This window comes from Metopolophium dirhodum, chromosome 8 (genome assembly GCF_019925205.1).
Source record: "Metopolophium dirhodum isolate CAU chromosome 8, ASM1992520v1, whole genome shotgun sequence".
In the NCBI taxonomy this organism is placed as follows: Eukaryota; Metazoa; Arthropoda; class Insecta; order Hemiptera; family Aphididae; genus Metopolophium; species Metopolophium dirhodum.
Window position 1 is genome coordinate 20,083,610 of NC_083567.1, and position 131,899 is coordinate 20,215,508.

General features: G+C 30.1%; 5 protein-coding genes across 6 annotated transcripts; 3 read left to right on the top strand and 2 right to left on the bottom strand.

Moving 5' to 3' along the window:
* The first annotated feature begins 10,165 nt into the window (after nt 1–10,165).
* LOC132950481 (ATP-binding cassette sub-family G member 1-like) lies at nt 10,166–35,981 on the top strand. Its single transcript, XM_061021969.1, has 10 exons — nt 10,166–10,865; nt 25,586–25,703; nt 29,404–29,739; nt 31,516–31,757; nt 32,328–32,462; nt 32,548–32,681; nt 33,578–33,746; nt 33,837–33,937; nt 34,386–34,541; nt 35,032–35,981. Exons 1-10 carry the CDS (start codon nt 10,715–10,717, stop codon nt 35,371–35,373), a joined length of 1,884 nt encoding a protein of 627 aa, XP_060877952.1. The 5' UTR covers nt 10,166–10,714; the 3' UTR covers nt 35,374–35,981.
* Nucleotides 35,982–39,050: 3,069 nt separating this feature from the next.
* LOC132950592 (ATP-binding cassette sub-family G member 1-like) lies at nt 39,051–60,791 on the top strand. Of its 2 annotated transcripts, none has more exons than XM_061022110.1 (10): nt 39,051–39,323; nt 51,507–51,624; nt 53,064–53,399; nt 54,385–54,626; nt 54,940–55,080; nt 55,198–55,331; nt 57,162–57,330; nt 57,489–57,589; nt 57,664–57,819; nt 58,801–60,791. In XM_061022110.1, the coding sequence occupies exons 2-10, from the start codon at nt 51,569–51,571 to the stop codon at nt 59,140–59,142; spliced, it is 1,677 nt and encodes a 558-aa protein (XP_060878093.1). In that variant the 5' UTR covers nt 39,051–39,323; nt 51,507–51,568; the 3' UTR covers nt 59,143–60,791. The 2 variants fall into 2 exon arrangements, with proteins under 2 accessions (XP_060878093.1, XP_060878092.1); XM_061022109.1 differs by lacking the exon at nt 39,051–39,323 and adding an exon at nt 47,763–48,650.
* Nucleotides 60,792–61,082: 291 nt separating this feature from the next.
* Nucleotides 61,083–69,591, bottom strand: LOC132950982 (pancreatic lipase-related protein 2-like). The gene is made up of 7 exons (XM_061022628.1): nt 68,630–69,591; nt 66,451–66,577; nt 64,119–64,270; nt 63,428–63,679; nt 63,103–63,318; nt 62,336–62,492; nt 61,083–61,647 (listed from the first exon to the last, which is right to left on the bottom strand). Exons 1-7 carry the CDS (start codon nt 68,694–68,696, stop codon nt 61,569–61,571), a joined length of 1,050 nt encoding a protein of 349 aa, XP_060878611.1. The 5' UTR covers nt 68,697–69,591; the 3' UTR covers nt 61,083–61,568.
* A 3,193-nt stretch (nt 69,592–72,784) lies between these two features.
* On the bottom strand, nt 72,785–102,775 carry LOC132951362 (uncharacterized). The gene is made up of 13 exons (XM_061023178.1): nt 102,759–102,775; nt 102,422–102,584; nt 102,118–102,175; nt 92,507–92,579; nt 89,217–89,368; nt 88,890–89,141; nt 87,468–87,674; nt 85,908–86,058; nt 76,226–76,377; nt 75,447–75,698; nt 74,468–74,674; nt 73,617–73,773; nt 72,785–73,025 (listed from the first exon to the last, which is right to left on the bottom strand). Exons 1-13 carry the CDS (start codon nt 102,773–102,775, stop codon nt 72,968–72,970), a joined length of 1,899 nt encoding a protein of 632 aa, XP_060879161.1. The 3' UTR covers nt 72,785–72,967.
* A 2,189-nt stretch (nt 102,776–104,964) lies between these two features.
* Nucleotides 104,965–110,946, top strand: LOC132950374 (hepatoma-derived growth factor-related protein 2). Its single transcript, XM_061021796.1, has 4 exons — nt 104,965–105,261; nt 105,912–106,577; nt 108,131–108,464; nt 109,651–110,946. Exons 2-4 carry the CDS (start codon nt 105,921–105,923, stop codon nt 110,307–110,309), a joined length of 1,650 nt encoding a protein of 549 aa, XP_060877779.1. The 5' UTR covers nt 104,965–105,261; nt 105,912–105,920; the 3' UTR covers nt 110,310–110,946.
* The last annotated feature ends 20,953 nt before the right edge of the window (nt 110,947–131,899 follow it).

Consider the following 131,899-nt stretch of genomic DNA (forward strand, 5'->3'; position numbering starts at 1 on the left):
ATCTTGCGGAGGTTATGTAATAGGTAATGAAATTTAAACGATACTGCACAAGCAATAATAACATGTAGATGGTCAGGTTCAACTGGTCCAAGGATTTAGAAAATTTCGTCATCAATAGTTTTCTTAAAATCATTATAATATCCTCCTTCCCTTAGATTCTAAGAGATATAGAGTGTAGAAACCATTAAATTACTAGAGCTTAGATTATTAATTTCATAACAATGTCTTTATTACCTAATCATTGCTCTTTACTCTTTAGTATAGTCATTAGCGATTGCAATGTATATTTTGATCTTAGATGCGATCGCCACGAGTTCTTCAACCGTAGACAACCGTATACAAGACATAGTAGGCTGACACGCGGTTGTAGACATACATTTATTAGAAATTCAAAATAAAAATTTAGTTAAAAAAAAAACCAGCGAACGGGTGAAATAAATAAAATTTAAAAAAACAAGTAATTTAATAATTGCCTACACCTAATGATTACAAATCATTATTTGCATAACATATTACGTAATTTGCATTCAATATAAATATAATATTCTATAATAATATATCTTTATTAAGCAAAGTGAAAACGGAGCAGTATAGCTGACAAACACACAATAATATATCCAATGGCACCGATCTTTAGACATGGGCGCCATCGTTGTTAAATTATGATCATGTTTAAATACTATTCAAACCACTTTGTACCACCCACCCATTAAAAATAACTTCTGGAGAATTTACCCTAGTTGGTACCCATGGTCGGAGCCACTAAGCCACTTCACATATCTATTGTAAAATATTACAAGGTCGTGTCATATTATTCTCTCGCCACATTTTAAACGGAAAAAACAACAATTCTTATGGTCTCTGTGTAGGTATCAGAAATACAACTGTGCCTACAACAACAAAAACATTTGATATAATTGTTTTTTTTTTCAATTATTTTCATTCGGTATTATAATAAATCATACAAGAGTTTCAAAATTTATATTTTCTTAGTATCTATACGTACTTACCGTATGAGAACTTTATTGGGGGACTTGCTATAGTTTTTGAGAGTTCTAAGTAGCACCTCCTCATCTGTGCCAATGTTATATAATATGCACTATAATACTGAACCTATTATCCTGTAATAACTTGTGACTTGTAAGTAATTATTAAAAAAAAACTCATCTAAAAATTGTTGTTGCATAAATTTCAATATTCCTTCTCTTTCTTCACGTATAATAACCATCCGTCCTATGTTCTAAAATATGTACCACCAAATAATATGCTGCTAATGAGCCCATCGCAAGGATGATGCAGATTGCCAATATAAAACCATCTTTCTCTTATTCGTAATAATGATATAGGTACTTACCTATACAAATTATCTTGTAAGATTTTCATTATTATTTATTAATTGTATTTGTAATATTTCAAAACTATATGTTTATACGCGTCATAGCGCAATGTTGTTGTAATATTTTTAAGGTTTAATTAATGCAATCATTCGGTACTTTTCAGGAATAAAAATAAATTAACACATTCGTACGATTCGGCCATTCGGGTCACATGCAGATGTTCAACCACCTGTACTGCAGGTTGTGCGTATCTACATATAGTTGCTCTTGAGAAGAGCTCAATCAAATCAATTGTTTAGGTTACAAGTAATATAGGTTAAGGTAGGCACACCAACTATAGGTAGGTATACATATACACATCGTATTTTATGCACTCGTGGACCAATATTGTAGTATGTATACATAAATACACATGCTCACGTGCAGCGCACGCACGTTAGGTATAAGCAGCCGGGTTCATAAATTACGTCATGGAAGTATGATTGATATAATATATTATTTGGAAAGCGATACTTGTGGGTTATGGCCTTTCACGAGTTCCCCGGGGGCCAGTCTTCTGGCCATCAAACGTCCGCTGTAAAACGGCACCGGCTTCTCATATAATAATATATGTAACGTAAACACCGTAGGTACTTACACAGGTATATAATAATAATATAATATAGGTAAATCATTATTAAATTTTATTGCGGAATGCGTGCGTCCTAAATCCCATCTAGAACTCCCTCCGGGCTCGTAATAGCTTGTTGTATACATATAATATTAATATATTTTTCTACTCGACAAAATATGTAGTCGACGCGCACTGCAGTGTGTTATAATAGGTAGTGATCCCAAGTTTCGTAATTGTTAATGATAGATTAACGTTGGATTCCGCATAGCACGTTGCTAGAATAGGTTACGATACCTATAGGCCATTATAGTATTGCACCTATACCAATATACGAAAAAAGTGAAATGATACTTGTCTTGTGACCTGGATTGTTTGATGGATATAAATAAGTTTGTAATTCGCGCCGTTTGAAGGCAGAGGCCAGGGATAAAAGAAACATTTTTTTTAATAATTATTTTGTTTTACATCCGCGGTCGGGTTGGTTTCACATCAGTATTAATTCCTCTGGAAAATGGACTGTTGTGTTATGAGGGAGAATAAGTGAAATCGTTTGTTCTATATTATATTATATTATAACTATAGAAAATGGCTGGATGTACCTAACGAGTTCGAACCGGTGATAATACCGTGGCATTATCCTACCATCGACACTGTAAGTCTGTAACACCGTTTATTATAAACACTATTTTTTATTGATACAATTTATTGTACGTCAGACGAAAAGTATGTGCCTACACAAATAAATATTTATAATCACCTATTATATGCTGTTATAACATTTTTAAATGTCAAGTTAATCTTTGGTAACTTATTACGATTTTCACAATGATACTCGTTAAGTGCAAGGAAGATTTCCCGCAACCGTTAAAAATTGTAAAGAAATAATTTAGCAAGCATAAAGCTTTGAAAATTTATAACAAGAGCAGTTTTGACATTTAATTGAGCTTCGCTCAGAATCGTTTTTGCAAAAATATTATTATTATAAATACTATTATTTATCAATTATCATTTCTTTCAAGAAAATTTCAAGTTATAAAACCGATGATTTCCTGTGCCAAATTGGGTAAAATAAGACGATTGCCCAATACAGTTACTGCAGTTACGCCGTCTGGTATCTTGTACGGGTTTTTCAATAATTCTTTACCGATTTTTAACGTTTTTGAATAAATCGTGGAAATTTAGAATATAATGAATGTAAACTGTTTCACCAACTATATTTTACGAATAATAATAAAAATGTACTTAGTAGTTTTAATATTTACATCGTACAACACTGTACAGTATTATAATTATTATTAATTATAATGTGTTTTTTTTTTTAAATTGTATGCAAATATTTTGAGTGGGTATATTAGTAGATATTTTCTACCTATCTATACTTCTATTATTCGGTATATTTGACGATAGATTATTCATTCAGGTGTGCTATCTAATTTGATAACATAATATATGATTTATAACGCATAACACATAAGTTTATAAAACTATGTAGGTGTGTACCAATGTACCTATTATATTATATTATTATGTAAACAGAAAAAACATATTTTTCCGGAACCTAATAATATACCCACGTAAGAAAAGATTCAATGATTGAACTTCGAGCTTTGATTAAATCTATATCTATTCAACATATAGGAATAAAAAGTAGGTAACAATAACCAATGAGTGCACAATACTAAGCAAAAAAACGTCGACATTAAACATTTCAATGATCATAGGTATTATTAATCATTTTTATTTAGGAACCTAGGTACCTACTAATGATTGTATAGTCGTTGTTTACAACAGTTAAAATTTATTTCATTTTTACGAAATTGTAAACCTTATAGTAATTATAATCTATAAGACTATAACCACATGTCCCATGTCACAATAACAATGCGAGTATTATAATGATCTTACCAAATATTACTAACATAATATTTGGTATTATAACAAAACCATTGCACATTTTCACAGGTTATAACTTATACTATATTGACGTTACGGTGTGTGATCTGTTAGTTTTCTGTGGAGCGCGTGTGTCGTTATCTTAACACCACCTAGCCATATATATATATATTATGCTGAATATAACAATCTAACCACAGAAAAACAACGGTAGGTAACGAATTTTTCTCTGTTAGGAAATAGAAAACTATATATTCTTATGATTTTTACAATGTAAGATGTAGGTACTTATCCTAATCAGTAATCTGTGACAAATAAGCAATCATTTTTATTACAGTGCTCCTTTGTTGTAATATAATAATTAATAATTAGCACTTGAAACTATACCGTATCTGCAAACATTTTGGATTTGATGTTACATAACACTCATAATAATTATATTCTCGTTAATAATATTGATAAACATTGCCGGTAAAGTTATGCAGCCACAAAATATAAAAATAAATGTGTAAACTGTTGACCGAGTATTTGAATAACATTTTAAAAACAACAACCAGGAACCAAAAACGTGAAAAAAATTTCTTAACAATCTCAAATCGTTATTTGAATGGCGTACCAATCTATCTATTAACGTGTAAAATAAAACAGCTAAAAACGATAAATGATCAGCACGCAGTAGCAGACACGGACATTTTTAATACAATGATTTTGGATGTGCAAAGTAATTACATACTAACTATAGTAACTTATTATAGAATTACAAGTAGAAAACCACATAATATCACTTATCCATGACAAATAAATCATTTTTATATGTTTATAAATATAGGTATTTACAAATATTTACGAGCTAATAATATTATACTATTATGAAATTTAAATAGTTTTAACTATTATATTATTATTAGCTGGTTCTATCGTTCTGCATAGAAATGTCACTTTAATGTCCATTTATAACTGTCAGTCACGAGGACTTTGTCAGTTTAATGATTGTTGACAATAATTTCCATAACTGACTAGACATCAACTTAACGGATTTCAATTTGAATGTATTAGTACTTAAATATTAATTCAATAAAACCACAAAAAGTCAAAAACTATGTAAAATATATTATATTAGGTATCTATTTTAGTCCTATTTGACATTTGCAGTGATGACACAAGGAAATAAAAGGTACCTACCTAATTAGAGTTTCAAACAATCAAAAAACCGTATTATTAGACTTTAGGTTGACTTTAGGTTCTAGTCAAACATTTAAAGAAACCACTGCTCAGATGCGAATAAATAATTGGTTCCTAGGCAGGTATCTATAAATTATAATTTTTGTTGAAATGTATGATCGTAAAATCATAATTATGCCATCATATTTAGGCAATTTTTTTATGGATATTTATAGAAAAAATATTACAACAATTTTAAATAAAATAAGAAATTCATTCGATAAGAAATCGTTAATTTACGGGTTTTTGTCATAAAAATTTGAACTTCCAAAGCTTATAAAAACTAATGTGACTTTAATAGTCATAAAAATATTTGGTGAAAATTTAAAGTATATACGGCTATTTGTTTTTGAGTTATACCAACCAAATAAACTAAATCAATTTTGTCGAAAACTGATTTTGCGTCATAATTATTGTTTTTCTTAATTTATTTTTGTTTTTCCCTAGTTTTAAAAAGTTAAGACTACCTGCTGGAAATATTTTACTTTTAACCCAAAAAAATACCAACTAGATTCAGTTTCCTACCAGAAAAGTTGTTGAAGTATAGAATGCATTTTCACTGTTCCAAAAAAGGATGACATAAACAAAAAAAATAACACGCAAGATTGTTAAATAAATACAATCATCCCTCCACTCAGAATCTAAAATACCTTTTTTAAATTAATAGAAAAAAGCCGGTATAAAATGACTTTGAAGTTAACAAATTCCAAACTATCAATAGTGACAAGTAGAATCAAATTACTATTGTCAGATAAATTCAATAATAAACTTTAATGAACATTAGATATTTAAATAAAAATGTCTACTTATAACATATACATAATATAGGTATAGATATTTTTTAAATTATTAATTATTAACTGACACGCACAAAAAGTTAACTATGTTTTAATAGTCGACATGTTTTGGTGTTTGCTATACTCATAGAAAGAGTACCCTCATGGGAGGGGGCTGAGGGGTAGTTGGACCCTAGAATATAGCCATATATAGGGGCCCGCCTAATTAGATATTTAATTTAAACTTTTACTTAAATTTGTAAAATATTGTAAATGTATGATCAAAAAAGAGATGGTATTATATATAAAAGTAGAATTTATTTAAATGAAGAATTCAATATTATATCAGACTTAACGAATGACCTGCGAAATTTACGAAATATAGTAAAGTTGGCCACAAATTATTATTCAATTTCCACAATTAGTAAATAAAGGTAAATAACACTAAGTTTTTCAGAACCCGTAAGAAAATCCAAAACAGAAAAATTTTTTTTGCTAAAATTAGAAACTATTATTTTCTAGTTTAAATTAGTTTTATTCAATTACATATTATAGTATGATATTAATTGGAAATATAGATTATATAGGGGTAAAAAATAGTATTGAGGCCCAACATTTGATGTGGGGAGTCTGCCTATATAGAGTGCAGATAATTGCTTATTTTTGATGATAATATGACACAACAACAACACCTTGGTTGGAATCCAGCAAATATATATTATGTACTAATCAGTAACCAATAGTATTTGACTAATATCTAAACACTAAATATATCTAATAATGTAGGTACTATATAAGAAATAAATTATTTTTCCACGGCTATTAAAAACAATACTAGGAATCGAGTACTTAAGAATAGGTATAGGTACTCCTATATAGGTAATATATCAATATTTTAGTGTGAATATAATGTTATTCATAATTGTTTTGTACTTACTATTATATAGAAAATAATAAGCAAATTGCATATCATCATGGCGATTTATCATGCGTTTTAGACACCTATAATAATAGGAGGAGCACAGTATATGGATATAATATGATATACAAGAAGGTCATGCTGTAAGAATATACGATTTTTTGTTCATAAGTATTCTTAACAAAATATGTGATTTTTTTTTAGCACATGTTTATGTATTTTTTAATACGAGTCTAAGGACGATATTATGCGTGCTGCCACTTCATAAAATAAACAACAGTTTATTTTAGACTTATACTGTTGTTCCTATATCTCATAAATTATGATTGTTAACATTGAACAAAATATTATATTCAATAAAATATCCGTTTTATTTTTATTGTGTAAATAGAACAAGATTTGTTTTGAAGACTTGTGATGGGTAGTGGGCACTGGTCTAGCTACGTTCACATCAGAAGAGGATATAGTGGTATATTCAGTATTGTGGTGGCACTACATTGTTTTCCTCCAGAATAAAATAATTTATTCATTTAAAATCTGTACATTAAACTAGTATAATACGAAAATTAAATCGTGGATAAATATTAATAGTTGATTGAGTAAGTTGTAGAAGGTATAAAGAGTCCGCATACGCCGGTGCTGCACCTCGAAGGTGAGTATAATTTTGAGAACAAAGAATGTCCCAGGATCCTCACAAGTATTTTCTTTCAGATGTCGGGACAGGTAACCTAAAGTTTAGTGTTATCATTTAAAAACGACAATAAATTATTAATTAAGAAAAAATTCTTAAACATGAAAAATATTAATTTTCAAGCTTTAATCATGGTTATATAGATATCTATAACTATAAACAAACGTAAGAGGACGTTAATTGTTGTCTCCATCTTACAAGAGCGTAACATAGCAAATTTGTGTACCTATAATACATTATACACAAATGATAATGTAAATATTTTTCATAAATGTATGTAGATATACGTCTTATACGCTTAAGTTTTTTTTTAATTGTTGAAATATAATATTTTAATAATTAAATATTGTGACAACTAATAAAATAAGGTACTTATTACTTATAATACCTATACTGACAATATAATGCAATAACAAAGATTTTTTTTAATTTTATCACTCAGCAGTAAAAATTTGGAGTTTGTACTTAACTTTGAATATTTGTTATTTACACAAATAATAATGGCTCAAAAATATTTAATTGAAATAAATTGTTATTTAACCATGTCAAAATAAAATCAATCCGTAAAACATATTTTTAATAATTAATCTTTAGTAAAATATTTATTTGATGCATCATTAAAAAATCTAATTAAAATAATAATATTGTCGATTATCATGGTATACTATATACTACATAAATATATACATATTTAGTAAATAATATTTTTACTATCATGATAATAAACTTTAAATTATTATATTTATTATCATGTCTTTAGTTTGATTTATTTTTAATAATATATTATATTATAATTAATCAATACAATTTAATATTTTGACTTTTGAAGCATTTTTATGCACGTTTTTCAGAATAACTTTTATGAGATAACATTATTATACAAATTAAGATTTATATAATATAAACGTTGAGTCATCAAATAATAATAATCATCATCGATGATTTAGGTATCTAAAGTCAATAATATGTACATTTTTGCTGGTGCATGATATTTAAATCTAATGTTGGACATAATTTATATTACATTACTGCGATATATTTAATATAGAAATAATTATATATTATATATGCACATGCTATCTGCCTATAAACCCAAGACTGGGCAAGTTAATGATTTTTTTTAACTCACTTAAGTTAAGTTAATATGCACCAATAACAAAAAGTTAAAAGTTAAAAGTTAATTTAACTCTAAGTTAACTCAGTTAAGTTAAAAGTTAATATACACTTTTTGTTAACTTCTTATTAAGTTAAAAAAAAGTTAATTTGTTTATATAACGCTAGTGTACTTAATTTTTTTCCAACCCAAAACTAAATTATAGGATATAGTGTTAATTACTTCATATAGTATTTCCATATAAGTTAGATTTGAATGATATACATTTTTAACTTTAAACAATTTACGATACATATTTTTTGACATGAAGACGAAATAGACTGAAATGGTGAAATATTATAAAATTAAAAACAAAATAAATTAACTTAACTTACTTCTTAAAATGAAAAATCAACTTGTTAATTTCATGTTAATTAAGAAAGAAATTTAGTAAGTTAACAGTCAAGTTAATGAAAAGCCAAAAGTAACTAGTCAAGTTAAAAAGTTAAAATAAAATTAACTTTTAAACTTAACTTCAACTTTTTAACTCGTTAATGCCCAGCCTTGTATATACCTATAGGCTATAAAACACTGATTTATAGCTTTCGGTGAATTTGGAATTAAATTTTATAATGCTTTATTATTATCAGCCATCACTTATACAGTTATACTTCAATAATATAATATTAATTCTAAACGATTACTCTATTTGCCATAATGCTCTATTGCAATGGGTTTTCATGAATCATAATTGGTTGAAATCGTCTGTACATTTTAATAGTCATAATTCATAATGATTAAATATGTTTAATGTTCAACGATGTAAGACATGTACCATGCTATTTTTAGAAAACGTTTTCAATCACACGCGATGTATCATAATTCATAAGGTATTGTTAGTGCCTAGTAGCACAGTACCTACTCACTTGTATATAAATTATTTAATATTTCTTTCTACGCTTAATTGTTAAAACTAAATTCGATAGAGTGCATCCTGAACTCCTACAACAACATCGTACGAGAGTAATATCATAGTTCATAAGTGTTAGACTTGTGCGTATATAGGTACCCTATACGCTTAAACACATTCGCGGACAGTTGAAGACAGCTGCAGTCGTGGTTTGAGCAGGTGGCTAGAAAAAAATTAGACACGTCATGTAAATAGAGTAATAACAAATTCGTTTTTAGTGATAAATATTTTAATTATTAAAATATTGTGAACAGGAGAGAGAAAGTTACCATTAACATGTTTGCGGTTTAATCACTTCTAAACTACCCAATTACACCCATGAGACGAAACGATGCTGCCGCTATTTAACCGAAATCGCGGGCACACTGTACAATATGTTATTATTATTATCGCGGACGATTCGAGCGTTGCGAAGATCAGCCTGTATGACGCACTCTCGCCCGATACGGTCCCTGCGCACCCCGTTTCGGAAGGGTGCGCATGCGCGCCGGCCGTGGCCGTATAATGGTTTGGCGCGGCGCGCGGCGGCGGCGGAACTCGGCGGCATTTTACCGCATGCGACACACGCTATCGGCGCCGATCCTAAAAAGGGGAGTGGTGGGCGGCGGCGGCGGAGGGCATAGAGTAATGATGATAATAATAATATACCGAGCTCAACGCCGAACACACTAGCTGCACCACACTACTGTTCACCAGTAGTGACAGCGGCCGGTCGTCCGTCGTTGGTGTTTTACATTTTCTATTTTCCCTCTCAAAATTATAATTTTTCCAATATCTTATGGCTCCGCATGGCCGCTGAATGGGACCGCCGGAAATCACACATTACAATAATATCATCAAACACGCGAAAAACGAGTTCTGGCCGCGGACGGAAATAAAATTAGTTTTTGCGTGATCGATAATTTTTTTGTCCTGTTCTCGACCAGTTTCGCGTGCGACAAGTCGCCGGGCGATCTTACTTGACGGCGGACACAGTCTCGATAATATGACGTATAGTTACCGCGTCCGAACGTGACGTGATACACCTAGGTCGTCGTATTAACCGGCAATATTATATTGTACCTATAACACTATATAAGCACACATACACCCCGCCCGACTGTTGGTTTTTTTGCACGACATATTAAGCTCACAGTCGCACTTGCTCAGTGCATCGGAATAATAATATTATTATCAATATCCATACGCATACGGAGAAGCTATGGCGACCGACGTCAAATACAGGACCGATGACGCGTCCAACAACAACGTGATCGGAAAAAAATCTCAATTGTTTCCGAAAAAGGCCGAAGTCGACTTGTCTTTCGAAAATCTCACCTATACCGTAAACACGTTCAGCAAGTTCAAAAAAGGTTAGTGTCGGCTCAACGCCACTATAATAGGTATCACCTAGCTTTATAATATTATTAGTCATACCTACCTATTATATTGACGGATCTAGGTGGTAACAGGCAATATGCCAATATTATACTATTGTAATAAAAGGGACCTATAAATAATAAACTTATGGTAGGTGCATAGGAAATCTTCGGTTCATCGTGGTATATCTACGTACAATGTGCCAATGCACATACTATATTATATATTATTAGGTACACACTTACAATGTCTATTGCAAAATCAAAATCATTTATCAAATCAGTTTTATTTCAGCATTATTATTTTGGTCAATTATTTACACGAATAAAATGATAACGATGGTTTGTGCAGATAATAGGTTTCAATAGTATTTTGCGATGACATTTTACGATAAATTGAGTTCCACACAAATGAGCATCATATTTTAATAATATGATGTTGTGTTTATTATTGTTATCATTGTTTTTAGATGCACGAGTGGAAAGTGTGATAACACGACGGTTATATAACCGAAAACTATACTTAAAAATCAATGTTGGGAGGAAGTGAAATATTTTGAATGAAACTTTCGAGTAATAATAATTTTCGTTGTGATGTGTCTTTAAAAATAATGTGTATTATTATTATTATTATTACAGGTACCTATTACATAAATTAGTAATTTTATCGTCAAATATAACTATATTAGTGGTAGGTATAGGTACTTATAAAATATATATACCTACCTAATTATGCATTTTATATTTGTATTGTATAGAATAGTTTTTTTTTTGAGAACTATTAGAATATTGAATATTAAATATAATTTTCTAAGAATATAGAATAAAAACTATAAATTACTAAGAATGTAAACTAATTAATGAAACAGAATTTAGAATGTAAATTCATTCTATTATAGGTAAATAAATAATTATTAATTTCATTAGGTATACAATTATATCTATACGAGGTGAATATGCTATACGTCTTACTATAATATACTATAAGTAGGTTGTAAATACGGTGATAATAATATACAATAAATCGGTATTCAGACTTTTAGTACAAAATAAATAAGATTAAAAACAATAATATATTTAAATACTATGTAGATAATAGATTATATTTTATAGGAAGAATTGATTTTTATAAAAAAATAAAATAGAAAAAAAAATGATTGTCAAGGTAAAATATGGGGTCAAGTTTATAGAAATAAAATAAATAGTAAAATATACCTTTAAAAAAAAAAAATACTGATTGTTTGTAGTTATGAGTTTTGAAGTCGATAAAAAAATAGCATTTTCTTACAATGTATTCAATAAATTATAACATAGTTGGACAGGATACATAACTACGTGATGGTCACTCATATCGTTTCGTTCATATCAGTGTTAGATAGTAGTGTAATATTATTATTTGTTAGGTACCTACTATACATTTGAAATCAATAATAGGTAGATACTTTATATCATATTCAAAAAAACGATTCTGGATGAGGCTGTTCGGCTATTATAACGTTTATAAATTATCCAACGTTTATAACATTATTAGTTCCTCGTTAAAAAAAAAGTTAATGAATAAAGATGTTCAAAATGTATAGAATATAGTAACGCATAATAATAATATAATATTATATATGTATAATATTGTAATATTGTATTCAAGGTACTCTATATGGTCTAGTCTGGCCGACATAATTATAAATAATCTGATTTAGAAAAATGAAAAATCCATTCAAATCCACCAAACAGTATACATAATATTACTTTTTAGTAAAAATAGATATACTATAATTTAACTACATTACATATTATCCTATTCGGTATTCCTATACAAATTATTATTTGTAACGTTTTTGTTGACTGTTGTTTGACATATAAATCGAGTTCAGCTCGTTATAATTTTTTGAATGTATTCGGGGATTTATCATTACAGTTTTGAGTTGAGTTTTCCATTATAAATATCCACATAACTCCAATATTTTTGAATTTTTTAATCTACACAATGCACATTGGTACATATATTTACAAATAAGTATATTATTTGATATATAAGTTTAATTTGACTATACATAAGAAAACAAAGATATTATATCTACCTAACGGTTACACCTTTCAAAGTTTACGTAATCGTAATGTAATTTTTTTTCAAAATTTTTATTCAATGTTTATTCATGTTTTTTATATTAATTGAACATTAAATAAACATCAACATAATAATATGTGTGTTATAATTCTCAATAATTGTAGGAAGTGTATTATAGTTTCTTAATAAACATTTATATACTAATACATTGAATTCGATGCTCTCTGTCAATACAATATTTTATAAATACCAAGGTTAAATTACTATTCTATAATTTTGATATTTCTAAATTCCTATATTTATTTGTAGTTATAGACTATCTGGAATTCATCACTCAAAATAAACTCTATGAATAATTTATAATGAATAGGTATATTTTATGTACACACTTTGGATTTAACTCTTGTAGTCTTGTAAGTCATTTTTATACACGTTCAACGATTTTTATTCGATTAAAACATTCATATTAAATATTATATACAGTATACACAATTATATATTTCTATGTTGTTGGATATTTTAATTGATTTATGATTTAATTTTGAATGTATATCAAAATGCTTAAAATAATAATTATCTATGTAATTTAAAATAAATATCTTATATTATATTATTATTATATAGGTACTAAAACGTATAAAAGATTGTAAAATCATGTTTTCAATGGAACACAGAGCATTCATCCGTTCCTATAGATAAAATTGAAATGAATGGAAACTATAGTACCTATTGTATAGGTACGTCAATTTTTCTGGTCGTCCACGGAGTATTACTACAATGCTTTTATTGTAAAACATTTCCACAATTCCAAAATTCAACTGGATGGATAATTTAAGGTTTTCATTCTAAACAAATTGTTATTTACTATTATTGATTGTATCATCTACATGGATATCATAGAATACAAGAAGTTTTTTAAAATTAATTATAAACTTATTTAATTTGTTTTTAAAATGTATGACATTTTCTAACTAAAATAATAATTACAAAATTTATTTAAATAAATTAACTTTGTTAAATTTTGTTCTAAAGTTCCTTTAACATTTGTACATAGGTACCTATGTGCTGTATAATGTAGATAAATTGTAAATGAAGGTTTTTGTATACAATTTTAAATGAGCGGATTACTATATTCGCCTTTATACCCACAAAGAAATATTGTTAAATAATAATAATTTATTATTAATAAACAATATCAATCACAGATATTATTTATTTTTATCTCTTGATAATATAGTAATTGTATACCCTAGCTAATATATGTATGTAGAAGTAGAAGTTATGCATTTACTTAATCTATATTTGTTGTAGAATCTTAATACAAAGGTACTAATTATTCATTAAATTAAAAAAGGTACCAAACTAATTATAATTGTACTCTCATAAATTGTAATATTGACTCAAAAATGAATTGATTATACTTATAAAGTATAACTATATTATATTTTACTTATATTTTGTCATAAGCATAACCATAAGTTATAATAAAATAAATAATATATGTGAATAATCATTATTTTAAATATTTCCGTAACCAAGGTTGTTGAGGTCAAGTTTTATTGATAGCAATTAATGAAATATTAATATGTGATTTAAGAAATATATCAATTTAGTATATTACTTATATATGTATAACCTTATATATACCAGCAAATTAACAGTGGGTATATGCATTTGTTAGAGTTTGAAAGCAGGATTTTTAAAATGCAATTATTTCAAATAGCTTTGCTTTCAAGATTCAATTACACGTTAAATACACCACTATCCTGCACCGAGGTGAATCGAAACGACTAAACGAGTATGCGTATGTTATAAGTAGGTACCCTGTATTCTGCAGCAACTATAATCTGTATCCTGTCCTAGTTTTTTTATTATTTCAATATTTCAATATTTTATTTACACAAAGTATAATGTAACTATGTTAGCGTATACAATCGTATTTCGATGTTTTATTAGTTAATCACTTATCTGCAGCTTCCGCCTACCAGTTGTACTTTAAAATAAAATAAAATACGTTATGAGTTATGACTAAATTATAAAAAAATATTAATTTAGCCAATAGTGATCAAACAATGTATTAGTGCATATTTTGTTACATTCACATTTTAAGTGCATATTTTTTTATTCCTATTTCGAAATTAGTATTTAATTTTTCTTTTAATTGGTTAAAAAAAAAATGATATGACTAAAAGGGTATTTGATTTAATTTAATTTGTAGTTAAAATTATAAACTTCCGTCTGCCGGTATCATTTTATCAACACACAGACTCTAAATATATAGATATTGTATGATTATTTTAAGGGTCACTGGATACTTTGATCAATCAGTGTTAGTTTGTCAATGTTATATAGGCATTCTTTAATCTTTATGATCTATAGTTATTGCTGTAGGTTCTGGTTTTCCCCAACTTAAGTTAAGATTTAACATGTTAAGTAAATAACAACATAAATAAATAATTGCTCGAATAATTGTATTTATAAAAAGTTTCAGTTTTTAATGCATATTTTAAGAGTGTATGTTTGATACAGTGATTGTACATATTTAGAGATTTTTAGGGTACGAGGTCTCTTGCTTTAATAATTATATAATAAATATAAATAAATGTGAATTTCTGCCCTGCGCCATAAAAAATCCGTAGAAAATAAGAGCAAAAAAAAAATGAAATAAAATACCTTTAGACGTATCTATGTAAGATGTAGGTATGTTAACTACAAAATAATTTGCACATTTTCGTGATTTTTTATCAACATTTGAACTTCAAAATTTAAATGCTTAAAAAACAAATTGTTCATATTTATCTTAAATATTTTGAACTGCTATTATAACAAGTTATGGGGAACTTTGTAGTATATTATATTCAAGCATTTTGATTGAGTAAACATTTTTTTTATCAACATTTAGTAATTTAGATACCTATAGAAAAAAAAACAAAAACAATCAACAATTTTAAAAGTTCATAAATAACTTAAAAAGTGTCAATGCCATGTATAGAAAATGGTAATATAAACATTTGGTAAAATTTCAAGTATCCACGGTTATTCCGAGAGTTATTCGCTTTTGAATTACAACAAAATCGACTTGGTAAAAAATTGGTTTTGCTAAAAAATTCTCTTTTTTTCCTATTTTTTTTTTATTTTTGGAACTTTTTACTTTTGAGTCCCTAAAGCTCCAAATAGATTCACTTTCCTACCAGAAAAGATATTTTTAAGTTGAAAATCTAAGCATATTCTTACTGCTCAAAAAGATGATGATAGACATACCTAAAAATAAAAATAAAATACACTCTTCGTCACTCTGCTCGAAATCTAAGCTGGATGATAAGTAATTTTTATACGACCATATTATAATAGGTAGTTAAATTACACGAAGGTGGTGGTGAATTGAGAACCAACTGTGTAGGGATATATTCGGATATATTATCATCAGCTGTTGGTATTGATATTTTATGAAGACGGATGACTGCGTCGACCGCATTCTATATAATATAATATCATAACATAAATTATTATATATAGATATCTTTGTGTAATGTTACACGATGATGATATAATTATGAACCATTGGTATTCCACATAATTTTTTTTTTTAATTATAGATAAAATGCGTAATTAGTTGCACTTTATTAGATTACACATTGGATAATATTATAATAATATACCTCGTAATATACTGTTCAACGTACATGAATATTTTGGTGCAGTATTACATCTTGGTGGAGAAAAAGTGTTACCAGCCACTTAACTCTTTTAATCTAAACTTGATACGCTACTTAGTAATAAACTATTATTAAATATCTGATTGAATAATTTTATACAATATTTATTAAGTAACCTGTTAATACGTTTTCCAACTATGGAGTCAGAAATTCATTTTATAACTTAGAATGTGTACAAAAATAGTATTTTTTAAGAAAATATATCGATTTTATTCATATTATACTCGTACCTATACACAATTTGGAAGACACTGTACAATATATTATTTACTTATACATGATGTGTGTTTATCAATTATTATTATTTATCATTTTAGTAGAAACAAAATATTTTTTACACGTTCAAATGATTTTAATATTCCATCATTTTAAAGACTTAATTGTTGAACTCTAATGAACCTGATCGATATAACATATTATTATATTATATCTAGTGAGTAATAACTAATAATATAAAACATTAATGTGCCAAAGTCCTAAAGTCTAAAGGCTTTAATTGTTTACGAGACTATTATGAGCCTCTGTGATGAATAATACTGCATTAATATTTGAATTATATTTCTTTACTTTTTTGCAATTGTTTTTTGAATAAAAAATAGGTTTAAATGTTAATGAATCGTGGTAGGTATCTGATGTATTGTTTAAGAAGTAAATTAAACAATATTGAGTTCAATTTTAATAGTATGAAACAATACATAATACCTATAGTCATTATATTAAATAATTTCTCAATATGTATCCCAAACGTATCCCTGTCATATTATGTACAATTAATAACTTAATACTTCTAATGTGATATCTGAGTCTTAACCACGGTATGCATGGGTCAGGTTAAATTATTTTGAATCATTATGATTTTGAAATAATCATTATGTCGTTCTGTAGATTTTGATTGGTCAACAAATGATTTAAAGCGTTTAAATCAGTACGCTATTAGCCACGTGAATACATGTGTTAGCTATTATAATTATAATATTAATTTGATTTATACTTGGTATACGATTGATAAGAACTATTTGTTTAAAAAAATATTTGTTTGGTGTTCTTTTCAATTTATTTTATAATTGTCATGCTAATTGCATATAACTAGGTAGGTACCTATACGTGTTATTTTAACTTTTTAATTCTTTGCTAATATAGCCAAATTGTATTCGAATACATATAATATGACAAGTGACTGTATACTATATTATGTTAATAATAAATGACGATGTTTAAATATTGCTCGTGTAATTGTTCGTGTTCTTCTGAATTTAAATATTTTGAAATTTATTGTGAGTATTTTACTTACTTTTTTTAATGTATAGTCATCAAGATTCAAGGTTATGACTTATGGTTTTTTCAAATTAAAATATTCATATTATGTAATGAGAGTATAATATCCATTTCAGATATCAAACAAGTGCTTTAGGTAACTGTAGTCTTCGTAGTAGAACGTACCTAACATTAATTGGTACGTATTGAAATCGAATGACGGTGTGAATTGTTTAAAAATGTTATTACGTCAAAGTTCGAGATCAAAACAAATATCAGTTAACAATTAGGTAAAGTAAATTTGGATTTTGTCAGGAAATGTTTTGTACCTACGTACACACTAAAATGAATCGTATAAGTCATACTCATCTTCTGATGTTAGTCAATCAGTCAATGTCTTATTGTTAGGACGCCGATCGAGTGATGATGAGTTTCTTCGTCATCTCTCTGCACCAATGTATGCTCACCGCGTAACCCGTGCGTATTATATAACACAGAATATGGATCAGCTACAGTCGTAACGTCATTTGCATGAGCATAATTTTTTGATTTTAGTTCTCTGGTATTATCATCTATGTAATTTACAACTACTTACATTTCTTATCACTTGAACCTGCACATCCATCATTCTAAAGCAGCAAATCACTAAAGTTTAAAGTCTAAACCATATGTCAGTCGTCCAGTAAGAAGTATGCAAGCTTTTAGATTTTTTTTCTATTAATATAACATTTTAAGTTTAAAGTAATAGACCTCGCTAAACGTTCAATCAAAGACCCAATACAGCCATTTTTATGCCATTCATAACAAATGTAGATTTTTAATATAGGTACTTATATATACGAGTATATCAATAGTATATCAACATAATATTATAATATTCACAGAACAACGGATATACGTGACGCGTGACGGTTTTCGATAAACAGTGATCAAAAAAATTTAAATAGTATAATATATGAATATACATTATACATACACCTACCGCAATACGCTCATACGTATAAACACCTATGCTTAAGCCTGAGATAGTATAAGAAGATGTGGTATACTCTCCTTCCTGTTCTGGCGATTAATCGTCCTTGATAATAATATTATAGTTGTGATATTAATTTTGATCATCGCGAATAAATAAATCATATTCGTGGGATTCAAAATAATAACTCGACGAACCATCACCGCCTACGCCGGCGCCGACGACACGTACGACATTATTTGATATTGCCGGCGCGTCTCGACGCAGTTGCGTGTGTGACGTCTGTACGGAACGCGACAATGCACAAAATATATAATAAAAATACGAAGCGCACTATGGTAATAATTTCGGTAGGTGTAGTCATCATTGTCACTTCTGGTTTTTGTTTGTGATTTTTTATTACGATCCCGCCGTGCCACGCGCTGCATTTCCGAGGCGTGACGACTGCGATCTGAAAAATCGGTTCCCGTTTGTCGTATCGTTAGTTTTCCTTACGAAACTTTTCTAATATCAAAATATAATCTTACCGATTCGGGTGGATACTGTTTTCGGCAAATAATGAAATACGATTTTATATTGCCGAACTTATTATTGAACGAATGCTACCTATGACTCAATGAGTATAACACCTTTCAATTAGTGCTTTTGGCCTTGGCATTATTATAACCTCTACTATACACACCTTATGTAATAATTAAGGTATTAGGTATAATGATGGAAAACGTTTTACAGTGAGTTTTGTAGAAAAACAACAAATTCTAACATTAAAGATTTTGTACCTAATAAGTTGAGTGCATTTTGGGAATCACTGTTTATATATTATTCTATCAATTGTTTTATTTTATAGAGAATAAGAAATTAAGAATTGATACATAATATTTTACTCTATACAGTTACTTTTCTATTTGATTAGAAGTATCAAACATAAAGCTATATTTTTAAGTATAAATCAAATTAGCTTGGTACCTACCAACTAAAGTTCTAAAATGGTAAACGATTAGCCAACAATAGGAAATACTAAGATTTCAATATTAGTATGTTAAACTAGGATGTTCCTGGGTTTGGAGGATAAATTATACCTCCCCTTTTGGATTCACAACTGAGGTAGTTAAATCATATTAAACATAATAATTAATAATATATCCACTTGTTTAGTTAATTATAATTTAATATGTTGTTAATTAGTTATTATTATAATGTTAGGAAAAAATGATTCTATTAGAATACTAAATACGCATTCGGTAGAAATATATCGATGTATTATATAGGTACCTACCTACAAGTACCTATGCTTAAAAATATGGAATACATAATAATGTTTGCAAATAGTTCATGTCATCCGATTTTAAAATAGATATGCATTTAAAACTAATTAAAAGTCATAACCAAGTTATTAGTAATGTTTCTACACAAATTGAAATTAATTATTAATTATTAGTGATTTATTGTGGCAAACAGGAGTCTTGGCGACCTTGAACCGGTTTGCTTTCTGTAATGTCAATGGCCGACTAACAATAATAATCGAAAGTGTGTTTAAAAATATGGTCTTATATAATAATAATGTATAAAACGAGAGATAAATCTAGGACTTCCGAGTTTTTATTGAAATTAAAATAATATTTGATTTTGTACCTATGTGGTATTGTTGCAATTTGTTGGTTGATAAAACATATACCCTATAGAAACAAGGTGATGTATTGGCTGTCATATAACCTCTTCTATCACGTCTTATTGTTGTTCGTAAATAGTAGATAATGTGGTATTAAGCCAACTAATTAGGATCTTTGAGGCTTTGTGCCAAAAACAAATCTAAAATTATCTCAAATAACGTTTGCAAGACATATTTAAATGTTTCTAAACTACTGAACTACCTACATAGAACTTGCAGGTATATTACTCGTACATTATCATATCGTGTATCTATCTTATTATTAATATTATTATGGTTTACGTTTTCAATTGTTTTATTTCAATTATTTAATATCTTAATTACATTTTTAATTTGAGCAATTCTATTTCCATGTAGGTATTGTGTAAATAAATAATGATGATTGTGTGTATTATATTTGTATAAAGTACAATTTTTGTTCTTTTTTATGACACAATACTGAATACATACTTTCAGAACAATATAATATATAATAATAATAATAATAATAATAATAATAATAATAATAATAATAATAAAAACAATTATACAAATATTTCATGAGAAGTTTAAAATTTAAATATATGACTAGAATTACCGAAAAACATCAATATTTCGTAATCTATAAGCCATTTCTATTATAATATCTAGCATTGATGTCATTGGAATTTTTACACAAATTTACTAAGATTTACATATTTTATTGAAAGAATAACACTGTTTCGTCTAACAAGGTTCATTGACTGACAATAGTTAGTTTAATTAATTAAATTAAAACATTTGAACACTCTAATAAGTAATAACAAACCAAATAGGTTCGAAGAATAAACTGATATACAACATTTAAAAATATTATAATATTGATAAAATAATAACCTTTCTACTTTTCAAATAATTCCTTCATTTTTTGAGTAGTTAATTCGATATTTTCATACAGTTCAATAAACTCTTATCTTTGTTCCTGTTTCTACCATTGCTTCTTAAATACACGAAACAGCTGATATTTTATAAAGATGTTAATAATTAACACCTAATCAAGCGCGTTTATCAAAATGATAACATTTTATGAAATTAATAGTACCTAATGGTTAGAACCAGCAGAAAATAAAATATTTTTCCCGATTATTAGTGTTATATTGTAGAGAATAAGTTCTGTGTATTTTTTCATGATATTTAGCCCATAGCTCGGGCTATGTTTTATTTATTGCATTGCGAAATAATTGCAATAAAAAACCTACATTTTTAATTTGTATGACTTAAATGATAAGAATTTTATGTACAAAATATATATTGAAAATTATCAATAATATGTATACTGGTTTAAATGTAATTAGTAATTAATTATATAACCTATTCCTATAAATATTGTTCATAAATTATTTTATTACTATAATATTATATTTTACAACATTTTATAAATTTTATTTATTATCTAACCCAACCAATTCACTTTTAGATTTTGAGAGTACCTCCCAGCTATTACCTATTGATGTTATTGGTTATACAATTTTTATTTTATTCTAGGAACATAACATTTTTATATATAAGGACTTCATGTCTCCATTATGTTTATATAATAAACTTATGGTACCTACATAATCATTGGTTGAAAATTAACTTTGATGTGTACAATATGTATTTAATGCGATTATAGTTGCTTTCAAATTGAGTTTGATGATACTTTCATCTTTGTATTATAGTCAACCAAAAACATTATATAGTGAATGGTAAGATTTATACAATTACAGAAAAACAAACGAGTAGACTAACTAAATAAAAAATGATTTCGAGTAATAAATATCTACTTTTTAAATTGTTACATAAAAATGTATTTTACTATTTATAATTTCAGTTTTCAATTAATTTCATAAATTAGATGTGAGTACTGAGTAGTAACTAGTTACTAATAAGTACCTACTTCGATTTTGTGATTGGATATTTAAAATGTTTTAGTTGGTTCAAAATCTTTAAATTATGATGGTCAGTCTAGAACTAACTCCATAAGCTTCACTTTTTAAAATGAAACTTACAATATTTTATTCATAAATATAAACATTTTTACAAAATTCTATACGTCATGCATAGGTGCGTACGATAATATAGATAGGTAATATAGGTATATTGTATATTTTAGAATTTTAGTTTGTTTTCAATGTCGTTATGTTGACATGTTGTGATCATATTATGGGACTTGTTTCTTAGTCATTATAAACTACATTACTATATATATATTACAGCATAATCGGTATAAACTAAAAATTGTATTAGGTATTTATAATAAAAATAATGTTTACAAATGTGAATTTAGTAAATATACAAATTAAAATCAATTCCCTCATTTTAGTGCGTCGTGACGAGACTATATTGTATATAATATTATAACTCCATACTAATGGTTTTTCCTTATTCGTATAATATACGGACATAATGTACCTAATCTATAATATGTATACAAACATGTTATTGGATATACAAAATGTTATCGTAAATACAAACTTTCATATACATATCTATATTTTATTCTGATTCTATTTTCCCAAAGCCGTTTCGGAACATAAATTAGTGATAACCATTATCGTTTGACATTTGTAACATTTAATACATTTCATTTTATTTACTATGAACACAACTTATCAAACGACTTCGAAATCCCTAAACATTATATTGTATCCGTGTATAATATTATTATGTTGAAATACATTTAAACACAATACGCACCGTAAAACATATTTGTGCTGTAATGTGCATCTACTTTATATTTATTAGTAACAAAAAAAGTTACATGGTAACTACTCGATAAAAATTTTATGTTTCGTCGAAGCAATAAAAAAACAAACTATAATACCTAATATCATAATAATATTATCGAATGCAATCAACGATAATATTATAGTGAATTCTCAGCCTGCTGCTTATCATGTTTGGAGACGTGCGATGGCGGTTATAAAATTAAAAAAAACCTAAGCCCATATAGTTGTAGTTTTTTTTTTCTTTCGTTAGGTATAATAGTAATCATTATAGCTAGGCTGTAGCCACAGTGCTACACCGAGATCTAGTCGGATGGTTTCTGGGGAAGAAGTCACGACGAATACTGTAAACAATTAACCAAAAGTTAGTAAATATAAACAATATTATCACTCCACGGGAGTTTTACTATTCAACGAGGATATTGTAATTGTAATTTATATCATTGTAATATTTATTTACGAATCTCACTTGCCGGTAGCAGAATAATACATTTCTGTATAAGCGTTACCGCCGTTGACGGCCTTCGATCTGTACAATATAATAATACGCACAAGGAGGCGAACTAACAGTATAGCTATAATGCGGGCAACTGGGCAAGTTGAGTGTCACGGCCGTCGAATGACCCAAATTATTTTCATGTACCTACCTACGATCTTTGCGATAGTTGATTGGATTGTTTATGTTTTATAATTATAAAAATATGATATAATATTGTAAATAATAAATAATAAACAATAATTAGTTGTTGATTGAAGAAAAAGAAACAATATGTTGTATACAAGCAGTATGTCGACGTATCGATTATGAAGGGTAAAATTTGTAAAACTATACACGGAAATACTTTGAAAAAAAATAAAAAATACCATATCTACCTCTATTTCACTCGTTTTATTTTTTATCATTTTTCGATCACTTGTATAATATTTATATGTATTTTTAATATTGTTGATTGATAATAATGATAAAATTATACCGTGACAAAAACATTTCAATAACTGTGTAAAAAAAAGTGCTTATTATACCTATAGGTACATATCGGAGCAAAAAAAAAAATTAAATAATACTCAGAGATGTGTGTGTGTCGTCGCCTGTGGTTGTAGCCTTGAAATGTGCAATATATAAGGTGAACCTGCGAGTAGAATACAATTTTTAGTAAAGCCGTATCTATCCGACGCGACAGTGATACACCCATACATAATATTATCAAATGATATGACGAATGATTTCCGCCTTGAAATTCGTTTCCGTCCCAGTGGACCGACAATTTGACTACAGTATATAATTTCGTTCTTCGGTGACATTGCTTTTCCACAAATCGAAAACGACCTTTGACTTCTCGAGAAAAAAATTACCGTGGACGTGCTGGTTGTTTTTTTTTTTTTTTAATTAAGCTTTAGGCATGGGTCGATTCGAGTGGGTATCGGTGACGGATTGAGACGATTAGTGGCATCATCAAAAAGATTCGATGAAAGATTATTAGTTTTACCAGAGCGAGCTCGGCTTTTTTGTCAGACATTTTTTTTAACGGCCCGATTGATCACAAAATAAATACATTATTATTTATTACTGCAAAATATATTAAACGTTATACAATTGTATACTATCGGCGTGTTTCACGAGTCACTAGTATCAAGCATTTTCGTGTCAAACTGCTCAATATGCTGGTAATATGATAATATATTTTACAATTTATTCGAAAAATAAATGTATGAAAATATGAAATAAAAACTGATTTAATACAACGTCCCAAAAATTAAAACTGGACGCAATTTTTCTTAATATGATTCAAATTCGATGATGTTTTTTTTTAAATAACTGTACCTACAAGTATGTAGGAAATTATTATATGCTGTATGGTATTATAAACATATACCTACACTTATTTATTTGTCATTACCCTATATTATTATGTTTCTACTCTCAGGAGTAGTAAAAGACTATAATATAATATTATATAATTATATATTATTTGAAGTGTATGTCGAGTCATATTAATGGGACTTGTTGAGTGTAGATAACAGTTTCCCATACCGTTATCTGATGTCGTATTTAAATCTTAATATTTAATTTCACTAAATATTGTTGTGTTTATGTAATCGACAGCGTCGAGTGAAGTGTAGTAAAAGCTAGACTAACACTGCACGCGTGTTACGTATACGTCGTATACATACAAACATAACAATACTAACCTATTGTACAACTGATGAATGGGTATTTGAATAATGATAATGATATACTTAAGCTAGGTACCTACCAAAATAGGTGTAATTAAAGTGTCATGGTCGATAAATATTTGTTTTACGTTTTTAGTGAAAAAAGAGATTTTGCACGGCATCAACGGCAGTTTCCGGTCTGGACAACTAACAGCCATCATGGGGCCGTCGGGCTGCGGCAAGAGCACATTACTCAACGTTCTCGCCGGATACTCGTGAGTGCATTAAAACAATAATATTTTAATAAGCGTCGTGTACCGCGGTGTGTAACTAAGAATTATGAATACATTAAGATATACTATTAATAAATGCTAGCTCACGGGCTATTGTTTTCTCGGAGTAAAAAAACCTGGGTAGGAAATGTAATTTTTGTCGAACAAGACAACCGAGTATTTTGGTTGTCGTTTAACGTTGTATGCATGCGACCTTAAGGCGACAAAAATATAATATGTTCTAGGTACTTTGATATAATATAGGGCATTTCTACTTTATGATTGGGTATAGGTATTAAACTTATCACTAATGTTTGGACGCATATTATACAATAAGGTATACATTTACCTACATACTGTACTTCTAATAAATTGTTTAAAATGAATTACTGTGTCATTAAATAAAAATATGAGTTCACGTTTCTGCGCTTATCCACTTCAAATCTAAACTAATCCTCCTTAAGAATGTAACCTTTACAAGCTCTTTCTCTAGACATGCGAATTAGAGCTTTGCTAAAATAATTCGATTTCAATACAATAAAAATAACACCCGAAAAATTGTTCCGATTTATCACAAATGCACTACCTATACTTTAAGTCTAAATGATAGCAATCGTAATCATAAGTATTTAAATGGCCATGCAAAGATCCTAGTAAAAACTTATTTAACTTTCCCCAAAAAGTTGAAAAGAAACTGATGTCGTGGATTATTCCTAAGTTATTATTTTAAACTAAATCCCTATAGTAGTGTCGTCAGTGACGGCTTCTCCAAATCAAGTTTTTTTAGTGTTAAATCGTTTTCAGTTAATATCATAATATACGCTTATTATACTAAATTTATACAGATTGTGTAAATAAAATAAGGGAAATAAGAATGTCGCACTGACTTTTATTCTACTACAACCATGACGATAATTGTTAGTTGAATATTGACTATTGTTATTGTAAAAACAAATACAAAAAAAAATGCAATAATTTAATAGTTTTTAAATCCCATAAAAATATAAAATATACAGAGTGTAACAGGAAGACCTGGCAGATGAAATAACTTTTGTTCAAAGCAATATTTTTAAATTTTTTATTTTATAGTCACTTGTGCTACGCATATAATATAAAACATTTATCTTTTATTTTTTAATACTGAAAATTAAAATTTAAAATATGATTTAAATATTTTTGGAAAAATTAAAAATAGCCGATTTGTAAATATGATTATAAAAACAATTTTGATGGTAAAAACAATTATCTAAGTCAAGTAGTTTATTTCTTAGAATTTTTTTAATTACCTATTAATATTATATTGAGTAAATTAATTCAGAACGTAATAACTTTTTTTTAAATATTATTTTTGGGAATTTACTGATATGAGTATATTTCTTAAATCATTTATCAATCATATAATTTTCACAATTTTTTCCATACGTTTAAGTAGCAGGATTTTTTTTTTGTTATGTCTCTTGTTACACTCTGTATAGCACTTAGTATCTGCAGTACAAACAAATTTGTGTACGGTTCACTTAATTTTAATTAATCATGTGCTTGGTTAGTTTTAAATGTAAACACGAACCAATATAGTTTGTTTGTACCTATTAAATATTGTGAGGAAAAATTGAGCTATTTTATAAGAACTTATTAGATGATTTGTATTTTGATGGGTTGATAATCTAATATGATTTTGAATTAAACTCCCGACAAACAATAGCATTATATTGTTCTTTGTTCAAGATCCGATAACCATGCAGGCAAACACTTATAGGTACGTGAATAATAAGCCACGTGTATGTAATATTTTATGTATAGAAATTAAAAATCAACACAATATTAAAGTTAGTCACATCATAATAAATTATAAAATGATACTAGCGTGTATCTTGGACTTAGTTCTTTTACTTATACAAGATAAGTATAGGTATACTTATGCAAGTTACAAGTAATTTAAAAAATGTTCAAATACTTTTGTCAAACATTTTAATTTTTACTTTAAATATTTATAGAATAACCCTCATTTCTTTAATATTTTTTCAGCTCTAAATATGGTAGAATATCCAAAACATATAAATTCCATGTATACAAATTTTTTTTTTTTTTTTTTTTTTTTTTATTGAGTAACCCGCGGCAACATAGGCCATTGGGTGTGGGGAGGGTACTGTAGGTTTTATATTGGGTAGGTTTGGTAGGTTTTATATTGGGTAGGTTGGTACACGTGTGTGTTGTGTTTGGCAGAATTTCTAATGGGGCACCCGTAGGTTTCTGCCGTGCCCCGGGGTGGGGGGATGGCGGCACTTGTTCTCCGGACACCGTGACTTGCCCGAAGAAAAATGCCGCCCAGTGGCCGGGAGTCGAACCCGCGACTGCCAGCGCCGCAGTCGACGCGTTAGACCGCTCGGCCACCTCGTCCCCCCGTATACAAATTTATGTGGATTAAAATAGTATATATTTATTAACTAGATTAGCTAATTGGATTACCCTTTATAGGAACTATATCATCCTATACTAATAAATACATTTTCCGTGAATTCCTTACATTGTGTAGCTGTATTAACTGAAAAAAATTTATTTTTGAAAATTTTTTTAAATTTTATTTTGTTATAGAGTAGTATAGGCAGGTGTACTCAATTTATTCATTGGTTCTTATTATATTATCAAGAAAGTCGTATTAAATCTATATAAAAAAAAAAAAACAATTTAACGTATTTTTATTAATCATCACATAAACATGTGCATATACTTTACCTATATGATAATATCAATAATTGGAACCACGTGTAGTTTTCGCGTGCGATGACGTGGCCAATTAAAATCGCACGGAGGAAACGCTCTGTGCATTTTTTAAGTAGTTCGGACAACAACTTAATATTTCCGCAATATTTTATTGGTGAATTATACAATGATACAATATGATAATAATGATATAACATATACTGTTCAACACCTACCTATAATATATAATATATTAATTACTAACCATAATTTAATTGCGAATTTAAATTGAACGAAGGGTTATGTCATATATAGGCAAGTATTAGGGGCTTAGCCCACTCAAATAATATATAAGTCCCCCAAAAACGCTTTTATGCTTAACAAGTATAATTATTTCATAACTTGTATTATGTTGTAATTGTATTATTTAAAAATAATTAAATTGGATTTTATTTTGGACTATTTTTGGAGTCAATATTAAGTTTTTATCATTAATCGGGGACCCGACTCATTTCGGAAAAAACTTTGTTAAAGGTATTCAATAAAATGTAAAACAAGTTTTTAGTTTATTGTTATAGAATAATAGATTATCAATCTGTTATGTATTATTGTTTGTTGTACAAGAGATATTATTTTTGATACCTAAACAAACAACAATATTTAAAACTCTCTGACTCTACAGGTTTTCCAGGTAGTTGGTACCTAATGGCCATCTGTATTCTGTATAGTATTATATCTCATATCCATATCTCATATGGATGTCAAATTCGTATCCGTGACTAGAGGCGTGAACATTTTATCCGTATTAAAACTTAAAAAGGCACTAAAAACCTCACTTTAGTTACGATGTTTTATTTGATTTATATTTTTTTAATAGCTGCCCGATTCTTTGCATAAGCATTTGATTTTTTGGGGCCATATATATATGTTTTCCGAATGCCCCAAATATGTGATAGTATTACAATATAGTACTTGGCTGACGGGATTTAAATGTGCGTTGCAGGATAAGTGGAAGTTCGGGCCAAGTGTATTTGAACGACTCGTTAAGAGATGAAAAACAAATGGCGAACATCAGCTGTTACATACAGCAGGACGATTACGTTCGCGACCTGTTGACCGTCAGGGAATCAATGACGGTGGCGGCCCACCTGAAGTTACCGACAACTGTGTCGGCGATATCAAAGGCCAGCCAAGTGGAGGACCTGCTGGATGCGATGGGGCTGTCCATCCACGGAGACACCGTTACCAAAAGGCTGTCCGGAGGCCAGAAAAAGAGACTGTCAATCGCCTTAGAACTTATAACCAACCCGTCGATATTATTCCTAGACGAGCCCACCACGTGAGTACCGCACATCTTACGATATGTATATTATCATGTATTATTAATATTAAGTAATTTCAATGAATAATATTTCGTTTCTCATATAATACAACGGGTATATGATTTTTTTAAGTAGATAAATATGATTAAAAAAAAATTATAGAACGGAAACTATAGAAACTTACAATAAATTTACCTTTATTTATTATGCTTAATGTAGCTACTATAATATTTACATAATGCACATTATTAATATAGGTACCCTATAAAAGTCAATGTTTTTTTATCATAACATTTAAATAAAATTTTTTTTATTATTGGTTTAAAGATTAAATTTTAAACAAACCGTTATTACATACATAGTCTGTAAATTTTTCAGCTATTTCGTTACACCTTGTATATGCATGATTATAATTAAAAAACAACTATAAATAATATGTGGGAGTATTGCGTGTAATTTGTGTGTGTTTTTATTGATTACGATATAATTATAAGCATTGAATTATTGTGTACTATTGTTGACTAATATCCTTAGGTATAATATGTTTTCCATTGTATACACGACATTTTTAAATAAATTTATGGGAAAAAAAATTCACCACCAGTTGACGGTTTGTTCATTTGTTTATTTATTTATTTAGGTAGACATTTTTTTTTTTTAAATTCATGAGACAATTATTTGATTATGATTTACTATTATAAGTCACAAGTCACAAGTCACAAGTATTGTATAAAATAAATCTATTATATATATCTAATATGACAATATGTATAATGTATACTGCACTATGGTCGGCAGTGTGGTTTCTTTAATAACGCTTTTCACGAGTCAGTTACGACGTGACTTTTTTGAAGGTCAAATTTCCTAACGTTTCATTCGTTTAGCTGGTATAGCCGTATAGGTGTACTCTTCAGTGTTTGATGAATGATTACAGAAAAAAAAACACAAAAGAAGCATAAAACCCGAATAAATATTCTCGTAAGTAGAATGAAACTCCAAAAATACGTACAGGTTTTTATCAAATGATCGTTTAAAACCTATTACGTAATCTTACGTATACTTTTTGTTGATTTTTTATTATTTATTATACGGTACAAAACCGTTGGACCAGTTTTGTTGTTCCACACGGAACAATCCTTTCATCGTATATTATTATCATTATTTTCTTTTTAATTACTATATGATTCATTCATTATTACGTCATCCAGAACGTCAGCGGATGATCTCTCGCATAAAACTGTTACTAATAATATTAAGTTTTTATCCTATGACATCAGGACATTTTACTCGGCTATATTCCAACAATACATCGACAGATATTTTTTATTTGTGTTAGCGACACCTTGTTGAAAACCTATGTATGTTTAACTCGTGACTGGTCCAAAGTGAAATATATAATTATTTTCTATGGACACGTACATTTTAGAACTTTGAATCCTATTTAACACAAAATCGTTCCATTTGTTACCGTTATTATTAATAATAATGTGTTTCACTTATTAATAGTATTTACATGGTAATTTTGGTACGATTGTAGTACGACTATTGATACATTATTGATATACTGCGAATACAAATATGCTCACATATAAATAAACATATAATATGGTCTGTTTATCTCATAAAAACATATAGATGATTTTGATGTGTTGAATTAAAATCCTATATATATTGTACTATGATGTATTGTATATGTAGGTATAAAATACAATAAAAATATTATTAATGGCGTTTATATTATTTAATTTATATTATGACGAGACGCAAAACTAAATTAGAATATATTTGCATAGTGGTTTGGATAGCCAATCTTGCAGCCAGTTCGTATCGCTGATGGCTGACCTAGCCCACAACCAAAGCCGTACCATGGTGTGCACACTGCATCAGCCCAGTGCTTTACTGTTTGAAAAATTTGACCAAATTTATGCGTTGAGCTCTGGCCAGTGCATCTACCAAGGACCTCCCAACTTCGTTATTCCTTACTTTGCCGAACGGACCATCGTATGTCCACCATACCACAACCCTGCAGACTTCTGTAAGTATAAGATTAACTTGGGTTTTCAGCCCGTGGGACTTTTTGAAAAAAAATCATTTTTATACCAATTAAATTCAATGAAATGTTTGATTAATCGTTTTAAGTAATTTGAACCAGTTTAAAATTAAATGTATAAATTGTTGAAAATTGTTATCAACTTATCAGTAAGAAATAATATTCTTTGAAAAGTATATAATATTTTAATCTATTAATCTTAATACTTTTTAAACATTCATATTTATTACTTGTATCTATTGAAATCCATACCATTGTATAAACGGAAAACTGTAATATCTATACTGAATTATTTGCTAATATATAAGTTCAAATAGTTATCATTTGTTTCTAGAGTTTAGTACCTACTTACCTGAAAGTACATAAAACGTTTAAGTTAAACTTATAATATTTATTGGATTATATTGTATTTTATTTATTATGAGATAAAAACTTTGTGAGATGGGGTTAAGATTTATTTTATCATTTAATAATACCCAATTTCTTTTTTGTATTTTGAATTTATTTATATTGTATATTATTATAATACATTTTTTTTTTGTTTATCAATATTAGTGATCGAAGTGGCAATAGGTGAGTATGGTACTGATGTACTGGTCAAACTGGCTGATACAACAAAAATCACATACATTAAGGACCACAATAACTGTCATTTAATTTCCGGGGACCAAGAATTACAACTAGAAAATGGTGCGTTTACTTTATATTTATTGTAATGTATAATATTATGAATGATCGTGATGATAATTCAAATGGAAATGTATTAATTTTGCAGGCACATGCTTGAAAAACAATAATGCTGTTGACAAGAAACAAACATTCACATACAAAATTTTAAACAAACCTCCGTATTATTTACAAGCCTATCATTTATATTTGCGAAATGTAATCATGTACAAACGTAATAAAGTGAGTAAAATATACACCAATTAATAAATTGGATTAACTAATTGTAAACGAACTCCACGATTACATCCGGAAAAAAAATATGTACGATATTCGTTAAATTGGGCAGTATAATATTTATAGCATATAAATATATAATGCTGAACGTAGTGACTTGAGAAAATAAACCTGCGGGAAGTTGGCACCATACTAAATAGTATTCAGTGGCGCTTAAGGGTTTAAAATACTATGGTATCATACATCAAGCCCCCCCCCCCCCATCATCCCCTTTTTTTAAATATAGATGTAATCAAAGCACCTACATAATGCAATGTTTAATGATTTATTTTGACGTAAATTCTGGATCTACAGTGGGATCCCCGCAGTACTGCAATATCCCCCATCCTATCTAAAAAGTCTACTATGACATATGCTATAGATAAATTAGGTGATTGGCGCCACTGCAGGTACTGAAAACACTCTTTTTGTACCCGAAAACACGTCCAACAAGCATATTTGGTGCTTGTGAGACGTTGTTTGGAACTTGTTGGACATTACCTACCGAGTTATATACCTGCAAAGGCGCCAAACATTTCTAAAAACGCCTAACAAGTAGCAAGTGTCTTGGAGTTCTTTGACATCGTTTTCCGTAACTTCGAGCTTTTAGTCTGTAATACGTGATTTTGGCACCAAAAATGCATAACTTGGATAGTAAAGTCCAATAAGTTATAAAAACTTTATAACAACGTCTAACAAGCGCCAAGAATATGATTGTTGGTCGTGTTTGTTGCAAGTGTGCTAACAGTGTGGCTCCAACTTCACGTACGCGAAAAATCAACTTTTGGAGTTATCGTAAATAAAGTTTCAACTACTCTATTGTAATATAGTTGTGTTAACGTAGATGGTTTAAAAAATTTCAGTCAAACCTTATGTTGCGGGTTCTCGCACATTTAGTCATTGCCCTTATTTTTGGATACCTATACCGTGGTGTGGGCAACGATGCGTCGGTGGTGATCAGCAACATGGTGTTCGTGTATGGTACCAATTTGTTTTTGGTTTACACCGGTCAGATGGCCGTTATCGTGTCTTGTGAGTATATAATAATATTTAAGTATTGTGTATAATATCTGTAATCTTCGTTCTTAATATTTATATAAACCTATGTTTTTGTCTGTCCAGTTCCATTAGAGTACAAGGTCTTGAAGCGGGAACACTTTAACAGTTGGTTCACACTTTTTCCGTACATGATATCCATATTGCTGGTTGAAATACCGTTTCAGGTGAGGTCACGAGACACAATAAAGTACAGCGAGTTATGCTTAATGGATTAAATCAATCGATTGAATCCATAAATCATATTTTGTTAATTACCCTTAACTTTCGCATAATATTATCATATTATATACAATACACATAAATAGTATTAAAACGGTTTATAATAAAAAAAAAAAATAACAATAAAGGAAAAAAATATCTATTGCGGCGATAGATTGCACTTAAGCGTCTCGTAATTTATTTTACACACTAGCCTAATAATTGGTTTGGGTTTTTTTTTTTGATCCCAGTAAACGATTGGTTTATAACCCAGCTAGTGTTTAAACACTAGTATTCACATTAAGTGGAACACAATGTATAGTTTTTTTTTATCCAAGAAGCGGATGCCTATAAATGGTAACAAACGCACGTTGTATAATTATTATAATATTAATTATTTTTGTGTTATCGTAGATACTGTGTTGCCTTGTCTACATTGTGCCGTCGTATATTATGACCAGCCAACCACTGGAATTGATGCGATTCAGTTACTTCACTATATTCCTGGTAGTAACTTCCCTGACGTCACAGAGTACCGGATTCTTGTGCGGTGCCACTATGCCAGTCAAAGTAAGTTTTGTTGTATTGCTTCTATTCACTATCTGTTAATAAATACTGGTCGTTCACCACTTTCCAATCGAAATACGTATTTATATACGAGTACTATATTGACTTCCTTGTTTGAACAAATTAAGTACCTATAAGATTAGGAAATATTATTATAATTATTTATTATTGTTACTTGAGGGATACGTAATCCCAATATATTATTATAACGAAAATAGTCGTATCTTGGTGTAAATATAAATACTATCAAAATGCTTTACAACGATACTGTTTCGTACTATACAAGCAGGTACCTACCTATTAATTTATTTTCAACTCTTAATCGATGTTATATAATATACATAACAGATACTTCATCAATGACTTATGATGGTCGTATTGATATTATAGGATTCATATCTCAATATAGATAAACAATAGTGTCTAACCTTAACGTATACCTAGCGTATACCTTATGGTCATACTCATAATGCTTAGTGAATTTTCGTTTCAGGTGTCTGTATTCGTCGGACCGGTGTTCGTGGTGCTCCTGTCCGTGTTCGGTTTCGCGATACGATTTACGGACATACCCGCCATTTATGTGTGGCTTCACTATTTCAGTTTCGTACGAGGATCGTTCCAGAGTCTGGTGTACACGCTGTACGGTTTCGGCAGAGGCGTCTTACCGTGCTCCGACGAGATGTACTGTCACTACAAGAACCCGATGAAGTTTCTCACCGAAATGGAGTTCGCCCAGGTGAACATCTATCCCGAATTTTTCTACATATGCTTCTTTTTCCTGTGCACTTACGTGCTGACCACAACGGTCATATGGTACAGGCTGAACAAGCGGTAGATATCTATCTGACCAACGATATAGGATCGATGAGCCTTATTGAGTCGCTGATAGTTATAATAATTATATACCTGCCTATGTGTATATTATTATTTAAAATCACGAGGCGATACGTTTTATTTTGTACGTGTAATGTGTATATTGCGTGTACGATGATGATTAATATATTAATATTTTTTATATGTAATAATACATAATATTATGTTATAAACTACAGTTGTGTATATAATAATAAGAGGCTATATGCTATTGATATATGTAATTGTTATTGTAAAGTACAATATTATAACAAAGATAAATTATTGTGATAACTGATAATAACTGATGAGGTTCATATTGTTTACCCGTGGTATGTTCGTTACAATGACGTTGCTTTATATACCAGGTATATGTAGAATAACACTCATCTCGTAATTAAGTTCCTAGAAAATTGTTTTATTTTGTTTTCTTATAAAAATGTTTTATTTAGGAACGTACTTATGGCATTTTTTTTTTGTTTGTCACAAATACGTTAAGTCTTTCAATACCGTTTGATATGCTATAACTATAATTGTAATGTTTTTTTACTCGCCGTCTATTTTTGTAATACACAATATTATTACGTTTTATATCAAAACGTTTGTTTAATGTTTCTACTCGTAATATCGAAATTCCGTCCGAGTAAAACGTAACTAGCCGATGGACTCGATAGTAATATTACTATATAATTGTTATAATATGACTATTACTATATGCAGAAAATCAGGGCAGTGACATATACCCAAGCCTGAGCAAGTTAATGATAATTTTAAATTATTTAAGTTAAGTTGATAGAAAACATTTCAAAAAACTTAAAGTTTATGGTTATCCTATAATATTTGTTTTAACTCGGTTTAGTTCAAGGTTATACGGAAACTTACAAATTACAATTTACTTATTATCTACTTGTTTTTATTTTTTATTTTTTACTTTAAATATATAAATATCCAATAGGTAATAATATGATTAAAATAATAAAAAGTAAATGTTTATATAATGTTCACCAATAATTATTTTATTTTATTTATTATTTTATTATTTATAATTTAACTAATCTATTATTTAATATAACTTGGATTTGATTAAAAGTAACTCGTTATTTACTAAGTTTATATCAATAAAAATCAGTTGAGTTGAAAATTAAATTTAAAAAAGTTAAAATTAACTTAACATTAACTTTTTAGCTCGTTACTCGTTTATGCCCAGGCTCATATCATCTACTTATATCTTTTCAACTTCACACAATGCTAAATGCTCACAAGTCATAACACAAAAAAAGGAATTTTGCATCAAACTTTAAAATTTGGATACAACATTTACACATAGCCACGACATTGGGTCGTGCCTACCCGTCGTAATTTATAAAACGTACACAAATACTCGTAGTGAGAGTGCATGTTTGGTAATTTTGTCGATACCTAACGTAACTTTTATCATATTAAAAAAAAAAAAAACAATAATCACTCACTATACAAACGATATTTGAGTAGGTACCTAACTATACACTAATGCTCTCCGAGATGGTATGACAATACCAGCTGTCATGACGATTTTAACATCATATTATTATTATAACAATATTACAACGCATGTCGATAGTTCTCGCCTTATAGAGACCACGCCCAGACGTAAAGAGGTTTGTAGTGGGTCACGTGTATAATTTAGTAGGTGTGCGTCTTATAATTATTTCGCAAAACGACACTCAACGACGAAAACCTTCGGTTTTGACAGTTTTCGAAACGTCCGGGTCACGTGTACCATATTATGATTGACGGGCTGCGATTTTATTTTCAAGTTATTATTTGTATAACGAAACGAGACGGGCGACGGTATTCTATTTTTTTTTTTTATAATCGGGTACAATACAGTGAACATCCATCCTTAATCCTTGTATAGTAGTAGTGTTGCAGAGTCTCGGTTATCAGACACATGGGGTTCATATAGGATTACATGCAATTTATTTTATTGAAATGTCAGATCATTCGTGTGATAAAAAATACAAATCAATCTAAAATTAAATTTAAAAAAATTGTATTAATACCTATTTAGTTTTATGTATAGGTATACTTAAAGCGAATGAACATTTTTAAAAGTATAATTATTATGACGTTTATTGTATGAAACAAAATATATACGGCGTAGAAAGTACGCCCTTATAATATTAAAAACTATATAAAATAATTGAAAAATAACTACGCAACCTCATAGTCATAAACATACTAATTCATTCATATAAGTCACAAACTCAAAAGCTTAACTCATAAAATCTTAATACATTTTAAAACTAAAATAAAAAAACGTTAGATGTTCTATACTTATTGTTTAGTATTAATTGTTATTTAATATTTATTGATTAAAAATATTGAAATATTATATTTATAAAACTATTGTAGTGTTATTAGTATTATTATTAATATGACTATAATAAATTCGAGTATAATGAGTTTAATTGCAAACAAAGTGCGCATGTACAAATACTCGAAACTATAATAGGAACTTTTGTACGAATTAAAAACATCAACTCCATCATTCAGCTCCAAAAACCTCAACGAATAATAGAGACCCAATTAGTAGGAGATAGATCAATCATTAATTATCAATGTTAATCATCGATAGGTATTAATAATCTATATCAAGATCAAGGTGTGTATAAAAAAATATATTTTTGATAATTCCAATAAAATATTTCAAGAAGAGTGAAATTCTCAATCTTCAAATATCTTAAATGACATATTTAAAATTCAGAAATCTATACCAATAGGTAATATCATAGACTACTGTCGAATTATTACATTTTAGTGTTATATTTTTCTTTAGAAAATAATACAGTTATCTTTTCTTTTTATACCTATAAACGTATTAAAATGTTTATTTATAATATCTAAAAAAACTTAACTGACCATGTTTCTTTTAGTTTTATTTCATATTTATAATGCCTCGCATGGCAAATTAACATAATATTATTATCATGAAATGTCAGTAATAATTTTTTACGGAGTATAGTGTAGGCAATTAAAATGATCACTTTAGATGGTCGTATAATAACATCTTGTAGTAGTTCCACTAGTTCGTATGATATGGTATACCTGCTAGTTTTTAGTGGTGTCTGTGATACGCCCAAGAATTATATTATGTACTCTGCACTAAGCAGTAGTCCATATATTTATGTGTTATTATTATTTTAAATCTTAAAAAAAGGTTAAGTAGGAAAACCGGTAAACTGAGGTCCAAAACTGAAACCTTAAATGTTTGAACTTCACAGGCGTCAGCGAACTGTTAAGCCACACTCACCTGTTATAGTCTATATTCCATAAATATTATTATTTATTTTTTGTTAAAATAATATGGGGGTCGCCAACTTATTATTTAGGGTCGTAATCGAATGATTTAAATCAATGCGAAAATTAAAAGCTCAAATAATAAAAAAATAAAATCAATAAAATATTATTATATTACATACCTATTGCGAGTATAGATTATTTATATTAAAATGGAAAACACACTATTATCATTTTTAAAGCGATATTACTCTATGACGTCTATTAAAGAATCTATAATAAACGTCGAATATAGATCATCAAGTATCAACCTAAGATAAGGCCACCGCCGCGGCCGCAGTGCACACTGCACATATTATATTATTATATATTTATGTCACAGTTCATCGTTAACATTGCCGTGCCGTGCGCCGTTGTAAAATATAGGTTAATAAGTTGCATTTTTATATTGTTTTTCACATTTTTATACACTTAATCTTTATTTGACTTTATTTATTGTTATAAAATATTTCTAATATGAGTAAACAGTCGCAAATGACGAACTTTTTCAAACAACCGCACAATACATCGACTTCTGATAATCAAAACTCAAATATTACAAAAAAACATAATTTGGATACTACTCAAAATGTTGATGAACCACCACTCAAAAAGGTAAAAATATTAAAATATAAAGATAGTTACATTGAATATAGCTTTACATACTTAAACGAGAATCAGTGGTGTAGTGGGGCGTATACGCGGGTATACGGCGTATAACGACTTCTCCAGTTTTTGGTTGATGCGTATACTTATAATATAATTTGTGATACGCAGGTATACGGGTATACTGTATAGCTATAAATCAATAATATAAATATTATTAACGAATAATCAATAACACCAAACATATTTCCTTGTTATCATGTTCATTAGGAACTGTTATTATTTTTACATTTTACACATCTATTTTTAACTTCATTGCATGGATTTCTATTTATTATATATATATATTATACGTCTAAATTATAAGCTTATCGATAACGATAGCCGACGCTGAGATTCACGATCACATGCATTACTGAAAATAATTTTGTCAAAAAATATCATTTTATGTACCTACACTGTGTCACACAATAATTACATAAATATAACAATTGATCTACAAAAAATGATGTTTTCATTTATTTTTAATCATTCAAAGTTGTGATACCTAATTTATATACTACCGAGTATACATTTAAGGCTATAAATATTAATAAATATTTAGGTTTTTTGACTTAAAAAGAAGTGGGGATAGGGGGGTTAAGAAATTAACATAGGTAATCATAAACAATTTAAATGTATAATCATATATTTTAGGAGTAGGATTGTAAACTATAGAGACTCAATTGCGGTAAGGTAGTAGTTAAGTGTATGTAATTATAAATATATCATTAGTAATAGCGTAGTATATATAGTGGTTGGGGGAGGGAGAAGCCCCCACGTTTACATATCAAGTAGGTACATTAAAACGTATACTCAGTAAAAAAATTACGACTACATCACTGACGAGAATGGAAAGGATGTTCCTCAATATGTTATTTGTGGTATGACATTAGCAAATGCATCACTAAAACCAAATAAGCTCATTAGGCACATGGAAACTAGTCATGCTCAGTATAAAAATAATACAAGGGACTTTTTTTTAACTGACATGGTACGCAATTCGTGTGCACCGAAATTGATTTTCCTAAGTTTGGGGAGGTGTACACATTTTTTGATTTGGATTATAAATCGTTACAAATTAAATAACAATCGGTAGGATATTTGTTGACTTATATATACACTTTGGTGGTAGGTATGGGGATTTGTTGTCACGCCTACACCGAAAGTTTAGTTTTCGATGACGGCTGAAGCGTTGGAAAGTGACCTTTTTCCGTTCAATGGGCGGTAAAGTGGGAATCCCCACAATGCCGGGCGTTTAAGAGAAAATCCCAATAAGTGCCGGGCGGTAAAGCGGAAAACCCTAAAAATGCTGGGCACGTGTATCCTCTGCACAATCAAACACTGAAATCATTACCACGGTACTTACAAAACAACTTTTGGTTACATCTTATATTCATAACCTCTATGCATGACGCTTAAAATAAATAAAACCAAATCGTTTCTTTCATGAAATATTGTTTTCGTAGAATATAGTCTGGTTGTTGCATAGATCCTATATAGCCTGCATTACCTTTGCCAAGATGGCGTGATTGATGAGCGCAGAGGCGTGACAAAAATAGTATATGTGGCTCGTGCCGCAAAGGTCGCCCGCGACTTCCCGTACTTGCCACACAACTTTAATAATATCGAATAAACTTAAAACAAAATGTAGGAAATGTTTGGGGGGGGGGCTAAGCCCCTAAAGCCCCCCCCCTATTTTCGCGTATGCACAAAATATGCTATTGTGGCTCTGGCAATTAGGTGGGCCCTGGTAGTTTGCAGTTACTGTCAAATGTTAACAGGTGTACGGTAATTACCGTATTTGTAGGATGATAGGTATTATTGTTATCATTATTGGTATGCAATGTGTGAAAATTCGATTTGATGCACGCCGTTACCTGATCTGCAAGATTAACCAATGGTAACCAATATAGGAAAAAAATACTTATTTCTACAATAATCTGCAACCAATGGCAACCATTTATAAACAACTAAAAAGTTTCAATTTCCACCGTGAATTTCAAATTCATTGTTTGAGCACCTAAAATTTAACCTTTTTTCAAGACAAAAGGTAGCCTGTGTCCTTCTCAAAAATCTTATCTATCTCTATAGGAAATTTGATTAAAATCGGTTCAGTGGTTTAGTCGCGAAAGCTTAACAGACAGACAGACTTTCGCATTTATAATATTAGTATGGATTTAAAACGCGTATTGCGTATTACTTATAGTCTTCTTTGTTATTAATCCTTTAGATTAGTTTGTTGCAGCTATCCTTGCTTCTCTATTGTAACTCAATTTTTTCAGGTCCTTATAGTTTCTTTTATTCGTATCCTTCATTATTTGTATTCATCATGTATTCTGTCCTCGGATTTCCTCTTCCAATGTGTCCTTCTACATCTCCTTCAATTATTGTCTTTAGTAGGCTTTCATGTCCTATAATTTTATTTCTTCTGGATTGAATGCTTTTCCATAACCGTCCATCACTTCTTCATTCATCAGTCCAAGGTATCTTATAAGTATAGTATAACATTTTAATTATCTGTTTTAAAAATTCAAAATAGCTTATTTGTAAATACGGTTTTTAGAAAAATGTTGATTGTTAAAACATATATTTAAGTAATGTAGTTAATTTATAAAATTGTTTGAAATTTCATTATTCATTTTAAGTTAAGTTGATTCAGTGGTATAAAACGTTTTTAGTTCAAAAAGAATAAATATTTTATGAACAATTTTAAATATGCTTAGGTACTTAATAAAATCTAAATAATTTTTTTAAAAGTTATTATTTTAAAATTAATGAGTCTTAGATACTTCAAAAAAATTTAATATTTTGAAAAATCATAAAAATGATCTAAAATCTAGATTTACAAAATGGCTATTTTTAAATTTTCCAAAAAAATTTGAATCGGATTTCAAATTATTTATTTTCTGTATTAAAACATAAATATAAAAATGTGTTGTTGAACCATTTGTAACGCTACGTATTTTTATTAATAGTCGTATTGTTGAGTTAATTTTTTGAAAGCCAATACAGATACATTTCAGATTCAGAAAATAAAGTATTCTTGCAGTATTTAAATTATTATACTTCTATAGTTTTAATTCAATTTTAGAAGGATTCGTTGAACTGGTGATTGGTCGGGCAAGAGTTTAAAATATAAAAAATTGATCTTGTATGCTATGCAAATGAACAGTGCCGACAAACTAAAAGTGCAAGTAACGATGAGAAGAAAAGTGAATTTTCGAACTGTTTACTGACGTACGTGAAGTCTTAATTTATTATTAGTAAATAGTAAATATAATATTTTATGAAACAAATATATAAAAATATATATATTATATATACATATTTAAACATATATATATATATATTATATATATTGCTAATAGCCAATTGGGTACTGTTATTTCCGTTAAATTGGCTAGTATTTAGGACTGCACACTTATTGTTATACTATCTTATTCAATAATTTGCAAGTTTTGTTTCAATTTTTATGTTATGTGGACAACGTATTCAGTTATATCGATGTAGTTGGACCTGTGTGCAAAAAAAAACAGTATATTAATTAGTATTAATAATTTTTTACTACTTAAAAACCATATAGATAAATATAAATTATAATTATTATATAATACAAACAGTTTAAAAAATGTGATAGTTGCTTCTAATTATAAATATGTAGTAAAAAAATCAAAAATGTTTAAATTAATTGAATATTTTGAGAAGATTGTACTTACAAATAATCGAAAAATATGTATTGAACTTAGATAATTTTATCGGTTATATTTCTTATCTATTTTAATTAGAACTATCTGGAAACGGCAATGCGTTGCTATTGCTAGGTTTATGTGATTATGCGAGCAGTGTATTATCAGGTAGGAAATGTACCTGTGATTGATCGTGGACCCCACGTGGGGCGTACGTGTAAGTGTATAATTTAACTCTAAAGTATCAGAGTTATACAATCAATTAATACAAAATGCTAACCTAACCTAATATTGTACTAAAATCTGATTAATAAAAAAAAACATGTACCTGTGATTGATCGTGGACCCCGCGTGGGGCGTATGTGTAAGTGAAAAATTTAACTCTAAAGTATCAAAGTTATACAATCAATTAATACAAATTGCTAACCTAACCTAATATTGTTCTAAAATCCGATTAATAAAAAAAACGCTTGTCAATTCAGGGATCGGCATGTAAACTTCCTTGATTTTCAATTTTTAGAAATTTATTAACTGATATCAGTATATCACACCCAAGCGGTATAACAATTTGAATCCAGAAAAATCTCGGTGTGAACAGCCCCACAAAAAATCATTTTCATTTAGTGAGATAGATCTCCGAAACCGGAGAGCGGATTTCGTTGTTTGGGGTCTTGTTGGATTCACATTGGTTATGTTATCTATACATATTATGTGTAATAGTTCGTAGGACTGAGAGCAGGCCACTCTCCAGAGTTACTAGTAGTAGACAGTCCAGTCTTGCGAGTGTGTTCGGACGAATCGACACCACCGTAGGAGTTTCTTTTCTTAATAGTACTTAATACCTATATTATGTTATTAACTAGTGCCAGGTAATAAAAAGTATCTGTAACATATATACCTTAAGTTTTGATTTATTAGTTAGTGTATAACGGTTAGGAGAAGTGCAGTGAAGATTTTCAGAACTTTATCTTTAAGGCGCCCGGTGCCGATGCAATTTTGTCCTCAAAAATATACTCTGCGGGAATAACGATACCGCTTTGTAGAATCATCCAAATTTCATAATTGCTACAGAGGAATATTCTACAGCCCGCATCGATCTCTATTTTTCAATATTTTATTCTCAAACTTTATAATATGTCTAAAAAAATACAAGATAAAAAACATTTTTTAAATTCATTTAATAGGTACAACTATTTGAAATAAAATACAAAATCAGAGATCGATGCGGGCTGTAGGAAGTCTTCTTCTTTCAGATAAAAAAATAGTCATCAAAATCCGACAATTCTACAAAGCTTGAGAGTCATTTTTTCGATATAATACACCCTATCAACCCTCCCCCCTAAATAGGTATCGGGTAGTAGATAAGTGGAAAAGTCTTATAACTGAGGGGGAAACTAAAATATAAAGTTTAATTTTCAAATTTTATTGAATTGTGGAAAACTTGAAAAACTGGCACCGGGGCCCTTAATAGTTAATTCACTACAGAACAATTTTTTGAACAGCGTTTTTTGATGTTTTTCAGCTTTACAGCTTTGTAGTGGATTAACGATTGGAGATAAAGTTATGAAAATCTTCACTGCACTTCTCCTAGCCAATTTGAATCTAACAAGACCCCAAACAACAAAATCCATTCTCCAGTTTTGGAAATTGCGACCTCGCTAAATGAAAATCTAGCAAACGCCAAACATAACTCTTTTTTTATCTGTGAAAAATTAAATAATTTTTTTTCACATTTAGTATCTACTTGGTAATCCTTTTTTAATGAGTTATCATCCAACTTTCTAGCTATCATAGCTTAGAAGAAAAAATAAAAAATAGAAATTTTAGGACTGTTCACGCCGACGTTTTTATAGATTCAAGTGGTCTCATTAATATTTTATATTAAAGCTAGCTAAATTACCCACCTACTCATCATTACTGAGTTACATTTTTATTTATTTTTTTATTTAACACAAATTATTGAAGTTTTCAAAATTCAGACTTTTTTTATTTCAATTACCATACTTGTTTAAAAATCAAGAAAGTAAAAAACATTCATATGTATATATAGATCAAGAAAAAAATAAAGTAAAAATAAGAAAAAAAAAACTATGTAAAATTAATGCAATTTATAATAATAATAATTATTATTATTATTAAAACCTATAGCAACCATATAAATTTCCAAAAAAAAAAAAACAATACAAAAAATGTGTCCACCAAAATCATGGTTCAAACTCGAGACCCTGTTTAAATTCCTTGTTTGAGAACCCCGGGTTGGACCTCTTATTTGCCTTTTTAAAATGTAGCCTATCTCCTTCCCCGAGATCGACGGTTTATGAATGCATAAAGGACATTGGTTTTTTTTGTTTGTTTGTCTTTTATATATAAAGATTTAGAATATATTATATAAGAATTGTATCTATTAATTTACATTTATCCATATTACATAGGCTGCAGAGGCTGACTGAGGTCTGACTGTCTGAGTGGCAACGGCCCAAACCATTTTTATTCCGGTATTTTATCTATTGCAAATAAACTAAATACCTTAATACCTTATCGTATTTATAACAATAGATAACCTATAGAGTTTAGTTTATAGATAAATAATGTATATTATTACACACATATATACCTACAGTAATTGAGTATATTTTATAAATATTTTTTAGAATAACTAATAATCCTATTGATTATTTTAACTTGTTTTAATAGAGGTAGGTAGTAAAATAATTTTTTAAAATGTTGATAATTTTTGGAGCTTAATCAAGAACGATTAATAATTTGATACTCGTGTTTCAAATGCATATTGCAATTTCCTGGACCTTTGTGAACTTGAATGCCCTTCGATGTTCCGAACTAGTGACGGACTGTGCTTCTCCCTAACATGTTTTATTTTAAATTTGTATAGGTAATATTGCTATGTTTATTTATAAATGGTATAAAATTATAGAAATATGGAACAAATCAGGTTTCTTATATAATTAATATCGTCCGATAATTATAAATATTAAATGTGTAACTATGAAAAATGATTTCAGAAAAACTGAGAGATATTATTAGATTATAACCTTTCTTCTCAGATTTAAGATTCTTACCTTTTTCCGTCGCCCATTACCATGAGTACCTACATCTCACCTGATAATATTATCCTTATTGAACCCCCTCCTCCAATCTAATTTATTTTTTATAATTATATTTATTACCTAGGCTAAATTCCTAATTCCCAATTTAAATTAATTCAAACTTCTATATTTTTTATTTTTTATTTATTTCTTCGAGGTTTCGATCAGTTTACTCTCAATTATTACATTTGTAGGAAATAGTTTTAAAAAGCACTTGTAATTGGATGGAATCCAACGATGGAATTACAGTGTAAATGTAGAATAAAATTAAATAGTCCGAAAATAATGTAAAATATTATGGAATAACATTCTTTGTTACGCAACATTGTGATAAAAGTGTCAAGTTAAGTTAATCATTTACGATCAAAAACGATATTCATTTCATCGATAGGTAGTTACTCGGACCGCAACTCACCCACCGTCATCATAACTATGAACTGGTAACTAACGGACAGACACGACGGGAATATAGGGCGTTCTATACCTATGTTTAGAAACCTAAGACGCAAAAGTAAATCACGCAGTATACTAGCCGAAGTCAACCCCCCCCCCCCCCTCCCCAAATAATTATGTAGGTACTATGGTACTCTTGCTATTACTTTTGCCCCGAAAAATTGGAGACATACGTTTTGAAAGTCAACGTGGCAACGATATGACAACGATAGGTCAGCTGTTAACTTAATCGCCTGAAATTCGGTGAAAACGCGGTGCACGAGTCTGTGGGCGGGATCATTAAAAATAATAAATCGTCAATCATTATTATTATCACTATTATTTTAACCACGTGGACACTACAGGGTGATTCATAAAGCGTAAAACACTCATTATCTCAAAAAACATTAATGTTTTTGAAAATATTTTTTTACATAGTTTCAAGTTGTTAAAAATAAAATTTTCATTAAAAAATTATATTTTTAAATATTTTTTATCCTTATAATTTTTTAAGTTTTTTACTTTTTGAATGACAGCATAGAGTTTTAAATTCATATTCCAAAGCAGAATATGTTTCTAAGTATTTTGATTCATAAAAATCTAATTTAGGGCGAGTAGTCTATGAGGTATGAGCGTTTAAAGTTTAGATGGATGGAGTGGAGTGGTATGGGGTTACCCCGCAAATGTGTGTCCACTACTCCGCTTGTCTAAACCTTAAATACTTATAACTCATAAACTACTCGCCCTAAATTCGATATTTATGTATTAAAATACTTAGAAAAATATCCTGCTTTGGAAAATGAAATTAAAACTCTATGCTGTTATTCAAAAAGTAATAAACTTAAAAAATTATAAGAATAAAAAATATTTTAAAATATAATTTTTTCATGAAAATATTATTTTTAACAACTTGAAACTATGTAAAAAAATATTTTCAAAAACATTAATACTTTTTAAGATAATGAGTGTTTTACGCTTAATAAATCACCTTGATATTCATATTATTATCATATTGATTTATAGATTATAATATCCAATATGCATAGTGATAATAATAATTATTATAATATTATTTTTAATAATTAACAGTCGTCGTTATGACTTACGATAGGCCTCGTGCCGCGGTGAGCGTGGTGTGCTGCTATAAATTATATAGTACGCGCAGTGTAACGATAACGTATAATAATAATAACACATGAATATAAATGTGCGATAACATTGCTGTACAGTTTACATTGTACGGTATAATAATAATGGTAGCGATCGACACGGAACACAAGTCACAACATAATAACATACAGTTGAGTGGCGACGGCGGACGACGGTCGATCACCGGCGTTGGCGTTTTCGTTTATTTTCATCAGAAAAGTTCGTTTTGACGTTTTAACGTATTCCCCCCGGGCGACTCGCCCGCTGCCGCGGAAAACTTGCAAAGCACTCCGACCGAACACATAATAATATTATAGAAACGTCATAATAATAATATTACACAACACGCGTGTTCAGGGTTTTTTGGCGGAAATCGATTTTTTTTTTTTATGTTATTGTCGTCGTCGTTCCGTCCTCGTTTCGCGTTTATATATATAATTAATATAATTACGGTTGCACCTACCACCTGCCTGCCAGGTCGCCCGCATAGGGCCCATTTCGATATTATATAATACCTCGGACTACGCCGGACCGACTCGTGGCGACGTATTAAAGGCACACGTCGTTTATTGCCACCGGTGGTGCGCCCCGAGTCGTCGTGTTTCTGAAATAATAAAATAAAATCGTCGTCGTCGAACGAGTCATTCACGAGCTTCACTGCACTCGCAGACAGTGCGGCGGCGCCTGTGTGTGATGCTGTAAAGATAGCGATTTTCGTAGATTTTTCCTCCGTCTCCGAGTGTCGTTATTCTGTCTCTCTCCCGAGATGGTCGACCACGCCAAGTGCCGCCGGACCGAGAACCACAACGGAGACGTGCAGACCACCGGACGAGCGGTGCAATCGTTTCCGAAAAAGCCCGAAGTCCACTTGTCGTTCGAAAGTCTCACCTACACCGTGAACACCTACATAAAGTTGAAAAAAGGTATAAATATACTATTATACATATTCACGTAGATGGACGTATAGGACATAGGTATTATAGCCACCGGTATTAAGACAAATTTATTTTTAAAATAATTTTTACATTATTATTTTATTGTTGTGTACCAACCTACTTACAATATATACTTAGGTATCCGTACATTTTATTATGAATCAAACAACGATATTTTGTAAACTACAAAATAATATAGTTTGTATTATTTTTTAGGACAAATATTATAATGTGGTTAAAATTAAATTTGAAAAAAAATATTGTCGATGTCGAACATGAAGTCATATTATAATTATAATAATTTTCATTATAGCTATAATTACACAGAAGACAAAGGCAAAAAATAATACAACTTTGTACATTGCGTGGGACCTGAAATAATTATTCTTCGATATCTAATTTCCTGCAAATAGAACATAAAAAAATATGTTGTTTATATATTTTTTAGATTTTTTGGTTTCAGTATAAAGTGACATCATATAACCTACTTATGAGGAATCTTATATTAAATTTTAAAGATTTTTGACCAAGCAAAAACGAATTTAAGTACGCATGTCCCATATTATAGAAAAAAAAACTAAAAAGAAATGGAAAAATGTCAAATGTCAATATAAATAGGTTGCTCACGAGAGTTAAAATATTAACAAAATAAGAAAATCGATTTTGTCATTACTGGGTTTGCTTGAAAATTCACGTTATTCCCTAATTTACTTATGTTCTTAGAATTTATTATTTTGAAAAATTCTTGGAATTTTTAATTTTGACCTTTCAAAAAGACCAATTAGATTCTTTTTCCTACCAGAATAGTTATTGAAGTTGAAAATCAAAACAAACGTTCTATTAGATATTGTGTACAAAAAAAAATTATAGTAAAATCAAAACATTCATCTCAAAGTTTAATATTTTATAGATTCTGTACACCCCTAAAAATAGTGGAAACTTGCTGTCTCTTTGTAAATAATTTATATTAAGGTTAGGTTAGTATAGTACTTAAAACCAATATTATATTGATAAGTCTTAACGCTTAAGACTTAACGTCAATAATTAACTATAGTAATCAATTTGGTACTTGAAAAAGTACATACAAAATCTAACTCAGTCCGCCCTCATATTTTTATTATTTTTCTAACCTAATGATGTGTGTGGCCCCCTGACTTTGTCCGATCGATTCGTAAAATATGTCAATATTTTGCAAATCAATTGCAAATAGGTTTTCAGAATTTGCAAATAACTCATTAACATATTATAAGCAAAAAACCGTTACGGGGGTCCAACTTCACGCAGTCCCCCGACTTTGTCCGATCGATTCGGGAAATATATCAATATTTTGCAAATTAATTGCAAATAATTGTAAATTGATTTTTAGAATTTGCAAATCAATATTTTTTTTTTTGGCGAATTTCACAAGTTTTTTTGCCAGCACCCCGACGATCGATCTTTCCCGAATCGATCGGACAAAGTCGGGGGGCAAACTTCACACACACGAATAAATGTGTTGAATAAGCATATAATTATTCAGCTAATTAAAACTATACGGCGGTGATGATATTTTTTTCACAATTATAATTGTTTTTATATGAGGCACTAAGGTACCTAAAGCACAAATATTCATCTAAATCTCAAAATATTATGCATTTAAGGTATATCGTTTATTAAGCTTTTATAATACCTAATTCATATACGTTATTTTCAAATCGATAATTAGTTTAATGAATATGTTTTAAATTGTCTTCAATTTTTTAAACCAAAATACATTTATACTCTATATAAAAATGCTTAGCCGCTTAGGTACCTACGTCCTACATGCTCACAGTGTCCAGAAAGTAAGTACGTTAGCAGATACTTGCGTAAAAATTTACAATTAATGGATAATGTTTATAATATTTAAATCTAATATATACATACTTTATGACGTATCTAATTTATATATAGGTAGAATTTATATAATTCCATTTTATATTAATTATTCATTAATGTGTTTAATTTTGTACGATTTTTTTTGTCCTAGAATTTTAAAATCCTATTAGTTCTTTTAAACCATTTAATTCAAAATAGGTTTCTATAAGTAATATTGAACATTTTTCTATGAATACTAAATTATTAGAATCAGTTGAATAGAAACTAAAATTAAAATGAGAATTTAATGGTTCGCATGCATTTGTTGTTAAACATGGCGATCCGGAAGCTCATATTATGATGTATCTATGTATAATATTTTCCGGAAACAGGAATCGACTTTTTTGATAATAGTGGAGACAAGCGATGGCGGAAACTGTTATTGAAATTTTGGCGTACACAGTATATGCGTTATTTTCAGAAATAGTCATCAATCATATATTATATTGTATATTACATATTATTATAACAATGTCACAATATTGTCTCAGATATCGATATCGTCATGGAACACTGTTCACCAATATAATATAATAATAATATAAATATATAATATAGTTGTATTTGTAGTGGATTTGCCTTATTTAAATATAATATATCAACTTGTTGTACAAAAAAAACAATGTATTGTTTTGTGATTCTCTAATAATACTAGTATATTATGGCATATTATGCGATGTGCAATGTGCATGTATAATCAGATCATGAGTGGGAGTGATGTGTATCTTACTTCCTATAGGTAAATAACATGTACACGTCGATGGTCACTCGCAGAGTGTTGTGTGCATAATAATAATAATAATAATGATTTACAATTATTTTTATCATGAAACAATATTGTTCCTATTGTTTGTTTGAACAACAATATTGATTTGGAGATTATACCTATCCCCCGTAATTGTCGTAATTACCTGAGTGTCTAACCAATATTGGTAATCGTTTCTTCAGTGAAAAAGGAGATTTTGCATGGCATCGGTGGCAGTTTCCGGTCCGGACAACTAACGGCCGTCATGGGACCGTCGGGCTGTGGCAAGAGCACATTACTCAACGTACTCGCCGGATACTCGTGAGTACATTAAGTAATAAAGTTTTAATAAACGTAGTTATGTGCTTCGGTGTGTAATATTATACCGATGTCTGTTGAGAATACAATATCGAAACCGTATATATACTCATAAAAACCGGCCCATTGCGGTCTGCAGCTATATATATGTACGGTTTTTGTAATTATGAAAAATAATAATTATTAATCAAACCGCGTGACGATTCGACCTGGTGAAAATATTTCCAAAGGCGATCGCCCTGTACACTCACTTTTGATTTATTTTACGAATTGCATATTATACGATTTTAGCAGACGTAATATACCAAATGTACGCTCAGCCGATCACGTTTAGTTTAAAAACTAGAGTCAATCTGGGGCGTATTTACGGAGGTGGATATGAGTACAAATCCGCCCCCATGGCTCTTTAAATACATGTGTATTATTATATTATAATTATTACATGCACCCAATGGCCTAAGTTGCCATGGGTTAACTAATTATAAAAATAAAAAAAATTATTACATCGTATACATCGTAATCTGTAAGCTAAAATTTTTGTCATACGCCTCCTACAAAAAATTCTAAATACGCCACTGGAGTCAATCTACCTATTATGAATCTTGATGGTAATAATATTATCTGTGTTTGTATGTAGGTTTTTACGACGGTTCAATTTTTATAGCAAGTTTTTTTTCATACATAGTATAGCGTGAATTATTTCTCATAACTCACTTAAAATTGAATTATCGTAAAAAAATACACATACCAACACAGATAATGTTCTTACCATCATGTTTCATATAATAGGTCGATTCACTCCAATTTTTAAACCGACGAAGCTAAACGTAATCTGCTACGCGTAAATTTGGTATGTAACGTATGCGTACAAGTGCACTTGTAAGACTGAGACAACAATAATGTCCGTGTAGCGTCTTATTAATACAAATTTGCCTAGTTGGGTTGACAGCATCATCAAATGAATTACTTAAGTATTACTATTCACAATATAATTTTCCCTTAGACATTAGTTCAATTTGACAAACTTGAACTAGTTGAACTAAGAGAAATTTCCAATCGTTGGATTTTATGGGGTGCATCTCACCTTGCCAAACTTATATATTATAATATTATTCAATATTGTTAAGATCATGACGGTAGTCGGAATACAAAAAAATTGAACAACGTCTGCGCTCAAATTACTTAAGGTTACATGCCGATTATTGTACTATATAGATACCTATAGACAAATCGAAATTTCATTAAGAATTAATTATAATATAACGATTAGTATAGCGAGTGATTTCGTACTTGACATCTCGCATGCAGTGTTGGTATAATAGGTAATATACGTACAATTTTATTTTTAACGAATGAGTATTTTGCACCACGATATTTCGGGGCTATATTTTCGAAACACTGCAGTCATTGTTCGGCTGACCTGATTTTAATGTGCATTGCAGGATAAGCGGAAGTTCGGGCCAAGTGTATTTGAACGACTCGTTAAGAGATAAGAATCAAATGGCGAACATCAGCTGTTACATACAGCAGGACGATTACGTTCGCGACCTGTTGACCGTCAGGGAATCGATGACGGTGGCGGCCCACCTGAAGTTACCGACAACTGTGTCGGCAAAATCAAAAGCCAGCCAAGTGGAAGACCTGATGGACGCGTTGGGTCTGTCCGTTCATGGAGACACCGTTACCAAATGTCTCTCCGGAGGCCAGAAAAAGAGACTGTCCATCGCTTTAGAACTCATAACCAACCCGTCGATATTATTTCTAGACGAGCCCACCTCGTGAGTACCGGATGATACTATTGGCTGATATTGTTTATTGATGATTCCCATCGTATTAATATATTTACTAAATTGTAAGACACCTGCTCGAGGTACCTAAATTATTACTTTCGATATGTACCAAAGTGAAGAAGATTCATTCAATTATATGATTGAAGCAAATATATTTAGCGAACCGACAAGAGTTCGTTTTGATCGCTCTGTTTTGGATAGGTACACACTACAAACTATACGTCCACATTTATTATTTTTATTTACATTTTTTGAGTTTATCAAAGTTTTTTGAAAACTAAAAAGTTATTAAGCTCTATAATATTTTCTCCCAAATCACCTACGTGATCAGAATACGTGACTGGGGGGGGGGGGGGTCAAATTTCTCTTTATTTACACTAGAATGTCTTTTCTATAAAATGTAATATAGAGGACCACACTTGCATGTTTGATCTTCGTATTACAAAGGCACAATATAATAGCAAAATGTAATAAAAATAACCAATTTTGTGTATATTTAGTTTCATTGTTATAGCGAATTTACCTATTATCAAACTATTAAAGATGAGAAAATTATCTGTGTTTGTACGTTGTTATTTTAATTGTTCAAGTGTTCTAAGTATTTAAAATATTGTAATTTAAAAATTGTCATGTTTCGTTCAGAAATTAAAATATTGTAAAAACACAGATAACATTCTTACCATTTTTAATTTGATAATTCGCTATAATATCAATGATAAATTGCTTATATCACAAAATCGGTTCTGCTGAATGCAAATTTGGTATGTTCAACGTTCGTACGACACGTGGGTGTGACGTCCTTTTAACTGTTCGACATAAACATACAGAAGTATAATATATCAAGAAACATAATATCAAACCGTATCGTCGTAATAATAATAGTAGTAATAATAATGATATTATTAGTAATAATCAGTATGATGCGATGATAATGACATTATAATGTATTAAATCTAAATATTTTACCCCGTAGCGGTTTGGACAGCCAATCTTGTAGCCAGTTCGTATCACTGATGGCCGACTTAGCCCACAACCAAAGCCGTACCATGGTGTGCACACTGCACCAGCCCAGTGCTTTACTGTTCGAAAAGTTTGACCAAGTTTATGCGTTGAGTTCGGGACGATGCATCTACCAGGGGCCACCCAGCTCTGTCATTCCTTACTTTGCCGAACGGTTAGTCGTATGTCCACCGTACCATAACCCAGCTGACTTTTGTGAGTGTAATATAATATGATGCATAATACAATAATGGTTTATTATTTTGTCGGTGCATCAACTATCACGATGATTTTATAATCATGTACGACTCAAAATTGGTACATATTAAAAAAAAGTTGGAAAGCATGTACAACTACCAATCGCATGAGAACAATAAAATATGTCAATAATAACACTTATTAAACATATTTTACTATAGAATATGTTTTAGTAGTCGTCAATCGACCATTTTAATTCATAACATATTTATGTTATACAAAAAAAAAATCATCAAGTATTGAAGTATATAATATTATATATTTTTCTTAGTGATCGAAGTGGCCATAGGTGAATATGGTACCGACGTACTCGTTGGATTGTTCGACACAACAAAAATCACGAACACAAATGGCCGAAACAAGTGTCATACAATTTCTGGCGAAGACCACGAAGCAATAGAACTAGAAATGCGTGCGTTTCTTTCTTATCATAAAAAATATATTGTAACACATATTTTAATTTAATAATATCAATATAATAGGTGCGATGATATTAATAAATTGCAATGCAAATCTATTCGTTTTGTAGGCGAGTGCCAGGAAAACAACAATACCAATGACGAAAAATTACCGTATAAAACAGAGCATTTAAATAAGCCTCCGTTTTATGTACAGATCTATCATATATATTTGCGAAACGTTACCATGTACAAACGCAACAAAGTGAGTAAACAATATAACATTATAATTTATAATAACGTTGTTGGTATATAATAACATCGGAAATATTGTCGTTTATATGTGTAATGAACTTAATTTTATTAAGTGGATACTATCGGGTTCTAATAAAACAATATTATAATGACTCATAAGTCATAGACTACTATAATATAATGCGACTATGTAAATTCGGTAAAAAGTTGTGTTTATATAAGGACAGCACACATATTTTTATATCATTTCGCAACATAGGAAGACGGTGTAGAAAAAAATGGTGTAGTTATTATTTTGATTTATAAAATCGATTTATATAAAATATAATTGTATCGATAGGCATAAAACATTGCATATTCGAAACAAGTTTTAAAGTTCTATGTGAATCAGACAGAGTTCTGTTTGTCATATTATTATATTTAACAACGTAGAGACTGAAGTCGCTCACGAGTCACGAGTTCGATTAAAATTCTTCCTATTGACATTTCACGAGATATAGGTTAATAAGGACGTTTGTCTGTACCCACCTATATGAGTCAAATGATTTACTTTATAGGCACAATAACAAAGTGTTTACCAACTGTTTAAAAAAATATCTCCTAAAACTATACCTATTTATTAATAATTATGTGTAATTAATTATTTTTCGTATGCTCATTATGTTATAACTATATAATATAATATATTGTGTATGAGTATACTGTTATAAGACAGTTATTGAGTTCTATTGTCGGAAATGTACATACATTATAATATTAATGGTTAATTAGATTAGACCATATAAATTATAAACAATATATATTTATTTGAAGCCATAGTTTAACGGCCGTGAATTGTTTTTATTGCTCGTCCACTAACGAAATTCGTAGTGCGCACAAAAATAATTTTACTTACTGTTAGCCATAGGATAATTAACATTTTAATGGTTGTATAAAATAACCGATTTTCATTTTGTAATAAAATTCCAAAAATTTTTAAGCGATAAATTAAATTTTAAATAATTTCAAAATATAAACTATTTAATTTAAACGTACAGTGTCGTCTTAGTTTTCATTTTTGCTGTTGAAAAATAGATCAACCGCTGTGCCTCGAGTTTAAACGAGTGTATGTATCAGTGCGGCTAATTCCGAACAACAATGTTAGTAGTGCATATTAGGTACAATGTGCATACAATAATTAATATATTAATATAAATGAGTAGGCATGAATAGCCTCAACACGTCATGCCAGCAAACCTGTGATATAATTGTTTATTAAATCTTTGTTTGTTAGGCCCACTCGTAGGAATATAATGGAAAGTATGCTAACTTCTCTGTCACGAGCGCGTCATGATTCAACTGCTGTTCGCAACGGTCATCGTACATAATATTATAAAAGCTCTGCAGTGTTTAATAGTTTTTTAATTTATTCAAATTAAGCATTAGGGTTTACTCAGAAAAAGGGTTTGAATACTTACGTGAAAAAAAACTCATTGCGTAAGACCAGTGGAATGACTATAGCTGAGAATCGGAAACGTGACGCGATGTCGTGGTTTAGACTAAGAATAACAAAACGGATAAGCCGGATTCACAGCTATTTGTGTCGTGCGAGGGCGTGGTAACCGTATGGTTATGATTGGTAACCATATTTGATTAAAAGTCGAGCTGTAGTAAATTCTTGGTGTACTCGGTTGCACAACTTATTGGTTATTACAATATTATGATACCTGCAAACAAGTAACGTCCAATCGCAGTGTGACTTGATCACGACACGACACGACACACGGCGTAGCTGTGAATGCGCCTTCACTGTCGACCGTCGCGGTCACAACGCGGTAACCGTGGTCGGAAAACTTTTCAGACTAACCTGCTGTTGAGGATCGCCGTCCATTTGGCCGTAGCCCTCATAATGGGTTTCATGTACCGTGGAGTGGGCAACGACGCTGCTCGAGTGCTCACCAACATGAAATTTGTGTACGGCTCCAATTTGTTCTTGGTCTACACCGGTCTGATGGCCGTCATCGTTTCTTGTGAGCATATTAATATATTATGATCATACGGTACAATATTATTATTGTTATAAAAGTGTCGCTTTTATATTAATAATTACTTCGACGCACAAACTCATATAATATTATATTATTATACTCATTAATTATATATTTTGTTTCCGACATCATTGGTCCAGTCCCATTGGAGTACATGGTCTTGAAGAGGGAACACTTCAACGGTTGGTACACGCTTTTCTCGTACTTCGTATCCGTATTGCTGGTCGAAATACCGCTACAGGTGGGTACCTACCTACAACCCCTGTTCGAGAAAACTCCCCTCGACGTTATTATATTTTTATTTTTTCGTCGCAGATGGTGTGTTGTCTCGTCTACATCGTACCGGCGTACGCGATTACCGGCCAACCGTTGGAACTCGTGCGATTCGGTTACTTCGCCGTTTTCCTGACGGTAACTTGCCTGACGTCGCAGAGCGCAGGATTCCTGTGCGGCGCCACTATGCCGTTGAAGGTCTGTTGTGGTTCTACACGATACATGTATTATTTTTATACATTGCGATCGGACATTGGTCGTTCATCGCCTCATTATATTTTATGCCCGTATAGGTTAGGTTAGACAAAGGTTGATTTTTTAAGCACCATTTTTCCATTTAATAGTACGATTGTTCAAGTTCTGATTTTTAGAATATTTAAGTACCTATACCTAAAGACCATATTTTTTGTACTGCTCGAGGAGTGTTTTGTGGCAATACAAATTTCTATTTTTCAAATGAGAAGTCTCCTTTTTTACTGAAAATTATGTAGCAGATAATTTTCTTGAAAATGTTGATGTATCTAAATCAAAATTCTAATGAGTAGTTTCTGCAGAGTTATTAAAATGTTTATATTAACGATAATAATCCTTAAAAATGATTTTACAAAAATATAAATTATATGTAATATAATCGGGTCATTTTTACAAATTATTTAATATTGATAGATCAATAGTAATTACTAATTACTAATTACTAAAATTTTCAAATCATCTTAGCCCTCAAATATACTTAACCCATTACCATTGCTATATATTATCCTTAATACACAATGTTATATAATTCAAAAACTATTCTCTCAAATTTTGATTTAGGTACATTAAAATTCTCAAAAAAAAAATCTGCTGAATAATTAAAAGTTAAAAGGGGATTCCTTTTTGAAAAAAAAGAAGTTTGCATTGGCACAGGATCATTCTTAAGTGGTACAAAACATCTCAAGTATTCAAAAATATGGTCTTCAAATGTATTTAAAAATTCTAAAAATCAGAATTTGAATGCATAATTTAACCCTGTATATTGTTCAGGTGCTTAAATAAAAACTATATTATAATATTACATTCGGTACATTCGCGGTTGATCACAATGCGTAATTAAAAATCAAATATGAAACTATTAAATACACCGGAACAAAAAATAGTCTTATGTGGGGGATCTATATTTATATCGAATTTCTGTTTCAGATGTCTGTGTTCGTTGGACCAGTATTTGTGGTGCTTCTATCCGTGTTCGGGTTCGCGATAAGGTTTTCGGACGTACCCTCCATGTATGTGTGGCTTCACCATTTCAGTTTCATCAGGGCGTCGTTCCAGAGTATCTTGTATTCGCTGTACGACATCGACAGGGGCGTTTTACCGTGCTCCGACGAGATGTACTGCCACTACAAAAATCCAGTGAAGTTTCTCAACGAAATGGAATTCGCCCGAGTGAACATTTATTCCGAATTTTTCTACATATTCTCCTTTTTGCTGTGTACTTACGTGCTGACAACGACTGTCATATGGTACAGGCTGAACAAACGTTAGATCTCACTCAAAACGACCAAACCCGCAATAGGATTGACGAGGTCTTATATTCTGTCACAAATGTGATTTTTTCTGATATGTATCATATATATGTATTATGATATGTGATAGTTATTTATATGTGATATGTCACTTTTTAATGAAATTATTGTATTATGTCACAAAAATATAAATTATTCGATCACATATTATTATGTAGGTATGTACCTATATGAAGATCAAATTATTAATTTACAAAACCCTCCTAAGAGGACGCTACCCATTCATTTTTTGTCTCCGTCATATAAACGTAAGGTACACGCATCAAATTTTTATTCACTAGTTTCAATAGTGTTATTGTAGTTTTGATATTAGAGTGAATTGACATATTATCAAACTTTTAGGTAAGAGGTTTATCTGTGCTTAAGCGTCGGCGTTTATTCGATGTCTTCATTTTCGATTGGAACTATTGAATGACAATTTTCCATATCGTATGTGTGTAAGACGGAATCAACAAATGCATGAGTAGCGTCCTCTTAAAACCCATTTGGGTTAAAAATCCATTGTTGATAAAATTGAAAACTTTAAAGTCTTTAAACACAGAAAATTAACTAATGACACGGATAATGTTGTTACTTAAAAGTTTGAGAATAGGTCAATTCACTCTAATATCAAAACTGACAACACCGTCAACACCCTATAAAACTAGCGAACGAAAATTTATTATGTCGTATATTTGTAACATGGAGACAACACTAGCTAGTGCGACGTCTTATTAAAGCGTAGCCCAACTGGTGTCGCGATCTTCTTCTTAATCAGTGGCGTAATTTGGGGGCAGGCAGGGTATACATTTGCCCTCCTTTGTCATTAAAGCGCCGGGTATGGGCTAGTTTTGGGCCTTCATGTAGTAGCTAATAGGTAATATATTTAGGTATTTATTTATTTATTTATTTATTTATTCTTCAAGAAGATATCCTTCTACATGTTATACATTAATTATTTAGTTATTGTTATCTCTCAAAAAAAAAAACGGGTTATTTACGCCTATGATAGTAACCACGGTTATCTCAGATAACCGTGATAATAACTAGTAAGTATAAAATTATGTAAAAAGGCTATTTGTATTGAGATAAAAATGCAATTGTAATGTAATTTATTGTTAGAGAGCGGTTTTTTTTTCAGTTTTATTGTGGGCCGGTCAAAAATGTTGTTCCTCCCCCCCTCAAAAATTGAAATGACGCCACTGTTCTCAATGGTTAAAATAATATTATACATACAAAGCTAATGCGCTAAAACGCTAAAATATAACTGTTAAATCGGTAGTGTCACCATTGTGTGGCTTCTGTCATCAAAAGTTTAATTTGTATATTTTTTTACACTTTTCACTTTTTGTTCTCTACAGAATCAATTGTAAATACCACAAACAAGTAAAAAAGAAAAATAAAATAATATAATTGGTTTGCCCTTGTGATATTTGCAAACTGTTACTGCTCCACTGTAGATTAACATTCATAATATTGAAATCGTGTTCCTAAAAACCTGTATTTTAAATTGTTTTAATATTATTGTTTAAATTGTTCAGAGCGAGTACCTATAATATGCATTAAGCACTATTTTTGCCTCGCCAAATTATATGTTATATTTCACAATATACAATTTATAATTTGTTATTACGTGTTGTTAAATTTTTTGCACGCCACCTTTTTTTTCTGAAACATAATATATTATATTATTATTCTGTAGTATTAGATTATAACAAAGCATTTGAAATATTTTAAGAACATAGATATATCAATGAAAAACGGGTTTGGTTGTACAATTATTTTATAATCGTAACATTTACAACACTATTAAAGTACTATAATATTATAGTAAAGAGTGTCATACTCGTCAGGACTCTCCTCAAAGGACAAAAGGACAAATGTAAATAGTAATGTTTGTAAAAGAAAATAATCCATACATAAATTTATTATTCGTGCGACCATTTATTTTATAATGCGTAGCGTCCCAAGTTTTCTGGTCACGTACTGCACTAGAACGTAAAATGAGACTGTGCTAAGTCTCCTGAATGTATTAAAATCCGAACTAAGTTTCTTTATACACGCATTTATTAACAACTTGTGTAAATTCACAAAATATTTTTAACAAAAATAACAGAAATTTAAATAATTTAATTTAAACAATAAACATTATAAATTACATTAAAAATAATGAATAATAATAACACAATATTAAGAATAAGTCAAATCGATTTATCACACGACTAAAATATTAGGTCCGTTGAAAATCAACATAAAAATATTAATAGTTTATTCTTGGTGTTAATTACAAATTAATATTGCTGAGATTGCTGTTAATCTTAACTTAAATGTCAACAAATGGAATTCCTTCATGTCCTGTACACGGTGACGACTTCGCCTCGTTAGAAATATAAAGAGGATATAACTTCAGAGGTCTTCCTTCGGTGCATCCGGATCATTGTAAGGAGAAGTGCTTGTGGTCCTGAAATAGAAATCACCTCTCGCCCTGAAAACAATAGAAATTTCACTCATGCATTTTTTGTTTTATAGCTGTTACTTAGGTATACCTATATATGGCAAAATTTATAAAACTTAACAGGATTCTGAGTGGAGTGTAGAATGTATTTGTTTTAGCCAAAACTAAATTCATGTGTGTGTCGCTCTATAGCGACCTATAGGGGTGGAAAAAAAATCAAGAAGTATCCACACCGTATGTAGGTACATCGGTAAATGTACCTATTATATATGTCTTGTAAATTTAATACATTCATCGTAGCGATGAATCTAAAAAAGTATAAGGAAGTTGCAGTGGTAACCTAATCATCGGTTGGTATGGGCAACCTAGGAACTTCATCTTTTCTAAGTTTGGTTGTCATAGCAATTGTAACGTGTAATCAGTCAGAAAAATAGAATATTATTTTTGGCTCCCAGCCTCGACACGATGACGTCACAGTAACGCTCTCCGTGTCGCACAACATTATAGAACGACCCCCCCAGCCATAGGACATGTCAATAAGATATAAACCCCACACTATACAGGCTCAGGAATCTATATTGATATCACTTTTATTGAAAACGGTCCTGTCTATGCAGATATACCAATATCCTCGTATACGTTATATAATATAATATTATAGATTATGAGTTATCTAAGGAATAGATATTTTATTAAACGTCTTGTGGTTTCCACTTACGTGTGCGAAGCGCTGTGTCCCATCGGCGTTTTGTCGTCACTGTCGCAGTCGTCGTTCACGTAATCATTCCAGGACAGGCACTTGTACCCCATCATCGTACCAGGGTAGTACACCGAATCGGCGTACAGCATGTACGCCCTCGAGTGGCTACATCCAACTGCGATAAAAAAAAAAAGATAATTGTCCGCGGGTAAAGACGGAACGCGGTGCACAATCATTTGGTATTACAATGAAACCTCTAAATACCGGACACTCTCAAGTCTCAGTCGCAGAAGTTTCGTCCGTTATTCGGAGGTGCCCGCTATTCAGACAGTTGAGATTGTAGAAAGTTTGTAAGTAGTTGGTCAGAAAAGTCCGCTATTGAAAGGTATCCGCTATATTGGTCTAAAACCAATGTTGCGCATTCGTGTTAGGAATTTATATTTTATTATAAATAACATAAATCTTTTCTTTTTTTTTAATTTTTACAATTGTTTGTTATTTGCTCAGCCTTCAGAAGTTGTGTTTTTTTCTAGACTACTGCTACCCGGGTGCTAAGCCCTGATATTAATCCGTTATGCGCATGGCACACGTCACGAACGTTCCTAAAGTCCCGCTTTACTTTTTAACACGGTAACTAATAACCGAATGAAACTGACTATTTGGATTAGCCCATACAATCTAAGACAATCTTAGACCGTCTAACGGTAATTACCACGGTTACCTTTCGCAAGCACGTTTCCGTCATGTTATACATATTACATATTACAATATAGGTAACTACTCACCTAGTCCGATTATCCTTTCGAGCTTCATACCGTCGTAGCAGCCCGGTTGAGGCACGCTGCCGCCGTTCGGGAAAAAGTCCGCGTGCCCCGCCGAGTGATAAATGCCGGTGGAACCACCCGACGTGTGGATAACGTCCACGAACAGAGCGTCCGATTTCTTCAGCCCTTTTTTCTGCAGCTTTGCAAACTCAAAGCCCGGTCCTGCCGGATCAAGACCTAAGACGAGACGTGATTTTCTAAATCCTCGTCCGAAGACCGACCACTGCACTGCACTGCAGTCATAATAATAATATTAATATAACGTCGACCGCTGCTCATCGCTCACCCGTTATCCGGCCGATCAACCCCGACTTCATCAGGGACCCACACACGCCGGCGATGTGGGCCCCTAGACTGTGCCCGATCAGGTGTATGTCCGCCGATTCGACGACTCCGAGGTCCACGATATTGTCCAACACCTTGGCCAGTCTGGCGCCTATTTTTGACGTCATCAACATCGGCAACATGTAATTCCGGAATCCCGCTATGCCGCCCCAGTCCACGGTTATCACGTTATATCCGCCGACGTTTAAGTAAGCTGTTTTTGAAAAATATCAAATATATACATACAGGCACATAATATAATATTAAATTCGCACCCCGAATCACCCTCTGAGCCAGCTGTATTTGTACACTTTTTTTTTCGAGTTCATCGAGGGAAAGAGGAGGAACCGCGTTAGCATTACTTCTCCTCCGGCCCTCATCGTTCATTGACATAAAACGTAGTTAAACATCAATGGCGTCATGCCTAAACCCCCGCGACCTGGCAGACTTTCCTCAGCGAACGCCGGTTGGTATAATATGTCTACCAGGGAGCGCATTCCTTGGGGGCTCTCAATAACGTATTTATACACTTAATATTAGTGTTATAGATACGATGCCCAAGAAAAATGTATATCAGTTTATTACGACACGTGTTTGCGTGTCCACGACAAATCGATTGGTATAAACATTTTTTTTTTCAAAATAAATTTAACCTGTTTTTATACAAGACACGCCATCCTCGTGTATGATGGAGTCGAGCCATCCGTGTATGATCACTTTTAAAGGCATATCCGGAATCCAATGTTCTGACAATTCGTACTCGTGATCGAACCTTATTTTTATAGATTTATGGTTGCCGAGTTTCCTAAAACCGAAAGCCGCGATTAATCTTAACTTCTATATCGATACAAACACATTTCTCATATCTATAATTCTATATTGTATTAAAAATACTTATTTCAGAAACGATATATAATAATTATTTGCAGCTTTGATTTAATATTATAATAATATTACCTAATACCTAGACCTAACTATATATTTTAATATGCAACCAGTGTTAGAAAAGATAACCAAAAAATCATCTGGATAAGATAACAGATAATTCATTCGAAATTTATCTAGTTAAGATAAAATATAACATCATTTTTTTTTATCTAGATAAAGATAAAAATACACATACATTTATCGAGATAAAAAAATAGATAATGTTTTTTAAATTATATTAGAAATAATGTAATTTATTAGTAATTATTACTAATTAGATAATATTTATTAATTAATAAATCCTTAATGTCGTTTCTCAACTAAAATAAAATAAAATTTTATTTTTAATACAACTTGAATAAAAATAAAATAACAAAATATAACTGACAATATCTTAGTCAACATTTCTTTTTTTAACTATAATAATATTGGAATTTGGACTACTCGGTTCTCGTAAATTATTGGCTATTTCAGTATTTAAAAATATTCTTATTATTATATTATTTATCTAGATCACCACAATAATTACCACAGATAAACATTACATTTATCTAGATGAGATAATTAGATGAATTATTTATTTTTATCTAGATAAGATGGTTAAAGAAATAATTTTATCTAGATAATTCCAAACACTATATGCAACCTGTTTATATTATACGTCGTTTATTTTATAACATATTAAATTAAAAAGAGAACATTGTTAATTACACAGTCACACATTGTTATATTATATTTTATATAATTGTGAAGATACAGTTTTTGATATTTTAAAATAAGGTTATATTATGATTATCACTGGTAATCAATTACAGTGATACCACATCTCCCCCTTGACTTTAACTTTTTAATTTAAACATTCATAATATTCTTAATGCTAATTTACATAATTATTAACATGCATTTTTCAAATTTTATTCGTCTGAAATGATGGGCCGAGAAAACCTACTATTTATCTGGAGATTTTAACATCCAATTCGCGATACTGTACTTAAATGTTGATCATTAGTGATTATTGGAATTGCGCCGACGCACGTTTTGATATAGTAAGCTTAGGCGTACTAATTATTCAGTGGGTACCTAGCCTATTCAATGTAATCAAAATTGTATGTCACTTTGTCACCGCGTTCGAACGTGAATCAATAATTGAATTTTACCATAATCAAACGAATACCCAATAATTGACACTGGTCATCAACGAAACTGATAACGAAATTATTATTTTTCAATCTCAATGTCGCCGAAGTTGGTCGATTATATTAAAATAAATAATCCATCTACAGAATATAAATCACGAATCGCGTTTGTCTGAGTGATCATCGCTCAAAATAGCTTGTGCAGTTTCACACACCCGTGATGGTTCTTGTGGTTCAGCGTCACTGTTTTTATTTTCACCGTGTCGACATAATATGGAATTATTGTTTACGCTGTTGTATGATTGGCTATCTTTACGATAAGTCGATAACCAATCATAAAAAAATCGTTTTAGCGAGTACTTAACAACGACAATATAATATGCTTAAAAGTGACGTTCAGTGGCACCGAAGTATATTTTATCTTACACAATTTTAGGTACTTTTAAAAAGAATGTCCCGCGTACTGAATAGCGCATAAGTGACAGATAATATAATAATAAGAATCAATAATCAAGTTGCTTATTCCTAATTTGTATGTACATTTAACCACCCTTGAATTTTTCCCATTCGATATTGAATATAGTGTTCGGAGCCACTGATTAATGTCAGTGGTTCTTAAGCTGTGGACAGCAACCAGCTCACTCCGGGGGTCCATTACGCAACTCATGCCGGAAGTCCGCGGCGCTATCGGTGGTTCCGACCATGAACAATTATTGGTGTTGTGATTGAGATTTATCGTACAAAAATTGTATAGAAAAAAGTTAATCGAAAGACGATCTATTAGGAAGACGTTCCGTGGTTTGAAAAAGTCTTATACCGAGAGTCCGCGTACTTCAAAAGTTTAAGAACCACTGGCTTATACTATGTTACAATACTATTATTATTATTATTATTATTATTATTACGTTGTGGTGTTACATACGAATTCCAGTATTTGATGTCCACGTTTTTATCGTTGACGGACAACGTTTGTAAGTATTTTGCATCAAACCCATCCCATCTGACGACTGCTTTTTGGACAAAACGCAAAGCACTCTTCACGAAACATGCTAGAGCGGACAAACACACATATTGAATGCTGAGAAAATGTCATAACAAATATTAGGTAAAGTAAAGATACGAGTACAGCAAAATCCGTTAAATATTTGATTCCGTCGAGGTAGAGGGCCAGCTCTTAAGATTTTTTAATGTCACTTTTAATCTCGATTTTAATGCTATAGTTATTAATAATGTATATATAATATCAACGGGAACGAGTCAAAACAACAACTTTCATAGAAACGAAAAAAAAGTATCATTGATTCAAGATGATTCGGGTCGTGCAGGCGATTCAGCAACAAATATAAAAAAAATGTACCTATTTATGATTATTTAAAATTGTACGATCCAATGCATACTAATTAAATCATATATTATTATTACCTAATACCCTAATGAGTGCGGGAATGTGTGATTTATGTTTTTGAGTCGCATAAAAAGCATGAGTTATAGATACGATTGGTACGATATTGGAAAAGTATTTAGTTTTCAGTGGTCGTCTAAAGTTAAAACTAAATTAAAATTGAAACGTTTGCTTTGATGCCAGTCATTTGATTAATCATGTTAGTTTTTACTTTTAAAGAACGGGAGTATGGTATGCACCTAACTATAAATAGTTAATTATTATAATTATTATAAATATTTAAATTAAATAATTAATAACTACATTCTTTAATTATTGGTTCAAGGATTTCAGATGTCACATACCAGCTATTATAATGTAAAGTTAAACTTCAGTAATGTAGATTTAATTTTTAGGTATTGAGTCATATGTGTATTCAATAAAATCTTAATAAATTTGCGAAGCTTTATAAAATATTATTTTAAGATCAATTTTTAAAATTTTAATATATGAAACAAAAAGCATGTTCGTTGAAATACGACGGTAAAAAGAAAAAAAAGTATTCAGAAATAAATAAAATACAATGAAAAAGTATTTAAATACAAGTATTCGAAATCTTAGCAAGTGTCTTACTTTCGCTATACGTTCAACTATAGTACCAATTTTTTATTTTTATTTTTCCGGTCTTTTCGTTACAATCTGTATGATTACTTGATATTTTTCGATTTTTCGGGTTAGGTTAGGTTAATCTTAGATAAGTCTTAGCTGCAGTCGTGTGTTTGGTACCTATTTAAATTTAATTTGTTTGACAAATATAAACAAGTCTAAAATGACGCCACTTTTATTTTATCTAATTTTACGTTATTACAGAAGTAGGTACCTAATACTACTATTATAGCCCACAATGTATTTTTTTGCTATAAAATGATGCTATTTTTTGCTTACGACCACGACACGTATACAAAGTTCTGTGAGACGGGAATATTGCATTGTAGCTTATAAAATGTTAGCGGAAATTAAGTTGCGAACGGGTTTTCTGTTCAGTTACGCGGGCTGGTCAAAACTTTTGCCCCCCCCCCCCTCCTATCAAAAACTGAAATTAATTCACCGCGTGTTGTTACCTAATCGGTATACCGCTCCGAAACCGAGCGGTCAAAGCTATAATTGATACGACAACAATGCGTAGTGATTAAGACGTTTCGGTACGATTATTACGAGCAGGGGCGGACCGGCCCAGTGGTCTACTACGTCCTAGTGGGCCGCTGTCCTTGGTTGCGTTTTGAACCGGTGCCTTGTAAGTGGTACGATTACGTCGTACAGGACATCGGAACATAAACGTACTGTATGTGATGCGACGTAAACATAACAGGATTATATATTTAAACGAGACATAGGACGTGTCATCAAACTTTCAAAGTTATATGGTTCCAGTTTCTATAACGAATAAATCATAAATATCACTATCTTTAATTTGTCAAGTATATTATTCAAGGGGGTTAATATTTTGTAGACTAAGCCCCCTATCCAGCTCCCGGCTGATTAAGCCTTTCAGGGTCAGGGTAGGGCCGATATCTGGGGTAATGGGCTGGACCGCCTGGACCCTATACCTAGTACGGCCCTGAATTTATCAGACCATCATCATCGTCTACGCGTAATAATATGACGCGAGTTTACATTATTATTTTTCTCTTTGACCCGTCGTAGTTTTAGACCAATTTACCGTTGTTCTGTTGGACCACGAGCGCGAGGATTGTCGTGGTGATGATGAGCAGCATCGTTCGGCGCATTTGACGAGGCGATAGCAACAAGTGTTTTCGAAAATCGGATCCGATAATACACCATCTATAGAATGTGTGTGTGTCTGCGCTCGCGAAAAGCGACGGCTCTAGCCCGGACTGCTGTGCGCGATCGGTTTCGTCGTCGTCGTCGTCGTCGTTATTGTTGTTTTTCGAAAAAAAATATTATTATTATTATTTTAATAACAATCGTTTTGCTCACGCCGCCGCCCGTCAGCGTGGTTCAACGGCAACAATTACTTATATAGAGGTATATTGTAAACGGTTCGGCGGTCTGTATATTATTGTTATAGTGCTGCAGCAGTATCATTCGTCACTTAAAACCCGACGGAACGCGATACAATGGGCGAAAACACGTTCGAACGATGTACCATTATTATTATTCCATTATTATTGTAATTATTTTTACTGTTTCGGCACATTATTGCGGGCCGGATCGGTGTAGGTAGGCACTGCTCGGTCGGATTTTACGCGGTACGACACATTTGCGCGACGTGTGCGGTGTAGAGTACGAAGCGTAATAATATAATATTTCACACATTACCGCGATGCGCAGAACGATTGATAATAACACGACAATTATTATTATTACAACGGTAATTATCATATCATTCCTCGGCGTTTGCTGAACTCGATTTGATATTATAGCATATCCTTATGGAACACCACCCGACGTGTGGCATGACGTTCGGGCGGCACGAAATATTATTTTCGGCTGATTTTCTTTTTTCCGCGTCTGTTTATCGTAGTAATAATTATTATTACTATTATGGTAATCGATGGTGTTAATAATAATATTATACCACACTCGACCGGCAAACCGTAAGCTTAGGTAGGTGTTGATAAAAAAATGGTAACGCACTGCGAAAACGAGAAACGCCCGACAGCTTATCGACACGACGGTTTCGCCGACTGTTTAGAAAATTATATTATTACCTCAGCTTATCGACAGAAAATTATAATAATATTATACCGTAATTATAGCAATAATAATATATAAATGATTATTAAAAATTGAATGGTCTGAGACAGCAGTTACTGCTGAAACTGGCGTTCATTAATTATCCAAATCGTTTCGGCTATGTGTCTATTATATTATGTATGTTCGTACGGTCGACATACATTACGCGTTGCAGTAATTATTTTTAATTGACGGTGCGATACTGCGATTATCATATTATTTTGAAAGACGCGTTTTGTCGATCAGGTGATTCACCGAGCATGCTCACATCCCCGTTTTTAATTTAATAATGAATTTATACGAATTTCGAATTTTTAAGTATAGGTATTCAAATTGTTGAGATTTTTTTCTTCTATACTTTAAGGATTGTCCGGCTGTGATACAAACTCTTGTTTTTAAAATGAGATTCCACTTTTTACTGTAAATTAATACATATTTTTTTCCAAAATTTTAACATGTACCTAATTCAAAATTCGTACTAATAGTTTTTTAGTCATTCAAATGTTTAAATTAAGGATAGTAGTCCTTAAAAGTGATTTTTCAATATTAAATGAAATAGAAGTGATACTGGATCTAATATTTATTATGCATGGGCCACTTTTATAGATTTTTAAAGATTATAAATATTGCAATAGAATAATATAACATGGATATATTATCACAGCCCCCTAACACCTCTATAACATCCACACCCATTATCATGGACCAATTATATCTAGATCAGAAAGTTAAGTAACTAAAAAACTACTCGTCCTAATTTTGATTTTGATACCAACGTCAACATTTTCAGAAAAGATATCAGCTAAATAATTTACAGTACAAGTAAGGCGAGGGGTTGTTATTTGAAAAACGGACATTTTTATTTCCATTGAACACTCAATAAGTAGTACAAAAATTTTGAAAATATGGACTTTACAATAGCTAAAAATTCCAAAAATCAGTTTTTGAAAAATTTCATTATTTGAATATGTACAAGTCATAGTTCTGGCAGGGTCAAATTCAGTATAAACATTTAGATAACCAACCAATTACCGTGTTGTTATTCGGTTACTACCACGATTAATAAGATATCTTTAATCGTGGTTACTCCTTACAATATGTTAATTTCGGTAAAAAAATTTAAACATTTCGATTTATTTTTGTCAGAAATCATAAGATAATTATTTTGTTGTCTTTAAACTAGATAGTTATAACTTATCATATTATTTCATTACAACTAAAGTATTGTTATTTAATAATGACAAACTGTAACCATTATAATCTTACTTCAGCCTGCAATAATACCTAGTAGCATGAATGTAGCACAAACGTTCACTAAACATTTAATATATTAATAAATTTAATAAAACATTTTATTATTAAGTACTAAATATGATTAGTAAGTAATATGTGCACAATCAATCGATTAATCTATTAAAATTGAATGGGTCATTAAAACAATACATTTTTTTTAGTACAACCAGGCATAAATGATAATATTTCTGTTCATAGAAATAAGGGTAAATCATTATTCGTTTATTTGCCTTCCATTGCGCTAGGTAGGTAGTATAAATAATTATAATTTATTCACATTAAAATTTAAAAAAAATCAAGGAAGTCGCTCTGCTGTACAGTAGGCGTTGAGCGTGTAACTCGTTACCATTGCGAGTAGGTCACGGTCACTGTATGACGAATATTTTGTTCAATTTGAATTCAACGATAAATCATTGTAAACGATGAAAAACGATTCGGATCAGAGACTGTAAATTTCTATATCTAGAGATACTTTAAGCTATATTAATGTTTTTATTTTATTATTCCCTGGTCACGTTTGTTCTTGTGCACCATAAGTGTAAAAATCGGAGAAAAAAGTTTTTCGCTCTGTAGAATTAATATAATATAGATGGTAAAAATTATTCATCAACAAACATGTTTAGGTACGTTATTTTTAGTCTACTTTTTGAAAACAGGACATTTTATCGTCCCGACAACGGGACTATCCCGTTTAAAAAGTAACGTATGGTAACTTTAGACTCTTATAACACCTAACTGTTGAAACTTGTCATTGACTATCAAAGTCACATCACCCATAACAGTTTTTCAATGATAATTATTTTAAATTGATAAACGTGTTTTATTTTGCATGAATTACCCGTGTTGTTTCCCTTGCGTTCACGACAGCAATCTTAAGTATTTGCTAACTACAACTGTTATTTGTTATGTTTTTTTTTTTTTAAATAACAATAATACATTTCTAGTAGAAGGGTTTAATAAATATTATTTTAAAAATTAGGCAACTGTCTAAATTTGAATGTTTTATAGGTAGTAAAAATTACATTACCTATTTAAACTTTGTATAGGTACGTATTACTAGTTGTACCTATATCATCAAATGTTACCTAATTTTGAGTTAATGTATAACCAACATATAAAACATATATTTTAAAACTTTTATATTTAGGACTATATTATATAGGTAGTAATTTGGAAGGATCATAAAAAATCGAAAAAATTGTTTAAGATGGAGAGGAATAAAATCACTTCTGAATAAAAATCACACGTTCACCAAATTATAAGAGCCTCATAAAAATAGTCAGTTTTGTCCACTCTTCTTAATAAATAATGTCTCAAATCCACCGTTCTAAAAACCTTAAATACAAATCAATCTCGTACATTTCTACAATGTAACCTAACTTCATAGGTATACATTCTAGGTTAGAATATAGAAGAACTAATGTCTTATAAGTAATAGGTATAGGTATTACATGTAATTCATAGTAATTATAGTAACTATGACCAACTTACCTGTTAAAAATGGCTATAGCGTTTATTGGGGCCACTCGAGTATCGTACCAAAAAATGTTCTAAAGTCGTGTATTCATTTATTTTTAATAAGAATTCGTTGTACAGTATATGACTCTTGTAGGTAATAGCAGGGGACAATAACAATATTCGAATAATGAATGTAGGTCAACGATGAGGTCCTATTCATCCCTTGACAATAATTATTGACCAAGTGCGGAGCATGCTTGGCTACAGCAGCATATATTATAATACATAAGGGCTAAGACTTCGTTAATTAATTGTCTTGGATCGAAGAATTTAAATAACCAATACATAATATTATATGAATAAATATTGTTTGTTTGTTTATTAGTGTATAAATACGTACAAGCTACAACAAAAAAATTGTATTTATCGCATGTACCTCTACAAGTGATTATTATAATATGACATGACGTTTTGAAGTTTGAACTTATCCATATTATATCTAGTGCATGTTGGTTATAATATTATATTACATAGGTAGTAATATATAAGCTTAATAAATACCAAAAGGACTTGATTGGTTGGTCTTCAAGTAGAAATCACCCTGAGCACTAGAGAATAGCATCATTAATTAGTGATTAGATTTATTGACACAAAGTATATGCTTAGGTATAAAAATACAAAAAACACTGATTTTAATAACAAATCACGTCAAATAACTGTCATTAAGTTACTGTTTCGATTTGTACAACCGATTGGAATTTATTGGTTATTATTTTGTTCCAAATTATTCAAAAACAGAATTATTAGTTAATACGTAATAGATAGGTACATACTAAATATACTTGCTTATTAAACAATCTAGGTACCGGCATGTATTACCTGCTAATTATCATCGTTCAACAATTATAGCCGTGATAAAAATACTAAAACAATATTTCTATATAATGAAAAATAGTACCATATTGATTATTAATGCAAGTATATTTTGTGACCTATGATAGTATCAAACATATTATATAATTAGTATACGACAAGGTAGGTAAATGTATAGATTTGAAATGTTTACAATTCTCACTAAAAAAGTAATTTAGGTAGGTACATTGGATCAACGATTAAAATTAAATTATTTGCAATAATTATTGACCATTATAGATTGGGATTCCGACAGCTTATGCCCATTTCGGATATAATATATTCACCTGATTATTGCGTCGTGTCCCATCAGAATTTTAGAGTTGTTTACACACTCGTCCGACTTAAAGGCCGACCACGTATTGCATTGTGTCGCGACCAAAGATTTTCTATTGTACACTGAGTCAGCATAGAGATGGTATGCTCTCGAATGACTGCCAATTACTGTGATCAATTCAATAATAGTATAATATTATTGTAACGTGTATTTAATGTGTTATTTTCTATACGTTTACTTTGTCAACATTTAAAACAATTGTACATATTATGTAGGTACATTAATTTTAATACGTGCACATTTTCGTGACTGAGAGGTAAAATGTGTTTGTACGATTTATTTTGTGTAAAGGCAGTTACATAACATATTTTACCATAATATTAGCATTGCATCAAAATATTTAATTGTATATTGCAATAATTTCTTAGATTTGATATAATATATATTTTTTCAAATACGAAACTAATTTGTTAATTATTACAAAAAGGCTTATCATAACAATAAACAGTTTTTTATTTTTTTTTTGGGGGGGGGGGGGTGAGGCTTCGACTACTGAGTACATTAGCCTGTGGAACTGTGGGGGAGGGTACTGTAGGTTTTGAACTCGCGTGTGTTTGTTTTGGCAGAAATTTTAAGTGGGCACCCGTAAGTGTCTGCCATGCCTGGGTGGGGGATGGCGGCCTCTCTCTCCGGACAAATATACAGTTTATTTAGGCTAAACAATATCGTTTTTCATCGTTTATTGATTGCGCGATGCCGCACATGATTAGATAAACTGTAATAAGTTTTTCGTCGACAACGTGCCCGATGCATTATTAGACATTTAGAACTGGCAAGCGTATAGTAATAGTGTTTACTTACTGGACTCTATCTTCCTGAACAAGACATCATATCCAGGTTGTGGCGCTTTTCCACCGTTGGGATAGAAATCGGCGTGGCCCAAACTTTCCATAACGCCAAGAGTCCCTCCGGCCGTGTGTATCACGTCCACAAACTCGGCATCGTCTATGCTCAACCGTTCATTTTGGAAAGGAATAAACTCGAACCCCAAGGCGGCTGGATCGAGACCTATATTAAATCGGGGTGTCTTAAAATACTATATTATTATATATTCCGCTAACGTTAACTGTATATTTGAACTTTATATTATTTGATCGATTACGCACATTAAGTAACATAATAGTATGACATAATAAGGTACATATGCGAAAAAATGTATTGAGTACTAGATATTGGTATATGGTAACAATTAATAAGTATAAATAATGAACACTGCCGGTTTAATATTATGCCTATAGGTTTCAATAGATATTTCACGAATAAAATAATCGTAACCAAAACTAATTATATTAATATTCAAAGAAATCACCAAACGCTGTAATCAAAAAAATCTCTCGTTTTCCAATAATTAAAAAACCTTATATTTTAACATTATTTTATTTTGAATTGTATTTTTACTATAGTTGTGTAAAAGTAATATACACTATACATATTGTATAGTACATTAGTACCTACGTTCACGTATGGTCGATTGTTGAATAATGCATTTTAAAATGCTTTTAATGAAATTCCGTATCTATAGTGGCTCCCTTAAATTTAATTGATATTGACAAACTGATCGAAAAATATTCATTTTTGATCAAAGCGTCGGTCGTCATGACTCGCGGATGTCACTTTTTTTTTTTTTTGATCCCATTGATAAATTAAACGTTGATCAATATTATTTACTTCGAGTGGTGTTGTGTAGGGATCGAACATTCGGTTATAAATTACAATAATAAATTGCTTGGTCATTATTTAACATTGTATTAGTACAATATTATACGTCTACTCTACTCACCGGTGATCCTGCCGATTTTTCCCGACTTAAAATTAGAACCACACGACCCCATGACGTGGGCACCGAGACTGTGACCTATTAAATGTATGTCCGACGGTTGTGTCCCTGTGTGTGCGACCATACGATCCAAAAACTCGGCGATCACATTACCCACGGGCGCGGTCATGATAGCCGGCTTGTGATAGATGATATTTTTTGCGATATTGCTCCAATCCACTGATATCACGTTGTACCCTCCAGCATCGACATACGCTATGAATATTATGTAAACAGCCATCGTTTAGTATATTAAAATTTATAGTTAGGCTGCACCTATATACTTATAGCACAGATAATGGTTACAAATAGTCGCACATTGAGTTTAATAAGTTACAAACTGTTTAGGACGATTTTGTTGACTTAGGGGGGAGGAGGGGCCAGTCTTTCTTTGAGAAATTATACCCATTGCTTGGAAAATATGAGGTTACAAATTATAAAAACTTGGTTACAAATGGTTACAGATTGAGAAAATAGGGTTACTCTAATTTTGAAAAGTGTCTTATAAAGTGGGGGGGGGGGGGGAAGCTAACTTCGCACACGTATAAAAATGTGTATATAATTATTATAATCTGCAGTACTATTATAGTACATATTATTTTTGTATTAGTTTACTATTGATCGTACACCTTATCAATTCATAATTAATTAAATATTTGAATATGGTTTATCATTTGTACTGTATGGTTCTTAGGATATTATGCAAAATCGTGCGAACGGGCTTGTCTTAACATACAACGTACCGGTTTTAATGGTAAACACTCCAGTGAAATTATCGTCTGAAGCAAGCCATCCGTGAGTAATGACTTTTAAAGGGAAATCGTCAATCCAATAGTCGAGTACACTTGATTCGTTACCAAATTCAATTTCTATTGGTTTATCATTTCCGAGAATACTATTTGGATAAATAAATAGTCTATTATAAAAACACTGTAAAGTGTAAACTTAAAAATAAAATATGATAATTTTATTACATCTAAAAATGAATATCTTACAATTTTATAAAAGATGACTTTTAGAAAAAAATTAATATGTTAACATTGAATTAATGATGAAATATTTATTTAATATAACTAATCCAAACCGAATCAAACCGGATCGAACCGGCGTATATATTCTATCATATTATAGAATTATTCGATTAGTCTTAACAAATTATGAAAAATTATTGAAAAACTAGACGGTAGTGAGTGGCATTTGAGTCCTACAATTTTTAAGATTTATTTAATTTATTGTGGTTAGCATCTACAGTTAAAATGATCAAATTTTATTTATAAACACTGGGTGATACTTTTTCCACTGAACACTCATTATTTCAAAAAGTATAAATATTTTAGATTCTGAGCGAAGCGATGAATGTATTGATTTTATAATGTGTGCGGTTTTTTTTTTTTTTGTGTCTGTCATCACCTTTTAGGACAGTAAAATGCTTGGATTTGCTTCAAAACTAACGTTTCTGATAGGAAAGTGAATCTAGTTGGTACTTTGGGAGGTCAAAAGAAAACATTTCCCAGTAGTTTTCAAAAGCGACGTAAAAAACAAAAGAAAAATTAAGGAAAAACGGGAATTTTTACGCAAAATCTGTTTTCGAGAAAATCGAATTCGGTTTTTGGTGCAACTCTAGAACAAATGACCGTAGGTAAAATTAAAAATCCTTAGTCACAGTTTTTATTTATAAGCATTTAAAGTTCAAAGCTTGACAAAATACGGAAAAATCACGAAAATTATTTTGTGTTTGAGAATTTATAAAAAATTTTCTTTTTAAATCTAAGATTTGAAAATGTAATACAAGATTATCCATAAGTTTGTCTAGCTTTATCAAAAAAAAAATGTTTACAAGAAAGTCAAATTAAATTTTTATGAGCGTTTGAAATTTATATTTTTACAACATTTGATATTCACTCGATTTCTCATGTAACGATTTTCTTATTTTGTTGTAATTAAAAAACGTATGACTGTAGATACTTGAAAATTTCACTGAATGGTTATATTAGCATTTTCTATACACGATAAAATTTTGAAAATAATTTTACACTTTTTGAGCTGTTTACGGACATTGTCAGTTTTCAATTATTTTAGTTTTTTTTTCTATAAATATTAATAAAATTTTATTTGTTGGGTAAAAAAGCGTGAAAACTTAATGCAAACCTCCTGATATTTTGTTACAATAGCAGTTGAAAAATATTAATAACACATAGGCATAATTTTTTTTTATAAGCATTTAAAGTTCAAATTTTGACAAAATATATCAAATTTAAAATTTAATAATTATTTTGTAGTTAAAAATTTATAAAATGTTCAACTTTTATAGCTAAGGATTGAAAATTTAAAACAAGGCTCCATGTAAATAGGTTATATTTAAATTACTTTATTCAAAATAATATCAAATAATAATAATATCTATTATACTTGGTAATATCATAGGCTGACTGACCGTTTTCGCCTAGAATCGTTTTTTTTATACAATGATATTATATCATTGAATTCAGATTTAATACCATCCATTACAGTGACCCAATTGTAACCTACTGTACAGTAGAGTGACATCCACTTACCCACCATTTTTTACATGGTTTCTAGTCATTTAAAAACAACATTTATAAAAAAGTGTTTTTTATTTTTTTGAATGACAACGTATAGTTTTAATTTCATATTCCAAACAGAATATTTATCCAGTATATATAAGTATTTAGATACATAAATTTGAATTTAGAAATAGTAGCTTATAAGTTATAAAGTATATTTGAAAGTTTAGATGATAGTGGAGTAGTGGTACGCAGTTGCCCCTCAAAATGTTGGTACATTACTCCGCTCATCTAAACTTTAAATACTTATAAGTTATTACTAATAAGTAATAAGCTATTCGTTCTAAATTCAATTTTTTATGTACCTTTTTAAAATACTCAGAAAAAAATTCTGCTTTTGAAGATGAAATTAAAATTGTTTGTTATGATTCAAAAAAGTAAAAAACTTAGAAAATTATAAGAATAAAAATATTTAAAAATATAGTTTTTCAATAAAAACGTTTTTTTTTTTCAATAACTTGAAGCCATGTGAAAAAAATATTTTTAAAAACATAAATACTTTTTAAATAATCGCTGTTTTGCGATAAATTAATCACCTGGTAATTGGGATGTAAGCATATGTATAATGTTTATTTGTGTACCTACCTATAACAATAGAACTGATATTATATTTTAATACTGATCATGTATTATATTTTAAAATTCAACAAATATTACTGTCAACTAGACTAAAAACAGTGAAAGGTTTTTTAAATGTATTATTATATCACGAAGTACCTACATAACATAACAATTATTAACAAAATTATAAAAATTGAAACCGATGTGTATTGTGTCGTACAATTTTTCAACATATTTTCCAGGGTTATTAAGCGGTGTGTGTGTGTGCGACACTATAGAAGCGATACTCTTATTAGAAAAAGGCAAAACAAACCAAACAACAGAATTATAAATGAATAAATAACGTGTTGTAATATTTCTCGTTTCACACAGAAAGTACCTACCTATTTAATATTGGTACCTAGTAGACTTTTTTAATGTGTTTAATTTTGATATTATTATAATGTACAGATCGAAACGAAACACAACTACGTCGAAGTTCGTGTGTACGTACGAGTTCCAATAGAGGAAATCTAACTTGGATCCATTGACAAAATATCTCTGTTTGATCTCTTCTCGGGAAGTGTCGTTGATCTCATTAGAAGTATCGTCGTCATCGTTTCGTTTGAATATTAGAAACTGAGCTGAAATGCGAAAACGATATTATATTTCATGGAATATATTATGTTTTTTTCTAACTAGTAAGACACAATATAAAGAATTTCCTTTTGATGGATAAAAAACTCAAATGATTTTTTCGATCTATAAAAAAGTATTAAACGAGTCTTCGGTCTATAACCGTGTATTAAACGAGTCTCATTGATCTATAATAATAGTTCTAAGTATTATCATATTATAATTATTTTTTTCAGTTCGTGATCGACAGTAATGTATAATATTAGGACAAACGTAAATTGCGCCCAACGAAGGGAAAAAATTGTAAATTTCGTCTGGAATTTTTCGGGTATCAATGTCTATATAGTAAATATTGCACCCAATAGAAATATTATTTTTATGATAGTCATTTAGCATTATACCCAGAGGACACCACGACAAAGTGACTATCACTGTCCTACAAAAATGATTTTTTGGTTTGCTTGAAATAAATAAATTAGATAATAAAATAGGTGGGTTAGTGGATGTCGCTTTGCTGTACAGTAGGTTACAAGTGGGTCACTGTAATGGATGGTGTTAAATTTGAATTCAATGATATAATATCATTTTATAAGAAAAACGATTCTGAGCGAAAACGGTCTGTCGGCCTATGATATTACTAAGTATATTTGATGATATTATTGTGAATAAAGTAGTTTATATATTTACTTATTTACGTCGAAACTTGTTTTAAATTTTCAATCCTTAGCTATAAAAGTTGAACATTTTATAAATTTTTAACTACAAAATAATTATTAAATTTTAAATTTGATATATTTTGTCAAAATTTGAACTTTAAATGCTTATAAAAAAAAAAAATTGTGCCTATGTGTTATTAATATTTTTCAACTGCTATTGTAACAAAATATCAGGAGGTTTGTATTAAGTTTTCACGCTTTTTTACCCAACAAATAAAATTTTATTAATATTTATAGAAAAAAAAACTAAAATAATTGAAAACTGACAATGTCCGTAAACAGCTCAAAAAGAGTCAAAATATTTTCAGTATAAATAATAATAAAATTCAGTAAAATTTTCATGTATCTACAGTCATATGTTTTTTAATTACAACAAAATAAGAAAATCGTTACATGAGAAATCGAGTGAATATCAAATGTTGTAAAAATATAAATTTCAAACGCTCATAAAAATTTAATTTGACTTTCTTGTAAACATTTTTTTTTTGATAAAGCTAGACTAACTTTTAGTAATCTTATATTACATTTTCAAATCTTAGATTTAAAAAGAAAATTTTTTATAAATTCTCAAACACAAAATAATTTTCTAATTTTCGTGATTTTTCCGTATTTTGTCAAGCTTTGAACTTTAAATGCTTATAAATAAAAACTGTGACTAAGGATTTTTAATTTTTTTCATCTGCCTTTGAAACAACAACTTAGGAGCCTTCTATTAAATTTTCAAGCTTTTTTAACCAACAAATAAAATTTCATTGATATTTATAGAAAAAAAAAACTAAAAAAAATGGAAACTGAAAATGTCCGTAAACAGCTCAAAATAAGTCAAAATATTTGTAAAATGTTATGGTGTATAGAAAATGCTAATATAAACATTCAGTCAAAATGTCATGTACCTACGGTCATTTGTTTTAGAGTTGCACCAAAAACCGAATTCGATTTTCTCGAAAACAGATTTTGCGTAAAAATTCCCGTTTTTCCTTAATTTTTCTTTTGTTATTTACGTCGCTTTTGAAAACTACTGGGAAATGTTTACTTTTGACCTCCCAAAGTATCAACTAGATTCACTTTCCTATCAGAAAAGTTAGTGTTGAAGCAAATCCAAGCATTTTACTGTCCTAAAAGGTGATGACAGACACAAAAAAAAAAACACATCATTGTAAAATCAATACATTCATCGCTTCGCTCAGAATCTAAAACGGAAAAATTGAATTTTTTTTAAATAAACTAATATGGGATTAATTAGGCGTTTTAAATATTTTTTGTTGAAGGTTAATTTATGCAGTAAATAATAATTAAACATTTTAATGATACAAAATCAGGTAATATATTATATAATATATTATATTATATTATATAGAGTTAATAGTAATTAGTAATACAATTATTATAAGTTACTATTGTAAATAGGGTTTTAAAATTTCATGAAATATATAATATATAAAATATATTTTCTTGAAATATTTCATTTCCATGAAAAATAAAAATAAAATGTTTATTATATCAAAAAGTTTATAGTCGTCAAATTCCAAATGAACATTTTTAAAAGTTTGTTTGTTATATGAAACACAGAAAATATGTAACATATTTACATATAATTTATAAGTTGTTTTACAAATCTATAATATAACAAATTTAAACATTGCCTTTTAACTATAAAGTTACAAGCTCATAAACCAACTCAACATCATAACATATTGTTGAGAGCCATGACTCTGTGAATGCATATTATACTATATTATAATTATATTATTATATTATATTCACAATGTATACAGACATAAACCACTCTTATAACAGTCGTGAATCGAAACCTTTTACAATAAACAAAATATGATCTAATTGTTAAATAAAAGAGTCCAGAGCAGCTTCACATAATCACATCACTCAGTCACATACACACATATATATGACTTTTGTACACCTAATAATATTACTGAAAATATACACTATTATTTCATTTACTGGTTGAAATTAACTTCAACTTTATTTCAAACCATTATCTTTTGGATCACTGACTGTCCGCATACAACTATTTAATATTCATAAATGTAAACATTTAAAATTCATAAAAAAAATGTTTTTACTCTCAGAATAATGCTAGGAATATTTTTCAGCACTTCATGTAGAATATACAAATATGAAACAATAAATCAACAAAAATAATATGTTTCTCTTTATTTCTAAGTGTGTAATCAATATAATATTTCTAATCATGTATAACCAAACACGTTTAAACGAAGAGAAAATATTTTTCATAATTTCATTGAAATATTTCAAATTCAGAAAACCCAATGGCCCATATTTCCGATTGTTTTAGAAACCAAAAAATTCCGGGCGCAATTTACTATAATATTTCTACTACCTGCTCAAAGTGGGCCCAATTTACAAGCGCCCTAATATTATTACGGTTATCGACGATAACTTATCTTACTGTCTACCGATACATAATATACATATTGTCCGACGTGAAATTGAGTAGGTACCTATGTCTATGTGTGTCCTAATCGTTTTATATACAGACCGTAATGGAATAACTGGAACACAAACAACAGGACTATTGGAGCGGTCACGTTCATATTACCAAAACGAAAATGTCCGACACTGTGACTATAATATGCGTTTATACTTAAATAATGTATAATATATATAATATATTGGGAGTTATACCGGGATTGTGGTTGTAGCTGACCATCGCCCTTGTTTGTATATTATTAACTATTTAAATATTAGATTTACTCGCAAACGTTTGCACAATAATATTATCTTGTGATTACGTTATTATTAGTTTGTAGTTTTTTTTTTTTTTAGAAGGGCCTAGGACAATCTACTCTGCAACCACGGTCGTGTGTGTAGGTAACCAGCTATTTGTGTATGTCCGAATCAACTCATTAGTAGTATTGTGGCCATCAACCTGCGCGACGGCTGCTGTCGCCAAAACAGACCAACCAAACAAATTTAACGAAACGTCCGATTCTTGAAATACCTACACATATATCACGATCGATTGCGAAACCTATGCCTATATATAATATTATACGGTCTATTTTAAAGTGATCAATGGTTTGAGCATGTGGTGTGTGTTTGTTTAAATCATCGTAGACTCTCATGATGGTTATATTGTATTGGATGTGTTTTATACAATATGATTATGTACCCACCTTAAACAAAATATTATGTATACATTACGTAATAGACAATAGTGTAACTAGGTAGTTACAAAATAATGGTCGGAATTTATTTAAAATTAGTTATAGTGAGTATATAGCTAGGATTAAAATTTGAAGTATACCTATTCGACATTAGAGAAAACTGAAAGTTGTTGATTCAATATATTATTTAAAAACCAAAATTAGCCATTAATATTCTCAGTATAAAATTATTAGGGTTACTATAGTATTATAATATGAGGTATAAGTACGAGTACCTTATACGCATATTATCTTATCCGTGTCTGGGGTCAGTAAATTAAGTTGCCATACTACCTACAGTACCATTGTCAGTTTTGTATGAATATAATTGTTTGGTATTTTTGACTCCCAAAAGAGATCTGTTAAATAATATGTTTTTCTGTTGAAATTTAATTTAATCAAAAAACAAACTTTCGCTGAATTAGATGGGTAACATCGAAATCTAAAATTGTGTCCAAAACCCAATCAGTTGCTTATACTATTAGATAACATTCTTATACAATCTTACATTGTCATGAGCATTGCGTGAAGCTTTTATATCAAAACTGTCTAAAGCAATTTAGTAGTGGTTTAGTGGTTATACCTATACGTTTTAAAATAAATATAGATATGAGGAATGTTCAGGGGGAAAATGTACATTTACCAATACTGAATATTACCATTACCTAGTTTTATCATAACTGGTTTTAAAAATTACAAAAAGTGACAACACATGAACTAGGTATAATAACGAGACGATGGATGTAAGCATGTATGGACTAAACAGATTAAGTCAGATGCGTTTTCATTAAAGCCAATATTGATTCAAATGGGTTTCTTTTTTTACATGTCATATTTACACCTAACAATATCAGTATTTTTCCAAATATTATTACAAAATGAGTTATTTATATCGTATGCAAAACAAATAATATTGAAACAATTGTACGAATTCACTTTTGTTGACGCACGTTTTTAAAAATCGAAATCTCGATGAAATTCGTTAGGTACCTTGTTCTCTTAAAATATCTCAACTAAAATGTACTTAGCGGATTCGATACCGTGATTTTCTGTTTTTGTCTAACACACACGCGACACAGGATTTTAGAGTGGTTCTTTGCCAATCATACCAATTGATCTAATGAAGCGATAAGTATTCTAGGAAAGATTTGAATTTGTCGTCAAGTCTACTTGAAATCGACTTCCCCACATTTTTGATTTTAACTTCTCCAAAAATTAAAATACGCCAATTTTTAAATACTTTTTTTAATATGACATTTATAGGAATTTGGGGAATAATATCAAACATGTGGCATGTGGGAAAGTCGATAACAAGTAGACTTGACGACAAATTCAAATCTGTTTTCAGAGTTCTTATCGCTTTAATAGATCAATTGGAATGTTTGGCGAAAAACCCAACTGAAATACTATTTCACGCATGTGTTAGACAAAAACAGAAAATCACGGTACCGAATCCCCTAAAATATCAATAACGCGGCCGCCGCAACTGTATTATCTATATCTGCGAGTTTTTCGGGCATAATTTTACGTGTAGTTTATATAGCTAGCATTATATGTTATACTTAATATAATTGTGTTTCACGGAATTTTCGAAATTGTATATATTTATATATTACGAGCCAAGTGGCAAGTAAGACTAACACTAATAATCAGGGAAAACGTAAACCTTCCACTGCCTTCAGGATTAGTATTTTTTCAAATTATAACAACAAAAACATAATAGTTCTATTACAACCCGGTATACCAGACATTTTACTAGATTTTTTATGTACAATAAATTATCAACCAGTTGGTGTTAATAAATTAATTTTTTGAGTGTAGGTAGGTAGGTTTATAATATATGTTTTATAATACTGATTTATGAATATCAAAATTGATGGATTTCAACAAACGATGACTCAAGTTCCTCTATATAAACTATATATATATATTATAATAACAAACATGTTGATTCATTTTTTTTATAACTAGGTAAGACATTAGAACATTTGACTTGAACTAAAAATAAATTTTATTTAAATTGAAAATTAAAAACGTTTACATATACATATATATAATAATGTTATACTTGATGTATGAAAATATTTATTTACGATTTATATGTTTCTAATGAATACAATAAAATATACTATACATATTAGTATATTTTAAGTTCTGGTGCTTCCAGTCTTCAAGAAGAAATCACCTCTAGCACTAGAAATAAAAACGTTATCAGATATTATTGATCAGATTGGTACGCAGATAAATGAATAATAAATACTCAAGCATATGAAAAAAACTCCATGATTAATCAAGCCAAAAAAAAAAATTAAATGTTTGTCAAGTTTCATTTTTATTCACCTACTAATTGACAATAATTATATAATTAAATAAAGATTTTTAAATAATATAAAGATTGAAACAATATATTAATTATTCTTCTTTTTTCAATTTTTATTGTTTCAAATGTTAACTATTTGAATGTTGTGGTCACATGTGTACAATAAAATATAAATTGATACCATAAACAATGTTTTTTTAAACATTAAGCATTGTTATATGTCTCACACGCTGAATAAAATAATCAAGCCATTTTTATATAATGTGTAAAATGTTACTTTTTGCTAAGTGCTAACTTATTTATTACCTACTTAACAATTTGATTAATAAGAAAATTACTTAAATTGGATCAAACATGAGTGGGTAACGATGACAAATTTAACTATTTAACATCAATCGTTCAATAGTATCTAATATCTATTTTTAAGTATATAATCTCACCTGGATGATGTGTTGTGTCCCATAAACTCAAGAGTGTTATTTTCACATTTGTTAGATTTATAATCATCCCATGAGGGACATTTTATCGCAACTAAATAATTGTACACAGAGTCTGCATAAAGTTCATATGATCTTGAATGGCTACAATGCACTGTAATAAATTCAATATTATGATTACTTAATCAGTAAATCTGTTACCAATAGCGTACGCAGGATTTTAGTTCGGTTAGGGTTTTACCTGAGTAAATAATTTACATTATTATATTTTCTAAACAGTTTTTATTTAACAAATTATAGTTAGTATCAAATTTAGTCTACATTTATGATTTATAGTGTTTAACCTGGTCATCTATAGAGCCTCATCGGGCCGTAATAAACGTTATAATAACCGATGGACGATGATACACCATAGATTATGGTAGACGTTTAGTAATGACGCAATGTTCTAAATCAACCAAAACCAAACTAAAACCTTAAACCACTGATTATCGACGTCTTTGTCATATTCATCAATTTATTTTATAGCTATTTAAAATGACCAACAATTGATCTGTGTGTATCAATAAATGGTATAAATAAGATTTTTTTTAGAAAAAAGAAATTTCAGGGGGGGGGGGAGCAGAAGATTATTAGTATTCTTGTCTATGATCAGAACCCTAGAAACCTTCCCTTGCGTACGCCACTGTCTGTTGCTCTGCTATAGTTGGTGTTCTATCGGGTTAATTTATTTATAATAATTTTGGTTAATTTATTGTTTATCACCAAATGGCAAATACTAATATAGGTAGGTAATACTAATGTAGTAATGTATAATTGGTTTCTGTTGGGATAAGAATTATCAGTTATAAAATTATATAATATGAACTACAGGTAGGTAACAGATATAATATTATGGTTCATTATTATTATTATTGTATTATGTATTTATGTGGTAGGCACATGTGGGTTGAGCCACAGCTCAAATTCTCCAAATTCAAAAAACTTTTAATGTAATTCTATAACACAATAATAATTATTGAACGGTTCAATGATTTTCAGTTCAATAATTTCATCCGGAAAAAAGGAACAGGGCACAGGTTTTTTAAAAATTATACTTATTATTGTAGGGATGGCCACTTTGTTAAGTAATGGGAACGGCAAGGAAAATAATAAAAAACATTGCCTACTTTATCGCCGTCACGAGAAAAGTAGACTAAACATGTACAAATTACAGACGTACCTACAGTAAAGATGTAAAGTCTCATTCAATGTGCGTGTCCCAGATATAACTAATGGGTTGAAAAATAATTTCCAGCAACCTACAGCCTACAGATAATCACCTGTGACTAGTAAACTTATCTGAACTTGTATTCTTAAAATACATTTTAAATTATATTACATATTAATTTTAATAGTAAAAAGCAGAATTAGGTATGTCATCGCATTAATGTATTGCGATACAAAATACAATTGTATCTAAGTTAGTTGTATCGAAGATACTGCCCAACCCTGCCTATAATATCAATAGAAAATAATTATTCATTATCTCAAATCACCTTTTCATACTGACAGAATACTTACTGAAATCTAGTAATTTGAATAATGAAAAGCATCCTGGTTGAGGCGCTGATCCGGAGTTGGGAAAGAAGTCAGCGTGGCCGATACTTTTATAGTAGCCAATAGTCCCTCCTGAAGTGTGGATAATGTCGACAAATAGGGCATCTTTTTTGTTCAAGTGTGGTAAATGAACGGGTATGATCTCGTATCCAGGTGCGGCTGGATCTAAACCTATACAATACAATAAAATACATTTTAGGTTAGGTTACACAATACAAAAAAAATTTAGAACAAATACCGAAATATGATGGACGTTATCATACACATTTATAACTTAAATGATAGTAAAAATAAAAAACTATAATAGTTACTATTTCGTTCAAATTTTGAGTATTCAAATATTTTTGTATCGTAGTAATATAATATAATAATATAAAACACTTGATAGGTACCCAGTATTTAATATGAACTGATAAAAATTCTAAATATCTAAATTGCGTTTCTTATTATTTTTTACAGCATTCAAATTGTTACCAGGTCTTCAAAGCGTTATTTACAACATCATAATACTGGACAAAAATTAAAATATAAACAAAAAAATATGATACCTATATATATAGGTAAGTACAACGTTAAACTTTTTCTAACGGTACCTCTTAAATGCATTATCATTGAAATAAAAATGCAAGCTAAATTTTTTTGAACCTTATAACTTATGAGTATGAACAATACAAAGTTCTAACACGCGTATTTAAAACCTACAGTACCCTACCCAACAGTTAAAAACCACCCAATGGCCTAAGTTGCCGTGGGTTAATTAATGAAAAAAAAAAATTCAAAGTTGTAAATAATAATAGTAAATATTTTTCTGATCTATTCGATTGTTGTTTCATTTATAAATGTAGATATCTATGTATTAGTTTATTTTTGTAGTTCAACCAATTTTCATGTTTATATTCACTGATGTGGTGTAGTGTGTAATATACGGCGTTTGCTTTTTTATTTTATTAACTATTTTTAATTACATCTAGAAGGTAATACACCCCTTATATTTAATTATTGTTATAATACAACTAATTATTAAATGTCACATATTCTTGTAGGTACCTATACGTGTTACAACTGTTATGAGTCAATGACATATTATTAAAATCATCTACAAAAAATGTGTAGAACAATTTTGTAATGTTCAACATTGAAATTGTGCAAGGTAACGTTTAAATAAGTAGGTACCCAAAAACCGGAAATTTCTATTTATTTTTAAAATTATTCCTTGGTTAACCAATATGTTTCCTAGTTTTAGTTAAAGGTTATAATTTTATAGTTTTAGTTTGCGTTATGGTGGGATTGAAAATCTATAATGATTTAATTTTTGAATGTTTTCAAAACACAAAAACTTAGTCATGATTTAAAATAAACATTTATAGGTACATCCAAAATGCTCACCCGTAATCCTGCCGATTGTTCCCGAGTTAAAATTAGAACCACACGATCCTACAACGTGGGCACCGAGACTGTGGCCTATTAAATGTATGTCTGATGGATTTATACCTGTGAAATCCACCAAATGGTCCAAAAATGCAGCTATTGCAGAACCGACGGCTCTGGTCAAGGATGCAGGAACCGGATACAAGGGATCACCTGCAATACTACTCCAATCCACACCGATCACATTGTACCCACCGATGTCGACATATGCTAATTGAGATCGAGGAAAATGGTATATTGGTATTTTACTTAGTTTTCAAAATAATATTAGTTTTTTTATTATACCGGTGTTAATGATAAATACTCCAGTGTAGTTTTCGCCTGATGAAAGCCATCCGTGAGTAGTAACTTTCAATGGTAAATTGTGTATCCAGTACTCAAGTATACTTGTTTCATTACCAAATTCTATTTGAATTTGTTTATCGTTTCCAAGATATCTATTAAAAAAAATTTAAAAAAAACATTATCTAAAAATTAGAATAATTTTATTCATAAATCATAATATAGGTACAATATATTATATTATTATTCGTTATTTATGTTATAATAAATTTAATACAGATATCTAAAAATTAATTATAATTTAACATTTATTTAATCCCGTATCTAATATTATATAAAAATGTATAATTGTTTGTTCTTCATCTATATAGACTCAAAAACTACCGGATTCGTATCAATAAAAAATTATATCAATACCTTGAGAGGTAGTAACAAATGTTTTTCAACTCATATAGGTCGATATAGCTAGAGTGGTTGATACATAAATGTTGTTTCAGCTCATACAAATTGGAAACTATTTTATTTATTTAAATGGTTGCCATTGCAAATTGGTTACAGATAATACAATAGTTATTATGATTGGAAAAGCCCCTCCCCCACGTACCTATCATATATTTCCCAATTTAGGTGGATACTCAAAACAATATCTACGTCTACACAACTGTGTATATAAATTATAAACTGTACAACTGTACATCGTCTGACGTAAGGCTCATCGCCCGTAGACGGCTAGATTTTATTGTTTGGGTGTGATAAAATATCGGATTCATTGTACTTACATAAAGTGTTGTGCTTCTTATCAATTTAACCCAAACCTACTCTTCGACCGGACCACGATCAACCAGCATTAAATCATCGTGTCAGAGTCATAAATCATAATGTAAATATCTAATTTAAACTATACAATAATTAGTATTTAACATTTAAATTCAGGTGTATTTTTTGGTTTTAAACTGTTTTTTTCTGTTGTTTTAAACAAAATAAATTGTTTGAGTTTTAAACAGTATATTTAAAATGACTTAATTTAAATTTAATATGTAATTTACTTATATGCCAATATGCCGTGTACCTACTATTTTATGTTTCTCTGTTTTTTTATTACTTATTTTAAATCTTAAGTGTATTTTAAATATTTTCTGAATGGATGTTTTCTGTGAACATTATATTATGTATATATTAACTATTAAGTAAAAACATTTTAAATTTGGTAATTTATCCAATAAAATTAAAAAAAAAATTAAATTTAAGGATGGTAATAGATATAATTATTTAATACTTTAACTTTTTTTTGAAGGATATCTATAATTATTTATTATTAATAATAAACCAAAAAAAATCACAATATTCACTTGGATTTAACACTGTTTTAAACAAATGTTTTATTCGTTTTAAACAATGAACAAAATGTTTTAAATGTATAATTGTATGTTTAATGTTAGTAAGTATCTAAAGGACATGACATTGGTATATATAGATAGCTATACTAACATATAACTATATTAATAACTATTATTTTTTTTTTTTTTTAATTATTATAAAGTGTTCCTGACAAGGTCATCTAAACTTATTGATAATATTAATTACATTTTTAAAAGAATTAACAATTGATAATGCATAATTATTTACAACAAATTACAAGAATTAACTAATAAATATATAATGGTACAAATAGAATAAAAAATAAAATAAATTATTTAGGTTAATTTGTAACTATTTATTGGTGTTGGGGAAGCCCCCCCCCCCGGCATCATGAGGAGGTCCACGCTTGAGCCGTTATTAATGTGGGTTTTGGCAGTTTCCTCAGATAGAGGTAGCATAGAGGGGTAAAGAATGTTAAGTCGTTGGTAACCTTGTTGAAGTTTTGAAGTAATGAGCAGGTTCCAAGTTAATTTTTTATCTAGGATAACTCCTAAATATTTTATAGCTGGCTACCAGGATAATTTTCCATTTTTTTGCCCGGCACTTTATTTTGTTTAAGTGGCTCTGTATATTTTCAGTGACAATGTGGGCGTCACTGGAGCTTGAATAAACATCACTGTCGTCAGCGTAAAGTGAAACTTCTATGTTAAATGAAGTAGGAAAGTCAGCAATGTATAAATTAAGAAGCGAGGGAGAAATTTTGGATCCTTGAGGAACACTAGCTGTTAATTTTTTTGTTTCTGAGTTGGCGTCATTTATACGAACTGAAAAACAGCGATCAGAGAGGAAGGATTTAATTATATTGAAGATTGCAGAATGGGTATTTAAAATTTTTAATTTGTACAGTTGGCCGTCGTACCAAACACAATCAAATGCTTGCGCAATATCTAAAAAAGCTGCACCAGTATGACATTTTTTTCCAAAACCATTGTTTATGTGTTCAGAGTTAAGCGGAGGAGTTGTTGAGTAGTTGAATGTTTCGGCATAAAACCAAATTGATGATGTGGAATGGCTTCAGTTGCATCTAGGTGGTTTAGTAATCTAGTGTATATGATTTTTTCGAATATTTTTGAGACTGAAGATAGTAGGCTTATGGGCCGGCAACTGATAGGGTTTGTGTTATCTTTACCAGGTTTTTTATCATTATAATTGAGGCTTTTCCAATCGGTTGTAAAGTGGCCGATTTTTAACAATGAATTGAATAAAATCGATATATATGAGATTGCTTTTTTTGGGATTTTTTTTAATAATGCATTTGTGATGAGCTCGTGTCCTAGAGATTTTTTGTTTGGTAATCTTTTTATTATTTAATTAATTTCAGCAGGAGTGGTGTAGGGAAGTAAGTTTTGAAAAAGAATATCAGGTTCAGCTAGTTAATTATACACTACAGTTTCTGTTTCGATATCTATAATATTATTCGGTGAAAAAGTATTTTTGAGAGTTTTAGCAAAAAGTTCGCATTTTTCATCATTTGTGCTTAGGTAGACGTTATCCGATTTTAATAAAGGTATAACACAGGCGTTTGGTTTGATTAAACGTCTATAGTAGTGACTAGCGAGCCATAAGTTTGAATCTGAAGGCTGAATTGTGAATAGGTAATTTTGATATGATGCTATTCTCTGTTTTTCGAGTAAAATTTGACTTTTTTAGTGAGGCGATTTAGATTTTTCTGATCTTAAGTTCGCCTATAGAGTTGTCACAATCTCCTGGTTTGGTGATTTATTTTTATCAGTTTTAGAATTGAAGTAACGACTATTAACAACACATATTTTAAATACAATTGTTATTATCTTACCAGGCTTTGTATAAATTAACAATAATTAAAAAAATAAATTGTGAATTATTACTTGAAGGAATCTAATAGTATTACATACGAATTGGAATAGAGAAACTTCAAGCTGGTTTCATTGATTGACAGTGGTGGTTTATTTTCATCTTCTTGATTACCTAAATAATTTTAAATGAGCTAAAATTAAAAAAATGATTTCGTTGAAATAATACATTATATAACTAATACCTAGATACATAATATAAATCTTGGTTTGACCTTTAAAATTATCCGTCAAACAGGTAGTATAGCTGATTAATAAGTATACAATAATATATAATAATATAGGAATGCCAGGGAACGAGAAAGCTGATGCAAATATGCAATGGCGAATGAAGCAATCACTTCCGAAACTATACCCACTCCATAAACAAAATCCCTATTATCGAAGACCTGATTAACGAAGCTCAAAAATGAATCCTTAAAATATGGCAAAACCACTGGGATTCGTTTTAAAACAATAACAAACTGTATTAAAATGGGCTTATACTTCCGAATGGATATTTAGTTTCCCGACACATTACGAGCAGTTTCGTGGACCAAACAATACATAATAAACCCAAACTGTTATATTTTATTTATGTAAAAATACAGATGATAATAAAACTGCCTATTTATATCATTTAATTTACTTTAATTTCTTTCGAACGGACAGGCTCAGATTGGTCCGTTTCAACCTAGTAAAAAGAAATCCCAGAAAATTCTTCCGTGGAAAATGCACATTGACATAAACATAGAAATCTCTGAATTAAAAAAGAAAACACAAGCCCTACTATGTACAGAAATATTTTTCAAATAGACCAAAACACATTACAAAAATACCATAACTACAAACACATTTACACAAATGCATCCAAATACCCTTATAAAGTTTGCGGCACAACTATGATAGACACATATTATGCAATACACCCAACAAACTTGTTAGACATTGTTGGATTACCCCCAGACTTTGTTGGACTCTATTTCTGTCGGTAGAGCTTTAGACACTTTTGTGCTGCCATCTCTACTCCAACAGCACAACTTTACTTTAGCGAAATTTCACTCTTATGAAAAATTTACAGCTTGATTTGTTGGACATTATTTTTGCCGGTAGAGCTTTTGAAACTTATGTGCTGCCAACAGCACAACTTTACGTTAGTGAAATTTCACCCTTATGAAAAATGTCCAGCTTGATTTGTTGGGCATTGTTGGACCACTCGGAAAATTTGTTGGACATTATTTTAGCCAGTAGGGCTTTTGAAACTTTTGTGCTGTCAACAGCACAACTTTACGTTATCAAAATTTCATCGGTATAAAAAATGTCCAGCTTGATTTGTTGGACATTGTTGGACAACTTTCAAACTTTGTTGGACATTATTTTCGCAGGAATAAAAATTTCTAGTTGCGCTGCCAAGTCACGCCAGCAGCGCCACTAATTGTTGGCACATAATTTTTGTGCTACACAGGTTCATCACTATTTGTTGGACACTGTTTGACACTTTTCAGAATTTGTTAGACTTTACTTCCACCAATAGGGCCAAATTCCAATTAAAAAAAAAAATCCTAATAGGATAAATATCTGAAAAGGATAAAAAAAAGCGTCTGACTAAAAACAATTTAAATTAAAATAATCAATATCAATAAAAAAAAGATTATTTAAATTAATAAATCCCAATAGAATAAAACTAAACATCAAAAAACCAGAAACCTAAATAGGAAGAAAAGAGTTGAATAAAAAATTAATATTTAGTAAAAACATGAATATAAGGAGCCTGACATATTTAAAAAATATCTTTATAGGATAAAGAACGTAAAAGAATAAAAAAATCAGCAGAATAAAAAATTTTAAATTAATAAAAAAAACAGTGAATGAAAAATAATACTTAATAAAAAACTAAGTTAAATAAAAAAGGCTCATTAAATTAAAAAAAACCTTGTAAAAATAAAATTAATAAATCTAAATGGAATAAAAATTCAGTTGAATAAAAAATTGATATTTTATAAGACCTTGGCAGAGCAAAATTGGAAATTGGCACCTCGGGGAAAATAACTTTCTACCTATTCTGAAAATTGTCCAACAGTAAGTTTTTATCCTTTTTGGGTTTTTTGATTTTAGTTTTTTTTCTTCTAGGATTTTTTAATTTAACTAACCTTTTCTTATAACATTTTATTTAATATCATGTTTTTATTCAGCTGTATTTTTTTTTCCTTTTTAGGTTTTTCTTCTTGGATATTTTTTAAATTTAACCAGGCCTCTTTCCTATCAGGGTTTTTTAGGTGCTTAGTTTTTTTTCTAATAAGGTTTATTCATTTAACTAACCTTTTTTTATTAAAATTAATTTTTTTATTTATTTGCTTTTTTTATCCTTTTTAGATATCCTATTAGGGTTTTTTTTAAATTGGAATTTGGCCCCCCGCGACGGTGGAAGTAAAGTCTAATAAATTCTGAAAGTTGTCCAACAATGTCCAACAAATAAAGCTGGACATTTTTTATGCCGGTGAAATTTCGCTAACGTGAAATTGTGCTGTTAGCAGCATATAAGTTTCAAAAGCTCTATCGGCAAAAATAATGTCCGACAGATTTTTTGAGTTGTCTTACAATGTCCCACAAATCAAGCTGTACATTTTTCATAGGGGTGAAATTTTGCTAATGTAAAGTTGTGCTGTTGGATTATAGAAGGCAGCACAAAAGTGTCTAAAGTTCTACCCACAGAAATAAAGTCCAACAAAGTCTGGGGGTAATCCAAAAATGTCCAACAAGTTTGTTGTATGTATTGCATATGTGTCTGTCATAGTAAGTTGTGCTTCTAACTTTATAAGGGGCATCCAAATCAGACTAAAACTTGGGATATCTATAGTAACTGAAAACTCCACCACTATCTACAAACTTTCTCCTGAATGCTGTTTATACAGCAGAAACATTAGCCATTCACAAAACAGCATTGGCGCAACTAGTGGGTGGGGGCTTAGCCCCCCTGACTAAGATTTAGCCTCTCCAAAAATATCCCTTATTGATTTAGATATAGGCTTTCTATAGGTTATTTTAAATAAATAGATTTGTTAGCCCCTCACAGAATTTTAACCCTAGTTGCGCCTATGCAAAGCAGTAAAAAATACAAAGAAACAAACTATTTAATACCAAGCTACTCGGGACTCTCTCAGTAGGTAGCTTAACAGCTATAAATAAACCAACTAATCCAACAGGCATATCTCAACTTAATCAAGAAAAAACTTACGAAGCACGTCAAAAAAGAATAGCTGAGATATCCTCTCTATAGGTACCCTGCCACAGAAGAATAGACGGCAATGAATTAGCAGATCAAAAAGCATCCAAAACAGCCTCATCTACAGACACCCAAACTCTAAACCTAAGCACATTTCCAGATTAAAAAAACGTATCAAAAAGATTCTAAACTAAAAATCGCAAAACCACAGGATGAAAAAAAAACAACAAAAAAAAAAGGTTTTCAAGTGGGGGGTGCTCTGGTGTGCAGTAGGTTACGAGTCGGTTACTGTAATAGATTGTAAAAACGAGTAAAAATATTTTATAAATCTTATGGTGTATAGAAAATGAGAATTTAAACATTCGGTGAAATTTGCACGTATCTACAGTTATTCGTTTTTGAATAATAACAAAATAAGAAAATCGCTACATGAGAAATCGAGTGAATGTCCAATGTTGTAAAAAAATGAACTTAAAACGCTTATAAAAATTTAATTTGACTTTCTTGTAGACATTTTTTTTTTTGATAAAGGTAGACAAATTTATGAGGAATCTTGTATTACATTTTAAAATCTTAGATTTAAAAATAAATTTTTTATACATTTCTATCTTAAAATACTTGGCACATTTTCGTGATTTTTACGCGTAAGATCAACATTTGAACATTAAATAGGTATAAAAATTAATTATGAATATGGATTTTTAATATTTTTCAAATGTCATTGTAACAATATATTAAGAGCCTTGTATTAAATGTTAAAGTTTTTTACCCAACAAACAAAAATTATTGACATTCATAGAAAAAAAAGGCGGGTAAGTGGATGTCGCTCTGCTGTACAGTAGGTTACAAGTAGGTCACTGTAATGAATCGTGTTAAATTTGAATTCAATGATATAATATCATTGTATAAAAAAAAAACGATTCTGAGCGAAAACGGTCAGTCAGCCTATGATATTACCAAGTATATTTGATAATATTATTGTGAATAAAGTAATTTACATATAACCTATTTACACGGAGCCTTGTTTTAAATTTTAAATCCTTAGCCATAAAAGTTAAACATTTTATACATTTTTAACTACAAAAGAATTAATAAATTATAAATTTGATAAATGTTGTCAAAATTTGAACTTTAAATGTTTATAAAAGAAAAATTGTGCCTATGTATTTTTAATATTTTTCAACTGCTATTAGAACGATATATCAGGAGCCTTACATTAAACTTTCACGCTTTTTTACCCAACAAATAAACTGACAATGTCCGTAAACAGCTCAAAAAGAGTCAAGAAATTTTCAAAATTGTATGGTGTATAGAAAATGTTAATATAAACATTCATGAAATTTTCAAGTATCTACAGTCATTCGTTTTTTAATTACAATAAAATAAGAAAATTGTTACATGAGAAATCGAGTGAATATCAAATGTTGTAAAAATATAAATTTCAGACGCTCATATAAAATTTAATTTAAGTTTTTTGTAGATATTTTTTTTTTTGATAAAGGTAGACAAACTTATTAGTAATCTTATATTACATTTTCAAATATTAGATTTAAAAAGAAAAATTTTTATGAATTCTCAACTCAAAATAATTTGCTAATTTTCGTGATTTTTCAGTATTTTGTCAAAATTTGAACTTTAAATGCTTATAAATAAAAACTGTGACTAAGGATTTTTAATTTTTTTAATTTGCTTTTGAAACAATAACCTAGGAGCCTTCTATTAAATTTTCAAGCTTTTTTACTCAACAGATAAAGTTTTATTGATATTTATAGAAAAAAAAACTAAAACAATTGAAAACTGACAATGTCCGTAAACAGCTCAAAAAGAGTCAAAATATTATGTAAATTTTATGGTGTATAGAAAATGCTAATATAAACATTCAGTCAACATTTCATGTCCCTACGGTCAATTGTTTTAGAATTACACCAAAAACCTAAATCTATTTTCTCGAAAACAGATTTTGCGTAAAAATTCCCGGTTTTCCTTAATTTTTCTTTTGTTTTTCACTTCGCTTGTGAAATCTACTGGGAAATCTTTATTTTTGACCCCCCAAAGTACCAACTAGATTCACTTTCCTATCAGAAAAGTTAATATTGAAGAAAATCCAAGCACTTTTACTGTCCTAAAAAGTGATGACAGACACAAAAATAATAAAAAAAAAAAACACACATCATTGTAAAATCAATACATTAAAGTCATTAAACGCTCTGCTCAAAATTTAAAAATATCCAAGTAGGTATGGAAAAACCCCGGTCTAAACAGGAAATATGAAACCATTTAGAATAGTCTTCAAATTGGGCACCATTCATAACACACAATCACATCATGGCTAGAAACGACCATATTATGTGAATCATGTGGTGTGGAGTTCACTGTCAAATACATACTAACTGAATGTTTAAAGTACGAATACGCAAGAATCAAACATCATAATATACCATATCAATTAAGCGAAGCCTTACAACCTTATCTCCAATCAAATAATATCATACACTTCAAATTATATTACCTAATTTAAGATTAAATTAAAATGTAAACGATATGTAAAACAAATGTATATTTATAACTAATGGCCTAGCAACTGATGTTATTTTTTCTCTAATATTGTATAAGTTAATTTAGTACAAACACTCTAGGCTAATTATCGCTGTAATTATTGAAGCCTTAATATAAAATTAAAAATATACATTCATATAATATAATATATCCTATAAGTCATACAAACCATTGACCGTATGGAAAACCATTATTAGAATGAGTATTGCATCGTAGATGTACATTTCTAATTCAGACGCAATTATACAAGATTTCACTGACAATTATGATACGAAACTATCTCAATTTAGCAGACAAATTACTTTTTATATTAATTTATTAATAGTTAAATAGTATTTACCAACGTGTTTGCCTATGCGTGAATCATTATGATTGTCACAATTCAGCTATATCTACAACGATTATTGTTGCTAAATCAGCTGGCTGAACATACTATTTAAAAATGTTCTATTTTTTTTTAAAAACAACGATACAAGGTTTCTCATAAGTCATAAGTCTTTCTCACAATATTCTAAATATATTAGTAAATCATACTATTAGGTACAATTTTTTTCCATACATATTTTGAAGTTTAAAAATTGATAAAATCAGATATGTTACGTTGAGTAATTTTTTTTTTCATATCAGTAATTATAATAATAATAATTAATTATTAAGAGGACGCCACACGGGAATTTGTTGTCACTGTTTTACAAACGTACAACATGGCAAATTTTACGTTCACAATAATATATTTTACTCTGCAATTTCTAAAATTAGATTGAATTTATCTCTTATAACATTTTAAGGTAACAATATTATCTAGGGTATCTTGATGAATTTTAATGATCTTATTATTTTTAAGTAAGTTAATATTATCATTTTAAAATTTGCAGTTTAAAAGTGGTCATAAAAGGTTCCTTAATAAAAAATATCAATAAAAGCCTTCGATGTGCGCTTGATAATATTCATAGGCAGTGTTTTCGTTATGAGATTGCAAATTTATAATGATTTAATTTTTGAGCGTTTTTTTTTTCAAAACACAAACTTAGTTGAAGTTGAATGTCAAAGCATTATTTCGACTAATATTATTGTGTACACTTTTTGTGTAGACACGCGCGAGAAATAAAATTAAAAAAAAACACATATTGTAAAATCAATACATTGCTCCATTCAGAATCTAAAATGTTATATCTATATCGTTTATGTTGATATATTTGTTAGCATGTGGTGTATGTTTGTTTTATTCATCGATTTTTGTATATAAATAATTTTATTGACTGTATATAGGTGTAATAAGAGTTTATGGCATCATTCTAAAATATTAGAATCAAAAATAAAAAAGTGGGCTAGTGGGTGCTGCTATGCTGTAATGGATGGTGTTAAATTTGAATTCAATGATATAATATCAATATATTATCATTATATAAGAAAAACAATTCTGAGCGAAAACTATGATATTACTAAGTATATTTGATGATATTATTGTGATTAAAGTAATTAATATATAACCTATATTTACGTGGAACCTTATTTTAAATTTTCAACCCTTAGCTATTAAATTTTGGTAGGTAATAACTTTAAATGCGTATAAAAAAAATTGTGAATATGGATTTTTAATATTTTTTTTAATGTCATTGTAACAATAATTATACCTTTTAGGAGCCTCGTAGTATATTTTCACGCTTATTCACCCAACAAATACAATTTTATTGATATTCATAGAAAAAAAAACTAAATAATTCGGAAACTGAAAATGTCCGTAATCAGTTCAAAAGAAATCAAAATATTTTTGAAAACCTATTTTACGTAAAAATTCTTATTTTTTTTCTTAATTTTTATTTGGTTTTTCCCGGCGCATTTGAAATTTGTTGGGAATTTTGATCTCCTGAATGCACCCAAATAGATTCACTTTTCCATCGAACAAGATACTGTTGAAGAAAATCGAAGCAGTTTTACACTTCAAGTCACTTTTACTGCCCCAAATGGTGATGACTGATGACAGACTTTTCTTAAAAATAAATAAGAAAAGCGGGTGAGTGGATGTCGCTCTGCTGTACAGTATGTTACAAGTGGGTCAATATATAATGGATTGTATATTTGTATTAAACTCGAATTCAATGATATAATATCATTGTATAAGAAAAACGATTCGGAGCGGAGACGGTTTGTCAGTCTAGATATTTTATATTGTTTTTATTTATTATAGGTAACCTGTAAGTTGAATTAATATTAAATATTATAATTTTTTATTCGTTTCTTTTGTGATGAGCAAAGTGTTAGAAATTAGAATACGGTTTTTCGTAATTTGTCGGTGGTTTTTCCCGTGGAATTAAGTAACTATTGATAAAATCGAAAAATGACCTCTTTAAAGTACCATTTTGAAACCATTAAAGTACCATTAGGATACTACATGTTGAAATCAAAGCACTCCTTCTGGTAGAAATGTTGTATCCAGGTTAAAAAAAAATATAAATACCATTGTAAAATTTCTAGCTTTCTCGTTCTGCTCAGAATCTAAAATGAAATACAAAAATACTTAAAAAGTAGTTTCTTACCTCATATAGTTGTAAAGATACCTATACATATTAAATATTATAATCATACTCAAACCTGAGCTTGAGGAATAAGGTATAGGGAAGTATACTTTAGGAAATCAAGAGATAAAAATAAGCAGTACCTAAATAATAACTGTTTTAATAAAAACAAAAAAAAAATAGAAGAAAAGCAGATAAGTGGTGGATGTCGCTCTGCTGTACAGTAGGTTACAAGTGGGTCAATGTATAATGGATTGTAAAACTTGAATTCAATGATATAATATATTAATACTATCATTGTATAAGAAAAACGATTCTGAGCGGAGACGGTTTGTTAGTCAGAATTTTTATATATTATTATTATTTATTAGCTTGAAAATTGAATTAATATTATAATAAGTATTATTATTTTTATTCACTGCTTTGGTGATAATCACCCTATCAACCCCCCCCCCCCCTAAATAGGTATCAGGTAGTAGATTAGTGTAAAAGTCTTATAATTGAAGTGGCAACTAAAATATAAAATTTAATTTTCAAATTTTATAGAATTGTGAAAAATTTGAAAAACTGGCAACGTGACCCTTAAGACGAACAGCTAATCACTGATGTATTTCAACAATAAAATATTTTTTTTTGTAACTATATTTTTGTGTTTATCTTATGAAAATTTAAATGCATATTTTTGCATATTTTGGTAAATCAAATGCATATTTTACCGTTTTTTATTGTATACAAATCCTAGCCCTGGTGATAAACAAAGCGTTAAACATTTTTAGCGGTTTTTCGTAATTTGTCGATAGTTTTTCCCGTTACAATAAACTAACACTGTATTTCCCCCCACGTTTTCTTTTCTCTTTTACTCTATATCGTCCCCTGACCTCTCTATCTAAGCGCTGTCCATTAGTCTATACATAGCTAAATAAATATTTAGCCACGAGTTTATAGATCTACTATGGTATGCTATGGTACCATTTAATAATTGAAGGGCTTGGTGCAACAACGAGATAAGTCCACTTTTTAAATTGTTCAGTATGAATAAAAATTAATTTTTTTTAATGGCAAAAACGTAGAAAAAAATGTTTCTACATATTTTAATTCTATTAATAGTACCCAAAAAGAATAAACACATTTGGGGTTTCTACATTTCTAAGATTTTTCAAAAATAATTTTCAAAGTTAAGTTGGCATGGAGTTATCTGGTTTTTTGCCACAAAATATTATTTTTGTTACTGTAAGTATAAACAAAAGACTCTCTCAGCGCCCTCACAAACTTAGCAAATCCACAAAAAAACAACCCAATAGGCAACCTAATATTAAACATTATATTCTTATCCAAAAAAGACATCAGATTTCTATGGGTACCTGGACACAACAACATACCTGGTAACGAAATTGCAGACGAAATAGCCAAAAGGGCAACGAAAGAACCAACTGATTTCTGGAATATAACAACACATTTAGATACAAAACTCCTTATAAACACTAACCTTGACCCAACCTGCCTTCAAGAATGGAGATCAGTAAGAAACAACAAGCTAAGAGAAATATAATCATCCACCCTCCCCTGGTTGCCTGACACATCACTCCCGCGTAGACATCAAATCGTACTCAACAGATTACGAATTGGCCATATACGTTACACTCATGAACATCTAATGAGCAAAAAGGATCAACCAATATGCACCTCATGCAACACCGTGACCACTGTCAAACACCTTCTAACAGAATACCTCCTCACAAAAGACACCAGAGACAAACTCATGCTCCCAAGCAACCTTTGTGAAATACTAGCACCAAACACGGAAAGAACATCTTCACTCCTAGAACTTCTCAAAGAAACAAACCTTCTGCAAAAAATATAACACAAATTCTAACATACCACATACAATTCACATTTTTATATATTATTAGTATCATATTAATTATCTTATATACGTTTTTTTTTTTCTCTTCTGTATGCTCTAGTATCATTAAGTAAACTATAATTAAACTGTAATATGTATATCTTAAACGCCAATAACCCTGGCAGTTGAGGCATATTTCTAAATAAAAAAAAAAAAATATTTTTTTTGACCAACTTAAATATTGATTTTAACCCAAAACTCTTTGCAGATTTCTTACATCATATTTTAATGTTCCATTGGTGTTATAATTTTGTATTCTGGAACCTTTAATATTCAATTAAATAAAAAAATATACAAAAGTAGGTAATGGAATTTTTCGTTGTTATGGTTATTTCATGTTTAAAACACAGTATAGGCAAAATGAAACTTTAAAAACACTTTTATTTGTTTATTTAATTTAATAAAAAGCATTATTACAATATACCATAGTATAAACATTTTCTAAATATTGATCTCTTTTAATATACCACCTACCATAAATAGGTTGTAGTGAAAATAATGTAGGTATAGTATACTTCAAAACATTTAACGAACAATATTAATTGAAGTAAAACTAATCACTGGTAGAGGTGGGCAAAAAACATCCATGTTTATGGTCGATACATCCATGTTTTAACATCGATGTTTAGTCATTGATAAATCGAAGAAAATATAGATGTTATGTTTCGATGTTTTATCGATGTTTTGAAATTTTTTGTCAGTTTTAGTCAGTTAACTTTAATTTATATATATATTATGTATAACTATAATAAAATAAAATTATAATAGACATGCAATTCAAAAAGGTCAAAGAATTTAAATATTAGTTTAAGTATTGAGAAATTGATGTGTTTGATTTGAAAGTGATTAGTTTTGTTAACCATTTTATGCTACTCATATATTAATGTTAATAATAAAGTTTCTATCGTACAAAAAAAACTTTTATTTTGTTCATAAAATATAAACTAAGTGGCCCACAAAATGAACCAGCCCATAGGGAAAATTCCCAATTTCCCGAAAGAAAATCCACTACTAGCCATAACTGTAATGAAAGGGTCATACATTGGTGTGCAAGGCAGTAGGCACTACTGCACTAGGCACTGCATAATACTGAAATACTGAATAAATAAAAAAAAAGATAAAACCTTAACCTATAGTCTTCTTTTCGTTTATTTAAAATTTTCCATGTTCTGAAAAAATGTTATGTTAAAACATCGATGTTTTTCTCGAAAATCCGATATATCGACAACATCGATGTTTTAAGTTTCGATGTATCGATATATCGAAACATCGATGTTTGAAAAATTTTGCCCATAGATAATAACTGGTACATGATGATCAAGATAACTATGTCTTACTAATCCATATAAAATGTAGGTATTTTATTTGTAACTTATAAAGTATTATATTATAATAAGTCGATTATTTTCTTTGTTAGTGTAATAACATACGAGTTGTTAATGTACAAAATACAAATGAATAATAATGCTGAAGTTCTGTCACAAAAATGTATTATTTAGGTCTATAGGCAGTTGCGTCAATAGGTAAAAACTCAAATGTAGTACCTACTTACTATAGAATAATTATTAATTAGGTGTGAACCGGCTATGAATAAATATGAACATTCAGATAGGCACATTACAAGCAATTCATTTACGAACTTATTATTAAGGTAAAAAATAAAAATACAAGTTTTACTTACGTTAACAATTTAACATGTTAATTGCTGAACCAAGCGGCGAGCACCAAAGCACAACAAGCGCCCAGCAGCGGCAAACGTAAAATGACGAACCGTTTACCGTTAAATAACGGTCATTTTTGACGGATAAATGACGGAATGACGGATAAATAATATATCCGGACCAGGGTGAGAAATTCATATACTCAAAAATCGTACTGAACTATTTACAATGCCTGATGGTTGGTATTAAATTGTAATTTATTTATTTGAGGTTAGAATTCGTACAAATGATTAAGATTATCAATTATAATTTCTTATCACGGAACCCAACTATTACAGACTCGACCTGTCACCATCCCTTCAATTGTTAATAAGTCATGCACGTTGACGCCACTTCCAACTTCCTGATGGTGATCTATGATGTGGCAACACTGGAGTGTCACCGCGGCCCGTGACCGTTGTACAACAGTTTTGCTTGTTTTAATAAATATGAATAACTATAATTTTAGATTTACGGACAAAATTAGAATGGTTGGCGGGGCCGGCAGCCCGTTCTACGACTCGTCGGTCAAAGTCCACTCGACCTATTGTATTATTATCTGGTCGAAGTCGTTGTTCTTAATTTACTTGTAGTTATTCTTATCGTAATTATTGTATATATTTTATTATGTACAATTTGTTTTCGGTCTCCGTTTAACGTATTTTCGTCGACCGGTTCTCGTAATCGATCGGTCTTGCACACTGCACACCTACCTGACAAGTGCCAATATTATTTGATTTCTTCGTAGCTCTTCACTCCTAAATCGTCGTCGCGACTATAGTTATTGTTCCCAGCCACTTGTCGGCCGGCTAAGGAGCGTACCACTAACTTTTTTTTTCATTCGTCCATCAATTCTCGATTTTTTAAAATTTTGATTCTGTTCGAATTTTGTCGCTACCGGCCTGCACCAAAGCACGAAAGTAAGTACCTATATACCTATCGATACAACGGACAGACCACAGTCGTGGTCCTGACCGACAATTAGTCGTAACCCTCTCGACTAATGGGATAATAATAATATAATTATATAATATACAGAGAAACCTCTCCTGATGGACACCTCCAAATAGCGGACATTTTCTTGAGAACCAACTATATATTATTATACATACTTTCTATGAACCCTCTGGCACCTCCGAATTCCGGATAAAATTTCAGCGACCGAGAGTGTTTGTTATTTAGAGATTTCACTGTATACTATATTACATGAACAAGTTTATAATGATACTTATATTATTTAATCGAGTACCTACTATCTAGGTATCTTCTATTTAGTTAGGTAAGCTAATTAATTTTTTTCAATTGAGTCGACACTTTTTCAATCTAAATGTTGAATTGCCTAGGTACATTGTTTAAGCTTAGAATTTATTCAACCAATTAATATCCATACGTTCCATTTTTAGATATCTTATTAAATATGTTTTTTGATAATCATTTGTACCTAGGTACCTAGTTATTTTGAAATATCTACCTTATTGATTTTTTGACCCACTCATAGGCAAATATTAAATAAATAAATAATAGAATTACCAAGTAAGATTATTTATTCACTTTTATTCCTTTTACCTAGGTTTATTCAATGTCTTCAAAAAAATTATTTTCCGTCAACGACAAGGTCTTTGTAAAACGACGAGCATATCCTGCCTGGCCTGCTTTAATAATTGGTATTAAATCTAACACTGAATCAGAAGTAATTTATACTGTATATTTTTATGGAACTGGTAACTACGGAGAATGTAAAGCAAATTCACTCTGTCTATATGAAGAAAACAAATATAAACTAGCTAAGCCCCGAAGAAAACAAAAGAAATTCAAAAAATTAGCTGAAGCTCTCGAATTAATAGAAAATGATACCAAAAATGATTTTGTCCCTGACAACAATGTTGAAGTATTTATGCAACCAATTTCAACAACTAATATAAATCAAGAATTATCTTTAGAAGATGAATCCAAAAATGTGAGTAAAATTGAAAATCAAAGTGAATATAATTTGAAAACTGAAGAAATGTTAACTTATGAGCCCGTTAATGAGTCAAGTTCATCCAAAAGTATAAAGGTTGTTTTAAGTAAAAGGGTATCTAATTCTGCAAAAAGAAAACTATCTGATGTCACAAATGAAAAAGTCCCGAAGAAGCTTACAAAATCAAAAAGTTTCAAGCCTATAGATATTCAACCTATAGTATTGTTGGAGCCATTGAATGATGTTTATTTACAAAGAAAACTTAATAGAAAACTGGTTAGTAACTTTACATTTATTTTTAAGATGGACTAGGAAAATGGCAGTGTTGTATAATATACCTACTTTTAAAAAGTATTTTAGTAAATATTCAATGGAATGGTAATATACACGGGAATAAACATAATATTTAAATGCTTAGCTAGGTAAATAAATAATGCATAAATAATTGTATTTTGGTCTATAGGTAGTTGGGGTGGGCATGAAATTCTTGCAAGAGCCATTTTTTTGATAGCGGTACCTATCAAAAACATAAATTAATAATTTTTTTTGAAATATTGAATTATATATCTCTAATATGGGTAGGTATCTTGTTTTTTTACATTGTAAGACTACATTTATTTTATGATAGATGATATATTAATGTAACGGCAGCACTACAGTAAAATGTTGAGTACCAATGGTTACAACGGTGAGTAATGAGTTTAAACCGAGGTATAAACAGTGGGGCCTTGGCCCACCCAGTGCTTATTTTTTGTGCTCCCAACTAAAGCTCTGGGCCTAGCTTAATAATAGGTACATGATGGGTACTTCACTACTTTATGATTGTTAGTCTGCTGTTATTAGGTTATTATTTAGTATAAGTATCCATGTTTAGGAAACCTGTTTCAGTATCAGTTATTAAGATCTTAAATCTAGGAACATCTCTCAAAATAAACAGTCAATTAGGGACTAGTTACAAAACTATTTGGTCTAACAATGTTATTTTTGCACATAATATGATGTAACAAAAATATAAAACCATTAAGTTTCACCAACTCAAGCATTAAGAGGATGACAAATATTAGGTAGGTACACCTAATCATAAAAACTATTTGTGTGATGATTTTTTAGTGCACATTTTGACAGAAAAGCTATAATAAATAGGTTAGGTTAGGCTCTTAAAAAATGAAAAATATTTAGATATCTACGTATTACCTAAATGTACCTCAAATACATTAAGAATGCAGAAAGAGGTCAGAAGAAAATGCCTATTTAATAAAACATATTTGTTATGACAGAACTAAAATGTCTGAAAATTTGCAAGTAGGTACTTATGTACTACTTATGTTATGTTTGACTCCCTGTTTGACTTCTGGTGTTGAATATCTTTATAACCTACATATATGTATTATTCTATAAAAAAAAAAAAATATATAGATAAGATTTAATGTTAAACACATACACAAGCACAAATATTTATGCTTACCTATAATGTCTAGTACAATTTCTTTAATGTTTAAAAATTATAAGTTACATAAATCATAAGGAACTTAAAATAGATGAACAAATAATAGTTAATACAACAAAAAATACCTACATAAGTCATAATATTTTTTATTTAGCAATGGTAGTATTTAAATAATAATAATAATATTATCAATTAAAATAACAATTAATACGGGGACTTTTTCATAACAAAAAGTCAAGTACTGAAAATGTACAGTTCAATAACTTATTGTTATTTGTTTGATATTTATGTATACAGTATTATTATAGTATGTATGTTTTAGTTGTTGTAGTATAAAATTATTAACTAAATAATAAAATATTAATAATATTATAATTTACAGAATTTTAAGACTGCTGAAAAAAATGTTACTGCCAATGAACAAATTTCTGAAACTCTAAATACTACTTCATCTGTACTTGAATCCAGTGACGTCTCATTAAATCACTGTGAAACTGCAGAATCAATAACAATAAATGAGAGTGTTCAGTCAGATTTAGGTCGTATATCACGCTTTGGTCGTAAAATCAAGCCAAACAGATTGTCTGACCATGACTTTGTCACCAGTGTGCCAAAAAATTTAAAGTTGAAGAAAGCAGATTCCAAAGGTTTAAAAACCCTTAATTCCGACAATAATGAAATTGATGATTCTTTAAAACAAAACGTAAAAAGTACAGGTAAAAGATTAGTTTTTTGTTGTTGACGTTATGTATGTTTAACAATTTGCTTATGTTAATTTTTATTAATAGCTAAAATATAACATGTATACAGGAATTAATTTTCGTATGGGAAAAAATTGATTTTCTTTTCCCCATAAGTTTCTGTTATTAATAAAATTATAAATTATATATCATAACTTATACTGGTTTTTTTATTTCAAAAAAATTTATTTTAATATAATTTATGATTTTAGGAGTTAAGAAATGGTGTTTTTAATGCAAGGAAAATGTATTGCTCTTTTACATATTCTTTGTATTAACTATATTATACTGAATGTTAAAAAAAATAATGTCTCATAATTATTTAAAATCCACATAAACATATAAATTAATTCATTATTCTTAAATATTTTTATTTATAGTGCATGGCAACAAAACAGACAGTGCAGTTTTGAAAAGCTATTTAAATAACAGACGCAACTTACAGAAATGAGGATTATTTTATTATATTCACTACATCATGCCGTTTTATGTATTAAGTCCTGACAATGACATCAGAAAGATGATGGCCCCCAACTGCAATACATTGATTAAGGTGATTTCTGAAGCATTTTGGCATAACTCGATTGGTGTATAGCAGCGATTTCCTCATTAATTCATTCTCAGAGTTCTTCCCAGGTGTAAGCCGATTTTTTAAAACATTTTCCTTCAGGTAGCTCTGAAAATTTTCTAACATGACATCATTAAATGTTGACAATCACGGTTTGTCCATTCTCCTCAAAAAAATATAAGTCCCAATCACACCAAATTTGGAAATCATACTGCACAGTTATTTTTGGGTAGTGAAGAGGTCTCTCATGAAGTTGTTTTGGGTTATTTTCAGCCCAGTACTGAACATTTTGTTTATTCACCAATCCACTGAGATTAATGTGGGCCTCTTCCCTACTGAATTAAGTTAACCCCGCATGGATCTAACAGAAGTATCAACCTTTCAGAACTACACTGTTTGTTTTGCTGCACCATGTAATATTGATGTACTATTTATAGCAGCATTACAACATTATTTCATACTGATGAACAGTCAACTAATACAGTAAACTTAAGAATGAATTGACTGACATTATCTGTTTTTTATTGTCATTTAAATGTTGTATGCAATTTTTCACTATAAACAATTGCTATATTTTTTATTTTTTTATTTCAGATTCAAGCACTAAAGCAATAAAGAAATTGAAAAATAATGTAACGTCAATACCCGTATCAATACCATGTTCACTTGACAGTGTATCCAAAAAAATATGCTTAGTGAACAACAGCCTGCATGAGAGAAATCCACCAAATAATTTGACTAAAAATATCATGGGTTCTTCATCAAATGTTGAAGTTGAGTGGAAACAAATGGAATCAAACAAAGCAGTTAAAGTTAATTTGCTACTAACAGAAGTAAATTTGCTTGATTGTGTTAATAAATTAAGCTCTGCTTTATCAATAAACTATAGAAAATTAAGTTATGAAATGGCGTTGAAGTCATTGGAAGAGATCAGTGAATTACAATTTAATGCTCTTATGTTAATAAAACATAGATGTATAATTGATAAAATTACAAAAGTGACAAAGTATGTAGGTGATGTGAATAACTGGTCCTTAAGCGATCAGGAAGCTATTGAACATGTTGATAAGGCGCACCAAATTCGATGCAAAGCTCGAAAGGTATTAAACAAATGTATATCACTGTTCACTTTAACCGATGGAAAAACATTCCAAGAGATATACAACCAAGAAGTCGACATGTTTATTGCGAAGACTCAACATTTGTCTAATGATCAGATTTATGGTTGTACCTCAGATAAATTGTACAAATAATTTCTTCTGCAAACAAGTGGAAATTGCAATAATGATTTGCTATATTTTTAGTTTTCCATTATTATTATTATATACAGTTTTGCATCCATAAGTATTAGTTTTTTATTGTAATTACCTACAATATTTAATAAACACCAAGCTACGTCTTTTTTTCCATTAAGTAATAATTAATTTAATACATTTTAAATTGTTTGCAAATCTTTAATATTGTATGTTTGTTATTTATTAATTTATTATATTTTACATTTAGCATGTAAAAATCTATGCAGACAAAAAATAATATTTTAAATGTATTGATCATAATATAGTATCCAATTTTTATTATGATTCTAAAAAGTATAAATTATAAGAATTTCTTAGATAATTACTATTTAATAGTTCAATAATTAATGGAAAAATGTAGTATTTTGAGTTATTAAGTATTAGATATATTTCAATTTTCACCTCTTCAAATCTATCTTTAAATCTAATAATTAATATAATTATAACTTAAATGAACTATATTAAATGCTTCAAAAATGTATTTGTTTATGACAGTGACACTATATTTTGTATTATTATGCTAGCAAAAAATGTTAAGTTTAAGATTATCATTTATCACATTGCCTAAAGGAACTAAGTACAACAATAAACAGATTTAATATTGTTATAAAATTATGTATCATTATTTTCAAAGGTAATTTAGCCAAGGAGGGTAAAATTGAATAGTATGTGGATTTAGCCAGGCTATCGGCTAAATCGTGAGATATATATTATTATATTTATGGAATTCATATTCCTAACAGGTGTAAACTATATAGGCAGAATTAATTGTCCCCCCCTCCCCCAAAATATTTTACTGATTAATTTCACAGTTATTAATGTTATGGCTTAATCTTGTAAAAAAAGTGGTAGGAGTACATTTGTTTTATTTGGTCACATATTATTAATATAATTTTTATATAGGTACTTAAAGACTTTCTTAAACTATTAAATATTATTTAAAAAATTAATTCTTAGCTTTTTTTCAAATTCATTTCTTGTTTATTATTATTTATTACTTAAGATTTTGTTGTGTAATATGTGTAACTGTGAGGTACCTATAACTTAAATAAATAAGTAATGTAGAAAAAAATGTGCATATGTTTTTGATATTTTTAATACATTAAGAAATATTTAAGAGGGACTTAGTATATTTTCAAACTTTTTACTCACTAACAAAAATGTTATCATCATACGACATACCTATACTTACATTGAAAACGTAAAAATTATAATGACTATAAAAACATTAAAGTTAGTCTAAATAGGTATTTTAAAAATATCATTGTTCAAGAAAATGTTAATTTGATTAATAGTGGAACGTTCCAAGTTTCTATCTTTTGAATATATCATAGGTAATTTTTTTTTCCGACGGAGGAGGAACCGCGTTAGTATTACTTCTCCGAATCATGGGTAACTTAGAAGTACTTTTAAATAATATCCAATGTTGTCTACATTTGATTTCAAATGGGCCATACAAAATGTAACAAAAACTTAACTGTTTATAAATTCAGTAAATAAAACATGAGAGGAATACTACTTATGAATATCTATATAATTTTTATATTTTATATTATAACTCAAGTTGAATTATCTAAAATTTGTGTGTGTTCATACATTTCAAATATGTTTTCCTGGTTAATATCTTCTTATTTTTTATTTTAATTTATTTAATCCAAGTTTATACGAGTAGATAATGAAAACTCATATTTTTTCTGAAAATGGTGGCATATATTTAAAAGGGGAGCAGTTGCTCAAAATCCTGCCCGGCGCTCGTTATGTTACGTACCTGACACCCGTGTATATTATGTAATATTGTTATGTACGATAGGTACATTCGCAATGCTCAGACGCCCAGCTCTACCAAGCCAACGAGTCATATCCGACCGACGTACTTCCGGTTCTTGTCCTTCCTGAGTTCCTGACACTGCAAGCGAAAGCTCACGCCGCTGCGTTAGCCGATCTCCTGAGGACCATCGCGTCTTCATACGAGTTCCTGGTAGGTTCGGGCGCCCTGCCGCACTGCATTAGTTTTACTTTAAAAACCAGACTTAAAATAAGTTAAAGACCAATTGGATACAATTTTTAAAACAATTCATTTTCGAAATATTAAAATATAGAATATAAATAAACTAATTCTATTCGATCAAACATATTTGTAGCCAGCACAGTTATTGGTGGTATTAATACACATTGTGTATTATGTTTATCTATGAACTAGAAAACACAGTGTAATATCAATTTAATATACGACATAGAGTTTATACATAATAATAATAATAATTAATAATATATAATGTCATTGAAGAAGATATATACCGGTATATACATTATACAATCGCCCTAAACTGAAACTGCCTTCCCATTCATTGTAAAATCTATATATTAATCGCTCCGCTCAGAATCAAAATTTAATGAATTTTAAACTTCAAAATAACTAGAAAATGTACCTACACGATTTTAACGAATTTTGTCAAAATTTGAAATTAAAATAAATAATTTATACCTAGAGGTCAAACGGTCTTAAGAGTTAAATAAATAAAAATAAATAAATACATCATTGTAAAAAAGGTAGATACCTTGGCTACCTATTACAATCGCTTCGCTCAGAATCTAAATTAAATTAAAGTTTGTTTTGGATTGCGTTTGATTTTTCTTCACCACAATAACAATAGATGAATACACCGCCGATCAAGTTCTGAAGTGCTTATATATAAAAAAAAGTTTTCTTTATATATTATATAATACATTTTTATTTAATATTTCCTCAGACTTGGCTATCTGAAAAAAAAATGAATAATGGACTCAAAAAAGAAACTAATTAAGAGGCTTAATGGACGTTGGCTATTAAGAAATTGACTCGTTAAGGAGGGAAAATGTTGCAAATAAAAATACACAGTAAACGGAAAGCGTAATTTTGGCTAGAAGACTACGACGGAAATTATTTAAGGAAGGGTGGCTTGTAATTAAAAAAGATTTACGACTGTTGAAAATATAATATTCATCTCTTTCATTGCCCTCATTTCGACATACATATCAACCCTTTAACAAAATATATGATAATATTATAATTTATAATATTATTATCCCCTAATGCAAACCGCTTACCTACGGTTTGTTTTTATTTTTGTATGCAGTACCTAATAAATAAATCACATTTTACCACAAAAGTCAACAGATTAACCTAATCGTAATATTTAAGTACTCTTATCGTGTATTTACTGTTCCCATCTTCGTGCCGTCTCACAGAACGAATAACGGGTAAAAGAGAATTTTAGGTACCTACTAACTACCTATCTATACAAAAGAAAGTTTATTTTCATTTTGTTACTTTACATTAAGTAGGTATTCAAATCGACCGAATTTGATGGGCTGTAAAACGAAAACTTTCCACTCGTTATATTATAATATACATTATAAAGGGAGAAACACAAAGATTGGAAAATGATGCTAGTTAAACCACAGAATATGAACGTATGATATGACGAAAAATTAGAAAGTTATATGGATAACAAATAATTTAAGAAATATAGGTACTAGAAATAATATTTTGAAAAAGTATTTTGATAAATGTTTTTAACGTCAAAATTATTCTTTTAGTCAGATTTACAAATTGGTTATTTTGAAATTTTGCTAAAAAATTTGAAATAAATTTGAAAATTTTCATTTTCATTTTCAAGAAATAAAAATGAAAAAATGAATGCTATAAATGTAAGTAGCGCAAGTGTTTATAAATATTATATGTAGGTATAAAAAAAATTATAACAAAAGTTATTCCATTAGTCAGTTCTTTCTGTTATACACCCCGTAAATTCTACTCGGTAAAAATATGAGATGTCTTTGCCAATGGAAGCGCAGGCTCCTGTCCCTGGTGGTTGAGAGCCAGTTGTTGTACGCGGCTCCCAAGTCTGGGCCACCAAAGTGGCCGACATCGCCAGAGAACCAAGGCAAACCTGATCCGCCCACAGAGAACAGCCGCGCTAAGAGTGATTCGAGCATATAGGACCGTTTCTGACGAGGCCGCCTTGATCCTGGCCAACATGCCACCGGTGGATCTTATTGGTCTAGGGAGGACCAGTCTAAAGGATCGGCTAGAAGCCGCAAGCAAATCCGGTGAACCTCGGCAATCCAAGGCGGATATCAAGCGGCAAGAGAGGAGGGTCACCATCGACCTCTGACAAAAGAGATGGGACGTCACAAAGAAGGATGCGTGGACGCGCCGAGCGATACCTAGTGTAAGGAGATGGATTGAAAGAACCGTGCCAATAGTGCCTTTGTCAGGCATTGTTAAACCACGGCTGTTTCGAACAATACTTGTCAAGAATGGCAAGAGCTGTCAACGCAGCATGCTGGAACTGCCCAGCGCGCAATGACTCGGCAGAGCACACGATATTTGCATGCCCCAACTGGAGCAGCCTCCGCGCCGAGCTCGCGGTGCCCACCTTGGCCACCAGCCTATCGCAGACGACCTACCCGACCTCCTGTGTGGACCTGACTTCAACCTCCTCCCCGAGGATCCAGAGAAGAAGACCACGATGCTGGTCAACGCGGCGGAATCATTCGAGCTGTTATACAACATGGTGGAAAACATCCTCTCCCTCAAGGAAACGGAAGAAAGGGCAAGGCAGGCAGTCGGAAAGAGAGAGCCCACACCGGACCCCGACGTCCAACATGCTGTAAGAGGAGTTCCCAATGAACCTCCAACCTAGCAAGTCTTCGCATTAGGCAATACTGTATTTTTAAATTTTTGTTGTGAGCCCCCGAGTAACGCGCTCCCTGTCAGGCATATACTTACCAGCGTACGCTGAGGAAAGTCTGCCAGGTCGCGGGGGCTTAGGCCTGACGCCATTGGTGTATTAACTATGTTTAATCTCAATAAACGATAGTGGTCGGAGTCCGGAGAAGTAATGCTAACGCAATTCCTCCTCTGACCCTCGATTAACTCGGAAAAAAGGTAGGTACTATAATACCTACCTACCTAAGGTAGGTATCAATCTGCAGCATAGGGTATTGCAACATACTTGATTTTTTTTTTTTTGGATGGTTTATTATTTTTTTTATTTTTTAGATAATAATTTTGTGAATCAGGATTTCAAATTTCATATAAAATGGTATTTATAATTTCAAAATGTTGAAACGTAAGTAAGAAGGTACTTTAGCCTTTAGGTAAGTATACTCATAGTTTAATTAATTAAAAAATAATTATTTGGAATATTTGGATATGATACTATTGTATGCGTTGTATATTGTACTCATTGTTGCAACTTTATTGATAGATGAATAGACGCGATACGCTATCTATGATAATATTATTAAAGCACGAGTTTTATCATTAACTTATTATTATAATTGTATTAGGGTAATGTGTACAATTATTGGCACCTTAGAAATTCGTTTTTGCCAGTTATTGGCTCCCATGACTTAGAGAATTTTTTTTAGATTCTGAGCGAAGCGATGTTTTTATTGAGCTTAAGCCCGGAAAGTATAGCCATTAGCTGTTTTTTTTGTTTGTAGGGGGGTGGAACGGTTGGTGGTTACACGTTTGTATGTGTGGCAAGGGTTGGTAATTAAAAAACCCGGGTGGTCACCCATCCGGGAGCTAGCAAAACCAACCGATACGTACACTCAGAGCATTTTCGCAGTTGAGTGTATACGGACCGCGCCACACCAAGCCACAGATGTAGAGGATATAATATCTTCTCTACATCGTGATTGTCTCATTATTGCGCCATCGAATTCGAATAATCACATAAATAATATGATAACACAAATATTACACTGACGGTAAAATAGTATCAGTGTGATCATTTTATAATTAAAAGAAAATATCCCTAAAATTCATAATCAAATATTATATTATTTTATTCGAAAAACAATACTACTCGGTGCCAATAATAGTACACTTATTTACCCTAAGTCTGTTGTTTCGAAAATTAAAAATTATAACAAAAGTAATAATATGACTATTATATCTTATGTTTACATAGGTGCCCGTCTATCACTTCTGTGTTTGTATTTTTTCAACACTAATAATATTATGCGTACAGCCTACCTATCTATATTGTGTTTAATTAGTTGAGAACAATACAATACGGCCTTAACTTTGAGGTTGAACTATATGATCCGAATATTAACTACCTACCTACACAGGATTCAACAAAATTAATTGAGAACTTAAAGGTCAGTGTTTAAAGTTTAATCAGACTTAGGTCTATGTTAGCTAGCTTTATGAGTAGGATTTACAGTTAATTTACTTTTGAATCCGATACAGGTCTCTTTTTATTGACATAGTGTTAGTCATTCGTGAAGGGTTGTAACATAGTTGTTACAATTTCAGAATACAAGTTAAACAAATAGAATGGTATTTCAGCCGATAAATTTAATAACTATGAAAATAATTGTTTTTATGTGTTAAAGTCTGGATATAATGAATTTTATGACTTCAATTAGCCATTAGACATAACAACACGTGCATAGTTTATTGCTCAATACATTGTAAAATAAAAAAAAAAAGGTTGTTAAACAACATTAAAGTCGTAAAGTTTAGCTTGCAAATTAGACTCCTATTTAGATATGTAATTTTATAAATTGCGAGAGTATATACCTAGTGCCTACCAATCCCCTCAAAACATGCTGTAGCCTAGTTTGTAAGTTGTAGGTATAAAAACATAAATATATATAAACATATATACGTTTTAAGTGTTTTAACTTTTGATTTTTAATTTATATTGATTATGATTTGTAACATTCCATACCACAAGCGGTGGACCCAGCGCTTCAATTTTTTTAGAGGGGGGGGGCAAAAGTAGAAATAAAAAATATATATATAAAAATATAAATTTCTACTAACTATTTCTCCTATAACCAACATAGTAACCAATTATAAACAAAAATTTCCATCGTAAATTTCAAAATCCTTGTTTGAGTACCTCTCCGGGTTGAACCTACTGCAGAGTGAAATTGTGAATCCAAACCATCCAGGTAACCATTCAAACACACACAATTAGTTTCATCAAAATCGGTGCAGCCACGGTTTAGGAGGAGTTCAGTGACATATACACATGGACAGAATAAATATATATATAAAGATTATACGTTCATATTTTAACGATTTCCAATTTACTCGATTTAACTGAAGCCAGCATTTCGTATTAATATGACGAGTGGCGACATTATAATATTTAGATGATACATACGCCCTACCTATATATTGTTATTTTAATTATTTTGACTGCCCGTAGATTGGATTGTAAAAAAGTGATGGATAACGTCATATTATATAAAACGGTTAATGTATAATAGTATATTCACCTACATGGGTTTATTGTTCCGCGGACACGCTGCTTATTTTACGACCCCAATCGAAACAAGCGTCCAGGTATACGTACTTTTTACGACTGTTTTACTATAATATTATTATATTACCTCATATTTCAAATTATATATCGCATAATAATAATTGTACGCCCCAGAGACACTGCAGGTAGGTAGATACATTCAGAATTTCTGCGCCACGGTAATGGTTTTTTTTTCCATTCTCGTCTATCCACATACTGTTCCACCCTCATCCATCCATATACTTCATACTATAAACGTCAATTTTTGACAATAAAAATTAATTTTATAGTTTACACGCATGATGTAATATATATTATAATTTATAATTAACGCTAGGATTTTAAATTTCAATGTCCTAAAATATTCATAAAGATTTAAAATCACAAAACATGCACGATAAAATTGAATTAAAATGCAATTTTTTAAATAAAATACTAAAATGTACTATCAAGAGATTATCTGCCAGTGACGATAATAACGAGATTTAAGAAAAAATAATTCAGTAAGAATTTGAACTAAGTAAGCTAGGAAAAGTTATTAACGTAAATACATGACGTCAATGACGTATACAAAAGTGACACTCTAGAGTCTAGATGATAATAAAATATTATAATAACGAGAAAAAAATGTCTGGAATTTACTGCAGATGGATTATCGATATTATCTGTCGTATTGTCCTTTATCGCTGTTCACTATAATTATTGTAGTAGTCTATGAGCTACTGCAGACAGTATGACCTCACATTTTAGCTTCCTTGAAATTTGTATAGTCAATAAAATCGGGCCTGCTGAATACGATTGAAAAATCAGCTGATTCGTAGACCACCTCGTGTCTCCAAAATCAGGACAAAAATCAACTGACTTTATCGCCTCAGTCACCAACACCAAATGATTTGAAAATAATTAAATAATGTTATAAAAAAGCAATTCAAGCGTCTCCCCACCACAGCCGCAGCTTTTCCCGCTGACGCTGCCTGCAGTGACTAAAAGCTCATCCGTGAATTTCATAAATTTAAAAAAATTGTTTTTGACGTGTAGAATTTGTATTTCCATCAGCCGACTTTTTCATAACATCATTTAATTTTTTCAAATCATCTGAAATAATGATAAGTGAATTGGTGTTGGTGGCTGAGGCGCTAAAGTCAGTTGATTTTAAAAAACACCACTTCCATGTGTAAAATCCAAAGGTGGTCCGCTGTCGCCTATGAAGTATTCACTTCAGTAACTACTAAAACTTATTGTATAATATATTAATATGTAATATCTATACGAAGAAACATGTGTAGTCTATAGTATAGTTTCTACGATAACCTCTTGTTTTATAGACAAACGCCTTTCTCATGGAAACAATACAATCATTAATAGTTTATTATTATGACGTATATAAGTATACTTTTGTACACGTTCTCGGTGTTTAGCGATATCATATTATTATATTTTCGTAAAAATGTGCATTTATTTTTTATTATTAAAATAAGCCCCAGAAACTAGGCCATCGGCTGACAATAATTGTTTTCTTCTAGTAGGTAATAATAATACGATATTATAATGATTGCAGTTCCGGTTTTGTTTACATGCACCTTTTATTCTTCGACATATTATACTTTTTTGTTGTTGTTTTCATGAAACATTTATTTCGACTGTTGAGATATTAAAGCTTCGTGTCCTTAATGTTCGACATGCGGCGATGGAATGAGTAGGCAGTATGTGAGTATGGTTTCACGGATCGTTGGACGACACGTCACGATAGCCCACAATACATCACGGAATAACTGACAGCTACAAGTCCTGTTACGTTTTGCGAAGTATTATTTTCCTTTTTGTCTTACACAAACCATTATTTTTATTAGAATTCGCACTACGACATGCTCCATTTAGTCCCGCTGTAAGTATGTTATCGCACAATCGATCAAAGCACAATCATATTATATTCTCTATCCTCTTTTTATAATAAAATTGTCATTTTCTGTAGTTGTAGGCGCTTAAACCTATTCTGTATATAACACGCAAACAAATTAAACATATTATATATTATATGTTACCCCGCACAAGATGTATTATGTGCTACACAGCTGCTCTTATATAATTGTTCAAGTTCCTATAGTGTATTATGGTCTATGGATCATAACAATTAACAAAATTAGTAGAAGAATTAAAGGAAATAATTAGTTCTGAACGTATTTATAACTATTAATAACTATTTATAACGTATTTGTAACATTTTTACTGATCGATATTTTTTAAAATATAATCCATTACATCATTTATCATACATTTATACATTATATTATTCAATTGTTTATAGTGTATAATTTTCGTATTATTTATTAAAATATTAAACTAAACAGAGTAATAAACATTACCATGAATGGCTTCGTCTGTTTTGAAAAATAAATATCATTACCGCCAACTTCATACTTAGATGATATACATCACTTATCATTTGTTATTCAATACAATTTAAAGTACCTATGTAATTATAACTTTGAATTTTTCAGATTTTAATTGGTAAATATAATTAAAACTAGGTAGTTACTAAATAATAGTCGGAATTTATTTAAAATTAGTTATAGTGAGTATATAGCTAGGATTAAAATTTGAAGTACCTATTCGACATTAGAGAAAACTGAAAGTTGTTGATTCAATATATTATTTAAAAACAAAAATTAGCCATTAATATTCTCAGTATAAAATTATTAGGGTTACTAGTATAATAATATGACGTATAAGTACGAATACCTTATACGCATATTATCTTATAAGTGTCTGTGTCAGTGAATTTAGTTGCCATGGTACCTACAGGCTACAATACCATTGTCAGTTTTGTATGAATATAATTGTTTGGTATTTTTGACTCCCAAAAGAGATCTATTAAATAATATGTTGTTTTGTTGAAATTTAATGTAGGTAATCAAAAAACAAACTTTCACTATTACTATTTATCTTGTTAATATCTACTATATTTGAATATTTTCATACAACAGCCATTATTTATCATCATCTCTAAGGTGTGTTTTAGTTTTGTAAATTTGAACATAATATTAAATTTAATTAGACAACCGAACATTAACTATATTTGTTAGCTATCTATATTCTATATATTATATACTTGTATATTGTGACCAGGCGTGTCAAACACGCGTCCCTCAGCTGTTTTTTTACGGCTAGCAGATACCAATATCAACTGACAAATTGACAATTATTAACTGTACAAATAAATTTATAACAAAAAAGTGGGTAAGTGGATGTCGCTCTGCTGTACAGTAGGTTAAGAGTGGGTCAATATATAATGGAGTATATTAAACTTGAATACATTGATATAATATCATTGTATAAGAAAAACGATTCTTAGCGGAGACGGTTTGTCAGTCTGGATATTTTATATTGTTATTATTTATTATAGCCTGTAAGTTAAATTGATATTATATTATAATTTTTATTCGTTTCTATGGTGATAAACAAAACGTTAGAAATTAAAATCCTATGTTTAGCGGTTTTCCTTAATTAGTTTTCCCCATGGCAGTAAATAACTATTGAGAAAATCGAAAAATGATCACTCTAAAGTACCATCTTGGTCCAATTTTCTAAAAGATAAGATACTGTATGCTAAAATCGAAGTACTCCTTCTGGTCGAAATTTTGTATACAGCATAAAAAAAAAAAAAAAAAATAAACACCATTGTAAAATTATTAGATCTCTGGCTCCGCTCAGAAGCTAAAATATAAAAAAAATGTTTAACGATTTTAATGTCGTAACACAGTACCTACACAACTATGTTAGAGAGATGAATACGTTTTGTTATTTTTCTGTCTTGTCTTCTGATAAACTGTACGTAATTGAATATGTATATTCAATATGTATTGTATGACGTAAGTAATAAGTAAAATTAAAAATGTTTATAAAATGTTTTTTTTTTTTTAATAAATGTTCGTTCCGCGTAGTAAACTATTCTATTATTGGCCCAGTTAAATACAATGTAGACTATTAAATTTCGTAAGTGGGAAGCGCTTTGACCGTAGGTATATAGATGTAAAAATGTACTTATGGTATTCGTAGGTATAGGATTTAAAATGACCGCAACAATCAAGTCGATTAATTTCCAGCCATCACACTGATAAATACAATAATAATAAAAATAATAATATGTATATTCCGTAACTGAATACAATAATATTATAATTCCTGAAAAACTGCGCGTATAGGCAATAACTACATCACTAGCACGAAGCAAGAATTAATTATTATTTTTCAACCGTGTGCTTCACGCATTCTATTCGGACGTATTCTATTCACGGTGAATATTATATTATATAAACATATATACCTAACAATCCGTAGAAAACTTCGCGGGCCGGCAAATACAAATTCACGTAGTATAGCTATCTTATAATATACTTATAAGTTATAATATTATAATACGTATATCGTACAACCGTAAATCGTCTCTATATCGAATGGCTTATCCGATATTAGTGGGATTCCGGCCCCCACATTTGTGCATAGTATTATTATTGTATCCGGCAACATCAGCTCTGCCCTAGCTGTATTATAATATTAATATAGCTGCTCGTTTGCCGTTTGCGAATGTTGTGCTGCAGCCCGGCGGAGAGGGCGGGAAATAACAATGCGAATAAAACTTTAGAAAGCGGCGGGCGGATTGCGCGCGGGGAACGCCGGTTAAAAAACGCAGTAGTCGGGCTGCACACAAAGCGTATAATATTTTGAAATGATAATAATATGTAGGTACCCACCCAAGTATATGTATATTATTATGATATAGTTGGGGTAAAACAGTATAGTATAATATGATATAATACCTATGTGTTTTCGATGTGCCTACGCTATTATATATGCACCTATATACGGTGGGTATGATATCATTTAATAATATCGTCTAAGGTATAATATATTTGTACGTATAGACTTAAAGTCTCAGCGTATACCGATACACGCGCATACGCATATATATTATAATATGTATTGTATATTATTATGACGTGTGTGTGTGTGTGTGCGTACATCAAGAACACGCGTCGAATCGTGCGCGGTTGAACGGATCGCGAACGTCTTTTGTGTTTCCAAAGTCTCCGGCCCGCGCGTATATGGTGGTTTTTTTTTCCGATAAGCCTCCGCTGAACGGTGGTTAACACTCATCAGGAAATGGCAAATCGTAACAAAAGACAATGCCGTGCGCTCGTCAGGCGATTACAAGGGACGCTAATGAGGTTATATTGTGCAGACAGACATTTATCCGTCGAGTCTCGCTCTTTCTCCCCGCACCGCCGCCGCTTTCTAACGTGGCGTGCGTGCGCTGCTCCACTCTTCGCCCCCCTCCCCCAACCCCCAAACCCCCCTCACCAGCATGGTCGTTCTGCGGCTGGTTGGCATCGGCTCGGGCTCGGTTGGCCGGACGGGTATTGCCGGTGCTGCTGGCTGCAAGTCCTGTTGTTCGTCCCGCCGCTGCAGCGAGAGCTTAAAAGAGGTACCTACCTATCGTCGCTGTTTTCGAATAATACAAAGGGCCCCGTGCCGAGCGAGCACCGCTATACACCTATATAATATGTATATTGTACGCCTTCGGTTTGCTATGTCTCCCCCAACATTCTCATCCTACACCCTCCCTTCGCCCCGGGGTCGGCGTGTGGGACGAGTGAGACAAAGCTCTAAGAACGCCGCCGTCACTACTCGCGGCATTAAATACACACCCGTCGACTTTCTACCTGCAGCGGCCGCGTACCTACGCGCGGTGTTCCGTTCGCCGACGACCCCGCGCAATCACCCTGCACTGCGAACGTCGCACGACCGTCGTACCATTCGTACCCCCTCTGATTCCGCACGGCCCGCCTGCGTGCAGTTCGTTTATGAATTCAGTTCTAGACGCGAGACGACTTTTGAATAATATTATAATGCATTGTATTGTATTATTATAATAAATCGCGCCCGACCATTAGGACCGACGAAATGACTTTGGATGCTATTCCATACAATATAATCTTTTATGTAGAGTCTTTTGTCGTTGACATGATATGAGCATTGAAGAACGATTTGAGCCATCTGCGAAAACTTACATATAGATAGGATGTAGTTTCCTCTTTCCGAAATCATACACATATTAGTATGTTATAAATTCACGGGATACATAGTAGGTACACGTTTTGATCACACCGAAAAGTAAGAACGCGGAAGTACTTATAGGTTTCGTAATATTTTTCGGTTTTCATTCAATAATATGCTACCCAACAGTATACTGATTCGTTGTCGTAGTATGCTATCTAGGCACCAAAAGTTTTCGAAAATATTCAAAAGCATTAATTGGGTTTATTGATCGTCACCATACTTCAATCGATTCATCATATAGATAGGTACCTAATACATTATATTTTATATAGGTTTTTTTTTAAAACAAAAACCCTTAGAGACCATCAATAGTTTGTGTACATGCGTACATAATATAAATAGTTAACTAGATCGACATAATATTGTGATTTACATATGTTTTTATCCTTAACCGGTAGGTACTCTAAGTCCTCACCATTCATCCAATATAGTATCTATATTTTTATTTAGTTTTAAATAGTAGGTAATAATGTTGTTCTTTCGAGTGAAAATAAAAATGTTTTTAAAATTCCATTAGGACGATGCCAACATAATCTAAAAACCTAAGGACCTTAAACTGTTTCTATATATTGCTTACAATTTTGAATTTTAAATACCTTATTAAACAACCATATAATATATCCAGTAAGTACCAAACTAGAGGTATTAAATTATTACAAGCTATTGAACGAGAGCTTATTTTTGAAATTTTTATTTTTGATTCTGACAGAGCTATGAATGTCTTGGTTTTATAATGATGTGTCTTATTTTTTATTGAAGTACAACTTCTTTACGGAGGTTACAACACCTAACAATTTGTAACGAAACTATTATGCTGACGACTCAAAATTAAAAGTGGTACCAACCAAATGTAAAAAATAATTTAATTTTTCTCAAAATGGTCACTCTAGTTAATAATTATTATTGTTTTTGTTATGTTATTCTATGGTTGATCCAATAACGTAAATAATAAAGTGCGATTAAATGAGACAATAATTATTTATTACATCAACGTTTAGTTATAAAACGATATTAATAATACATATTTAGGGATATGCATAATATCATCATTACTATCATTAATACTTGATTTAATACTATTACTATCGATTTAGATATTTAATAATTACTATAAGTTTAAAGTTAACGAGACTGGAAATGTGGAATAATGATACGGAGCGCCGTTTTAATATATCATACTGCATGACTGTAAGTTAATTCAATTTATATACATAATATATAATAATAATATACACACATACATACCTATAATACGTATATTAATAATATTATCATTAGTATTATTTCATATTTAGATATTTAATAATAATGTAATAATCATAAATATTATAATAATAATTAAAAATATCGATACGATTGCAGATTGTACTTACATCAGTTATCTTAGTTACCAATTACTATGAACCGATAATTACTGCAGTCGTGTCTTTAGAATTATAAAATCAACCAGAATGAATAAAATAAGTAAAATAGGTAAATATAAAGAATCAAACTAATTATTTTTGGTATCACGAACTTGAACCCAAAATCCTATCAGTTTATGCAAGTTCTTGCTGCCAGATTCTTCATTCTAAGATAAGCCCAGATATCTCTAAAACCAGAGCTAAAAACTAGGTATGAAATAAGTTTCATTTCATTCGCGCTACTTGAATCATTTAAGGAATATTGTTTTGATTTATACATACAATGATATTTTCAAATGTGATGTTTTCGCCACAAATAAATCTAATCTACTGTATTACTATATGATACTATTAGTAAAATAAATTACTTATAACAATATACCTAATGTATTTATTTATTTGTTCTTCAATAATGGGCCCCACTGAACATTTTCGTGTGGGGGCACATGATTTCACAATTTGAAATATAAATACATTAAATAGTATATAAATTAAATAATTACAATTTGTAATATACGTTTCTCACATGTATGCAATGTATTACATACATGTAATTACACATGTACATCATAAAAAATATTAAGTAATATAATAGTCTGATAGACCATCTCGGCTCAGAATCGTTTATCGTATATAGGTACAATAATATAATTGCATTGAATTCAAATTTAACACATCCAGTGACCAACGCGATATCTAGTGTACAGCACAGTGATACCCATTGCCCACCTTTTTATTTATTAAAATATTAAAATAACAAGTTATAATTGCAATTTTGTATTTCCCTGAAATACTATTATGATAATACACTCGAACTCATCACTTTATTATTTATAATGTTTCAGATTATATAATATTTATAGTTCGTCCCTTAATCCATACAATCGGTCGGATAAAAAACTATATTTTTTAAAAATGTAATATTGATTCATTGTTTTTTTATACTCACTTATCGCACAGTTTATTTTTATGAGCTTTTCCATTATACAAATTACTTTATCCGCCCACTGTTCAATAATTAATATCCTTTGTTTAATTTTTGACAACTGTATAAGAATAAAATATTTTAAACATTCTATTTAACTAATTGTAGAAACGATTTGTTTAAAATTAAAATTATGTAATAACTAATATTAAATATGGCTAAATAGGTAACACATATATATATATATATTGAATATTTACAAAAAATACTGTTAATTTATTATTTATTGACGTATCGTATACGATCATCGATGATTATAATATACAATAGTTTAATTTAAAATTTCAAACAAATAATTTTTATATGATGTCATGTTTTTTGTAATACACTTTTTAGAACTCTAAAAGTTTTCTAAAAGTTTCATATAACTTGCTTAGAGATTGGAAATTTGACCCAGTATACTTTACAGTTTACAGAAACCATTTCAAGTTTCAACAAATCCGCATTTTTATAATTAAAGCGTTTAAACAATTATTAAACTATCTTAATTTTCAATGAGTATAGTCACGAATAAGTCTATATAGTATATAACCTTAACTTAATCACTAGTTGTACTACATAAATGTTTGAAATGTTGAATACAAATTATATGGATTACAAATTTCAGCTTATACATCGTATAAGTTATTACTAATTACCTACATATCATTTTGGACAATCGTAATACAGTACTTTAAGAACTCGTACCTAATAATATATTATACACACATATTTATAATTAATGAATTTCGATAAAACTTATTTGCCTTATGTATATGCAGATGGGTATTGAGTTTTCTGTGCTCATCGTTGTATTATCCTTTTAAACAGAAAACATGAATTAAATTAAATTTTTATAATTTATTACAGAATTATTATTTTCCACTTTTAAAACGGTAGATATTCTTGATTTGTTTATCAATAATGATTTAAGTAGACAAAAAAAAAAATTAAACTTTAATTTATTTTTTTTATAAAATACACGTTTATGAATTTTATAATTTTTAATGTTTCAAAGTCAACTATTAATTGAGTCAAATTAATCAGGCTGCAGTTGTTGCAATATGTGCATTTAGTATTTGTGCAGTTTATCAAAAGTGCATTTTTTGGTCATCATATCGACCTTTCGCACACGTGGCACCCATTCATAACAGCCGTGTTTTGACTGTTTTCTGTATGCATAGTACCAACGATTTGTTTAATGGTATGAATAAATTATGACAAAAATCACATTAGTTTTAAAAATAAAAACCATCACACAACTACAAACTGCAGTACCGTGGTAAAACAAATAATCATACAGAGATAATAGATAATATTTATGTATTAATCTACGGTCGTTTTTTGGTAAATATATGGTAATGTGTATTACGCGATGTTTTGTTTATGATATCGATTAGTAGACCAGATAGTCAAATCGTCGCAAACGCATTAAGATCGATGGGTTAAGTCTATAGGACTGATAGGCAGTGTGTAGTAAATTGTGTTGGTATAATTGTATTATACTATTATGTATTAACATATATACACGGTTGCAGGTTATTTTTATAAAATAGACGATAAAAAAAAATAACATTAGTATTATAGCTAACGATATACTTAGACCGAATAAAATATAATATACTCAAATGAAATGGAGGTAGTAAGTCTTTTCTTACGTTTGATCGAACTTTCTCGCGCGTACTTACAATGACTAGCGTCTAGCACTAGTATTGTGACTTAAGCACGTCGACCAGTGGTCAAACCGTCAACGTTCGAACAAGCACGGACGGTGGTCAAAAAGTTAAAGAGTGGTCGTGGAGAGTATACCGTAGATGAGTTCGCTGATCGGGCGAGGAAAGGAGTGTCTGGTCTCGGATAAGTGGTATGAGTGGTTGAAAGCTTCGCTGTGACTGTTTCATCGCTTCCGGTATGCAAATATTACACACACATACACATATATGGATTGGTATACATATAGAGCCGTTTGTTTGCTATCCTTTTGTTTCAACGCAATTTATGCGCTGACCGAGAGCATTTTCTATGTATATATAATTATATACGTATAATACACTAGGTATTTGGGTATTCGGGCTGGTTTAGGTACCGCGTCAAACCTTACAGCAGTGTTGAGTTCATATGTGTATTACCTATATGTATACAATTATAAATCGTCGTTAGGGCAACGTTATACGAGGACGCCGTTATGGGTCTCTAATTATTATTTGATACCATGTGTGTGTTATAAAATGTTTGCACTGTAAATACGCGTATGTAATGGACCACGTTGCGTGGATACCCACGGTCCATGAATTGCGAATAACAAAAATATTATCAAAACGATCTCTTTCTCTCTCTCTCTCTCTTTCCCCCGTACCACCATTTTTTCACCCGTATAAATACTATATATGTATATACATAAATATCAAACAGATATCAATTTGTGTGTGTACGCAACAGTTATCAAAATGTTTATACTATTTACCCAGTGTGTATTGGTTTCCGCGGTTGGTGACCTATGATTTTTGGAGCGTACATGGTACGAATAAATTACTTAACAAAAATATAATATAGTATATGTATATAAAATATTAAATGAAATAGAGTAGGTATAAATATAAAGATATATAAACGTTTTTAATACAATAAATAAACAATATTTTACTTGAAAATCGTTAAAAAAAATACGCTCAAATGAACGTTTATATTATACAAATATTAACCATGCGTTCGAGTGTATCATAATAATATACTATCCCCACACGCATGGCTTATCGAATAACCAATAAAATTACAATTTTTAAATCTCTTACCTATATATAAGCCGGAAGCCTTTCCTATTAATTGATTTAATATTTTTAGAACTAACTATTGCATTTAACTAATATACCATTCAGAACAACACTTCATATTATATTATTTAAAATAATATTCAGATATTATTTGATGAAAATAATTATAATAAATTATGTGAAACTCATTGTGCAACTTGTAATTATTATTTGTGACAAATTGAATAACTCGGTAATAATACTAATGCGCATAGACATGTAAATATGGTAACGTAATAGAGGAATTTATAATATATATATATATATATATATCCAGGGTTGGTTAAGGGGGTTGGTGAAAGCCGAAAGGAGAAACCTTGGGTTTCTTATCGTCAAATTATCTGATTATCATATTTCTTGTATAAAATATACTTACATTTGTGGCGAATCTCATTTGTATTATCAATTATGCTGTGGTAACTTATTCCTACAACTACTGATAAAACTAATTGCAATTTTTTTAAATTATTTATTTTGATAATCTATCTGGAATTCCGAGTACCGAATGTAGATCTTTATAAAAATGAACGAACGTCTGTTTCTTTGTCCTCTATAGACTCAAAAACTACTAAGCCGTTTTTAATAAAAGTTATATCAATAGATTCCTCGAGACTCAAGGAGTGTTTATATTTTATTTTTTAACCCCTATATGTTGCTATAGGGTGGCTTACACATCCTTTTAATTTTGACTTACGCAAATTGAATATTTTTTCGTTTCTTTAAACGGTTTCCAATGGTTACAGATAATAAAATAAAGTCATTATGATTGGATATCATTTTCTGTACCTATTGTATTATAATGTAAATATCATTTTGCCTTTTAGGTTAATCAAACTACTCTAAATAAATATAAAATTGAGTAACAGCTATTTAACATATTTCAATTGAAGCAAAATGCAAACGATGGATATATCGATTTTAATAGATAGTTGGCTAACAGATATTATTTGTCGGGTTGTATACCTTTTACGCATATGAAAATTCATAGTTTTTGGCCAATTGGCACCAAATTTTATACACATATCTCGAACAGATCGAAAGAGGTTAACTGTTACAGTAATAGAAGCCGCGGGTAACAGCTATAATATAAAAGGGGCAAAGTGTATTACTAAGGCTTATAGAATCAAAAAATAATCCACCGATTTTGACGGCTCAAGGAAGGTTTAGATAGTTATAGATTAAACCAGTTATTTTAGGGTTGCTTATAATTATAATTATAATTATTTTTAATATTATAACCGCATATTCGTTTATTTCTGCATGCTATTTTTGGTTCAAATAAGAAAAAAGGTACTTATTACTATCCAGTGCTGGTAGATTTCCCATCTCGGATTTATTTATCTCCGGACAACGCTGAATAATATAGTTAGTATATTATATATACCTACTTGGTAGACTCAATAATTCGAGTTGGTTAAGTAAAAAATGTCGCTCTATGATGATTAATGCAATTTGATTTCACATAAAAAGAGACCCCCTAGCTATTATTATAATGCAGTCAGGAATCGAGCTTCTACAACAGGTATCAGCTCACTAATAAACTACAGTGTTGTTGCACGAGTACCTAACCAGGCTATGGTGGTTGGCACGTCATTGTAGTCACAACGATATGAGTATAATTACTTTCCCGTTTGTATGATAGCTACCACTACATAATGATACACCGAGATTGCCTATACAACACGCCGGGCAATAAAAAAATATTACTAAAAAAATTTAAAAATATTATATCCAGAACGACAACCTTATTGTTATCCCAAAAACTCATTCAAACTAGCTTTTAATGAATCAATGAATTTTCTTATTTAAAACTATTATAATATTATAAAACAATATACATTTCTAATAAAAATAAAGAAAATACTAGATCGAAGATTATTTGAAAAATATTTGAATTTTCAACGAACTATTAATTGAAACTTATTTACTTCTATTTTCAATTTTCAGGTTAGCAATCCTTCACTATAGAGTTACCCCCAAAGTCGATATCGGTAAATCACGAGTCATGGTTAACAATTTTATAGATACATAATCTTGAAAACTGTCAAATATTCTTGGTAAGTATACAATATACATAGGTACTACATCCTGAATACTTGAAGATTTCGTTTGAATAAAAACTAAAACTAATCGCTTTATTCTCTGAAATGACTTAAACCCTTTTATAAGATTTTCCAAAAATTATTAACATTATAATAACTATAGATTGTCCAAGAGGATTTTAAAACTTTATAATCGTTATCATTGAAGTATTTTTTTTTTTTTATAGGAAAAAGTTATTAAGTAAGAGAGTTTTTTAATTATTTTTGCGATGTTTTTCCGTAAAGTCAAGTAATGCAATATGAAATAATATCCTATAATTAAACTGTCAAAGTTTTATTAAAAAAAAAAATTGATCGTAATATTTAAGCTCCTTGCACTTTTTCTTACATTTTTAGACCTTATTCATCAATCAAATTCTTAAAACTATAACACCCTAACATAACTAATCCGTGTAGTGGTGGATTAAAATGACTATGTATAATAATACGTATTATTTAAACATTAAATAGACTTAAAAAAAAATTAAGTAGGTTAAAAATATTTATTTGTCTTATAGATGTGAGGGCGTGTGGTAATTACAACAGAATATTTAATTAATTGGTTTTCAGTTGTGTGGTTTCTTATTTTCTGATACGGATTAATGTTGAATGCTTTTCGTGGTGAATAAACTTGAGCGATTTACATGATAAGAGAGAAAACTTTGACTAGTTCACCCAAAAGTCCAATTTTTGTTTACCGAGGGAGAAATCCCGGAATTTGGAAGAGAAAGTTGGATGTTTTTAAAGCACAAATGGTTTCATTTGAAAATTGTGCGTGATATTTTAAAATTAGTGCGTTCTTATAATTTTGTTAAGCTGAAAATTACATCAAAATTACCGACATTTTGTTTTTGTCG

Bases quoted from the DNA above. Each gene is read 5' to 3' on its own strand.
- LOC132950481 (XM_061021969.1), top strand. From the start codon at position 10,715: ATGGCGACCGACGTCAAATACAGGACCGATGACGCGTCCAACAACAAC. The intron at 10,866-25,585 runs GTTAGTGTCGGC...TTACGTTTTTAG, and splicing joins GTTCAGCAAGTTCAAAAAAG to TGAAAAAAGAGATTTTGCAC. The intron at 32,682-33,577 runs GTGAGTAAAATA...AAAAAATTTCAG, and splicing joins TCATGTACAAACGTAATAAA to TCAAACCTTATGTTGCGGGT.
- LOC132950592 (XM_061022109.1), top strand. From the start codon at position 48,494: ATGGTCGACCACGCCAAGTGCCGCCGGACCGAGAACCACAACGGAGAC. The intron at 54,627-54,939 runs GTGAGTGTAATA...TATTTTTCTTAG, and splicing joins CCATAACCCAGCTGACTTTT to TGATCGAAGTGGCCATAGGT. The intron at 55,332-57,161 runs GTGAGTAAACAA...AAAACTTTTCAG, and splicing joins CCATGTACAAACGCAACAAA to ACTAACCTGCTGTTGAGGAT.
- LOC132950982 (XM_061022628.1), bottom strand. From the start codon at position 68,696: ATGCGCCGAACGATGCTGCTCATCATCACCACGACAATCCTCGCGCTC. The intron at 64,271-66,450 runs GTATGTAACACC...TTTCGGTTTTAG, and splicing joins GACATCAAATACTGGAATTC to GAAACTCGGCAACCATAAAT. The intron at 63,319-63,427 runs GTGAGCGATGAG...GTCTCGTCTTAG, and splicing joins GTTGATCGGCCGGATAACGG to GTCTTGATCCGGCAGGACCG.
- LOC132951362 (XM_061023178.1), bottom strand. The intron at 89,369-92,506 runs GTATGTAATACT...TTTTTTTAATAG, and splicing joins AAGTTTCTCTATTCCAATTC to ATATCTTGGAAACGATAAAC. The intron at 76,378-85,907 runs GTGAGATTATAT...TTATCCAAATAG, and splicing joins GGACACAACACATCATCCAG to TATTCTCGGAAATGATAAAC.
- LOC132950374 (XM_061021796.1), top strand. From the start codon at position 105,921: ATGTCTTCAAAAAAATTATTTTCCGTCAACGACAAGGTCTTTGTAAAA. The intron at 106,578-108,130 runs GTTAGTAACTTT...TATAATTTACAG, and splicing joins GAAAACTTAATAGAAAACTG to AATTTTAAGACTGCTGAAAA. The intron at 108,465-109,650 runs GTAAAAGATTAG...TTTTTATTTCAG, and splicing joins ACAAAACGTAAAAAGTACAG to ATTCAAGCACTAAAGCAATA.